The following is a 144,179-nucleotide window of genomic DNA, read 5'->3' as shown; positions in this document are numbered from 1 at the left end:
ACTTATGATGGAAACAGGAAAGGTAGTCCCTGCTAGTTCACTTTTATATTTCATGGATATTTTAGCAATCTCCAACACAAACTGTCAGACTTCGCCACACACCATTTAAATTTGCTTACCATTTAGCTTTAGAGCTGCTACAAGTTCTCATTTTATCATTTTTGAGATAATGCTGGTGACCTACTATCACTCAATGTTAAAGTGTTAGCATGGAGCCTACTATCACTCAACATAGTGTATGCTAAAGTGTTAGCATGGAGCCTACTATCACTCAACATAGTGTATGCTAAAGTGTTAGCATGGAGCCTACTATCACTCAACATAGTGTATGCTAAAGTGTTAGCATGGAACACTGGAGCCAAAGAATGATTTTGGCATCTATGTTCTGATCCCTTAACAGCTAAGCTGACCCAGTATTCCCTTAACTCTCAAATGACTATATAAACTGTTTAAATAGATTGAATTGACAGTAAATTGGCAAAATAAGATGCATCAAGCGCTCCTCATGTTTTTTTTTTATGTATTCAAAATGTATTCGACCACTGCTTTACCCAATGTCCGGTATCTTCCTTTTCCTTACTGTGTGCTGTGTGCTTCTCTTGTGTTATCATTCTTGTTTCTGTCCCTGCCTGCTTCCTGCTTTCCATTTCTGAGTCCTGATATCAAAAATGAACATGTTTCAAAACGGTGCTGAGCTTCACGGTACTATTCTTCATGATAGAATACTTACTGTCCATCACCAAAAAGATTGTGCTCAATCTAAGACATATGCTTAGACAAATCTGTTTTGTATGTCATCTCACTACAGGGTCTTAAAAATTGGTGAAAGAGCCCCAGTTTAAAGTTGCACTCAAATGGGATGGTGCAACGAATCTTAAGAAAGGTATAGGCATGGTATCTTTATGACATGACTTTGTCCTCCTGAATATGGTGGCATATCCTCTTATTATATTCTCCAGTTGGAAAAAAATAATCAGAGGTCTCATTGTGGCCACACTGCCCCTCTTTAAAGTGACGTAAACCTTTGGCAGGCGTGCCATGTTGGCAACTTGAGTATTTCAACACATTGGCCTTACTTTTATGAAAGTCCTACTTGATCTTGTACAACTGTGCCTTGTACAGCGTCATTTTCTTCATTTAATTTAGACCAGAGTACAGCTAGTGAGCCTTGTGAAACAGCCTCAGCAGACCTGGGTCAGTTAGCAAATAATTTGTAGTGTTCGTTGAACCTGCTTGGAGCACCAGATGGGTGTGCTTGGTCACACAGGGCAGTACAAGTGCTTGTCTACCTGCCACTATGTACTTAAAGAGACCGTCCTTCAACCAGACAACCCAGGTTCAAACCCTGTGTCAGCAAGCATCTGCCCTGCTCGAGTGTCCGTGAGCAAGTCACTGAATCCCTATGGGGATAATGTATCACATTCTTATTTGACCCAGATCTGCTCTTTAGAGAATGGGTTAAGGCTTTTCATTTTGAGTGGTGGTTTCTGTATGGTAGCAATCTTAGGCATGGCTCTATTTTTGTCTTTTTTGTGGTACAATAAAGTTGACTTGATTTGAGCCAAAAACAGCCTTTACTTTCTGCCTGCTGGTCATTGTCCCTTCTACTAGAGGTCAGCACTGAACCCACTATAATTATTAAAAATAAAAGCCCTCTTGAGGTTTTAACTTCCAACAGAATCTTTTTGAGAATACTCAAATGGCCTATGCTGCAGTGGTTTCCAGCTGGGATTCTGCAATTGGTTGGAAATCCAGGTAAACAGGTAAAACCTGAATTTGATTCGATTGTGCAGTGCCAAATATATGGCCTCAAGTAATTGAGTTTATCCAAATAATGAAGGGGAATGTGAGAGAAGAAGCTGAATTATTTATTTTGCTGTTTTACCCAGGTCCGATTACATTTCCTTGATACCAAATTAAAAATGTGTTCGTCGTTGAAATGTGAAAGGAATTCCACCAATGAGAAATCAAAAGTTGTCACTGCCCTTGTTGTTTGCCTAGACAAGACTGCATGATGCATTCAAATCATGCTGTGCCACTGTTTCTTGCAGGACAAAATATATGCTACATGGTACATTGTGATTCATTTGAGATCAACAGTAGGTTGTGAATGTGGTAAAGACTAGGGTAACAGTGATGTGGTTATATGTTTGAGTGGGAGAAGGGTGATGTTTTTTATTAAGTTTAGGTAGAGATAAAAACAAAACTATTTTGGAAAAGTCTTGATTATATTGCCGAATCTTAAAAAAAAAACATAACATTTTTATAATGTTCTTGGCTTATGTGATTATTGGAATTATTTTGCCTGAAATACAAAAAATTGAAAATAAGTAATTGTCGTGCTTTCATTTTGTGTGTTGTGTGATTTTTTGTTTTAATCAAGTGAAATATTTCATTTTTTCACACAGTCCTTAAAAAGCCCTTGAGAAGAACTTTGAATCAGAAAGACATCTGCTACCTCCTACAGAGTGGATCAGCCCTGTGTTCAGTGGAATGACGTTTGAATGAATGAATGAGCTTGAAATCCAAGTATTATTGAAGCATCACTGATGGCATGTGTATGTGTAGTTTTAACGAGACGCGTGAAACTCCGCCAAAAGATGCATCAAGTAAAAGGTGTACACCAGTTTTTTATTCTATGTATCACTGTTTACCAACTCCAGGTTTAAGACTGAGATTAACATATAGGATTTCTTAAATGGAGTAGTGTTACCCTTTAAATTAGAGTGCAGGTTCTAGGTCATTTCTAGACATTATAAGGCGTATTCCAGTCTTGACATGAAAAACCCATAGTACAGTACTAGTAATTGTCCTTTGAGTGTACAATACAGATTTGACACAAGATGGCGTCATTACATTACATGGATATTCAAATGGCCACAGAGTATGAGGAACAAACGACAGTTATTAACTGTTGCTTTCTGCTTTGGATGACATATTACTGTGAAATTGTGATTTATTAACTAAAAAGAAAGAAAAACACTCAATGGAATGTTTCAGCATTTAATTCTATTGACAAACCTCTCTAACAAAGCTGAGGGAATTGATCTGGTTTCCATTAGATGCTGTTTTTTTCTGGTTACTAAATCATGTGATGTCTTGGTTTCAGTCAAAGGCCTTCAAAGCCCAGGATTTACTTGACCTTCTCCCTTCAGAACATATGTGAGGCTATCTTTAAAGTGTAAAGCATCCACTAGGGTTAGGGTTAGGTTTGTGGGTGTCAGCCTTTAGCTCCATGGAAATTGCTGCAACAGATTTTACATGCATGTTAATGATATTCTCTGATTTGGCAAACGGCAAAAATTCTAAGAACTAAGTAATTTGTTCTTAGATTAATTTCCCCTTCAAGCCATTTCGGCGAGTGTCCTAAGCCTCAATAAAGCATACGACCGCTTCATCTATTGGCCTTCTGCTGATGAGTGACATTTCCTGCTTTGTATAACTGACCTCTTCACATGGACTCGTTTACGATCTCTTCCCTAGAGTGGCTGCAGCTCGTCTCATCCCACATCACTGAGGTATGCTATCAGACTCCATGGCTGATGGCCGTGCAAGGAGCTGATACACAAACCAGATGTGCAAGCCATTTAGTCTTTGCCAGATGTGGCTGCTCTGCTCCACGTGTCTCTGCTGTGCTCTAGTTAGGAGATTCAAAGTGGTCAACCATGACTGGCTTTACTGGGGAGGATCACGCTTTCACAGCATGCCATTGGCTGAATCAAACAAAAGCAACGAGAGAGGTGCTGGGCTGGAGAGAAGGGGATGAATAATGTGAAAAGCAACAAACTACATTTACTGCTTTTACTGTCTTTGAGAAGCTTTTTTGAGTATTTTTGTTGTACTTGGTTTTGACAGAAGTATTACACTTAACTGCATTTTATCTATTTGCATCTAATACAGAGCAAATTTTGTAGGCTCTCTATAAGCATTGCATCAGAAACTGACCAGTCATAGAATGCATCTGCATCAAACCTGCATCCAGTATGTGGAGGAAGCGTTAAAGTGATAATCCTCAACATTTTCATATAAATAAATGTCCCTTTTACTAAACTCAATCACTGATTGATATAACCTGATATAACAGAAAAGAGGGAGAAATAACTCCCAATCCCCTGATTCTTCGCCTCTGCTCTTCGGTTTATTTGTCTTCCTCTGGGTTTCCGAGGCTGGTGGGACCACAAGGCGAGTGGCCGCAAACAGTGCAACAAGGTGAGGGCCCCTTTATCGCTTTGATGGTCCCTACTAGTCTTCCAGAAGTCACAGAAACAAGAGATGCAGAAGAAAAAAACAAAAAATCAAAGGCTGTCAAGCTTGATAGCTTCCTATAAACTCACTGAACTGCCTTCCTTTCCCTCCTTTCTCTTCTTGAGCCTCCCACTTTACCGATAGTTTCCTTTCCAGGGCTGGAGCATGAGAGATGATGTTTTCATGTGATTCCTTAGCACTAGTAGACTGGCTCTCATTTTTCAATCCCCCGATATGTGTATGTGTGTGTGTGTGTGTGGAGGCAGAGGAGCCAGACTAAGGAGTCCCAGCTGTCTCATTCCCAGCTGCCACTGCTTGACTGCTGATGAGAAAAGTGGACACAATGAACGTACGGATAGTTTGTGCGAGTGCGCACCATATCCTTACGGCTGCATGCGAGTGTGTGTATGTAATCGATGTGTGTTTATGTAACGGGTAGTTTCTTGAAATCCTTCCTCGGGACCCGCCAAGTTTCAGGGTCTGCAAGCACTTATAGAGACGTTAAAATAAAGGAGTGGGTCACACCAAAAAACTCAACAGCAGCTCTGGGATTTTCCAGCACTCAACTCAGGCTGTGCCAAGACACTGTTTGGACAGAGAGGGCTGGAGATATTGAATGCCTTGTCTAGAGTTACGCAGGGGAATAGCCTAATCCAGACTGGGCCATTCTTTCCCACATGAATGGTGTGTGTGTGTGTGTGTGTGTGTGTACTGTGTGTGTGTGAGTTGAGAGGGGCCGGTAAGAGAATCAAGAAGCAGACAACATCCTCCTGCTGCGTAGAGAGGGCTGAAGAACAATAGAACTTGGCGAGTGAAGGAACCACTTTGGCCCGAAGCCCGCGACTGGACAACGCTCGGCTTGTTTTGAGTCCCTCTCAGTTTCACACACACACACACACACACACACACACACACACACACACACACACACACACGCATGCATGCACATATACGCACGGAAATAAACACTTGCATCGAGCGGCAGTAGCCTAGACGTTAGAGAAGCGGACTTTGAAGGTCGTTGGCTAGAATCCCCAGACCGCCTGGGAAAACCTGGGTTGGGGAAAATAAATGAGTAATCTTCTCTTCGTCCTTAGCAACTTGAGGTGCCCTTGAGCAAGCAACTTAAAGTTACACTAGGCAAGGTCATAAAGTGGCGAGAACAGAGAATAACATCCATTGATTCTCCCTATTTGACCAAATAGAATTCTGGTCTTGGTATGGACGCTGACAGGAAATCAAAAATTGTGAGAAAAAGAGTGAAATCCAAACTGTCAAGGTTAGATATTTTTCCTCTCTGGTATACCTATTTGGTATAAAGCGTCACAGACCAGCCTGGTTGGTAAACGTGAGCGTGTGTGAGGTTACTGACGACACCTTACAGGATTTCTGGGTATTGAAGTTGAACGTTACCCAGAAATCCAGTAAGGTGACATTAGTAAACTAAAGGTCTTCTTCAAAGTGTGTGGTGGGGTGGAGGTGGTGAAGAGGTTCAGCCAATTTTGGTGAGTCCAGCTTTCTCTGGACGGAGCGCTCGCTTACTGCTGTTTAGGAGACACTTTTGGATTAAACTCTTAAGTTTAGATTCATCACTTCCTGTGTGCGGAGATGATTTCCTGCCAGTGTACATACCAACACCAGAACTTAATTTGGGCATATGGGGCGGAATCTACAGCATCAATTAGTCTGGATGGGATGCTTTTCTCTGTTGTAGCCCCTAATTTGTGATCTAGGCTGATGAGACAGGTTTATTTTTACATACAACTCTTGCCTAGTGCAGCTTTAATGATTCATTATTCTGTGGAACCCCTGAAGGGCCCCTTCTTTGTCTCTCTGCCTTCCAGAGACTGCTTCCACAATCAGAGGGAGGCTGTCCAGCCAGGAATGAGTGTGTGTATGTCTGTCTGTCTGTCTAAGGTCCCCAGAGAGCCACAACAGCCTCGCTTGTCTGGCCAGATCTCTGGTTATAGCTCAGTAAACTGTGCTGCGGCCTTACTGTACATGAAGCTACTGCACTGTAGGCCCATGTCCACACACACACACACACACACACACACACACACAGCCCTTTATACACACACATTTGCACTCAAGCATCCGCGCACACATGCAGACTCAAGCATACACACTCACATGGAAATGCGTAAACACACACAAATACACGTCCAATGCACAGTGAGGGTGTGTCTTCCAGAGGTTTGTCAATGGGTCTGTTCTTTGGCGAGGGGCAGTTCTGGTCACACAGGTAATACCGTCTTGGCACAGTCATGACAGCATGACACTAAGGCCTCTTTACACCACTCTGTTTGGTTTGGGTTTTTTTCAGCTACACTCGAAAATCTTTTTTGTGTGAGGTCTCTGTCTCCATCACTCTTTCTCTCTCTTTTTCTCTCCCATTCATCCCCTATACACTTGGTTTTTCTCCCAGCGGTCCTCCAGGTTCATTTCAGAGAGCATTGCCAGCTCGCCACAGGTTCAACAGAAATAACAGGGGAGCTCTCCAAGTTAAACAGCTACCCCGTCATACCATCTGAAAGCCCCTCTGCTTCCTCCGGGCCGCCCACCGCTAAAAGAATGTGTCTTCAGTTCTCTAAAAAATGGCCGATGCACAAACAAACCCGCGCGCTTATAGAAACGAACATACACATGCCATTCTCACACGCAAACGTGCACAGGGAAGGATGTGTCTCTTATGAACTCATATGTGCACACAAAACACACACACACACACACAAACACACAGAAGAACTCTCACAGCGGTGATTTTGGTGACAGTCCTGAGTACACTGCTTCCATTGTTTGGAGGCTTTGTGGGTCCCAGAGAGAGCGGTAAAGTGTTTGCTCAAAGAGAGGGAGATGGGGAAGGGGGCAGGGAAGATATCCATTTCTACAGACCAGTAAAACTAGACTCATTCTCTTAACTGCAGCCACATGGTGGGTTCTCCTAATGGCACAGCACAGCCTACCCTGTCACACCACTACACCCACACCCACACCCACACACACACACACACACACACACACACACACCCATGTACATGGAAATCCACACATAAAATTTTCATAGAGAGAGGTTTTTCTCTTGGCAGGTACACTCCTGCAAAAGCTCAGGTTTTCCAGAGGCTTTAAATGTTAAGAAAGGATTTGGGTGAAGTTTAGAGCCTACACTCTTAAGTTGTTAAACATAATATTGTAGGGCATGTGGTATATGCATAAGAACTAGTGGTGAACTGCCCATGGCATTTAAAAAGTGCTTTACGTAATACTGGATTAAAGTAATAATCCTCAATGTTTTCATATAAATAAATGTCAGTTTTTGCTAGTCTCGCTGATTGATGCAATAGTAATTCAACCCATAGCCAGTTCATGAAAGCTTTTCCATTGTCTGTTATAAACAGCCGGTGTCTGGTAGGTCTTTCCTGGGAAAAATGCTCTGCTGCACAGGAAGTGATGCATTTTATGTTTCCGGTTTGTTTGGAATAAGAAGAACTGGGTAGTTAGCATGAGCAATGATAGCCACCATGGCTGAATAGACAACTCAAACTAGCTATTAGCTAATTAGTGAATAAAGCACATGGCTAGTTCGTTAATAAGACAGTTAGCTAATTAGTGAATGTGGCAGGTAGCTACTTAGTTAATAAAGCAGTTAGCTAATTAGTGAATAAGGCAAGGAGCGAGTTAGTTAATAAGCCAGTTAGCTAATTAGTGAATGAGGCAGGTAACTAGTTAGTTAGCAGCCTAAAGCAAAAGTTGGAAATGATTTTGAAGCAATAATAAGTCCAGTGCAGCTTGACATATAATGAACTAGTTCTAGTTACAACACAGTTTCTCCATGCTTGGCTAACTAGCATCAGTTTTGTAGGTGGTATTCAGCTACTTGAATTAATTTGTTTAATGTTATTTGTATATACAGTCATTCAGTGTGATTAATCATGAGCGTGTTACACATGATCTCTTCATATCTCTGCAGTGGTAGTCTTCTTAATATAACCTAACTTGCTAATATACTTCCATCTGACAGTGTGGTCGCTAAGTCAGCTAGGGGAAGGCTTTGTAGTGGGATTTTTGGGAATGTTTTTATTTTTTTATTTTTTACATGTCTTTAGAATTTAGGATCGTGGTTTAATCTTGGTCTTCTTTTGTCACTAATTTGGCCAATTTGTGTTTGGAATGTGGGAAATTACTCCCTTTGACTCTCATTGCTAGGATCAGTGAATAACTCTAGAAAACACACATTTATTTTTTTGATCTACCAAAAGAAAACAAGAAACAAATGGGTTTGGTTGTGTCGTATATGGAGACAGTAGATCATGCTATCACAGAGCTACAGTTAACAGCTCTTGGTGTTTTGTGATGCCATACACTTCTTAAAGCCACTGGAAATTTGCATTGGACCGCCACATTTTATCATCTGTTTCATCTTTTCCTCAATTTGACTGGATCTCTACATCACATCAGTGTGCGTAATGTTTTTTATCGGTAAATTAATACTTTAAAGAGGCATTTCCTTCAAAAAATATAGCCCGAATCCAAACCTTGCTTTGGACTTGGAGTGACAAAGGTACTGGACACTGAAAGGCAGCTATTTTTTGCCCTCCCATTCAAAAGAATGCAAACACAGTATGACAGGGTGGAATTGAAATACTTTGAAATTGAATTCAAGTGATGCATCTCATTGATATGAACCTAAGACATCAATGTTCTCAGCAGCCCTGCTCATCCATAACCCAGCAATTAGTTTAAATGATGTGTAGAATGATATTCAGTCTCCATAGGCTTTAAGGTATTGTGAAGACCTGAGTTATACTAACCTTGAATTGTATACAGTAGCACTTTTCAAAAACAAGGTGCTTTACATGGATTAAAGAACAGTGGAAAATATTAAACAATAGCAGGTTTAAAAAGAAAATAATACAACATAAAAGATAAAATGAAACCAGAGAGAATGAACAAATATAATGTCCAAATGCAAATTTTAAAGGGGGGGTGGGTATCCTAGGATGTGGCAATTCTTAGTATTTATGGTGATTTTGGTTCTTGGAGGTGTATAGTAATCACAGTAAAAAAACAGAATCATGTTACTATGCCGTTTCCCCAGAGTCACCAACTATAAAACACGCCCCCTTGTACAAGCCAGTCAGATTTTGCTCCAGTATCTACAGTATGTAGACACTGGACTTTCTGAAATCGACCAATCAGCGCTAAATGGAGGGAGGGCCTTACAGAATGGCCAGGGGTTAGGGTTCACAGCCAATCACAGCAGTAGCTAATTAGCATAAATGGGAAGTGAATAGCTAAAGCTATAACTAAACGATTTTTACTGAATAAAACTTAACAGATGTATTTTATAGACACCAGGTAATTATATAAAATTGCTGAAAAAGCAACTCCATAACAATTTTAGGTGTTTTCCATGTCACTTAAAGGGGCATTACGTCATCTGTGACCTTTATCGACCACTATCCGGGATGAACTGTATCAACATTGATAGAACTTGTCTCCTCCCACACAAGTCTCTGGTACAGCACCAACAAGACTAGACTTTGGGATGGTCAATTTCTCAGGTAGGGAAATTGGCCATCCCAAAGTCTGTTGGATATTGGAATGGCAACTGCAACACCAGCAAAATGTCACAGTGTAACTGAAAGGACTTGAAATCGTAAACTGACTGACTGACTGTCCTCTGCAGAGTATATGTTTGAGAACACCTAGTTTTGGTTCTCACATGTAAAACTAGGTCAAACCAATTGCTGCATTGAAAGCAGTGCTGCACAGATTTGATTGTACTATTGTTTGTACAACAGGTCTGAATTAAACTTTCTGATGATGAGGAATCAAACGCCATTGACCAAAATCATAAGGCCAAACTGGCTTTCTCTACCTTCCTAAATCTCCTCATGCCTCATGCATACTAAGCTTGTGTATTAGCCCTCTAATATATTCAGACTCACAATTGTGCCACCAAAATGTTCTCATGCTGCTAGCACAGTCTGCATCTTATCACTGTAATACACTGTCACCTGCATTGCTGTTGGGATGGTAATTCTAATATTTCAGTGCTCTTTAGCCTTGCATACTGTATCCTGCATGTTGTCTATTTTTAAATCCCATACATTTTCCAGACCATCCACCATTTCTTGATTGGGTTTGATTTTGGTCATTATTCAATCTGATGTATGTTGATAGTGGCTGGGTAGGGCAGCATGACTATCATCTAGGCCATATCCCACTATGGCTGAAGATTTTTCTTCACAACAGCAAATATAATATGTCCAATGACAGTGGGTCTATGGCTACATAAAATGTGTCATCATCTGTGTCAGGACTGAACAATATTTTTCAATACTTCTTCCATACTTGTGTAATTTCCAAACACCTCAAGATCTGGAAATGATCCCTTTCCATACTTCTCCAGACTTATGAAACGTCTAATTTTTCCACTTTACTGAAAAGATGCAAAGAAAATATTAAAGTCATTGTTGTGGCAATTTATTGTTTCACCTGTTGGTCCAGGAGGACCTGTAATATACATAGTAATAAGAATGAAATTTATTTCTGTAGAACAGAACAGAAATACAAATTGCTTTACATACAATTAAACAATAACAAATAAAAGCCATAAAAACTGAACAATAAAAAGTCAGATGAATCAGATGAAAACATGACATCCTCCTAGAGCTGTTTGCCAAAGTTGACTACTATTAGGAGTTGCATTACTGGATCATTGTTCGTCTGGAGCCTCACCTCAGAGCCAGGAAGTCACTGCTGCTACTCACAGAGATCTGAGGATCACTGGATCACACAAGCCTCCACCACGTCAAGGTCATGGCCTAAGCTAAACTAGTGGTGGAAAGTAACAAAGTAAAAGTACTTTGTTACTGTACTTAAGTAGTTTTTTCAAGTATCTGTACTTTACTTAAGTATATTTAGTTTTGGATACTTTGACTTTTGCTCCACTACATTTCAAAGCAAATATCTATACTTTTTACTCCGCTACATTTGTAAATGGTCGCGTTACTTAGTTTTTTGTTTTTTTTGTTTTTTTTGGGCTGGATTTTGGAATTAAACCAAATCAAGAGGAATCAATCCGCTGAGCCAATCAGATTGTGTCGTTCCTACGACCTTTTATGTAGAGCGCCCGTTGCAGCAGGCACTTTTTGCCCCACAATGCTCTGTCAGTTTGTGCTGCTGTGCTCGTGACATTCATCAACCGCATTTTGAATGTTTCCCCCAAAGAATGGGAAAAAAAACCCAAAAACCCACACGGGATTCGCTATGACGGACAAAAAAAAGAAGTGTGGTGCCAACGACCTGCTGTAATTCACCTACTTTATCCAGGACAGGTAGATTCACTCCATATTTCAAGTAAAATAGACCTACTCCGACATATAAACAGCCGACAGAACACAAACGTTTCCTTGTCTGAACAATACAGCCAGATTAACTTGTGACCACACCATCATAGCGTTGCATCGCTTGCATACGCTGCCATTTAGAGATTCATTTTAGAGAACTGTGATTTTGGGGATATTATGGATTCAACCCACCCGCCGCCGTGTCCGCTGCCGCGTCCGCCGCCACCTTGAACACGATAACTTGAACAGTTTTTATAAAAATGTCAAATTTGGTATGGACATTGATGACCCCTAGAGGAAGAACTCTATTGATTTTGATATATTTATGATTATTATAACTATTATTAATTAACTAATTAAATTCATGTCCATGCTATTTGGACCCATATCTCACCAATGGTGCATTATATTATACTGAAATTTGTCAAGAGAATTGTTAAGGCAATTATGGAGATTTGTTTGAAGTTTGCACTTTCTGTGATTATTATTCATAAATATATTAATTAATTTTTGTACTGGTACTTTTTTTTATATTATTATTGTTTTTCTCTTTGGGCTCAATTTCCCGTGAGATGGTAAATGCTAGAGCCATGATACTTTGCACCATGGTCTAGTATGGCTTCAATTAGACCCACAAGAAATATGACTCCCATCGGCCTGATGGTGGCGCTATAATTAAAGGTGTTGTATCTCCCACACTGTTTGTCCGATTTACATGAAACTTGGTACACATGTCCACCTAACTGTACTCTACAAATTTGCTGTAAGGACCCTCAAAGTTCGCCTGGAAATCTTTTTAGATATTTTGAATTATTTGAAAAACACATTTTTAACATCTCCTCCTACATCGTTTGACCGATTACCACCAAAATTGGTCAGTAGCATCTATGGTCCTACGCTCTTTAAATTTTGTTAATAGATTGTTGATATCTACTGTAGTTTTGAAGATATTAACTCTTAAAGTTGTGAAGGAGGCATGGCCTATAAGCTAAATTGTTATAACTTTGTGATAGATAGTCCAATCATCATGAAACTTGGACACATATAATGAATGAACATGTGTGCAAAGCCATTCAAATAATGACCAATAGGGGTCGCCACAAAGGCCAGAAAACTGTATCTCCTAATCCAATTGGTGAAATTGCACCAAATTTGGTACACATGCTCTAGGACCATGTCCTAGTCAAAATCTTAAGTTTGGTCATCATTAGTGAAAGTGGGCGTGGCCTATGGCATTTTCGTTTATAACCCAAACAGAATTTCACCAATCGCTATGATTGGTAATCGTGTTCCAACCTTTATGTGGAACATGCACACCAATTTCCATACAGATCCGATCAGTTTTGCCCAACAGCAGCATCTCAGGGTCTCATTTCTTCCGCCCCTCCAGCACTACAGACGCTCTCTGCTTTGCTCCTGCCTTGCTCCTGCCTGCTTATCTATTTTTCGGCAATATTTTCCTGTTTTTCCGGCTGCATTGCACAAAAATACGAGTGGGAGTTCCGGTTAACTACTAATTCTACAGGATTAAAGTGATAGAGGTCGTGATCACCTATTTTTAAAACTCTTTCACCATTCGGGAATACACGATGCCTCCTCACACTCTGGACTGCCATAAACTGCTACAGAAGGTTGCTCTGCTAGAAACCAGAATTTTTGCACTGGAAAATGACAGAGAACTTCATGACACACTTCCAATGTCTTCAGTCGGTGAGTTAAAACAGCCTAGAACTCAGGCTCAGAGTGCTAATGAAGTGCCAGCATTGAATGATTCCATAACCTTCCCAAAACTTGGTAAACCTGAACCAGTACCAAAGAAACTAACTGAACAGACTGAGTCTACTACCCACTGGTATACGCTGGGCGCAAAGCCCAAAAATAATCACACAAATAGACAACAGACTAATGCAAATAAGAGACTGCAGTCATCCCCGACACTACGGCTGGAAAATAGATTTGAACCACTATTGAATCTGTGTGAATCAGAAATGCCGACCACTATTGATCATTTGCACAAGGAAGAACGGCGACGGACTAAGGTGCGCACAGATAAAGGGTTAAAGTCAAAGGCTTGGACGGACAAGAAGCCTGGCCCCCCAGTGGAGCAGACACCTGTACCGGACATTCTCATTGTTGGAGACGCCGCTATCAGAAACATAAGCGGTAAGATGATGAAAACATGTTGTTTTCTAAGTGCAATGGTCTGTGACATCAGTGAAAAAATCCCCCAAGTACTGTCTGACCACCCAGAAATGAATCAAATCATTGTATACGTGGGGACAAATGATATTTGCAAAGAGCAGTCGGAACTGCTGAAGCTGGACTTCATTGAACTTTTTAACAGACTTGGCAAACTAGAGATTCAATCCTTTATCAGTGGGCCATTACCAACAGCTGACAGAGGAATCAATACGTTTAGCAGGCTACTTGGATTGAATACATGGCTGTCCAAAACCTGCAATTTAAAAGGACTGAACTTCATTGATAACTTTAACCTGTTCTGGGGGCGTAGAGACCTTTTCAGAGCAGATGGCCGCCATCTAAACGGCTCCGGAGTGAAACTACTAACGGACAATCTCCTCTACTCCCTTCATCACCCATCTGCCCCCCTCCCGGATGTACTCAACTCTGACACACTTCAGTCCCAACTTCAACAGCAACCCATAGATGACCAGTCACTCTCACCGCAGCCCCAGTCCCAGCCTCAGCTTGGAGCTCTCTGTTCCTCCTCCCGCCTCCCCTCTGTTAGGATTCACAGATAAGATGGAAGAACTGGTGAATGCTGGACTTAAACTCACCCCTCGACCGCTTCCCCGCCCCGTCCTAGCCAGCCCTCAGGCTCCACCACCCCCACAGCCCCGCTCTTCAATTCTCCCCCCTCGTCCCCCTCACCCATGCCCCCCCTCTTCAACTCCCAGACGTCCTCCCCCTCCCTGCCCCCCTCGACCTTCATCCATCCTGGAGGCGCCAAGCGCACTGTGTCACACCAGCGTTGCTGATAAGCAAACAACTGATGGCCTTGGGGTCCCTGCTACAGTGTAGCTGGTACTCATGAAATTTCCCATATCAAGCTGGGACCCAATACACGTATTGCTGGATCACAACCACCACCAAGAGTTTTTACGTCAGTGCCTGTAACTTTCCCCGTTCCTGTTTTGACTAGCAGTAGAATAAGCAAGACGTACCTTCTCCATGCTGCAAACTTATCAAATTTGATAAGTGTGAAACAACTTGACAATTGGATATGTGTCCCTCATCACTCGGGTTTAGGCCCTGTCAAAACTTCAAAATTAGCTTTACTAAATGTTAGGTCACTAACAAACAAATCATTTTTAATTAATGATCTTATTGTTAATTTTAAACTTGATTTCATGTTTTTAACGGAAACTTGGTTAGATGAAAATAGCAATGCTACACTTATTGAAGCATGTCCTCCAAATTACAACTTCTATCAGTCAGTTAGACAGGGCAGACGAGGGGGTGGAATAGCCGCAATCTACTCAGATCAGTTTAACTGTACAAAGGTTGACCTAGGAGAGTTTTCGTCTTTTGAATATCTGGCCTTTGTCCTCAAGGCTGAAGCTCCAGTACTTATTTTAACACTCTATCGGCCACCTAGGCAACTACCATTTTTTCTCCCAGAATTCTCTGAATTGGCATCACTTATTATCACCAGATATGATAGAATAATTTTGAATGGTGATTTAAACATTCACATAAATAATATGTCTGATTCGAAGGCTATGGAATTCATCAACCTACTGGACAGTTTAGAACTAACTCAACATGTCACTGAGGCTACACACCAACATGGTAACACACTCGACCTGGTTGTGACGAAAGGGTTAACGATTGACAATGTATCAGTGTCTAATGTCTCTGTTTCCGACCACTACTGTGTATTCTTTGATGCTCATTTGATTGTAACCAGGAACATGAAAGAAATTGTTGCTCAAAAGCGGTTCCTAGATGCAACAGTAGAACTTGAGTTCTCAGAGCTTGTAAGAGAACTGGACTCATGTCATCTAAACTGCTCAGTACATGAAATGGTTGATGCTTTCAATAACAATCTGAGTAATACACTGAACAAAGTGGCCCCACTCAAGGTCAAAAAGAGGTTAAGTGGCAAAATATCACCATGGATAAATAACTCTGTCCGTGAGCTCAAGAGAACATGTAGAGCAGCAGAAAGGAAGTGGAGAAAATCTAGACTTGAGGTCCATCGTAGCATTTATAAAGAATCCTTAACTGCATATAACAATGCTGTACGTGCTGCAAGAAAAGCCCATTTCTCAAAGATCATTACAGAGAGCGGGAGTGATCCTAGAATATTGTTTTCCACCATTGACCAACTGCTGAATCCTGCCCCTGTCTCTGACATTTTAAGCCAAGCCTCTGATGCAAAATGTGAGGAATTTGCTAACTTTTTTAAAAACAAAATCACAACTATCAGGGCTAGTATCGCTTCAGGTGCTGGTAATTTCAATAACCAACGTTGTAAAAGTCAAACATCCATGAGGGCATTTTCTAGTATTTCTGTTGCAGAACTTAATAAGATTGTAATAGAGAGTAAATCTTCCACCTGCTCTCTTGACCCTGTCCCCACTACATTTTTTAAGAGGGTTTTCAATAGTGTTTCAAACTCTGCTCTGAAAATCATTAATACATCACTTGAGACTGGGGTTTTTCCTGATGCCTTTAAAACCGCTGTTGTGAAACCGCTGTTGAAGAAATCACATTTGGACTGTGGGGTCCTAAGTAACTACAGGCCCATATCAAACCTTCCTTTTTTAAGTAAGGTACTTGAAAAAGTGGTTTCTAACCAAATTAACAACTTTTTAAATGAAAACAACATTCTGGAGAAGTTTCAGTCAGGTTTCAGAGCCAACCACAGCACAGAAACTGCTCTCACCAAAATAGTCAATGATTTGCGACTTAGCACTAATGCCAACAGGGTCTCAGTTCTGGTTCTTTTGGACTTGAGTGCAGCATTTGACACCATCGACCACAATATTCTCATAGATCGTCTCGAGAACTGGGTTGGTCTCTCTGAATGTGTCCTAAACTGGTTCAGAACTTACATTACAGGGAGGAAATTTTTCATCTGTCTTGGAGATCATGTGTCAGAGAAACATGATCTAACTTCTGGTGTTGCACAAGGACCCCTGCTTTTCTCACTGTACATGCTTCCATTAGGTGATATTATCAGAGAACATAATGTCAATTTCCATAGCTATGCTGATGATACACAACTATACATTTCTGTAGAGCCAAATCATGCAGATGCCTTAAGCTCCCTCACTACTTGTCTATTGGCTATCAATGATTGGATGAACACAAATTTCTTAAAACTGAATGAAGATAAGACAGAAATACTTTTGGTCGGCCCCAAAGCCAAAAGAGAAGAACTCTCCACAAGACTTGGGAACCTGAATCCCTCGATCAAATCAGAAGTAACAAGCCTGGGTGTTATCTTAGATTCTGATCTAAGTTTTAATTAACATATAAACAAGGTGACCAGAACAGCATTCTTTCATCTTAGAAATATTGCCAAGGTGCGGCCCTTCCTAACCCAGAAAGATGCTGAAAAGCTAACTCACGCGTTTGTTACAAGTAGACTGGACTACTGCAACGCCCTTTTTACCGGCCTCCCAAAAAAGTCTATTGAGAGGCTTCAGCTTATCCAAAACTCTGCAGCTAGGCTTTTAACAAAAACAAGGAAGCGAGAGCATATCACTCCGGTTTTAGCTGCATTGCACTGGCTCCCAGTGTCCTTTAGAATTGATTTTAAAGTTCTTTTACTTGTATACAAAGCTCTTAATGGCTTAGGACCGGCCTACATTACAGAATCCCTGCTGTTCTACATTCCATCAAGAGCCCTCAGGTCTTCTACTGCTGGTTTTTTAGAAGTACAAAACCCCACTCAAAAGAAGATTGGGGATGCAGCCTTTTTTAACTATGCTCCTAAACTGTGGAACACCCTCCCAAAGAATATTAGAGAGGCGGGCTCTGTAAGCATTTTCAAACGACTGCTAAAAACTTTTCAGCTTAGCTTTTAAGTAGCCTTCATTTTAACTGTTTCTGTTCAGGATCCCAACAGAGCTGACACGGGCAAGTACGAATTTTCATTGGTCTTGTCCGGGTAATGCTTACTTGCACAAGTGAACACTATATGCGGGGGGGACAGAGCTTTACCCTGTATGATTCTCATCCATCTGTGGATGGTGAGGTTTTTGACCAAGAGGAGAATCTATGATTCTCGTCTGCCTTAGGCAGTGAGATCTGACGTAAATATCGGATCAAGAGTAGAATCAGATGGATTCTCATCCATCTGTGGATGGTGAGGTTTTTGACCAAGAGGAGAATCTATGATTCTCGTCTGCCTGAGGCAGTGAGATCTGACGTAAATATCGGATCAAGAGTAGAATCAGGAAGGACAGGGGAAAAGTAAATTAAAGAAAAACATATGGGTTCACTCACAATGTGCATCTAAAAGTGGGAGTATTTGTTGTGTTCTTCTATCTTTCTATTTTACTTGATTTGATCCTTTTAATGCAATGCATCTTGCTTGTTCTTTTATATTAATTTTATCTTTTTATCTGTCTTTTATCTGCCTTTTATTGATGTAAAGCACTTTGAGCTGCATGTTGTGTATGAAAGGTGCTATACAAATAAAGGTTATTATTATTATTATTATTATTTTCTGTGTACAGCTAAATGCAGTAAAGCCAATATGAAGTTGGATATTGACACCTTTTAACTTGCTATTGCATTGTTCAGTATCAGAACTTGATAGCTTGGGACCTGATGGCTCAACAGCCTAATATGACAATGCAAACTTCCACGTTTCAGCTCTGGCTGCTGTACTGGCATGAACCCAGCCATCGCCACTAGCAGCTATATTTAATTAGTTACATTTATTATTGAGAGTTAAAAAAAAACCAGTTACGGTACATACCCTTTATTATTGGGGAGACAATCCCTAGAGCAGGGGTTCTCAACTTTTTCTACTTCAAGGCCCACCTATTCATACTTGTAATGGGCCAGGGCCCATTAAAAAAAAAGATCCCAAATTATTTTGGCTAATCTATTCTATTCTAATAATCTAATCTAATAATCTATTCTAAGTGTATTAATGAACTACTACAACAACACCACTCCCTGTTATACAGGCAGGAGCCCTCAAATTAAATAAATACAATAAAAACAAACAGGTTCTTTAAAATTGTATGGGTGTGCCAGAAGCCAACATAAAACCATAAAAGCAGGGCATTCTCAGTCAAAAGGGATTTATTATACAAAAGTGGAGTCTGGCCTATTAATACAACAAGAACTAATGATTCAATAATTGCCACAGCAAACAAGGAAGCAATTAAAACCAGGAAGTGCACTCAAAACAAGTGTATAGAAAACCACTCAAAGAAACATGCATAAATAAGATCACTGTGAATCAATTAATAATCCAAAATAATAAATAAAATAGAATGAACAAAATGAAGAATAATTAGTTGTGTCAATCAATAGAATAAGGATGATTAAATTTTATAATCTATGGCAGGAGAGTTAAAAATGAAGAACAGGTAGGGATGCAAATTTTCAGAAATTTCCTTAATCGATTGTCGGTCACGTTAATGACCAATTAATCGATTAATCATTATGTAAAAAACAGCTTTTGACATAGAAAATAGAAAATACAAAATGCGTGTTTTTACACCTGTCTTTAGGCCTACTCAACAAGTTACTCAACCAAGCATAATTCAAACTGCACTCATGTTAACTTTCTGAGTGTTGAGCAGCGTTAGAATTGTCCGATTGAAAAGTATCAAGTTACTCTTTACCGTTACAACACATGCGAGTTCGGAGAAATTGTGGAATTTTATATTTTTTTATGAATGCTTTCAGAACGGGAGACGGACTGTCAGGTTGAGTACAGAGCTACTGCATCGCCAAATGACAGACGTGACGTGATGCACACATTAGACGTATTACAGAGCGATTTAGATAAATTTCTATACATTGATTAACTGTTTATGTTGTGCCAGCCGTGCCGATATTGTGGCGCTGCCACAGTTTATGTATTGGAAACAATGGCATGACAATCTACTGGTTTATTTAAGAATAAGAGCGTATCTACGTGGTCAGGGATGAGTCCAGTGCGCAGCCTGGTGACAGTCCATCCGCTGAAACACACGCAAAAATTGAGCTTCAACTTGAAAACATTTTGCGGCCCACTAGAGGGTGCTCACGGCCCACACATGGGCCGCGGCCCAGTGGTTGAGAAACACCGCCCTAGAGGATTATATCCATTCATTTTGGAGTGTTTAGGAGTAATAAGAATAAAATTAACTTTAGATTAGCCCAGAAGAAAAAAAACGTATTATTTGGCGAAATAAAAATAGTTGGGACATAGGCTACAACCAATATAATTGGGAAGATTAACCCTGGAGTCTTATTGTGTGCTTATTGAATGGCTTTTTATTACATTTGACTTAATGGGGCCTTCGAGGATTGGGGAATTTCGGGGATATACCCTTGCTGTTGGCCCCCGACAGCATCCTAGTTTAATGTAGGCTATGGTGTTAAGTTTTTAAGATGAATGCAACATTAAATTTGTCACGAAAATAACTGAATGACTGCATGATTGAAGACAGGGCATGTTTGACGTTGCTTGAGACTTTAACTGTTACAAGCATGTAACTAGTTGTAGATTGCATGGAAATTAATTTACAAGAAACCTGACAGTTTCAAGTGAGTAGCAGAGGGTTTACACTGCGACTGAAATTCTACTAGGTTTAAAGCAACTATAGTGATGTGAGTTTCAAATTTGTAAACCCAGCATCCACACATCATCCCTCTTCCCCTGTTATCACATTCTTATCAAACCAGATCAGGTTTCTTGTGGGCCTTTTGTGTATTTTAGGTTAGGATCTGCCTCTCCCTGTCTTCATTTTACCTTCAGCTCCCAGTTGCTTCTGTTCTGTTCTGTTGGATTCATAATAAAAATTATAATTGTTAATGTGTTCTTTCTTACACTATATCCTGTTCTTTCATTTAAAAAAATAAATAAATGACCCCACATGGGATTTGATATCATGGACAACATATTTCTAAAGCTGTACAACCAACCTGCAGTTATTCACCTACACCATCCAGGCGAATAAACAAGCTTTTATTACAAAAAATGTTTATGCCAAAATAGTCAATATTAAACAAAGGTGTCCGTATCTCAACACTGTAGCCACCTTAACTTGGACCACAAGCGCTTGTTGTTGCACATAGTCTTGAAACTGTCAGGTTTCTTGTAAATTAATTTCCATGCAATCTACAACTAGTTGAATGCTTGTAGCAGTTAGTCTCAAGCCCACATCAAACAGCTGTCCTCAATCATGCAGTCGTTCAGTTATTTTTGTGACAAATTTAATGTAGCCCAATAAATCTTTTATTTTGTCATTCATCTTAAGTGCATTGAATTGTAAAGAACTAAATTACAGTTCTCGAAAATGAATGAATCTCTTATATGAGGGCATGGAATACGAGTACTTTTACTTTTAATACTTTAAGTAGAGCAAGTACTTACATACTTTTACTAGATGAAATAAGTAGAAATGTCTGGTACTTTCACGTTTACTAGATTAATTTTGTGTCTGGGTATTTTTACTTTTACTTAAGTAAAGGATTTGAGTACTTCTTCCACCACTGTGGTAAACTAAACTACACTAACTAGGCTAAACCTTTTTAATCCCCATTTACCCAGGGAACGTCGACAGAGTCACTACACTCTTTTTCAACCCAGTTATGCTTCACAGTCAGGCACTTTTACACTTTAAAACCTGAGAGCTGCTCAGTATAACCACAATCATCTACTTTCTGGCCAATGAGCAGCTTCATTGGAGCAGTTGGAGGTTGTCTCATCCAACCTCAACGGGGCACTTGCCTGCTGTCTCATTTACCTTCAGTGTGCTCCTCTTCTACCCTGTTGGCTGCTCAAGCTGGAAAACAGTAGTGGGTCTGTGCTCGAGCTCTTATATACCATTCCAACACATAAATATACATACAACCAAACACATGATGGCCTCAGCGGGCCAAAACATTCCCATTTTTTTGATTGTTTAGGGAGCCTCGCTCAGGGTCTGCTTCACATTCAGACAGTTTAACATTTTCACATCTGAGAGCTGACCAGTAAACCCACAGTCTTCTACTGTTGGCTACCGGGAGCTGTCCAGTGAGTTTATGCTATTTCAAGGGGGAAAATCCTGCTCAATATGCCTATAAATAGTAACTACATTGAGTTACATGCAGGGACGTCAAGAGGTCGACCCCCCTCTGTTGATGGTGAGTTTCTGAAGTTCTTATTTTAATTAACTGTGTTGAATTAACATTAGGTTTCAATTTTACTAATTTACACAGGCTAGCTAGCTAACAGTGCTGATTGTGCTGACTGCTGTGCTAGTAGCCAAGTGAGCTAACATTATGCCTTTTTCTTCATAAAAGTATTAAAATGTGTGTGTGTGGTACATAAGTTAAATAGCTTGAATGAAGAATATTTGTTTCAAAAACATCCTGCTGTTATTAATCACAATGACAATCCACCTGGCATTAATATACAACATCTGCCAATTTATCATTTTATTAAGCAACAAATGAAATTTGCATAAACTGTCAGATATGATAATTGTTACAGGCACAGTGCAAAGTATGTTACCTCTGAATGTAGGCCTATGTTAATATCAATAAATTTATCTAGCATTTGTGGATTCCTTGGTGATTTACAGGTGCAACAACAGTCTCAACAGCATCCACACAAATAGATGGAGATTCACAAAAAATCTGTAAATGCAAATTTGCATTTGCATCTACATTTGCATTTTGTGTGAAAATATTGAAAATATGTTTCCAAAATGTTTGTGTTCATGTACAAATCATGATATCCTACTACAAATGAGGAAATCTCTGTCCGTCCATCTGTCTGACTGCATCCATTTTGCTCCTCAACGGATTGGCTGATCAATCTGAAACTGCACATGACCATTGATCATTGGCATAAGCAGGGACTGACGGAGCTGATTTTTCCATTTTCCCAAATTTACGCTGTTTATGCGCCTTTGTGGCAAGTCTGTGCGGAGTTGTGGCGCGCGCATCCCCGGAAGTCTGCACGTAGTTGTGGCGCACGCATCCCACAGTGTTGCGCATCCCAAAGTGTGCTATACCTTATAACGTTAGCATGCTAGCTACAGAAACCTAGCTCTCTACGGTCGCTGCCAGCAAAGGGGATTTCTTTCATCTGGATGCGTCGGAATCTCAAGTTCAGGTTGATTGACGTTACATCATGTAAGTAGCCCATGCCTCGCACATTATATTGTCATTTCCATGCGAAAATAACATACACACTGTTGATCATCTGATAAAAAAAAATACCTTCTGCCATGATTTGCAACCCAGTCTCACACATCAACGTGTACATTGACGTTCTCCTAAACAAAAATAATTAGTTACATATTGACACAGATTGACGTTTTATTAATGTCACATTTATTTACCCCTTCTGGTAAATGTCATATCCTGACATATTTTTGGGTTATTTCGAAACACCAAAAATGGCCATTCATTAAAACGTCAGGTTTTCTCATATTACATTTGTCACATTAAATACAACGTCAATGTGTAACAATTTTTGAAAAACGTCAATGTGCACATCTAAAACGTCAACTATATGACGTGTGTGAGACTGGGTTGTGATTGAGTCCATTTCTTTGGCAATTTGCAGTGCACAAATTCACTTTAGAACCAGACATAAACATGTTAACACTGAAAACTTTTATGAAGGCTTAAAATAACTCTAGAGCTCCCTAGAAGCACTCAGAACACAGTGACTCCAAAAATTGGAGTGACAACCTGCCTTCCACAAATGATAGGGGTGTATGAATTTTATGATGACAAATGGGTAACCGTGACATTTAATGAAAAGGCCTTAAAATGTTTTCTGCTCCATGTCCAGATGAAGCTGTGTTTGAAGGTGACTCTAACCCATCAACATCCAGCGCTGAGGGTTCCTCACCTGCCCCGACTACACGCAGGATGCCAAAGAGAAGAGCGAAGTTCAGCTCACCAAAAACAATGCAGTCAAAGCAAGCTCGCGCAGCTGAAACACCTGAACAGCGTGTAGAACGACAGCATGCTAATACAGCCGCACATCGACAAGCTCGCGCAGCTGAAACACCTGAACAGCGTGTACAACGACAGCGTACTGATACAGCCGCGCATCGACAAGCTCGCGCAGCTGAAACACCTGAACAGCGTGTACAACAACAGCGTGCTGATACAGCCGCGCATCGACAAGCTCGCACAGCTGAAACACCTGAACAGCGTGTACAACAACAGCGTGCTGATACAGCCGCGCATCGACAAGCTCGCACAGCTGAAACACCTGAACAGCGTGAAGAACGACAGCGTGCTAATACAGGCATGCATCGACAAGCTCGCTCAGCTGAAACACCTGAACAGCGTGAGCAACGACAGCGTGCAGATACTGCTGCGCATTATGAACTCTACCGTGATAGGTTGGATCAAGCAAGACGACAAAATCGCCGTGCAGCATGTGCTGATGATATTCAATACTCTGATGAAGCTCTGTATGATGTGACACACACACTCAGCAAAATCAGTCTCTTCCGTGTGGCGCATATTCTTGGAAAGAGGAGAGAAAGGGGTTCTGCTGTTCAAATGGCTGTGTCGATCTCCGCTATGACCCTGAAAACCCTAACCTGGCTCAATCCCTCCCCAACCTCCACAGATGATAAGGCAACTCTTTGAAAAGCCAGTATTCAATAATGCCAGAAATTACAATAATGCTCTGTCAATGGCCTCTATTGGTATGTCTGAGATCTTTCCAGGAGGTGGCTTCAACCCAGGAGTGCGTATTCAAGGGAAGATACATCATTATATCGGACCCCTACTTCCCGATGGGGATTCTACAGCCCCCTGTTTCGCACAACTTTACGTCTATGATCCGGAGAATGAATTGCAAAACCGCAGAGCCCGTGCATCAAATCGAGACCTCGATCTAGGACTACTGCAGGAGGCGCAGGAGGCATTACACAACTGTAACCCTCTCATACAACAGTTCAAATCAGCTGTTGAGTTTGTCGCTGTCAACGATTCAGCTTCAGAGATGAAAATCTACCTCACTGACAACGCTCCTCGCAACATCCATCAAGGTTCGTACCTAATTAACAGCTGAATTGCCTAATAACATCATCAGTGTTGAGTGATTCCTGTCATTACAGTAGCCCACATGCATTCCTTAGACTTTAGTCTCAACTCAACACTTTGGCACGAGAAAATATACATGAAAAGAATTCCCATACAGTGGTCTCCCTAAAAACTTCCCCCTTCAGAAAACCAACCCCCTCTGGAAGACCTTCCTTTCCTCTATTTTAATCCCCCTTATATAAAGACTACTCCCTCAGGTGGCTTTTATAGAGGGGACCAGTGTAATAACTTCCATTCTTTAAAATGTGACATTTTCCCATACTTTTCGCTCTTTGCTTGCAATGACTGAAATTGTGTATATTTTTCTCTAGAATGTGTGTATCATTTGACTTGCATTGTTTACAAATCTGGATGGGCCCAGCGGGTGCATATTTACTCAGCCCACATCATTTGCCAATCTGATTTCATTCTGGGGTCAGGTGTCAAAGGAAAGCCATTGAAGAGCAGCCATTAATGCTGCATGATAATAACATTACTCCCCAAGATGGGATTCAAACTCTTCGCCTGAATAAACACCCTTTCTCCCTCTTGATGGTCAATTGTGTAATATGACTTCAGCTGCTATAGTCTTTACGCAGAAACATTTCAGGGACACTTGACAAAAATTAGATTTTTACAGAGGATTACATATTTTTGGAGTATCTAACTGCTGTCTAAACAGCTCAAAATTTGGTCCCCACAGGTACGGTCAACCTCCCAACTGGCTCAGATATTGCCGTGATTCTGCCCGGCGCTACTGAAAGCCAGCAACTTGGCCATCTTGATGTACAGCTACAGCTTCGTGGTGGCGGTTTACAGAGGATCGACTCACTTCACCGACTGTATGACCCCCTCGCTTATGTGCTACTGTTCCCTGAAGGCAACTATGGATATCATCTCGCACTGAGTGCAAGACAAGCTGATGGTCGAAAGGGGATCACAGCCATAGACTTCTATCGCTACCACCTTCAAATACATGACCCAGCAACTCACTTCAATTTGTTCCTCCACGCAGGTATTTTTATGTTATGACAATATATATATACTTCATTTGAAACCAATTTATGGGGCATACATGAAAATGACTGCATTGTAATAGCATGATTACTAACATTTCACTGAATTTTCACCCACCCTCATCCCTCTACTTGCATCATGACACTGTATGTGATAATTTTTCATTTTCTTACAGGTAAACTGAGCTTGCAGTTCGTGTGTGACCAACAAGCGAAAATTGAGGGACAGAGGCTGAATTTCCTGCGCCACAATCAGAAGAAAGTCAAGGCAGAAAAGTACAGATGTGTCCAAGATGCTCTTCAATCTGATAAGCCAGTCCTCCCAGGAAAGATCACAATACTTCCTGCCACTCTCTATGGATCACCACGATGGTATGCCCGACAGTTTCAAGATGCGATGGCTATCGTTCGTGAAAAAGGGAAACCCGATCTTTTCATCACTTTCACCTGTAATCCCAATTGGGAGGAAATTCAGGGCTCATTGCTGCCAGGTCAATGCCCTCAAGATCGTCCTGACATTGTCGCAAGGGTGTTCTACATGAAGTGGGAGGCTCTGCTTGATGACATGCTAAAGAAAGACATCTTCGGTCATGTAGATGGCTATGTCACAGTGAAAGAAACACAGAAGCGCCATCTCCCACATGCACACGCGCTGTTCACGCTGGTACCTGCTGACAAGCCTCGCGTCCCTGCTGACATTGATCGCATTGTCTCAGCAGAAATCCCTGATGCCACGACTAACCCTACACTGCATCGTGTGGTCACGAGCCACATGATACATGGACCGTGTGGTGCACTGAACCTGGCCTCGCCCTGTATGGACAAGGGAAAGTGCACAAAGGACTACCCAAAAGACTTGCGGTCAGACACTGTCATGTCAGACAGTTCCTACCCTTTATATCGGCGTCGAGAGGAGGGAGATGGAGCACCAGGCAATTATTTTTTGAAGACTGTGCGTGGTGGTGTAGAAGTGACTGTCACAAATCGGTGGGTTGTTCCATTCAACCCATACCTATCTCTGAGATATGATGCCCATATCAACGTTGAGGTAGTGTGCTCTGTGGCCTCAGTCAAATACCTCTACAAATACATCAACAAAGGTCCTGACACATGCATGGTCTATGTTGGAGGCCCGGAGCAGGACATTCGACACAATGAAATCCAGAGATACGAGGTGGCTCGCTACATCAGTGCCTCTGAAGCTTTCTGGAGGATTTATGACTTCCCTATCCAGAAGAAATATCCACCTGTTGAACAGTTGGCAATCCATTTGGAAGGAGAGCAAATCATCACCTTCAATGATGATGGACAAACCCATGATCTCATTGAATCTGGCCCACCACCTACAACCCTCACAGCCTATTTCGAGGCAATGCAGCAGAATGCTGATAAGAGACACATCACATACCCAGAGGTCCTCAAGCACTTCTCCTTTGACACCAGAAACAAGAAGTTCAAGCGCAGGAAAAACAGACTGAGTCATGGTAATAATGAAGAGCAGCTGGCTGACACTATTGGGCGGATTCCTGTACTTGCCTTTACACATCATAACGCTGAGCTATACTTCATGCGTATGTTGCTCTACCGTGTTCCTGGCCCAACCTGCTACGAGGATCTTCGCTGTGTGAATGGAGTAGTGTATGAAACGTACGTGGCTGCGTGCATTGCGAGAGGCATCTGTGAGGATGACCGTGAAGTGGACATGGTTATGGAGGAAGCGCCATCTGTTACTTTTGGCGCTCAGCTGCGCGAGGTATTTGCAAACATGCTCATGTTTGTCTTGAAGAAGGACTACATCCACTTCTGGGAACGACATAAGCTCACCATTTCAGAGGACCTCACACATGCTGCTGAACTAACTGAGCCAGATGACAACATTATCAACCAGGTTCTGTTGGAGCTTCAGGATCATGTTGAGCGACATGGATATCACCTAACTGTCAACTTCAGTCTCCCTCTGCCAAATCCTGCTCTCATTCAACCACGGATCCCTCAGGCCATCAGACACAAGACACATCACAATGTTCCTGAGCTGCAGAGATATATTCAGGACACAGACCACCTTCTGAATGAGGAACAGAGAGCAGTAGCGGACCGTGTCCTGGAGAGTGTGAGACTTGACCTCGGCCGGCTTATCGGGCTTGATGCAAGTGGTGGTACTGGCAAGACCTTCACACTTACCTTCATCCTTGCGTCTGTGCATGCTGATGGAAAAGTAGGCCTTGCAACAGCCTCAAGCGGCATTGCAGCAACATTACTTCCAAAAGGAACCACCTTTCACAGCCGCACCAAGTGCCCCATTCTACTCACAGAGGAGTCAACCTGTGCTATCAGCGAAAATGACAGTACAGCACAGCTGATTCGTATGTGCTCCCTGTTGGTCATTGATGAGGTCTCAATGATAGATCGGCGAGCTGTGGAAGCTGCAGACCGCACATTCCAGTGGCTCAGGCAATGTGATTCACCATTTGGAGGTAGGATTGTATTAGAGAGAGGAGGTGATCTGATTCATAATAACTGTGCTATCAATAATCTACCATGTATTTTACTTCACCCTCAGGTATTACCACTGTCTTCAGTGGAGACTGGCGGCAGATCCTACCAGTCGTCATGGCACACGGCCTCAGATCATTTCGAGATGCCTGAAGAGCTCCCATCTCTGGAAGCATGTGGAAATCATGCAACTCATGATCAACATGCGGATCACACGTGCGGCAGCAGGCATGGAAGATGAGGCTTTGTTCGCCCAGTTTCTCCTCGATCTGGGAGAGGGGAAGATCCCTACAATTCAGGAGAAGGGAGAGTTTGCTGTCGCGATAACGGAGCGCTTTCTCATCCCAGGAACAGCTCTGCAGGACCTGGTAAACTGGGTATTTGAGAACCTGCAGCACAATCTTCATGACCCTCAGTGGCTGTTTGAGAGGGCAATCCTGTGCCCCACTAATGCTGAGGTGGACTCAGTCAATCAATACATCGCCCAGAAATTTCCAGGTGAGGAGCACATTCTCCACAGTGTGGATACCGTGGGGCCAGATGACAGCCACATCTACCCAGTGGAATTCCTCAACACTCTATGCCCATCAGGCATGCCGCCACATCACCTCTCACTGAAGGTTGGCATGATCATAATGCTACTGCGGAACTTCGATCAAGTGAATGGCCACTGTAATGGCTCACGGTACATCCTGAAGCAAGTCCTACCTCATCTTCTGGTAGCGGAGTTGGTGTCTGGTGTTCACGCTGGCACCCAGCTGCTCATCCCCAGGATTAATATCTCACCCTCAGAGAAGATTTTCCCCTTCACTCTGGTGCGCATGCAGTTTCCTGTACGACCTTGCTTCGCGATGACTGTCAACAAGTCTCAAGGTCAGTCACTGTCACGAGTGGGTGTCTACTCTGTGAAAGACTTCTTTTCACATGGCCAGTTCTATGTGGCAGCAAGCAGAGTTGGCAACCCCCTGCAGCTCAGAATCTTGGCAGTCAATGAGGAGGACAAAAGCAAACGCACCGACATGAACAATGTCGTCTACAGAGAAGTGTTAACACATGCGTAATCCACATGCTTGATGGCCACTATGAATAAGCCGAGCCATGCATCTGTCTTCAACAAACTGTATATACGTTTCTCTATAGAATACCTTATTAATAGTCATTGTTTCCCCATAAACTGTATTTGATTCTGTAAGGAATAATCCTACTATAAAATGAGGAAAGATCTGTCTATCTGTCCGCATTCATTTATCTCCTCAATTGGTTGGCCAATCAATCTTATCCACAGAAGAATAACGGTATAACAGTAGAACAGAATATGTACACTTTTGAGAAAACCATATATAAAAACAAAAACATTATAATTTGCAGGATATTGCGTTTGACATCATATAACCAAATCATTCATCCAAATAAATGATATGTACTGAAGTGGGTTTGGAAGTTACCCAGGTAGCCTACAACCGATACAGGAGTGCTATATTACATATTACATGCTGTCAAAGTTATTCAGTAGCCTACATAATCAGAAATACATTTAATGATAATATTGCTACATACTGAAAGGACACCACACAAAATTGACAGGTAGGCTATATGCATTTCTTGTGTACCAGACAGAACAAAACCATTACGTTATACGTATATAAAACATTTGCAAGGTTTTAACCCATTATGCTTAGGCAGTGACTGACAAAGAAGATTTTTCCATTTTCCCAAATTTAAGCTGTTTATTAGCATTTTTGCCAACGCGGAGTTGTGACACGTGCATCCCCGGAACTCTGCGCAGAGTTGTTGCGCGCACATCCCCGGGTATGGACTAGTATTAATGAAAATCGAAAAACATATATTCACAGATTATTTTGCATATTTACAAATGAGCTCACATTATTTTTCCAAATGGTGCGTTACATTTACAAATCACTCTGCATTTATTGGTGCAATGTGTTTTAAACCTGTGGCGTCTGACGTGATGTTTGTTTTTGCCTCCTTGACAAGCTCTACACCTCTGTCGTCCTCTCTCTCTCTCTCTCTCTCTCCCTCTCTCTCTCTCTCTTTCTCCCTCTCTCCATCTCTCTCGTACTCTGAAAGTTCCTCTCTCTCTTTCTCTGAATCTTTCTCTCTCTCTCCAAACTGAGCCACAATTCTGTACTAAACTCACCACGAAAACACATGAGAGAAAAAGGGGCAGCTACTAAAAATTTCGCTTGCGTGCCAATTAGTGTCTGGAGGCCCAGGTTATTTGAGGCTGAGAGAAGCAGCAGAAATGACTCAGAGGACGATCTGAGTCATAGCTCCGATATGATGAATGCTGGCAGACTGAGACATTGCCTTTATTCACACGTATCTGGATTCTTTCAGTGGTGACTCGGGTGAATCGTGTGTGAAATAACTCTCTTTCGAGCCTTTTAATCGCATGTGAAATAAATCTCTTTGTGGACACTTCAGCTGTAAATAAAAAGCGAAAGAGGAAAGTGGAGGTTTAATGTAAGTCAAATATATTCAACACGGTTAAAACGTTGGACAGTGTTCATATTCTAGGCCGCTGTAGTATAGTGTCAAAATGCCCCATTGAATTTCATTCTGTCTACAAAAACAGTCTTTCAGCTTGGGCGCACCGCTCGTATGCGCTTCAAAACACAATCGTCGTGTTTCAAGTCGCTTGGTTCTAACCGTGCTGTGGGTTGGAGGCAACAAGCCCAGAGACCAGGAGAGTGAATGAATCAGACACAGATGACCTGACTGGCCTCAAACAAATTAATAATGCAGCCAAGAAGGAAAACAGTAAAAAAAAGTGAAAAGTGAAAGTGAAAATGGTCAGTACACTGCAAAAAAATCTCCATTTAACAAGTCATTTAGTCTATTATTGAGTCCTAAAATCGTAATTTTCTTAAAACAAGTGAAAAAATATGCCAGTGGGTTAGATAATTGCACTTGTTTTCAATGCAAATCAACTTGTTTCAAGAATTTAGTAGAATCAACTGACATTTTCTTGATAGTGGTGCAGTGATCTGCCTTATTCTGACTTGTTTCAACATACTGACAAACAAGTGAAGCTGCATTGGAAACAAGTAGAGTTATCGCACCTCACTGGCACTTTTCTCTTGGTTTAAGAAAAATAGGATTTGAAGGCTGAATATGAGACTAAATGACTTGTTAAGATGGATGCTTCTTGCAGTGTATGGGCTGCAGGTGAAGTGTAAGGATTTTGAGAGGGTTGCCAGGTCTGTCTCTTGCAGCACCCCCAATCTTTTTTTTTTTTTTTTTTTGGGGGGGGGGGGGGGGTCATGGCTTGAGGAAATAGGACAGTGGGCCAGGGGTGTGGAAATGGGGTTGCTTATCAGCTGATCCCAGGGGCTGAACTGAAACTCGGGTGTGGAGTAAAAGAGGATGGTAACAGGGAGCGGAGGAGGGGTGGGGATGAGGCAGGACAGATATAGAACAAGGTTACAGGAGGACGTGTTGTGGATGCTCTCAGCTCTCCCCCCCCCCTCCCCTCCTTGTCTAACTTTTAACCTTGTTTCTTTCTCTCAGGTCCGTCATTTGCCCAGCGCCCGCAGAAACTAGGCGTGCGATTCAGGGGCCGGCAGCCTGACAGGAAACGCAGCGTGAATTGTTGCCAAAGATATCAGTCCTCAGACGGGGTGTGGCGTTTTTTCACCCTGTCTGCTTCCTTTCATACTGCTACTCTTTCTCTCCTTCTTCCTTCTTCCCATCTGTCTCCTGTCTTGCTTCACACCGGGAAGATTCACTCTTCCCTTTCTTGAAGGCGAGCCACAAAAAAGGTTGCTTTTAACTGCAAGAAAATACATATCAGTCCTGACTGTTGAATTAGGTTTGCCTCTTCTGCCTCTTCATGTTTTTTTTAAATGATTAATCACAGCAGCGCTCAGACTACTAGTAAACTTTGTTATCTGGAGGCTAAATAAATGCCGCCACTGATGACTGTGACCTTGGGCATGAAGTCAGATGGCTGTTGTTTTCTGTCTCTGACCTGCAGGACTTCTTCTCTGTCATACATCACAGCTTAGCACAATATTCCAGCTTCTACAGCAGGGAATGCAGCATCACAGCATTAGCATACCGTTCATCCAACGCCATTTCAGAATGAAAACACTTAACATTACTCATTGATTTAATTACAGGTGTCCAAATTTACAAAAACTAAGCAGATTCTGTTATTCATTCGCTGCCACGCATTAAAGGATCTAGTTTTAGCCAACTGCTGGGTGCAGTGTGTGAGGGTATTTTGAATTATTTTTCTCACGAAAGTTATTTTGGTAGCTGAGAAAACTGCATTGCTCTCTCTAGGGTGATAAACACTTAATCGTCATCAGCATAAAGTATAATTTAGCTTCTAAAGAATTTCTTTAGACTGAAGTTACTATTATAGAGGTTGTTATAGGGTTATTATTATAGAGATATCAAGTCCAATTAATTAAGATATTTTTAAAGCCCCTATGTGTAGGATTTGAAAATTGTTGATTTTGGCGACTCCTCATGCCAAAAAAATACACTGTCGCAAACATCTTTGCAACCTCTTAGCAGCGTTTGTGATACCCCGCTTCATACAGCCACAATATGTAAACAAAATACTGCTGTTTGGGGGATCGCTGTCGTTGTGAACATAGCCTATCCAACATTTGCTATTCTGATGCTACGAGCTGCAGCTAATGGAAAATGCTACTGCTAACAAACTAGACTAAACACAAATCAAGTAATGTAATCGGAGTATGGAGTTGTATTAAATGTGCCGATTACGGCCGATCAAGCTGGCAGAAGGCAGGACACATGAACCGGACACAGGACGTCGGAACCAGACGGCAAATGCGGACTAAACGACGCGATTACAACCTGCACACACATTGGACGGAATGAATGCCATGGTCTGCTGACAAATGTAAGTGGTGATAGTTTCTTTCCTTGCCGGCTATGTACCGACAAGTTAAGCTAATTTGCTAGACTAGGTTACATAGCTTAGTAGCTGTACAGGTTGCTGACTACACAAATAAACTAACGTTATGCCATTACACATAACCGCAGATATAAACTACACGGGTCGCAAAAAAAGTTAAAAGCTTCGGTAACTATCGGGGATACACATAAGTGACACAGTCACAGTTTCTATTACATTATAACTATAACATAAGACTAATGGCAAATAGTACTTTCCAAGAAATGTTTTCCTGAACTTGACCTGAAGTTCTGTTTTGTGGTTATGTACCTTTCCTTTAACACTGACACTACTCTCAAAGTGTGTAACATATTATTGTTACTGATAGGCATACACAACACAGATGATCTGCATATTAAATTATTAAATATATAATAAATATATATTTTCAGTGTGGTCCACCTCTGATATGATAGATATGATGCAGTTTGATTGATTACATGTTTATTGTAGAATTGATCAATACTACACTGATTGTCTATGGGAAGCCCTTAACTTGAACTGATTCTAATTAGACATTTTGATCAGATTCCACACAAGTACATATGAATATGCATTATTATTAGTACTATTATTATTATTATTATCCTGGACTTCATTGGAGCATTTTAGTGTCCCTAAAATGTTAAGTTAGTGAGATTCTGGGTGAAATACTGAATACTTTTTTTTGGGCATGAAAATTCTCAAATTTAAAGATGTTGAATATTGGCACAAAATATCAGCTACCGATATTTTCAATCCAAAAATCGGTATCTGTATCGACCTATTATTATACAGTGACTATACAGTATATATATATATATATATATATATATACAGTATATATAGCTAGAAATCTCCCTGCTAATGAGAAAACTTGCAGAGAGCCGGAGAATGAAACAGAGGAATTCTCTCTCTGGGGTGGAAGACAGGAGAAGAAAGGGGGAGAAAAAAAACAAAAACCCTAACAATATGTTTGAAGCTGTGAGAGACGGAGGTGAGCCGGGTGGAGGGGGAGGGGGGGGGGGGGGGGGGGACCTCCGAGGCTTTGGAGCCAATTTGAGGACCTTGTGATGCAAAACCAGTCCTCGGCAACAGACAGTTCCCATGGCAACGGCGAGCTGCCAAAGTTCCTTGTTGACAAATGACAGCTCCCCTCTCCTCAGCACTCGTCTGGTATGTATGTGTGTATGTGTGTGTGTGTGTGTGACTGTGTGTGTGACTGTGTGTGTGTGTGTGTGTGTGTGTGTTTGATTTGGCGAGTCCCCATCTTTGCCGCAGGCATGGAGAAGGGGTGGAGGGACAGAGAGAGAGAGAGAAAGAGAGAGAGCATTGTATTATGTATGCAGACACACACACACACACACACACACTACAATGTTTCATGTCAAATGTCCTATACTGGCTTTTGAATGATTTGTATAACTACATGTTCTCAATGTGGGAACTGTTTGACATTATTATGCATATTGATTATGTAGCCTACTATTCGTTACAGTACATGTTTATACACAAATAATGAAGTTATTATAGATATTGGTGATTATGTACTATTGTATAGTACATGCTTTCAATCAAAATAAATTAGCATCTCAATATGGTTTGAATGTGTGAACTGAATAATAAACTTTGTTGGTTTTTGAACAGTACATTTGTTTCTGAAAACCAGTCATGCCAATAGAGAAACTGAATTGAATTGAGAGAGAGAGACGGAGAGTCAGACAGTAATACTGAGGGATCTGAAGTGGAGGCAGAGTGAGATAGGGGCAGACTGAGATAAAGAGAGGGAGGCTACACACACACACACACACACACACACACACACACCCCTGAGGCAGCAGCGTGCTGAAAAGATGATCTTCCATCCTCACCTCACAACTGAGCTGTCAAGATGTTCAGACCTGTGATTTAACCTCCCCATTTCACACTGTCCCCCCCCCCAACCCCCACCCCACCACTATGTACTACAATGGCTTAGCTGTGCTTCGCAGCAATCCGTAGCAATGTCATGCAAAACCCGAGCACAGTATTAGAAATAATCCGGTAATTAGGACACACATAGTAAGTGCTATTGCTGGATCAAAGGAACATTTAACTTAAAGCCTAATAATGCCGTTGGATGACAATATTTAGTAAGCACAGACTGCATATGCGAGTAGATAATGAGTGTCTTTGCGGGTGAGTCACAATAACAAGTAAGCATGAGTGAGGGAGTGTATCTTTTGAAATTGTCCCCCTCTCTTTTTGTTGCTGCTTGGGGTAGAGGAGGTGGGTGGGGTGTCTCACTCTACAGCCAGTAAATATTGTTTCCATAGGGATAACAGATATGACAGAGGGAGGGGAGTGCGGAGGTGACTGTTCCGATGGTAGTGTCAAAAAGATTAACAAGAGTTGGGCGGCAAAGTGACACCTGAGAGAGATGCAGCTACTGCAATAAACTGGGAGTACTGCACTCTACTGAGCAGCAGAGAGGATGGGAAGGAAGACAATAAGAAGGAATTTACACGTATATATATATATACACACACACCCACACACCTGTCAGTCTACTGTATCTGAAAACAATGTATGGATCAACATGGATGTAAAGCAATGAATAAGGAAGCCATACTTTTTCAACATTCCTTTTACTGATCTTTACACTTGTCACAAAACATCACATAAAATCATCAGAGTAGACTTACCCTTTTGTTGTGTTTCATAAAAAGACAATGCAGTCATATGTTCTTGTCTCAGAAACAAATATTGCTTTCTCATATGCTTTCACTTTGAAAATACCATTGATAAGCTTAGGGCTCGGTTTACAATGTGGGCTTTGAGAGAAGAAATTCAATATGCTGGTACTCAACTTGTCTAGTTGTAGAGTAAGGTGGCGCTGACTGCCAAAGCGGTCACCAGGGATGCAAGCCATTATTTTGTACATCAGAAAAGGATAGGACAAGTGGCAAAACAGCAATAATTTCAACCAACAACCCATCTGAGATCTCAGCCCCAAATGAGTTCTAGCTTATGGTACATAACAGAAAGAAAAAAAAATAACAATGTGACCCACTGATTTATATAATCTTTCCAATTTTGAACAACTTTGGCTTAGATTTGGTCATCAGTGTATATAAACATTATATAAACGAGGAGCCTAATCCTCAGAAGTGCCAAAGGAGACACCACAACCAACCCATGGTGAAGGTCATCAATTCACATGTTTCCAATACTGCACTTGTTCTATATGGTTTTTTTTTCTTCTTTTTTTTTTGTAGAAAAACAATTATATTTTTATATTTAGAACATTCCTACAAATGTAGCCTGTCAGACTGGATATAGGCTAACTGAAACTGTGTATCATACCCTATATTGGCTGTGCGCAAATAATGGTTAAATATGTAACAACCATGGTAGAAAAAGGGATAGGCTACCTGAAAAAGATTGGTGTGGTGTGGGTGTAGATCCATTCAGTAATGTTCTACGTAAAAGTGAATAGTCTGATAAGGTGGATTTGTTTCCAAATTTAGGTTACTGTGACACAGGCCTTTAGCTCTAGTTTGGACTAATGGTAACGAGTTTTCCGAGATGCAGTTATCACACGTGTTGTCAACATGGCGGCATACGCTGTAACTGCTACACAGCAGGACTGTATGTTTATCATCCTCAAAATACACTTTGTTAGTTTGTTTTTCAGCCTTACATGACCTTAAATCCATCAAAAACACCTGTGTCATAAAAGGTTAAGCATACATTTGTAATGTAAAGTTGCTAACTTATGTTTACTAGATAGCTAATGTTGCCAAGTTGACCTGTTTTATGTTGGGAAAATCAAATCTTGTGGGTGTACATGTTTCTTTGTGGTTTTTCTGAGCTGGACCACTAGAATGCAAGAGGTTGTAATTATGACATACGAGCTGGGAATTTCTGTCTTCAGACTTTTAATGGAACATTCAGGTACCTTAATGTAGGCCTATAGCCAAGTGACAAAAGGTACAACTCTGTACCATTTTTTTTCTTTTTTCAGACAGTGAACGCAGCTTTCGAGCCTTCTCCAAAATATTAGTTATAGCTTGAGAGCTCAGTTAACCCAAACAAGTTGTTTTTTTTGTCTGTGTTAGCTAGCTAACTAGCCACCAGGTTGATGTTAACATGCAACTACTAGCTACTAATGCTAGCTTCTACTACATTAGCTAGTGTGCAAATCAGATGTGTTTACAACAAGACAGTGATGGTTAGCTAACCAGTTACTATGGTTAGCTAGCTAACAAGCTGACATTATCTAAACACAAAGCTAATCAGTTTTATCGATGGCAAAATGACCAGTTCCCAGTCAAAAACAGCACAAAAATTAATAATGTGAAATTATTAAGTCATAAGAAAATCTTAATTTTGTTGAAATGGCCACGTTGTACATGTAGAAACAACCAGCTTTTATTAGTCACTTTTTCCCCAAGAGCTCCAACATGGCCTCCAGAGGGTGCATTACATCACATCATCTATCCTTATCACTTGTGAAGTTATAAACCCCCTTCAAACAATTTGTTGATTGCCAGAGATTGGTATTGATTGACTGTGTTTAACCCAATCTCTATGTAGAAGCTAAACCTATGATGGCCAAGAAGATTCCGCTGGGCTTCTTCAACTAATATGCAATGCAGCCTACAGTTAGGATTACATTTATGTTGTTCAAGTCAACATCGAGTCAACATTCAAGCCAACATTTTGGAATGTGCTTAGACACTTGTTACCGCTGGCTAGTGCTAGCCCTATCAAATCAATATTGGCTTTACAAAACAAGTGATTGGAAGGATGGCAGTGAAACTGACATTGGTTTGTTTCTATTTCACGGATGTCTTGCTTAAAACAAATGCTGATTCTTAGTGTGTGAAATGCCCTTGTCTTTTTTAAAATCCAACAATTTTTGGCAAACCCTAATCAATGGGCAGACCTACCAAACCATAACAAGTCTTTGTTGGGCTGAATGTAATTAATGGAAACAAGGTTTTGAACACTCTCTCCTCTGTGCTTTTCAAAGTAATAACAATTGTCCTTGAATGTCAGCCTTAAGTTTGTGCATCGTCAAGATAGGTAGTGCTAGGAAACACGCACTTTGAGGTAAAAAAAAAGAAGAAAAGAAATACATTTTGGGTGTGGAGACCACCTTGCTTGCTTTGAAATGATACTCTTTTAGCAATGTTTTCAATTAATCCCTGGAATTTAACTCCATGCCTGTGTCCTGTATTATTCAAACGCAGTCACTTGAAATGCAAGATACTTAGTAACAAGAACAAGCACATTAACACACAATATACATATATCTATAAAAAACACTAAGGCACTTGGAATTGTTTCTTTAGGGAAACTGTGTTTTAACATTTCCAATGTTTATGATTGTTGTCTCTAGTAATTTGAATAATACACATTGTGTTGCCACTGCAGCACAGTCTTGAACCGTTTTGAAGAGCTATTGCCTGAGACAGCGTCTGAAGATCAAAATCAACAGGCACACAATGAAATCAACCCCTACTTAATAAAAACAAATGCTTGAATCAAGTTTTAAAATGCTACATTGTATGACACACACACACACACACACATACACACACGCGAACACACCCCAAACCACCACCCTTCATTTCATAGGCTAGTTTAGGGTCCTGAAACGAGACCGTTGCACCAATATTAAAACCCCATTTGAGACTTTTAGTTCTGTGCTGAGGGGCTTGAAAATGGTCTTGGAGACAGTGCAATAACAAGCATCAATACACCATTGGGATTTGAGATCCCAAAACATGACCTTAGCCTTAATTGTTTGAGAAATGCTTCCAGTGCCAGAAGTGGTGAAGAATTGTCTTTTTTAAGTTGACTATAGTATCAGCGATGGTGCTTGAAGCTAAATCTGTGTGCCACACAATAGTATGTTAGCCCATTAAGGTAAAGCTGACTTGGCATTACTATTCCTTGGGTAGCTAACACTGATCATCTGGTCTGAGGAGAAAGCTTTTTCATTTGATGACAGTTACCATCATTCTTACATTGTCAATGTCTTTCTGACAGAGTTACAATATAAGCCTTCTCTCAAAGAGCACCATCATTGTCTATGACTCCTGTGGTGCCAAAAGCCAACCCTGTGGAGCTCCTTTTCCGGGGCAGTAGAATCCCACTGAGAAGGTCCCATAGCCTGCTCCTCTTCCTCCTCCTCCTCCTCCTCCACCTCTTCCTCCTCCTCTACCTTATCCATCATGCCATTGTCCTCCTCCGTCCTAATGTGTGCATGTCTCTGACCCAGCAAGGTCCTAGTCCTACTCCTCTGGCTTGGCTTGTCCTTAACCACATCAATGGACGGCCCAGCTATTCTTCCTTCATCCTCTTCCTCCTCCTCCTCCTCCTCCTCCCTCTCCTCTTCTTCATTTTCTTCCTCCTCGACATCCTCCTCCTCATCATCTTCCACAGCCACTGCCAATCCTAACCTGCTCTGGCTAGTCCCCAGTTGGAAAAGGGAGGAGGAGTGTGGTGTGGATGGGCAGGTTGAGAGCGTTGCATCATACATGGAGAAGGGGAGGTGGAGGTAGTGTCCTGCAGCTGCCGCTGCTGCATAGATGCAGCAGCATGTCTGGGCACAGTCTGGCCGGAGCTCCCCTGCCCCTCCACGGACCATTCGCAAGCGCTTGCGGAAGGGCGGTCCAGCTTGGGGAGCCAGGCAGAGCCGAGTAGGAACTGCTCCGTGGAGTGCCTGGTGGGCGGGGCTGGTGCTGGGTGGCAGGATGCAGGGGCTGGTGGTGAGCCCTGGGCCGGGTGGGAAGCACCAGTCTGTGCTCTGGAGCAGAATCTCAGCCCGGAGACGTCGAAGGAGATTGTTAACCAGGACGGAGCGTCGGAGAAAGGCCTCAGGGTCATCGATGAAACGCATCTTCTCTAGGGAGAGGCGCAGCACGTGGGCACGCTCTTCCAGTACCGGCGCCACCTAGAGGACATTAGTTACAGAAGACTGAGGTCCAGATTCACTAAGATTGCGTTGCCTGGGCAATGTGTAACAAAAACGATGCCTACGTGTTGCAGCAATGACAGCAGCTATTCTGAATAACCAAACTCTTTGCACAGTCTTTATGACACCTTTCAAAGGATCTTACGTGCACTAAAATAATCTAAGTTGGTGTTGCTAAGTGTTAATGAATTGGGTGCAATCTTGATTTGCATGGCCTCATCAACAATAACTATTATTTCTGTATTTTATCTATACATGACCATATCAAGTGCAAAGAGGCGTTACGTTGTTTTACCAGTGCTATTACGCATACTTTCCACTCATTGTGCATGGTTAGTAAATAGACATTCAAATGACATTCTGATTTGGTCATTTTGGTCCCTGTGCAAACCTTTAGTGAATCTGGGCCTGAGTGTATCAATACTTACAGTCTGGCAGTACGTCCTGAAGCTGAAGTGGGGGTCCTCATCATCAACAAACTTCCTCTTGAAGTATGCAATCCTCGACATTGAAACATGATCAGGTACTCGCCTACAATGAGGTTCTGCATAGAGGGGAATAAAAAATACCATAAGCCAACTGCAAAGATGGACAAATACAATGCTATCACATCTTGCCTATAACAGAAAGTAAATAGCATTACAGTATTGTATTTTTTTCATAATTCACACATCTAAAAATGCTCCCTATTTTTGGGCCCACAGCCCAGGAGAGTGTAGGTGGAAATCCTAACAAGGGACCAATGCCATATTTTCAAATACATCATGAGTCTTAAATCACTACCCAGACTGTTTTGTACAAACCTGTACAGCTGACTGCATATTTGGAATCCTATTCATCTCTGGATGGGATCATACAATTCAATTCAATTCAATTCAATCTTATTATTTTATTTCTTGTGATAATAATGCACTGATAGCCTCAACTAATCCTCTGATTGGAATTTCTCCTATTTCTAGTACCACCTACACTCCCTCAGATATAATCCATTCCAAGGTGCATATAAGCGATAGGACCCAGGGTTTAATGTGGCATGGGTGAGTCCGACTAAAAGGTCAGCATTAGACAGTGGTCATTTGTTTGTCTTGTGGTCAACTGAGCTAAAGCTCATGAGCGCATGTTATCTTATATTAGGTTACTTTGTGATTTAAAGCTGAAAGAGCGCTCTCTCTGTGTGAGTTTAAACTGGTAAAGAAGGATCTAGTGGTAGATTAATAAAGACCTGCCGTTGCTTTGTTTAATCAAGATTAAAATAGGAGGAAGTGGCAACGTGTGCTAAGGCTGTTTCTCTCTGTTTCTGTTCAGTCAATGATTTGGGAAAGTGTAGAGAGGAGGAAACTTGGCTGGAGGGAGTTGTGAGGTATATGGAGGCAAAACAAGTTAGATTCACTATCGGTGCAACCTATGATGTATTATCATCTCCCCAAAACCTCACTCAATGGGTAGGTGAGGACCCTTCCTCTCCCTTAGGATCAGGCATAGCTATCTGTAGACATAGTTTGTCAGTCGCAAGGACTATACACCTGGCGAGATAATTAAATGCTTAAACAGTACTAATTCAGAACAACTTATTTGGACAAGATTGGCAAATGGAGGTAAATTTTGGTAAAAGTTGATAATACCACAAAAATACTACTAAATGCATAAGGCCATGAATATGGGTGGAGCTTAAAGCAGACAGTGAAGGATATAGCTGAAGTAGCAATGGGAGCCAAGAGTGGATCTGGCAAAAAAGGAAACTCACTGACTGGGGCACAAAGCTGCTAATCTAGGTACCCATGAGTGTATTAAAGACGAGATGAAATGAAAAATGCCTTTTTAACCCTTTTAGATCACATCCCCGGTCATACTGTGCACCTATTTAACAATATATGCCAAAAAAAATACCAAAAATCAATTTCATTGTATTCTTATATCAAAATTCAATCATGTTTTCTTCCTGTAAAACAAAATATGCCGTGTGCTTACGTAAGCATGCCCGTAACTAATTTCAACCAATAATATCATGACATCCACCCATCAATCAATCTTCAACTTTTAGCGCACAGAGCTAAGAGGCTAAGATTCATTAGTTAGCTAGCTAGCAACAGCATGGTACTTCGGTGTGTCTTCGGGTGTTATGACACACCCACTTTTCAACGTTCAAATCAAATTCCTCCCAACGTTATGTCCCGCCTGTCTTTCCTGTTTCACTCGGAAATACGTCACGATACGGAAGTTAGATACTCTCGAAATGCCGTTTCATCTCGACTTTAATATCTTAGTATGTTCATATGTTGGCTTGTTAGTTCGTAGGAGTCCAAAACCTTTCTCATGACTAAGACATGAATATCTAGCTTATGACTGAGACAGGAGTTGCATATGATACGATAGTATAGGTATGGTAGCCAGAGAGAGTAATGAGTGATACACTGTTCTCACTCAGTTTCAGAACTGCTGAGCCGGCCATTCCAAGCCAGCAGTGTCAGCCATTCCCTTATTATTGTTGAAATCAATAGCGAGTATACAGTGTAAAGTGTAGCAACAGGGTAGTGGAAGCAACTTTAGCTGTATTTGGTGTTGGGGGAGGGCTCACTGTTGAGACTTCTGGAAGTGTCGTGGGCCTAATTCAACGAAACATCTGCGATGGGAGGAGACCACTTGATACCTAAAGGACATTCCCGCACTCACACACTCAACCCTGTAAAATATAAATTAGGTGGCTAGTAAATGGTGCTGTCTGTGTGATGGTCCTGTAGATTTAAGATGGCATACCTGATGTCCTCTATATGTCTATGTCACCATTTGCGGGTTAGTACATCTGAATTGGACTTTTATATAAGATGGGCTGCTGTATTCTGCTGACGCTGGATTTTAGCGATTTAGCGAAGGATTGCAAGATCAAATCCTGTGTATTGGTTAATGATGGATCCAGTGAACCTGCTATTGAACTTTGGAGTAAGATGAAGATTTTACTTTTTATTTTTTACCTTGCTCTTTCTTTTATGTGATGATGATGATTTGACTGTATTCTGACTTTGTACATTGTTGTATATTGTTGCTCTGTAACTACTTTGTTTCTTGATGCTGCTTTTTTGGCCAGGTCTCCCTTGAAAAAGAGATTTTAAATGTGGGGTATCTTCAGAAATGGATAATCTAATGTTTTTCCATGGGTTTTACAATAAAATGTGAAAACTGTACCACTTGTTTTGTCAAAGTTGTGTTTAGAAAAAATGTTGACATTGAAATGGGTCAGTCAGAACAGGGTCGGGGTGTTGTAGAATGCTGACTTTAGTGGAGTCAACCAATGATATTTCTTTGGGGCAAGGGAGGGAGGTGGAACCCATAGTACTGCCAGCCATCAGAGCAGTGGTTCTTTCTGGCTGTGCGAAATGCCCCCAAAATGGCCAGTAGCTCTTTAGGTGTTATTTTCACTAACAAATTACGGGTTTTTCACAGACTCAAGGTGATAATAGAAATTTGTGGTTTATCTCAGTGTGACTAACCTGGTTAAATAAAGGTGGTAAATAAATAAACAAAGAAGCAAATAAATAAATGTTTGTGGGATAGCGGCACTCCAAAATCCAGAACACAGCAAGATTTGGTCTCAGTTTACCATTTTTTTATTGTTGGCATCGTCAGGCTAACGTGTTTCGGCATGGAGCCTTCATCAGAGCACCAATACAATACTGGTACCAGCCACTCTTTTTATACTGCAAATCATGATTGCCCACAGGTGTGTGGGGGCGGTTCACAAATGACTATATGCATATACATAGGCCAATAACAAATTCCTTACAATTCCTTACAATTCAATATATCTAATCCTATCTGACATGGTAACTTAAAAAGGACACAGTGTTGGGTCTGCAGAACATAAAGGAAAAATTAAATAAAAATAAATAAAATTATATAGATACAAAAAATTAATGAATAAATGAATGAAATAAAAAAAAAATATGTATATGTATATATATATATATATATATATATATATATGTATGTACATAAAAAATTTAAAAAATAAACAAAATAAATCAGACAAAAGATGAATATATATATATATATATATATATATATATCTACATAAATAATAATAACAATAATAATACTATAATAACAATAATAATAATAATAATAATAATAATAAAGAATAATTCAATTCAATTAAATGAATAAATATTCAGATGCAAGGATGATGTAGAGAATAGATCAAGTCCCGTATTTTTATAAGAAAGGCTTGAAAGAAAAGTCACCATTCAGCCCTTCAGAGATTGCCTCCGCAAGGGGCAGTTACCTGTTCCAGACCCAGAAAGCGTAGTGAAGATGGAGAGCCATGGTTTGCATCCAGGTAATGTTTGGCCATCGCATAATTGGTGTTACCCGTTTGGATTGCTGTTTTGTGCTCAGAGATTCGAATTTTCAGGCACCTTTTGGTTTGACCTACGCCTTTCCACAGGGACAGGTGAGCAGTACACAATGTTGGTAGAACTGCAATTGATAAACTGTTTATGATAGAATTTTTTGCCATTGAGTGGACGCGAGAAAAATTTGCAATTGGTGGCGTTATTATATTGTGCACATCGGCCACATCGATAGTTTCCTTTTAGCGAAAGCCAAGTGGAACGATCAGGGTTGGTGAAGGAGTGAACAAGAGTGTCCCTTAACGTCGGAGCTCTCTGGTATGCAAAGAGGGGAGGGTTTGTAAGTACATCCTTGAGCATAGGTTCCATTTGTAGGATCGGCCAATGTTTTAGTATGGTTTGTTTCACTTTATTGGCACAATGATTATAGTCTGTTACAAAACAAAGTCTAGGGGAGCCCCTGTCTTTGTCGTTCTCACCCAACAGCTTGTGTCTTGGCATTTCCTGGGCATGAGTGGCAGCCATATCAATGACGTCATTGGGGTATCCCCTGTTGGAAAAGCGTCTTTTCATTGATGTGGCTTGGTTGGTAAATTCCTCCAGTGTTGAGCAATTACGTCTTAGACGGAGGTATTGTCCCTTTGGATTATTTTGTTTTAGATGACTGGGATGGTTACTCCTATAGTGTGAAATCATATTCCTTTCCATTGGCTTTCGATAGATGGTAATTTGAATTTTATTTTCATTGTCCTTTGAAATGGTTAAGTCGAGAAAATCGACAGAAGTAGGGCTGCTGTCCACTGTGAATTTGAGAAACGTTGTGGTGTTATTCAGATAGTTGACAAAATCGTCCAAATCATTTGTGCTTGATTCATAAAAACAGATTATGTCATCGATGTAACGTTTCCATAGTTTGATGTGCGAAATATAAGGATTTTTGTGACTGTACACGAGTTGCTTCCCAGTCTCCAACAACTAGCTCGGCGCAACAGAAGTGCCCATGGCTGTACCCAGAGTCTGGATGTAAAATTTGTTTTCATGCATGAAGTAGTTTTTGGATAGCACCAGACTAAGAAGTTCAACCAGGAATTGGTTTGGAGGATTTTCTGTGTCATCCCGAGTTTGTAGGGCTTTTGTGACCGATGTCAAACCAATATCATGTGGAATACAGGTGTATAGGTTGGTCACGTTCATGGTGACGAGCAGAGTATTGGGGCTTATTTCACAGTCTTTTAGACAGTTCAACAAATCTTTTGTGTCTTTTAAGTAAGACGGAAGTTTTTTTACAATGTCTTTGAGGAAGTAGACAACAAACTTGGATAGAGTCTCTGTGACGGTTTTTTCTTTATGGTATTAACTGGATTGCATTGTAGCATCTTGTAGGACCCAGACTTTTTGTCTCTGGATTTGATGGTAATATCTTTATTTTCCTGGAGCTCTTTCAGCGCTTGTTTTTCTTCTGGTGGAAGATTATGATATTTAGGACCATTGTCATTTTTCTTACTAAGGAATCCAAGTCTTTTTCAACCAATTTGCCAAAAGTAGTTACCACTGGGCTTAAGTTTGTAGGTGGGACAAAGGTGGACGGTCTGGAGAAGGTTCTTGTGGTCCTGTATTGTGTGGCTGTTCTTTCTCCCTGCACGGATTCCTGTGTGAAGCTGAAAGTCAGTCAATTAAGGGGAGAAAAAAAGCATTTCAAGTGTAACTGTCGCATGAATTTGAAAGTGACAACTTTTAGCTTGAAGGCATTTACATGCTGAGTGGTCAAAAAATATAGTCCCTTACTTAGTAGAGACGTCTGTACTGCTGTGAGAGGGGTTTTGGAGAGGTTTAAAACTGGGGTTTGCGTGTCCTCGCCGATTTCGTCAGTGGTAGGCCTTTTCCCCTTGGTAGCGCCCAGTCTGCCTCGTCTGGTTTTTCTTTTGGTCTGTATTTGGTTCTTGGAAGATGGTTGTTGTTGTAAAAAAGACATAGATGGTTGTTGTTGTAAAAAATGTTTCTGTGTGGTCCCCATACGGGACTTGATCTATTCTCTACATCATCCTTGCATCTGAATATTTATTCATTGAATTAATTTGATTAAATTTTTCTTTATTATTATTATTATTATTATTATTATTTATATATATATATGTATATATATATATATGTATATATATATTTGTATATATAAATATATAATTTTTTTATTTTATTTCTTATATATGTATATATATATATTTTATTTTTTTATTTTTTTCATTCATGTATTTATTTTATTTTTTTATCTATATAATTTTATTTCTTTTTATTTTATTTTTCCTTTATGTTCTGCAGACCCAACACTGTGTCCTTTTTAAGTTACCATGTTAGATAGGATTAGATATATTGAATTGTAAGGAATTGTAAGGAATTTGTCATTGGCCTATGTATATGCATGTAGTCATTTGTGAGCCACCCCCACACACCTGTGGGCAATCACGATTTGCAGTATAAAAAGAGTGGCTGGTACCAGTATTGTATTGGTGCTCTGATGAAGGCTCCATGCCGAAACAATAAAAAAAATGGTAAACTGAGACCAAATCTTGCTGTGTTCTGGATTTTTGGAGTGCCGCTATCCAATGTTCCTCATGGTTCTCTTCATGTTTTAACGATAGCAGAGCACCCAGCCAAAAGCGCCACAAGAGGAAGCGCACCTGCTCTACATTTGAAAATAAATGTTTGTGTTTGTCTCCGCTACCTTGTGTGAATTGTTCCCCGGGGCTGCTTGGTGGGGTGGGGTTTGACAGGCAGGTCTTGGTGCAGCGGTCTGACTCCCATATGGGCTGGTATGGGGTGAGCGGAGGGTCACCCTCTGGGTCCAGGAAAGGATTCATGGACAAAACAAGGGTCATCTCTCTCTGTGGTTCAGGTCTATAGAAAAAGAGTGGAAGTTAGAACAGTCAAGTGAAGAGCAGAGTTAGACTTGGGGTCAGAACTTAATTTTCAATTCAACCTCGAATGTCAACCTGTTCGGTGATGTAGAGGAAAGATAAAAAAAAGATGTGTAAACTGTGAACTATAGTCATTGATCCAAGTAAGGGGGAAACTATTTATAGGATAAAAATATTTTCAGAATACTATTATTCTGTTTTTAAGATTTCCTAATATAGAATGTTTAATTTCTTCCAAAGAACAAATTTGTATGTATCTGACAACTCATCAGTCTGATACTACTCACTTTAATATATATACAATGAATGTATTATACAATGAATATAAATGATAAATATCTGCATTAACTGCCTATTCTAATAATAATGTTAGCAATACTAATACTGCATAAGCATCATCATATCAGGGCACTTCAAAATGAATGAGGGGAAATAGAAATAGGTTAAAACAAAAGAGGTTGGTTGAGCTTATTCGCTGCATCCCTGAATCTTCTGACAAGTGATTTAGTAATAGTTAGTTCAGTGCCAATTTCAGGGGCAATCCTAGGATCAGACCTTTAGGGGGGCTCAGCCCCTAATGAGAATGTGACATGCATACAGTGCCTTGCAAAAGTGTTCAACCCCCCTGCTAAATCACTCATTTCACTAGATAACAATTAATACATTAATATTTTTCTATATATGATATTTTGATTTACAACAATAATACTTTTAATTAATTACTAGTAAGTAACATGAGTTTTACACCACAAAATATTTTTTAAGAAAATGAAAAATTGAATATGCTGTTTGCAAAAGTATTCAACCCCTTTCACTTTGGCAAACCTCAATTCAATTAGGTACACAATGTTACCTTCAGAAGCAACCTAATTAGTTGGGTGGTCTATTGTAGTGTAATAATGGTTCAGAATGAACAATCACAGATTTCAATATAATACACCTGTTTTAGAGAGGACCCTCAGTTAGTTAATAAAAGCTGAGGCAAAGACTCAATCATAATGACCAGAACTTTCCAAAGTAAGTAAAAGATCAAGTTATAGCAAAGCAGATATGAGGAGAAATGTACAAAACATTGTTTCAGTCTCTGAACCACATGGGGACAGTCCACCATATCATCAAGCAATGAATGAATGTGGGCAAAACAGAAGCTGCCTTGGCATTATAACTATGTGGTCTTGACTACCTGTCCACTTTCTCACCTGGTTCTTGCTCTCTCTCTCTGTGCCAACTCCATCCTGCTCTCTCTCCTTCTCTCCCTCTCTATCCTCCTCTCTCCCTCTTTGTGCTGTCAACCAAAAGGCAAATATAACAACCAAACAGAGTATTTATAATCTAATAAGAGGTATAAATTGATCCATATCAATTTATAACATTATTCTAATTGAATATTGGGTTGCTGTGGGCAATGCAGTCAGGTAATGTCATTTTGACCTTACTCTCTCACCTGAACCTGGCTGTTTTCTTTAAAAAAAAAAATTGTACATCCATCTCTGGAAAAACAGACATTTCCAATGAGTGAGGGTTTGTTCCAATGCTTCAATTCACTCTCCATAAATGTACTGTAAATATACCATAAAGCCCAATTCTATCAGAATAAGAAACATTGTGACTACCTTAACTAAAATAATAAAGTGCATCAGTTAAAATCTCCCCAAAAGACCACCTGAAGACCTCATGACCTTGAAAAAAACTTTAGAAAACTTAACGCTGTGATGCAGTATCAATAACTTTTGAAAATTGGAGATTTTTGCGATTTTGACAATTTTGACGATTGGATGACAAGCACTATTTTCTGAAAATGGCTCAGAAAAACCCACTTATCTTCAATGTACCTGGACATCCCATACATTTTCTGAATGGTCTAGGTGTCTAGATTCTGGGTCTAGAGTTTCATGAGGCTGTGATTATCCTAGAGCTCACAATAGGTCATTTTATACAGTAAGGTCAAGTTTTAAAAAATGCTGTCATCACATTGAAATGGTTACTATGAGGCCATATTTCATCACACATGAATGCAATTGGGCTCTTTGGATTCACAAGAGTCTCAGCTTTGTAGCCATACCCAATTTCTACAATTCCATGACTGTTTAGGTACCACAGTGTGCAGAAATAGGGAAAGAAAAAAAGGCGAGAATAACATATTTTCACTGCATGCAGAACATGTGTCTGGCTGTAAAGCTAAGACTCTTGCGGTTCTAATGAGCCCAATTTCATTCAGATATCTTGATGTGAGAGGTCAAGGGACCCGTTTGAAAATAGTCATGCCCATTTACCTTTGTCAAAAACTTTGCCGACTTTGGAGTGTGTGTTGATTGAGTGTTGATTGAGCTCACGAGAGCTCGTCAAACACGGACTGCGCCGTGGGCCCGGTACCGGCGGGTCTGTCGGGCTTAATTATTATTATTTTTTAGGGGTGCTGAGATGAAATTTAGGTGTGCTTGAGCACCCCTAAAAAGAGTCTAAAATCGCCAATGGCCAATTTGTAAACTTACTATCCACATTAGCACAGAGCACCTTAACTCCATATATCTCAAGACCAGCTTTATGCATACATTTTCCTATTGACGTGGTAAATGAAGTTAAAAAGATGTTTATCTAAGATGCTGGCAAATCTATCTGTGTTGCTTGGAGGAGTAACCCGCTTCAGTGCAAGCTGCATGACAAATCAGAATGACAATAATGGTGAGCGGTAAAAATTGGCAGATGGCTGGCAACTCTGCGATATGCGTGGTACCGTAACAAGTGAGACACAGATGGAGAAATGACACCCACTCATACCATGAATTCACTATTGATTAGTTGGCAGGAGAGTTAGCGAGATGTGTGACACCAATTTGTTCAGTGAAATAGATCCCACACATCGAATCACACTGTGAAGCTTTGTCAACAGCATGTTAATCCAGAACGCAAAGGAGATTTACGCTGTGCCAATGGGTCTAGTGCACAAGGCAAACAACTTCACAAAAGTTACCCAACATCCACAAGTTGATGCCGATGAATGCTGATTTGTGGCCATTTCCAAATAATGGAATTATATTGAAATGTTTGAAGCCATGTCACCTTTAGAATTGAAGTAATGTGAACACTTGAATAAGAAACATGAGGCTGACACATTGCTTGGCAACGTTGCAGCAAGCAGTGCTGGCCAACCTACTGAACTTCTTTATCTCAAAACAGAGTCCTACTGTCAAGAGATTGAGGGGCGTGAGAGCCACACTGAACCAACACAGAGCTGTTTGTGATTCTGTGTTTGTGTGTGTGTGTGCGTTTGTGTGTGTGCCTATGTTTGTGGAGAAGCGGGGAGAGCTTATTGAATTGGAGGCGAGAAACCTTATCCTCCTTTTGATCAGAGTGAATGGCTGTCATTTGGCTCGTTGTTGATGCCTCCCCTTCATGCAGAATGGAAAGCCAGCTGTTTCTGGCATCAGCTGTGGGACCTCTTCCTCCACCTCCTCCCCTCCTTCTCCTCACCACCTCTCCTCCCCCTTCCTCTACCTGCCCCCATTCGATAGGGATCATCGCCTGCCGCCCTTCTTGACAGGCCACACTAAGGCGACACCTTGTCAGCCTCACCCCTGTTGGGTGGCTGATTAAAATGTCCGCTCCGATGAGCTCCCCGCTGAACGGTTTTATTTCTGTGTGTTGCTACTAGTTTGCGCTTTTAACTGACTAATCAGACACACCTAAAGCCACCAGAGCATTGCCTTAGACTAACCCCCTTGTTACTCCGCCTCTCTATCCAGGCCTGGGGAGTAATGGATTACATGTAACAGGATTACATTTTATATTTTCAGCATTCAGCTGACATGCTTCTCCTGAGCGACTTACAATGAGTGCAACAGTAGAATAAACTTAGACAGCTTTTAACAGTAGAATTCCTACATCACCAAAAATTACAAGCAACCAAAAATACTGCGTGCAAAGGTCAGTTTTAGTGCTCTTATAATATTCATGTGACCATAGAAGACCAAAATGCTAGGAAAAGAAGTAAAATGAGAGCTAAGAACAGAGACAACTCATCAGTCTGATACTACTCACTTTAATATATATACAATGAATGTATTATACAATGAATATAAATGATAAATATCTGCATTAGCTGCCTATTCTAATAATAATGTTAGCAATACTAATACTGCACAAGCATCATCATATCAGGGCACTTCAAAATGAATGAGGGGAAACAGAAATGAGTTAAAACAAAAGAGGTTGGTTGAGCTTAGAGATAGAAGGGATTTCTTGAGAGCAAGTAATGTTAATTCATTATGGTTGCTGAACAAAACAGTACCACAGTATCACTTCTAAATAATGATAATTTGCTGTAATGCTCAAAAACATGTTTGAAGGGATAATTATTTTGAGATTATGGACACTAGCATAATTTGACTTAAAATATCTGTTAATCATACAGAAGTTACAGAGGGTTATAATGATGGCACATGATTAAAAAAAAATAAAAATACAGCCTGCGGATGGCAAAAAATTATTATTTTAACTGTATATTCAATTGATTTGGCAGTAAAGTAATCCAAAAGTCTAGTGCACTGCTGTTTAGGAGACAATTTTGGATTGCAATCTTAAATTTCAATTTGTCACTTACTGTGTAGAGAAAAATTCCCACCACTGCCCATACCCAACACCAAAATGAGAATAATAATTACAGCATTAGGTGGGGCGCTCTTCTCTGTTTCAGCCCCACTTCCTGATTTAGGCTGATAAAGCTGATGTATTTTTACATAAATATATTGCCTCATGCAGTTTTAAAGGTCCCATATTCTACACTTTCCAGTGTTTTATTTCATGTCTTGAGGTCCATTAAATGCTGTTTGTGTGGTGTCATGTACCAAAAACACTCTCAATCCATTTTTACGCGTTAATTTTCCAGCATCTCTCTGAGCCTTACCAAAAACAGGCTGTTTCTGTCGCTGTGTCTTTAAGGCATTAATATTAACGACCCCTCTGTTCTGATTGGCTAACTGCTTCAAGAGTGAAACGTGAGACACCACAGCCCGGCAGCGACAGGTAGGGAAAACTCTCTCGATAAATACACACTGACAACCGCTCAACTGCTTTGAAAAAACCCCCACTTTGTTAGCCTATTATTTCTTACAAAAATGATAATGAGCGAACCTTTGCGACGCCACAAAGTTACTAAAGTCCAAATGGCTCGTTTAGAGGCTTGGTTTTCTAATATGGATTGTGTGGATTTAGTTGGCTACCGTGCGTTTTGATACTTTCATGATGTTTAGATAGCACATCCAACTCTTTTATAATCAAAGAGGCAAGGGAAATCCTGTTTTACACGATATAGGACCTTTAAACCTGCAATAAGCGATTTCACCCTATAACCACTCCTGAAAGTGAGACGTAATGATATAAACAAATAGCCACACACGCGGGCCAGCTGTGTTGTTGTTTTCACCTCTTTTCTAAAGCTTGTTGTCACGTTCAGCCCGAGTTGTAGCTAAAACTAGCTTGTCTCCTCGCTCTCCCCCTCCCATCCCGGAAAAAAATTCTGGTAAAGCAGAATCGATGAAGCAAGCGAGTAAACGTTTTCAAGTTGTAAACTTGCTACCTACCTCTTCACTTGTCATTGTAGGACATGTAGTTAATTAATTATCTTAAAGTGGTAATCCTCGGGATACTCATTTTTTTGTCTTTCTTTTTTGTTTCTGTAGGTGCTCTTTTCTTACCCAGTTCTTCTTCTATTTTTTCCACACCAACCAAAATGTAAAACGCATCACTTCCTGTGCGCCAGAAGATTTTTCCCGGCAAACTCTTCATCCTCGCCACACTATCCAGCTTCAAGGACCACCAACTAGGGCTAATCATGTCACTGTTATTGAACACTAGTGCCATGGTTAATTAGCAGCTTTGGCCCTGCTCATTTCCCCCCTGAGCTGATTTTTTACCCAGAGCTATTTTCCTCTCCATCACCTCCCCTCCCTGCTGCTGCTACGTTTGTTTGGGCACAAAAAAACAAGCATGCCATCACTGGCAGCCCCCCCCCCCCCCCCCCCCAATTCTGACATCTTTTCAACAGCGGTCACAGTCGACAGCTCTCTGAACCGGCGGGTTGAAAAAAAAACAGAGAATGCCGACAGAGCAGCTTCCATACATGTACAGCAATAGTTCTTGTTCTTCAAAGAAAAGGAGACAGTGTGAATGAGTGTGTGTGTCTGTGAAAGAGAGAGAGGGAGGGAGAGACAGAGAGAGATAGAGGATTGAGAAATAAAAACAAGGAAGGAGGATAGAAAAATCTCCCGGGGGGATATCATCATCCCTCTCTCTTTCTATCTCTCTCTCTCTCTTTCTTTCTCTGTTTCTGTCTGAGTCTCTCAGGAATGTGAGAGTGATTGAAAGTGCCGGCTGTGTGTGTGTGATTGTGTATGTGTAACAGAGAAAGAGTGTGTATTCGTCTGGAAAAAAAACAAGAGCCTGTGAGAAAGTGTGTATGTGTGCGTGTGTGTGAGAAAGACACTTCTTCACCCCTGTTCAAACAGTCACAGCTCCTCTGGCTTCATCCCTCTTATCTTCCCTCTCTCAGTCTCTCTACCTCTCTCTGTCTCTCTGACTGTCTCCCCTTTTCTTTCATTACTCTCTTTGATGATGAGAAGTTAATTGCAGCGCCGGGGCACGAGACGAGGCCGTGGGAGGGAGGGTGGTGGGTAGAGTGAGGGAAAAGAGAATGGATGGTAAGATGGAGGGGAGGGCTTGGATAGGGAGGGACGGATGGATAGAGTGAGTCAGGGAGGGAAAGATGAGTGCCTTAGGAGCCTTGTCATGACTGGAGACAGATCGCCCGCAGGGATGATTTCTGCTGCTGTGATTGACTCCCTCCCTCCAGCGCTGAGATAGACAGACACACATACACACACATTCGAACACACACACTCACAGCTTGTGGTGTCCTGAAATATTGTCAATTGAGGCCGAGACAGTCAACAGAGATGTTAGGGCACCGCAGTATTATTAACGTCCAAATTTGGCCTTTCATAGATATCAGTGTTCACATATTTCGCTCATACAATGCTATTTTGACACTAGTGGTGGACTAATCATTAGTGGTAGATATTATTATTCAGTCCCTCCAGGAACTTGCGATTTTGCGATCGCAATAATTAATGCAAATTTTAAGAAATCTCCGCAATATTTACGAGAGCTTGCAGTTTTGCAAAATTGCCGCAACTTTTCCTCATGAAATGGCCAAATCAACAGTTGTCGCATTCGGTGTCGTGGTAACTTACGTCATCGCAGCGCGCATTCAGGTGGAAGATGAACAAAGCTCACCTGCCAACAAACAGGGTCCAAAATTAACACTCGCCAGTCGCCAAATGCGGGTAAATTTAGTCTTTGGCGAGTAAATTATGGAGACCACCCGCCACTCCGGCCGGTAGAAAAAAAATGAATTTCCTACACGCGCTGGAGAAGAAAGCTGCTGGTTTGCTGTCACTTCAATCTGCTAGATCTGCCGTGCTGCGTGTGTTGTGCATAGTACGTAATTGCGTCAGTCATCAAACCGCGCGATTTTTTGTTACAGTACGTGAGGTACATGTTGTCATCCGGGCAGTTAAAACAAACCCAGCCATGTGGAGATTTATTGCGGGAGTGGAGCCCCAGGAAAGAGAAAGAAAACAGGCGAACTTCAGGCCGAAGAGACCACTGCTGCCACGGCCAATGCAAGCACCCCCTCCTCATCTCATCCACCGAAACTATCATCGAGGAAATTCTGTGAGAGGTGGCGATTTTTTTTCATTCTGAATAAAGTCATTCCGAAGGAAGATTGCCACGCAAGTGTTTACATGAGCGCTAAATGATCGCCAAACGATCGCATTAAGATGTGCGTTTACATGCTCCACAGTATAATAAAAGTTTCTGACATGCGCAAAACACCGAATCCAGCACTCTAACATGGGCTTACGTTTTTAAAAGATGGACCTGCGTCGGTTATTTCTTTTCTGCTGTTCTTTCTGATGAAGCAACAGTTTTATCAAAACATACGACTCCATAAGTGTCAGAAAAAGACGTTTTGTTTTGCCCCCGCAATGATTGGGTCCATTTGTAATTTTCACCGCTGTAAACCGAAACTGGCCTGGAGAGGCGGAGTCAGGACTTGATATAAAAACGGGCTGCGCCGCCTACATCAAGCCCGACCGCCCTGGGGTTAATAACAAGCACATCCATTCGAATCCTCCCGGAAAAGAAGGGTAACGTAATTGACGTTACTTACGTTAAATGTGCGAGCATGTGCAGAAAGAGGCGAGATAAGGAAAGTGATCGGAATGAGTGTTTACATGACGAAATTTTATCCATCGACCGGATTATGAAAGGGTTATACCACCCCTCTCAAACGGAATGAAATTTCATTTGGATCGGGCCAGTTTATTCTGATTGAGGTGTTTATATGAGACATTTTTATTCTGATTAAAAGGCTGTAAGTGCAGCTCCAAGAACATGGCTGGAGTTTAAGGAGGGGGTCATGTTTTGTAGTGTGTGTTGTGTTAACGCAAAGGAAAAGCGTCAAATGTAATGTAATTCAAATGTGTTACACTTTAGTGTTGAAACAGTTGAATTAATATTTCTGCATACAGTTAATGTTACTATTATTACTGCACACTACTATAATATTGATTGAGAATTGCATATGAGACCAAGATGACATGCTAAATAGTAATAATAGCAAATTGCAATAAAAGCAATTTATTATTTTTGGCTGGTAAAAAATCTGTCTGGCCGGTAAATTTTTTAATCTACCAGCCACCTTGGCAGGTAAGCCAAAAAGTTAATTTTGGACCCTGCCAACAAATTACTGCCATAGACAAAACAAAAGCAGCAAGAATCGAGGTGAGTGCAAAATTCAAGCTCTTGGAAGAGTTAATAGCTTAAACGGAGAGTGGGAGAGAATAGGGGGAGGCTGTGTGTGTGTGCGTGTGTGTGAGTGAGAGAGAGAGAGAGAGGAAACATTTTTTTTTTCTTTGCTTGCAATTTTTCCCAATTCCTGCAATTTTACCGCAAAAAGAGCACATAAAACCTCGCAAATTGTATCGCAATTTTTTTTTGAGAAAAGCCGCAGCAAAATCAAGCATTTATTTCAAGCAATAATCACAAAAACAACTCCACGAAATCCTGGTGGGACTGATTATTGCTAATAAATTAAGTGTGGTTTGGAATTCTATTTTGTTGTTGTTAAAGTAATAATCCATGACATCTTCACATAAAGAAATGCATGTTTTGCAACTCTATTATTTACGATTGATACAACACAACAGTGATTGAACTTACACTCAGTTCATGAAAGCTTTTATATTTGCTGTTCTAAACACCCGGTGTCTGGTAGCTCTTTCCTGGGAAAAAATTCTCTGCGGAACAGGAAGTGATGTGTTTTACATTTCTGGTTCGTTTGGAATAAATAGAAGAACAACTGGGTAGTTAGCATGAACAGTGATAGCCACCATGGCTGAACAGACAAAGAAAAGAGCGCTACCTACAGAAACTCACGAGAAACGAGGAACTTGAGGATTACCACGTTAAATTTCCTGTACTAAAACATCAGTAGCAGATCCCTAAATTCTCTTATCAACTTTGACATTGTCTCTAATTGTCCCTATGACAAACATCCAACCCCATCCTTTAGAACTTTTTATAGTTGATCCTCACACACGGATGTCATTGTACATTATATCATTATACAACTCAGTTTCAGGTTTATTCGCTACAATACAAACACTCTTCAGCACGCAAATCTCCAGAGGTCCCGAAGCTGTCGAACCTCCAATGTTGCAATGTACAATTTTGTAAAGTTTTTATGCCAGGTTTTCCGGGTCCAACTAAGCACAAGGATTTACAATTTTCAGCACGTGCTTTCCCCTGCTACATGTCCTAGAATAGTCTTATGAGGATTACAGCACTGCCAACATCTACTTGTTTTCATATCTTGGCTGCAAGTGCTGCTAAGTGTCTATACTATGTTCATAATGAAAGAAAATGGTGCTGACTATGGGTCCCAAGCAGTGATGTAGTGGTAAATAAAGAGGGGGGTGAACTATGACCTCTGGTCCGGGATCATCAACCTATATGAAACAAAAATTGCCTAAAAGCATTAATTAATGAATTTTTTTCTTCTTAAAAAACACTCTTTCATAACTCCCATCAGTTTGATACTACTTCTTATGATGGATAGTATTCATTTATGACAAACAATTTATGGCAGTCTAAAAATGTGGTAAACCCTATTTCTACGAATAAAAAGGTGTTTAAACTGAATTTAGGTGGATTTACACTAACATACTGTCACAATATCTAGGGAAGCTTTAGCAACGACCTATCTGCTGTTTGTCTTTTGACAATAGTGGCTTTTTAGGGGCATTTGCAAGTTCCAGTTACTGGCCCTCGCTCTGTGTTTAATAAAAAGCATACAAAGGAAAACTGATCTTCGAGCCAAAAGTCGGGGAAGATTTCATTTGTTCAATGATTCTGGAGGAGCATTAAACATGGCTCTAATAAACTCAGAGCTCTCCGAAACTATTTTTCTCTGCGGCCTCAAAAATGCTAATCGATCCAGCATGTGTTTGACAGAGAGTATACTGTATCACTCTGTGTGTGTGTGTGTGTGTGTGTGTGAGACTGTTTACTCCCTGTTCTTTTGGCTAGGTTTTTACTAAGCGTTTCCGAACCTTAGGGGAACAGATAGCAGTGAAAAGAGTTTGTTTCTGTGGCTTTCACATCAAAATACATCACAGACTGCCCGAGAGGGTCTTCGCAGCACACACCACCGTGCAATGTGTCATGACATAACAAATGCTTGTCAGGCATATAAAGTGTGGAGGTGGGGGGGTCTGCAGAGGAGGACATGAGCGTGTTGGTAGGATTTCATCCTGCCATATTTCATTACTGCAAATACACACCCAGTGCATGAAGAACAAAAATTAAATGCACACTAACAAGGTACATGCACACTAAGTATGCTTTTATGTTTACAATCCTTGCATTTCACTGGAAGCTGATGATGCAGCACCAGCTGGATGATTATTTTGCTGAATATTGTGATGGAAATTATTAATCACAATTATTTTTATTGGTTTTGGGAAACAAAATCATTCTATTTTCACTTTTTCTTCTAGAACGCTGGTCGATCCGTTCATTTCCACTTTGTTCGTCACTGTTTTCCAAAGATGCTCTACGTAAGGTTTCTCTTCTGCTTCTCCACCTTAACTTTGGTTTTGGTCACATGGGTGTATGTTGCACATTCAAAGGTAATATAATAGAAGCGCTTGATATACCACACCAGGATTTTAAGGGGAATTCAAATATAACTAAACACTTAAATATCGCCAAATTAAATGATTAGGCCTATTTATCATGGAAAAATATAATTGCTATGTACAATTATCCATGATTAATTCTGCAGCCCTTCTGAATAATGGCCCAAATAAAAATGGAAAGAAGAATTGAAAATGACTGAATTGTATTTTTCTGTAAGGGTTTGAAAATTGGTTTGCTACTATTGCGTTTAATTAGTCTCAAAACCCGCGCACATAAAAACCAGGCACGCGCACGTGATACGAGTGCACAGAACAGTATCCGCGAGCGGAAAAGCATCCTCGCGAGGGAGCATTTCTGCTCCGCGTGCACAAATGCGGTCCCGCGAGCAAGAAGAAGATGTCAGAGAAAAAAGAGGTAAAGTGAGGAACAGCCACATCACAAATAGCCTATGTTACATTTTGGTTATGCACGATTTACTTGTGTTAAGGGCATTGTAGATGTGGCTGTTCCTCACTTTACCTCTTTTTTCTCCGACATCTTCTTCCTGATGATTCTGCCGCCAAAAAACGGGTCAGAGACGCATTATTTTTTTCCTACCCCATTTTCTGGAAGACCAGCCCCTACTCTGCCTCTGATTGGTTAGGTTTAGGCAAAGGAGTGAGATGTTATCCCCGCCTCCAAAGTCTCAAAAGTCAACTTGACGAGCGAGCGAGTGTTGACCAGTTGCGAGCGCGTAGGGACAGTCGAGCTCGTGCTCGTCACAGCCCCGTGCTCGCGGGACCGCATTTGTGCACGCGGAGCAGAAATGCTCCCTCGAGAGGATGCTTTTCCGCTCACAGATACTGTTCTGTGCGCTCGCAGAGCAGAAATGCTCCCTCGCGAGGATGGTTTTCCGCTTGCAGATACTGTTCTGTGCGCTCATATCACGTGCGCGCGCCTGGTTTTTATGTGCGTGGGTTTTGAGAACTGTAAACCATCTTGAGCTGCTTTCTGGGCTTCCATGGAGTTTTTCTAATCCTACAGGATGCTTATGTGCATGAACTTTGACAGGACATGATGACAGCGTGTAGACACTCAGTTATTGCTAAAGGCTTTTTATGCATTAATGAGCGGTGTCTTGTCGGGGCTAAATTACATAGCCATCTATCAGATCTTGCTATTAGCCTTGGTGTGTTTTTTTCCCCTCCACCTGAGAGCAGCTTGTGCTAGCAAACTAGCGCTTCAGGGACTTGATGGTATCTTCTTGTTCAGGCATTTCATTAGGATATAATAATCAGGTGAGGCAGTGAACATAAAGTGGCCGCTGTAAGGGTGCAGAGCGGCAGCAAAGTGAACTGAAATATATTAGATGTACATGAAGCAACGTGAAGGGCGTTGACAGTAACCTTGCACACATGTACAAAGCGAGAAAAAGCCCTTTTTATAAGTCACTCTTGACATTGTCAGCGTTTGTCAATGTCAGCCCTTGTGGATGTCAGCGCTTGTCACCGTGCAGGTAAAGACAGGTGTGTGTGTGTGCATAGTGAGAGTTTGTGTGGTGGGCTAAATCTAAGAGATACATCTCCACAGTGAGGCAGAAGTGGGCGTAGCCCTGAAAGAGCTGCCTGTGGTTGCGTTGACAGGAGCTTCAACAGCGAGCCTCCTCAGAGCTCTGTGATCCCGTGGCAGGCTCTTTGAATCCTGCTGGAAGAGGGAACACCGGAGCTCTGCCGCTGCCTTCCCTTTCTTCTGCCTTTCTTTCAAGTTTCATGCCAGCTGCCTCTGCTCACACACACAGACGCTGAATGTTGATGGGATTTGACGGGGACAGGCCAGCTGTAGTCTGTGGCATATGGAAAACTTGTTGTATCTTCACGGTGTTACCTGGTCACATGCATCAGTTTGAGACTTAGCTTTGTCCTCCTTTCCCCCTGGCATTAACGGTTAGGGTCCAGGTGTAAATGCATAAAGACGCATTGAAGATCTGATCACCCAAACCACCTGATCAGGATGCTTTTGACCTCATTAACAACAGTGTAAATGCAGTGCATCCCCAATCCACATATGTCAACTATAGAAATGGAAATAAACTTACATTCCGGATCCCACCAGGAAGTGCACGCAAGTCAAACAGGTGATAGGCAGCTTGGATAGTAACATACTTGTCAAAAATGGATTGTCAGCATACGTGTGGATGGGGAACAAGTGAGATAAGGTGTTTAGTGTCAAGTGAGATAAGGTGTTTAGTGTCAATTAGGATGTAAATATTACCAGAAGTGAAAATGGGAATATGCGTTTGGTAAGGGAAAGAGTAATCTGATTTTAATGTGTATGGAGATGCATTTTAATGTCAGGTGTAAATGTAATCCAGCTACATCAGATCTAGACATGATCAGGATACAAGACACATGCCAGGTGCAAAGTGGGCTAATGAGAAATGGAGTCAGTGTTTCCCCTATATGCACCAACGCCGCTGCTGAAATATGACCGCCTCTGCTGAATTATTATTTTTTTTTACGAGAGGAGAGGAGAGGAGAGGAGAGGGCTCCGTCTTATCTCTTTAGAAACTAACGTTATATTATTTTGCGCTATGGACGCTTCATATCCAGGTCAATTCACACACCTGTGAGTAAAGCATATAAACGAGAAACTTTGCGCTTACCTGATAATGTCAGCACAACGATTATAACAACAAGCACCGGGTAGATGTCAACAATGATGCAAGCAATGCTGATCACAGATTCAGGATTATCATTCTCCAAAGGGAAAACAGTCCTGCAACTTCACGTGAGTATCGCACAGTAACGTTACAGCAAACGCAATCATGTGATAGGAATACGGAAGGAAACACATGTGAAATAAACAACATTTGGAAGATCCATCTTGATACAAAGATAGTAGGTATTCCACATGCACCGATTGTTTTCTTCTTCCTGGAGGCGGGCCTTACTCTGTGCGAGGGCCACCGTGACGTGCAAAAGCTGTCAATCTCAAAGACAACTGACAGATTCCCTCACAGAGATATTAACGTTACATATTATTTGGATAGGATTCCCTTAAAGAAACATCATAAATGTAAGTTATTTTATCATTGAAAATGTCATTACATTTAAGTAAATTAACACTGTTTGATAGTACAACAGTGTGGTGATGCAAGTTAATTCTGGAAAAAAGGACAGTTAAGAATGAATAATTGGAAGAATGAATGACAGCTAGCTAGCCGCTAGCTAACACCCAGTGGATGTAAATGGTCACCCAGTGGGTGATATGGGTCACACATAAACTAATAGCTTGTTTGTCAAATCACGTTTGAATTTTCAGATGAGTTTAAAAGACTGGCTGATACACATAGAAACCTCCCGGCAGGGCGCGCTTTGCAAAAGACTGGCTGATACACATAGAAACCTCCCGGCAGGGCGCGCTTTGTGCAAAACATTTTTTTTTCGCACATGCGCTTCACCTCTGCTGCTACAACTCCATCCTAGGGGAAACACTGGGAATGGAGGACATGAATGTCATCTGAGGTTTATCATCCACTAGGATGTAATTGAGAAGCCTTGGCCAAGCTACATCCTACTTCTTCTCGACATGGAGATGCTACATCGTACCCCATATGCCTGCTGGAGTGAATGCAGAGTGTTTCCAAGTGCTGGCATAAGAAAGAATGAAACAGGCAGCAAGAGAGAGCAGATAGAGAATAGATAATAGGTTTCATGACATCAAGTGCTCTTTCAGAGTAGCAACAACATGAGTCAAAATGGAGGCAATCAAATGACAAGCAATTAGCCCCCCTGCTAGTTGAGTGGGCCAGAGTCAAGCAGAAACACTGAGGATGGCTACTCTCAGCAAATCAGAGTAAGGAAGAGCTATGCAGGGTGATAGCTTGTGTCTCCTCTTTTAAATTACCCCCAAAACATTTATTATCTTCACTTGGCAGAGCATCTGCTTTTAAGGGCTAATAAAAAGATTTAACTGGGCCTATTTACCAATACACAGGATGTAATGCAGCAATCCTTTGTGTCATAATCAGGGTGAGCATTCACACAGAAGCCCAATTCAGATGTCAAAAGAATGATGTACTAACCCACCAATGGTGACTGTAGAGGACATCAGGCTAAGCTGTCATAAATCTAGAGGACCATCATCTAAATGTTACAGGAAATCATGTTAAATTGACATAAATAAACCTCACACAGCACGCTCATGTTTACCAACCCGGCCGGTCTGTGATGCTTTATTGAGAAGGAAACCAAAGGGAGGAGAGAGGAAAAGATCTAATGTTGGTGAGTCCAGCTTTCTCTGGACAGAGCGCTGCTCACTGCTGTTTAGGAGACAGTTTGGATTAGTTAGTTTCAATTTGTCACTTTCTGTGGGCGAAGAGGTGTCCATACCAACACCATAATTTTATTTGGGCAAATTGGATGAATCTACCACGGGTCTCAATAGATGGGACAGAATGTTCTTTTCTGTTGCAGCCCTGCTTTGTGATTTAAGCTGATAAAACAGGTGGATTTATAGCCTACATAAAAATCTTGCCTAGTGCAACTTTATTCTTAATGAAAAAGAAACTTGTCACTATACGGTGAAGAAATAAGACCTTTAATAACCGTATTGAATACATTTTAATATCGTTTAAGGCTTAAAATTTACATAATCTAATTTAAGACTTTTTTAGAGTTTTCAATGACCCGCGGATACCCTGCTGTTCGCCGAAAATAACCGCCCACCAAGAGATAGCGTCCTCTGATATTCCAGCCTGACGATGTGTGTTTGTTTTCTTTTTTAATGTTTGCATCTTGCAGTGTGTTTGTGCCAGCTTGCAGCCTGTCAGGAGGCATCAGAGCGGCTTGCTGTTGCACAGGAGGGCGGAGGGCTGTCTCGGCCGTGGTGGCGTGACTAAGCCGGGTTCAGGGCCCTCCGGGTTTTCGCCCAATGCTCTTCTCGCTGAGTGGTGACACATGTGTTGTGACAGGGCAGCAGTACGGGGCTGCATTAAGGACTATCACGGGGACGGCTTGTTGTGGCTGTGGGGGTTAACAGGCCGGGGCTCCGTGGGTAAGTCACTGCCACGCTCCCAGAGGTGGATGCAGCACATTAAAGGAGGAGGAGGGCCTTGGTATGTGTTGAGGAAAAACACAACTCGTTTGTCACATTACAGCACTACAATGTTACTTATTGTATCTAGGACATCCAGTCGGGGTCCTGTGATGCTATTATGTATGATTTATATCCCTGTTTCTTTCACCTGTCAATCGAACAGGGTGTCCAGTACTGTGACGTTTTTTTCTTGGATTTTCTGGTGATGGAGTTTGAGTTTCTGTAGGTGGCGCTCTTTTCTTTGTGTGTTCAACTATGGTGGCTATCACTGCTCATGCTAATTACCCAGTTCTAAACATAAAACGCATCACTTCCTGTGCACCAGAGGATTTTTCCCAGGAAAGAGCTACCAGACACCGGGTGTCTGGTAAATGTAAAAGCTTTCATGAACTGGCTATAGGTTGAATCACTGTTGCATTGTATTGCTTGGCAATAGAGAGTAGCAAAAGGGGCATTTAGTTGTATGATTTATCTTTAAGGTGAAGCTGAAAACAGCAAGGCCAGTGTGATTGTGTGTACTCTGTAAACACAAAATTATGTATGTGTGTGTGTGTGTGATTCTCGATTTGATCTGCATTATACACTAATCCTAATCATCATAATCATCTTCAAGTTATATAGGCTAGTTTGTAAATGAATTTGTAGCCAGATGGCATTTTCAAAGTTGATGAAAGTATAGTTGCAAAGGGATCTGCAATCCACTACAATCACACATATGGTACCTCTCATGATTAAGGATAAACTACATCTAGCCACTGGGATACAAGGTGTTTTGTATTGGACTGTCCATCATCATTGTTTGTGCATTTTGCATTCATTCTGATTGCCTCATCTAAATCAGTTTGTCTTGTTGCACAAGTCCATAAAACACTAGACACAAAAAGGAATCTTTCAGAAAATGATTTGGTTCGAGTACCCCTTTATTATTCAGGTGTAGGAGATCTGGAGATGAGATTGTAAATGGCGTTTTTTCCCAGTGATGGAAAACTCATAAGCTAAACTAGAGCTAGAACGTGTCAACGGCCCTTTGCGATAAATAACAGCACACATCATTCCTCTGTGTAGCTGTACAGCTGTTGAGAAACAACCGAGAAAGTGTGTGCTCTCCTGTCCTCTCAAGTTGTCCACTTCAGTTGCGTGTCTCTATGCAGCACAAAGGCGTATTCATGATGGGGAAGCAGTGCCAGAGGGGAAAAAAGAAGTCTGGGGCTACACCCTGCGGTCCTGACATACACTGAGGCAGCCCAACTTGCCTTGGCTGGGACCTTTCTCACAAAACAGAGGAGAGAAAGAGAGGGACAAAGGGAAAGAGAGGAGGTGTGAAGCCAGCTTATTCTTTGCCAGCAATGATCAGCGATGACAAGCCATTAGCATTTCTGTCTGCTTCACTGCTGTTCTCGTCTTTACTTTGTACTATAGTACCTGTTATCTAACACACCTGCCTTTTCTGGCACATTTACAAACCTTTAGGGGCTTGTGTGTGAACGACAGGCGTCAAATACTGTTCATTTTACCTGCTTGGCACCACATCCGCCTTTTAAAAATGCATTGTATCTCCTTCAGCGTACACTACATGTCTACTAAGAGCCGTGTGGTGAAACACTGCACCAGATGTGAGTCTCTGCCGCCCCGCTGAGAGAGATGAATGGCTGAGGGGGCTGCAGACTACCTACAGGTTCACATCCTTAATGAGGAGAAGAGTCTGCTGAGAGCCAGATATGATTGATAGTGCCGCGACAGCCCCTGGAAGAAGGGGGGAAAACGCAGCGAGGGCTTTTGATAAAGACGAAGGGGAAGGCTTGGCAGGCGGCAAAGAGAAGGCATCTGGCATCGGACTTCCCTAAGCTGAGGTGCCAGGAACCCTGGCCACCGTGCAGGAAAGCCAGAGCCGCTTCCTCTTGTTACGGCCCCTCTTCCCCACTCTGTGAGTTTAAGCTGAGCAGGATGTTCCTCCCTGCTGCCTGCCCCGCTATATTCCACATAACACACGTTTTCCCTCCAAGGGAAACAAACAGCAAAGGTGGAATTCCTGGCGAGCGACTCCGGATGTTGTTGGCAGCGAGTGGAGGTGAAGCACATCCAACCCTATTACCAGCCCACTGTGCAAGCAGCCTTTCTTTCACCGAAAAGGAATGCTTAAGGCAGATAAAGAAGGGGACAGAGGAGAGAGGGCGTTTATTTGTTTCCCTTATTCCACGAGACTCTTCTGTAGCTCGCTTTTTTATCTTTTCCGGGGGGGCTAATCGTCCACTCCGAGTGAGTCGACGCTTGTGACATTAAGTCTGAGACAACGCAGAAATGACATCAAGGGGAGAATTACAACAGAAGCGCAAGATTTCAGCTAAAGCGCCTAAGCCCTTCTTCCCTTCTGAAGGCGGCAGTAATACAAGCAGCCGCCACTTCAGGATTTTCAGCCAAGAAGCGGCCCTACAAAAATGATGAAGTGAGGCTGGATGAATGCCAGGGGGGTGACTGGTTATGTCAGCCTGCATAATGTCGCAGGCCGGGGTCTCTGTCATATCATATTGTTGAACTATTGACTGCCTTGATTCTCATTAGAGCTATAGTATCAGATCCAATCCTCTACAGGTTCATCAGACAATTTACTGAATTCAATGAACTAAAAAAAATAGTTCATGCATAGTTAAGTAAATGTAACATTTTGCCTCGAACAGACTAGTTAACAAAAACTGTAAAATTAGGTTCAATATAAATTTTTTCCAAAAAGCCCAAATGTTTGTAGTTATTTATCAGTTGGCTGACTGGACTTGAACTCAAAGTTGAAAGCATTGGTATTCAGTTCATTGAAATGATTCAGAATTACTGTGAAAATGACTTAGCACCAGTTGAAAAATGAACGTGGAAATTATTGTTCAGCCCACAGTGTAACATAAAGAACCCATACTGGCAAGAAAGAATGACACGTACAACTATGCATGACCGTTGGGCGTCAATACACTATGGCAAGGTATGGGCACTTGCCATAATTTAGCCTGAACGAGTCCACATTTTTAATGCTAGTTTTTAGCATTATAATGGAGAGTACAGTTAAAGGAAAATTGTCAGAACTCCATCGGGAAGCAAAATCTAATATATCTAGCTATATACATACAGTATATATATATAAATATATATATATTTGCATTTACAGTTTGCATTGACCAAATAATATCTGGTCAGTCATCAGTCCTTACTCCGCTTTGTCCGCACAAATGTAGGCTATATTTAGGCTAAATTTAGTCTATTTATATCAGCAGGTTTGGAAGTTTTGGTGGTAAATTATACCAGATGCAGGTAGTTTGCCATAGCTTGTGTTTAGTGAATTGACGCCCCTGTAGACACCCAGACAGATAATCATTTTTTACATACACTAGATTTAAGAATATCAACTTACCTGTCTTGAATTGTTTTGACGTCGTCCTCGGCTCCACACTTGCTTCGTAATAACGAGTGAAATCCAAAATGCGTTGATGAAAAATGAAATACTACCGGGACACTACTGAATAAACAGTCCTGCGTCTGCTATTGGAGCTGCACGTTATTCTAATTTTAGAATACTAGCAGACACGCGAACCACACAGGCGATAAAAATACTACTTATGTAATTACTAGTTAACGACTTATCTAAATGCTCATCATTACGCGCGCGCGTTTCTCGTACTACCCGCGCGAAGTCATCCCCAGGCTCTCTTCAATGGCAACGGCTTGTTTTTCTTTTCCCTACTGAAAAGAACGGTTAACGTGTTTTGACATAGCGGCTGTGGTTTAGTCCATTCAGGCTGGTTTCCCATGCAGAAGGTCCTGTGTATGTTATTACGAGGAGGTTGTGATGAACGTGTGGTGAGGAAAACAACACCAGCGTCGCAGCTCCATCCTTTCTAGTCTCCGTCATAAGAACTAATGCCGCTGCCTTCAGGTGCAGCTCGGAAACCTAGCTTTCCCAGGTCAGGAACCCATAAATAGCGTCAACGTGACTTCTGTGCACTCAAGTGGCTTTTGAATTTAATCTTAGGTCTCTTATGATTCATTTTAAAAATAACCTAATTCATTTGATTGTATGTTTGATTATCCATCATCCATCAATCCATCAAACCCGCTATTATTTATTTTGTTTGTTTGTGTGCTTGTTTGCTTATAGTTATTTAGTTGTTCATTTATTTATTTATTTGATGTGTTTCCTCTTTTTACCTCCTCCTTTTATGTTGCACTATCCTTGTTTCCATATCTTCTTGTAAAGCACTTTGCCAATTCTGCTTTTAGATAAGTGTTATATACATTTATATATATATATGTAAATTATTATTATTATTGTTAGTAGCTAATAGTAATAGTAATAATTATTATTACTAATATCAATAACAACAACAGCAACAACAACAACAAAAATAATAATAATAATAATATCAATAATAATTTGGGTCGGAAATAATAGCCTAACAAATGGTCAGTGTAACAAAAGTTTTAAGGTAGTAGAAAATTCCCCTTTTCCCAAAGTCGGATTTCTAACTTTGGGTCGTTCATGTGCACTAAGCTCGAAATGTCGATATTTCCGACAGCCCTTGAAGGCAGCATAACACTTTTTCAGATGGCTTGTGTTGGAGATCTGCTCTGCAGGGATGTGACCGACAAAGAGAGGGGAGGGAGCATGCCCCGCTCATCTGTTCTGCATTTCCCCTTTGATTCAGCAGCAGCCACTGAATCTTATTTTCCATCATTTCTCCTCTAAGCGTTATGTTCTGTGTTTCTGTTTAGCTGTGGAATGTGCTGGAGCACTTAGTTAAAGCCCATATGCCTCCTTTTTTTCTTATTTTCTTTCTCCTTCCCCTCTCCTCATCTTTTTTTTTTGCAGTAGCTAAAAATAGCCTGTAAGATCCAGCTTTGTGCCAAACTCACACAATGCAGGGGCGTCAATTCATTAAACCCTAAGCTATGGAAAAGTCTCTGTATATGATATCATTTGCCACCAAAACTTCAAAAACCCATATTGACCATTGAATGACTGACAAGATATTATCATCTGGTCAATGTGATATAAATTATTAGACGTAGCTCACAAAACTATCAGCTTAGAGGAACATTGATCCTGAATGCTCCCTGATGTAATTTTTTTTTTCATTTCTGTGTCACTCTGTTTATTATAATATCATGGAAAGCAATATACTTTCAAAAATATTGGCTAGCCTTGAATATTGATGCTCTGTCAACAGCTTCTAGGCATTTCTGCCTGTAGCGCAGTAAATCAATTTTGTTTTCAGTGAATTGAGCAACTACAGTAGAATTCACAGTTAACCACTCCCCATAAGAGCTGCAGGCAATCTATTTTCAGACAATACATTGCCAGCACCTGATACTAATATGGAATAGTATGAATTTTGTAAGTTGATACAGTTTATATAGATTGAGATTCATTCAGAAAGGTTTAAACTAGATCATGATGCTAACAAGTTCTCGAAATTGCTATGATGAAGCTGAAATTTGGCAAATCCAGGAGCCAAAGAAGCAGGAAAATGCAATACTTGCTCCACCTGTTGGTTGTTTGGTGGTGGTGCAGCGCAAGACATTTTTCGTGAACTTGAATTATTGAGCCTGTATGAGCATCTGAGTTCAAATCCACCAATCTAACAATACCAGATATATATATATATATATAATATATTCCTTACAGCATGGCATAAAAAAAAAGTATTTTCATGTAAACATCCACACCAGTGTAAATGCATGCAGGTACGTGTCAGTAGTATGTGCACACACACACACACACACACACACACACACACACACACAAACAAATAATTGGGCAATAATCTATGTTGTGAAGCAGATGTGAGGTGATGCGTTCAAAAGTACTCCAACACCAAACCATTTAGGTTTTTTTTTGCTCTTTTTTAAACAATAATATCACATATAAACTCTCTTTATCATAAATCATTGTGTAAGACATTTTACAAATCAAACTCAACCTGAAGTACAGAAGAAAAGTACATTTACAGGTACATTAAGACACCGTGACACAAGGTTGCTGAGTGAGAAACAGTAAGGCACCGATACCATCAGCGGCATAGGTAGTTTATCAAATAAAAATATGAATTTAGCCAAACCAGAAAAATCTTCAAGATGGTTCAAGGAAATGAAAAAAAAAGAAAAGAAACAATACTGCAAAGCATAAACATGGTTTCAAAACCATATAGGTGGGAACACATCTTGTGAAAGATTCCAAGAGCTTGTAGATTATTATACCAGGTCTCTGTGTCTTTTGGTAGCAACTCCTGATATAATATTCAATAAATTCATCTTACATTCAACACTATGAAAAACCAAATCTAACCTGGGATTTGTGGTGCTCTGGTTATTTTCAAGGAACCTTTCTATTTATTTTCACTTGCTGGTATTAATGAACATACTATATTTTCAGTATGGTTTTTCTCTTGTTGGTTAAGAGTTTATTGGCACCTTGACTGCTGTGAGATATGCTAGGATTAAAGGAAAATCCACCCAAAAACACTTTAACACCATTTTAAAAACAGCTATGGCGATGTATCTTGCATTTCTGGGTCCATTTTGTTGTTTGTTTCTTATTCCCATGGATGTATTTATATGCCCATATGCCCACTTTTGATTGAAAGCAACAAGTTCACGCCCCCTCTCTGGGGGTTGTTGAAAAGCATTCTGGGAAATGTAGGAAATCACTAACTGAAGTAGAAGTAGACGAGGCAAGTTGAGGGAAAGTGGGTTCACCAAAAAAGTAAATTCCAACACTTCAGCACAAAATAACTGCTAGAATGCATTGAACATCACAGATTGATGATATCTAACAGTGTAAGAGGATCTGAGGGTGGATTTTTCCTTTAAGAGGGTATTTTGAATGCAATCTACAAGATGTATCTTGCTCTATATAGCCTACGTATAGTAATGATGTATTTTGAGATTTCCTCAGAATGACCACAGTATGTGCTTTAGGGTCGAGGAAAGATTCCTCTATCAGATACTCTCTGCTGGTCTGCTCTGACTTGAACTTTCCATATGTTCGTCTTGAGAGACAGGAGACAGAGACATATACATATTGTCGGACTTCCTACAAGCATCATCTTGTTGCCAAGCCGTCTTTCACAAGGTGTGTTTCACGGTGTGCTTTTGCGTCGCCGATAGAAAGCATCAAAGCTGAAAAGTCAGGCTGATTTGAGACGAGTTCTCTCGGTCCCCATCACATATTCGGACTGGAGCTATCCGACATACATGTGTTACTTTCTCCTCTGTTTCCTTCTCTGTCCGTCCAAATTTCACCTCCACATTCCAAATGTCTCATTCTCGTCCATCTTGTGTCTGAATACGAACAGGAAGTGCATTCTGTGCTGCACTGTCTAAACGTTTCAATGGTTTTTCCACATCATTCCACTAACACATCACTACAGAAATAAAAAATAAAAGAATAAAATAATGGAATGAACAAGAGAAGCAATCCCAAATCGTATTGCTCACAGAGTAGGTTAATATTCGATTCACTATTTAACTGTCTTGACACAATTGCCCCCTATTACTGATACAAAAATAGATAGGAAAACATTTATATAAAGTATACAGTATATGGCAAACAATCAAGAAATGAGTCTCTAAACGATTAAATTCAGGAATTGTCACACCCCACAAGAAAATGCAACAACTATCTATATCACAGCTCCCCACCTCCCACCCCCTTAATGTACCTCTCCTGCCAACACACACACACGCAACCACACACACACACACACATACACACACACACACACACACACACACACACACACACACACACACACACACACACACACACATTTCCACTTGGTAAACACTGCACAAAGCTAGCTTTCACCACCACCACCACCACCACAGGCACAATAAAGAATATATGTATTTCCTGTTGTCTGTAAATGAAATGCAGTGAGAATGCGGCCACAGCTATGAATACAAGCCTGTTTTTTGCCCATAGACATTCTGCGAGTTTGTTCGATATATATTGTGGCTCCTATGAACACAAATTAATTTCTCAACATTTAAACAGTAACTAAATCAAACCCAAATCTGTGGTGAAGCCTGACATCTAATGGTGAAAAGTAGGGTACTGAACTGGCAATCTGCTATTGGCTGGTCTTTGGTGCCAGGTGATGTCACCTTCTATAGAGTACAACAGGTGATGACATCACCTGGGACCAAAGACCAGCCAATAGCAGATGGCCAGTTTAGTACCCTACTTTTATAGTAAAGTAAATAAATAAACTTTTAATAAAGTGAACTTGAAGCTTTCACCATTAGATGTCAACCACAAATTTGGGGTTTAGTTACTTTTTAACTTTACATTCCTTCATTAAGGTTGAGTGGTGCTGTACTGGATGTGCTTTCTGCAATTATGGATGCAGGTATCTGTGCTCCAAGGGTCTACCTATATGCGGGTTTGCCATCCACTGACTTTGGATCGGATCCTAGACTTAAAGAAGGGATTTAATGACCGACCAAACCAAAGACGTAAGGCAAGGTGTGTGCAACCGCAGCACTTATAGCACCAGAGCAGGGAGGGGTGGCAATGCTGAAAGTAACAGGTACACTTTCTTTTCATCTGTTAGTTTAACTGCGGAGATGTGTTACCACGGTGGGTTTATTCGAGGGTTACGCATAAAGCATCGCCTCAAAAAAAATCTGATAAAATGAAATGCTTAATTCCTGTCAGAGATCACTATAGAACTTCATCTCAATATCACCTGTGACGGCTCCATTGTCAGTCATGTCAGTTTATATGCCATGAAGTTTATTTGCCTAGCAAACATGTCAGTTGTCAGAAATGTCTTTAGTTCTTCCTTTGTTTGTTTGAGGTTCAAAAAATGGTGAGATATTTCACCTCGGCAGTGTCAACTGAGAGGGATTCATGAAATTGTAGCTCTCTAAATAAATTCCTTACAACTCTTAGAACCTCATTCAAATTGGCCACCATTTACTACGCCTTCAAAATATCCCTCAATGTGCCTCCGCCCCCAGAGACGCCCACGTAGGCTGGAGCGTGACAGATAATTACAATGAATTTGCAGTAGAGCCATTGGGATTATGACAGGAATTGCCTTACCAGTATTCTCCCCATTCCAAAAAAATTATGGATCTAAAGTAACAATCTGCGACACTTTAATAAATAATAATCTGTTTTGCTACTCTCTAGTACCATTCACAATAGTGATTCAACCTATATCCAGTTCATGAAAGCTTTTACATTTACTGTTCTAAACTCCCGGTGTCTGGTAGCTCTTTCCTCTGAAAAATCCTCTGGCGCACAGGAAGTGATGCATTTTACGTTTCCGGCAGCAGCAACAGCAGTTTGTTTAGAATAAATAGAAGAAGAACTGGGTAGTTAGCATGAGCAGCGGTAGCCACCATGGCTGAACAGAGTGCCACCTACAGAAACTCAAACTTCATCAACAGAAAGTTCAAGGAATGACCACAGAAATGACCGCTTAGCAACAAAGATACAGCATAAGAGACATAATCAAAAATGTGAATCTCGCGGATTACCACTTTAAAACCATGTAAAATGATAGACACCCAGTGAGGTTGTCAGTCATTTCATAGACACACCATGGACATTTTTATGCTATGCCTAGCTGAACATGTCTGAGCCCAGACACATGGGGTTCTGCTCCTTTTTCTGATCCCCATTGACCCTGGTTCCTACCATCCCACTTGGGCATCTGTCCCTTATCTATTCCAACTTACTTTCTTGTCCATTTCTGAACCATCTGGGATGGATGGGATCTGTGCAGTTACCCCTGCCGACTTTCTTGACCTTCGCTGTTTCGTCCCTGTTAGGACTCCAGCAGACTGTGCCAGCGGCAGACCTGCTGTCCTTTAGATTCTTTCATCTGCGTCCAGTGGGTGAGCTCCTCCTCTCCGGAGCTGTTGAGGCCCAGCGAAATCCAGCCGATCATCTCCTTGCGCTTCATGCTGCGCTTGTTGTAGACGGAGAGGATGAGGGTGACGTCCGACAGCTGGAAAAGGGCTACCTGGAAGATGAACGTCTCTTTGTAGGTTGGGTTGGGCTGACCTCGACAGATGGATGTCTTACACTTGGACATTTCCTGGCCCATGGAGTTCAGTAAGGTCAGCTTAACATATGTATCTACACAAGAAACAGGAGGAGGATACAATTAGAGAGGGAAAATGACACAAAGACCCCATTTTCAAACCTTTGGGAACATTGCTACATCATTCATGGTGGTTTCTAGTAATCATGAATTCGGGCTGACTCAAGTAATGGGACAGTTGTGCAAAATCCTCATGTCTCTCTAGTTTTTTTGCTTACTTTAAATTAAAGCAGCATTACTAGTGCTGCAGTTGGGTTTCCTCAGTAGCAAAATGTAACATGTTCTCCCAAAAAGCTACTATAATAATATCATTGTGGGAGATGCATAAAGCTGTGATCACATAGGACGCATTTTTCGTCGACTCAAACACAAAGCGCAGCTGTGAATTCAAAAATACGTCCTACCGTCTAATTCCTTTATGTCCAGCAACAGCAGTTTGTTTGGAATAAATAGAAGAAGAACTGGCTAGTGAGCATGAGCAGTGATAGCCACCATGGCTGAACAGACAAAGAAAAGAGCGCCATCTACAGAAGCTCAAACCTCATCAACAGAAAGTCCAAGGAATGACCACAGAAACGACCGCTTAGCAACAAATATAAAAGAGACATAATCAAAAATGTGAATCTCTCGGATTACCACTTGTACCACTTTTACAAAACATGTAAAATGATAGATACCCAATGACATAAATGCTGTAAATAACTGTAAATACTGGTTCATTGTTTTAGATGGGCCTTGAATTATAATCATATAATATTATTTATCTTTGTACATGTTTTGTGCAGCATTCAAGAATTTAAGTCTACTGTTAAGCAGTTACGTTATTGATACTTTGGACTTTATTGGCCTGTGTGACACACACTCAAGTCATGCACTTTTTATTCCCCAGCTGATTCCCCTCTATTTCTTAAAAAATCAAATCCCTATACATCTTATTCATTTAACCCCAAAGAGCCTAGGAATAAAGAAATCATTTGCAGCCATTATCATGTGAATCAGTATTCACTGTTTTCTCATTCACTCTTTATTTCCATGCAAAAACTCTGACATAAACTGAAGCCACAAATCCAACTGAAAGTAAGCGAGGCAAGACTAGCAATCACAATGGGTCTTTGAGAGTGTTTCGCCCCTCGTCTACAACCATACTCCATAATAATGCTCTGTATTATGTTCTTGTCTAAGAGGGAGTATAAGGAATGAATTGCCGCGGCTTTCATACTGTCGAGTGCCAGCTGCTTTCCAACGCCTAGCTCACCGCCTTGAATCACACATTCGGTTGCTCTCTTTGACATAAAGGCACAGTGAAAAAAATAGCCTTGATTTCTTTTTTGACTGCTGTTGAATGGGCTCTGTAGAGCTGTGGATGTCTTAAGTGGTCAGTCGCGGTGATGCACAGCTTTTTGGTATTGTTAGTGAATGAGAGGGGCTGCGACTGATGATTAACTTGACTCAAAGGCTTGGTACTGTTTTGAAATGGTACAAAAAGAGCTTTGAAATTGCTCTGCATCCTCAAACTTCACTATTCCCACTTTGTGAAATGCACAATGTCAATCATGGTCTCCATAAGGATTTTGCACAAAGATTTTTTAGTGTTACCAGATGTGACTATTTTCTAAATGCAATTTGAAGACTATAGGTGGATAGATGCTATTCAGGAAAATACAAACAATACTAAAATATCTGGCAGCTAGTCATTATTATTTTCATAAGTCCATGAACAGAAGGAACACAGCAGTTAATAGGAGGACAGTGCAGTGTATTTTTTATATGAATATTTGTTCTCCTTGGTTCCAGGTTAAACTCTAACATCAAAAGTCCTTCATGTAGGCATAGCTGAAAAATGTTAAATTACACCCAAGTCATGCCAAACTATACTGTTTGAATTAAGCCAGCAGTCACTGACATACTGCAATTCCTTCTAGCTGACACCGCATCAGCCACCAAGCAAACCAGGTTGAGTTAGCATGAAAACTGCTACTTCTGTATGAAAACATTCATGGCTTCCAGGCAGCACAGGCATGAACACAACGGCAAGAGGCAGGTAGTGAAGGCTAAGGGGTAGACAAGCGACTGCATGCATAACAAGGTGTAGGAAGGAGATGAGATACACATACATAAATATGGTGGACAAGGTTTACAGCTAGCAATCCTCTTCATGGATGAGTATAATTGCTAATTTATCCAGTTCAAGGTTGAGTAGGATTTAAGATAACTGCGTTTTTAATTGAATTTACTCTAAATGTATAAAGACAGATCATTTTAGTAATAGAAAAATGTAGTACAACATTTTATAGGTTGGGGGTGGGATCCTAGAGAGTAGCATTTTCCCAGTATATTTGGCATATTTGAGATAGAAGTAACAGTGAAAAACTGAAATGTGTAATCATTGCCATTTTGTCATAGTGCCTATCATCCCTTTTTACCAGGCACTCTTTGATTTTGCTCCAATGTCTTCATAGACACTGGACTTAAATGAAATCAACCAATCAGAGCTTGAGAAGGTGGGTGGGAGGAAAAGTGCTTGAGGAGAAGTGCTGCCATAAAAATTATTAACTTGTAACTATTTTTACTGAAAAAACTTTACATTTGTTTCATAAACCCCAGGTAATGAAATACTGAATTAAATAATTGCTGGGGAAGTGACCACTGGAAAATGCTGCCTTGTGCTGTTATACCCTGCATCCATGAAGATACTTTGCCAACCTCTAGTCTAGAGAAAGAGAGTTCAACACTGATTGCACCTCAGTTTGCGGCAGGGACAGAGACTCACCTCTGATAATATAAACCTGGCCACCTATCAAGTGTTTTAGACAACAGAACAGCCCATCTGACAACAAGGGTTGGGAAGCAGTAAGAGAAACGGACCAAGATGTCAATAGGTAGTGGGGTGAGAGAGTTTAAGGTGCAGACATAACAAAGAGAAAATGCAAGGAAAGAGAAACAGGGTCAGAAGGCCAACAATATCACACAAAGTTCAACAAGAGGCCGTTTTTGTTTGAACTTGCTGGATCCCCTGCTGACTGAGGAGGTTGACCAGGAAATGAGGGACAACAGGGATCAAAACAGAGGAGAACTGACGCATATAGTGCAGCCGAGAGAGATCGGACCATCCCCTGCTTGGAGAAGTCACAAGCTGTGCATAGTTTCTCCAAAGTAACTGTTGTTCAGTCATGTTTGAACATATCAATAGAGGGATGTAGCATGTAGTTAAAGTATGATGGATGTCTTTTTCACATCATTTAGACCGAATACAATTAGTAATAATAATTAAAGCTCCTGGTTTTCTTCAGTACACTCTTGATATGCTTATAAGTGGGCAAGTACCATTTATTCACCCATTATGAGGTGAATTGCTACCCTAATTAGGGCAATCAATGAGTTGCATACTCACAATTTAAGATATGTAACTGAACTAAGAACTTAATGCTAACACAAAACATGGTGGTGGCTTGAATGGTTTGCTGTGTCATCTTTTAGTTAACAGATAAATAGATGTCATACATAAACTGACAACTTTGAAGAATTTTCCAAATTTTGTGTGATCCCCACTGACCTGCGCAGTCTTCAAAATACTGACAGAAAGAGTGTTGTACAGGGTTGAGGCTATAGCAAATGTGATGGTCTGACTGCACAGAAAACACAATATTACTCATTTTAAGTTAATATAACTGGATATAAGTTGCAGTTAAAGGATAAGGCTGGTGTTTTTTTAATGCATTTCTTACCGTCAACAAATCCTATGAAAATAATAAAATCAGCAATGAATTAGTTTTACTAACAAGTCTCGTGAAGTCCATGTAGCCGATGCCCAATAAAGCCATGTCTCAGTAGCCATAGAACTCCATTGTATTAAAAAAAACTATTAAAAACACGTCAGCTGCTCTGGGCAGCATATTTCATCATTGCGATGCACCGGGCCAGCCGACTTTTTCCCCAAACAACTTAATAAGCCAACCGTAAACACGTTTTAAATCTCAGGAAAGTAGTTCCGTAGCACTGAAAATAGTCCCCGTCGTAATGAAGAATTTGTTGCCATTTGAATTTGATTTGGTAATAACTACAATAGCCTGACTTTTCACAGTAACAGTTAGCGATTTTTAAAATTATGTCTTTGTGAGCTGTATTTAAAGGTTTTTAGCTTACAATTGGAGCTAATGACCTCCGGTTTGAAGGCTAAAAACGGTGCGTGGGAAGTCGGAATGTAGTGGGACTAGAGCAAACGCACTGTTGATTTTGTTATTTTCATAGGATTTGTTGACGATAAGAAATGTATTTAAAAACACCAGCCGTATCCTTTAAACTGATAAGAGCTATACTCTAGGGGAGAATGGGGTAAAATGAGACACTTTTTTATTTTGTGCAACTACAGCATCATAAATGTATATTTATTTTAAACAATAATTGTTATGTATACATGGAAATGTAAACATTTTCGATAGCTAGTACAATTTTAGACGCACGACACATTCAAGAAATTGGTCTTTTGGTACAACTAGTCAACCCTGCAACCACCATTCTAACAGCTTCACATAGCTCATCAGGCCCACAGTTAAGCTGAAGTTTATGACCTCATATTGCACCTTACACAAATTTAAATTAAAGGTCCCATATTCTACACTTTCCAGTGTTTTATTTTATGTCTTGAGGTCCATTAAATGCTGTTTGTGTGGTGTCATGTAACAAAAACACTCTCAATCCATTTTTACATGTTCAATTTCCAGCATCTCTCTGAGCCTTACCAAGAACAGGCTGTTTCTGTTGCTGTGTCTTCAAGGCTCATTAATATTAACCCTCTGTTCTAATTGGCTAACCGTTTCAAGAGTGAAATGTGAGACACCACAGCGCCGGCAGCTATAGGTAGGGAAAACTCTCCGGTAAATAGACAATGGCGACTGCTCAACTGCTTTGAAAAAAACACTTAGCCTATTATTTCTTACAAAATGATAATGACATTTGTGACGCCACAAAGTTACGGAAATCCAAACGGCTCGTTTAGAGGCTCGGTTTTTTAATATGGATGGTGTGGATTTAGTTGGCGACCGTGCATTTTGATACTTCAATGTTTAGATAGCACAGCCAACTCCTTTATAATCAAAGAGGCAAGGGAAATCCTGTTTTCCACGATATGGGACCTTTAATATATAATAAAGCCTCAAACATATATACTTCCATTTAGATAAAGTACAAGACATCTTTACCATAATGAAATCACCTGACAAGGCAAAAAACATTTTGAGCTGGCTCTCTTGACACTTTCTCCATCACAGATTCAGAGAAATGAATTACTCTTCCTAAATCCCTGATCACATGACTCATTTTGTGTATAGCTGCCCAGATAGAAGGGGTGGTTCAACTTATCCACAGCCTCAACTTACCCTGTTCTCCCCTAATATCTGGACCACAGATCACAAAAAATATTGTCCTTTTACACCATGCATTACTCTTACTTTTGACAACAACTTACAGAACTTTTTAGCGTACTTACTGGGTGGCTTGTTGGCAGCCAGGTTTTTGAAATGGCTGCCTTTGATGACCTCCACAGAGAGACGTCCTGTTGTGGCATTGTACACCAGGCCCACAAGGATCTCCGGTGTGGAAGTCTGACTGACTGACTGGAATGATGAGGCGCTTTCACTGCATGACATCTCTGAGAGGCTGACCTGGGATTCCCCACCCTGAAAATGTTGGCAGCCATTCATAAAATTGTTCACTGGGCTGAAATGTCACTATAAATGTACCTCTGTTACACATTTTGACAGGACATCAGGCAATATAACCTGCGCTCAGAATTCATCATGAGGTATGAAAGTAAACAAGGTACGATTTTGTTGTGCTCTTTAGTTCCTATTCCCACACTAGATACGATAAGAATCCATAGTATAGCAAAACCTGGCAGTACAAAACTGGGAAATACAAAAGTGCTGCCATATTGTTGACATGCATAACAGCAACATCAATTTGGTAGCAAGTATTCATGAATTAGTAAGTAGTGGTGAAAGGAAAGATTGGTTTAACTGGTGGTCTGGATCCCTTCACGATCAATAAAACTCTAAGTCAAGATGGGTCAACAGTACAGATGTGCTGAAATTTGTATACCCTAAAAAATGTGTTTCCCTATTTTCCTCGATTTGTACTGTTGTTTTGCCACTGCACAATGAAATTATTGTGGGGGAAATGTGCTTAATAAATAAGAAGTCGACTAATGTATAGTCTGACAACTTCCTCTTAGAATCAATGAATGCTTATGGTTGGAGATAAGATCAGAAACAAGCATAATCTCCGTTCATTATGAGGCAATTAGGTAGGCTACTTTTGGCAGGTTACTTTCATTCTCTGTAACCCATGAAATGCTGGTAAAATGTTGTTTTACCTTTTAAAAACCCAGCAAGATGACTCAACTCCTGTTGCTTCATGTTTTCTAATAGGAATGCTGTAAAAACTAGCCCTAGCCTTTTTTGTTGCTGTTGTTACTGCACCAATGTATAACACAGCATACTATAATTATCTGACTCTTATCTGATTGCTAGCTAGCCATAGCTGAGGATTGTTATTGATGTTGTCTAGCTGTCGCGTGCCTGTCACTAATGTCAACAAATATGGCCACTGCGTCATCATGCAAATGCTGTGGACATGGTATCTATTCCTCAGTACATTAAACAAACCGAACAAACAAGAAGGGCTGGCTGACATCAGCAGATGCAAAACAAGACCTTTATGTTCTCTCCAGATGCAAAGATTCGGCTCATTCTGACTGAAAGTGTTAGTCTCCAATCATATGAAAGAGGAATCACCATGACGTGTTGAGGGAGCGCTTGCAGGCCAATACCTACTTTGATCTTACTCACCGGGAGTGCACAGCATGGGTCTAGTATGACCGGCACAGACATTTTGCCCTGAAGGTTGAGTTTGGTGAGGTAGAACACCTTTTCCCCGAGAACCTTCTCCTTCTTCATCCGTCGCACGCTATAAAGGCGGAAACGGACGGCGTAGTTGCCGATCATCTCTGACTCCACATGGCTGAAGCGGAAGGTCTCCGTGAAGATGGGGCATGGGCCCCTCTGGATTCCCGTCTTGGCCCTCTGCTTCTTGGTGGGTAGCAGCACCAGGTGAACCTGCCAGGAGATGTTGCCGGTGCGCTTGAGGGCAGGGAGGTCCGTTACCGCCGTGATGGTCACCGCCAGCCGCTGGTCCTCTGAGTCATAGTCAAAAACCACATCCAGGGTGCCGTACTTTGCAACTGGATCTGGTTCATAACCCTTAGGGAGCTGTGCTGCTGATCCACGGGCTGACATGTCCTAGAGAAACACCACCAAAATGCTCAATGTGCAAGTGTCTTACAGTTTTTTCCAATTGCTTTGGCCCAATTTTGGACCCATTTTCTTTCAATATGCAAACCTCTTAGTGCAAAGAGCCACACACTGACTTGCCAAACTATTACCTTAAGACATAACATGCTGTGCTAAGATACAAAGTGCACAACTCTAAATCATGAACAAATGAGCTGGACACTATATGGTAGCTCCAGCATACAGTGTCATTTACCTCCGGGCTGAGGACGGCGGTACTGTCGCTGGGAACGTCCTCCTCATAGCCCTTGTTGAGGTAGCTCTCTGTGTCCTGGCCACCGCTTCCCTCACTGGGGCATTTGCCGTAGGAAAGGTGGGGGCTGTCGCTGGCGTGGGACATATCGCACTTGGTGTCGCCCAGGTCCGACGGCGTGCAGGACATCCGCGGAGAGCCATCCTCATCCTGGTAGGGCGGCGGCTGAAGCTCATCGAGCGGAGGAGTTCGTCTCATCCGCTGGATGCAGTTGGCTGGTAGGGAGGAAGTCAGGAGTGAGACCAAGGACCATAAAAATATATGTGTTCTGTATATTTTTATCCAGCAACATCCTGCTTTACATTCACACAGTTACACACATTCACACCTGGGAGCTGATCAGTACTTTTACACAGCTCTAGTAGGGCAGTTGGGAGTTCAGTGCCTTGCTCAAGGGCACCTGGACAGTAGTTGTTGAGGGAGGAAAGAGTCTCTCATTCACTTTCTCTGCCCACATTTTCCCAGCAGGTCCGGGTATTCAAACCGGCCACCTTCCAGTCACAAGCCCGCCTCTCTAACCTCTAGGCTATTGTCACCCAATATATTGATAAATATTGACTTTTATTTTGAAGGAGATTGGGTAACCTTGTCAAGTATTTTAATCCAGTTTTAGTGACAGCACAAAGTGACAGGAGATGGAGAGAAGAGAGAATTTGAACCCATGTAGTCGTATAGAAGTAGAGTATACAGAATTCAAAGGTTGACCATACTGATGGTAAAGCGCTCATGACTGAGGCTTATACAGTGAGTAACGTGCAGCTCTGCATAGCTTCATGCCAAATTATTCTGGATTTGACCGAGGCTCTGAGTGAGAATAAATCTTTCATCAATGGCTGTACCTCAATGCCAAACAATGTATCTGATGTACAATTCTTATTTTCTAGTAAAACTTCTATCATTCATGTAATTCTTGAGCAACGAATCAAACACGACTGTATGCTACTTGTCTCCATGTAGCAGGTTTCATTTTCATCCTGACAGATGAAAGTTCCTATGCCTGTCCTCATGAGCATAGCAGTGATGTGCAGTCAGGGTATGCAGGGTAGGCAGTGTTAGGGGTGTGTTCAAGGAGAGCCAGGACCCAGATGCAGAATCGAACAAAAACAGTTTATTTTCAAAAGTTAACAGAAAATCACCTTGACGGGAAAAAACGAGACCATGAACAGGCAAAATAACTTAAAGTGTCCAGGAGGGAAAAAACTCACTAGAAAACTGGGACTAGAGTATCTACAAGAGATACGCTGAGGAAACACTACGACAGGAGATCTTCACGAGAGCGAGGAGGCATGAGACACGAGCATGTGCGGGAATCATCTGGCACTGGGGAGAATTTGGAGCAGGCTTAAGAAGCCGGGCTGATTGCGGGATGAGAGACAGGTGTGCCTTGTGAGCCTCACTCCCGTGGAGATCGGCCCTGCCCCTCTGCATGTACCTGCTGAGGGAGAGGGAGAAAGGAAAAGGATTAGGTGGGCGGGCAAAACACAAAGAGCCAGATCATGACAGGCAGTGCCTCACCCAGGCTAATAAGAAAAAATTGAAATATCATGATAGTTACAAAAATATTTTTTCTTTTTATTCTTAACTTTAATTTGTTAAGATTGTTGTAAAAAAACAAAAAAAAAAAACAACGTAAAATTTGTTGTTTTAACAATATAATGCATGCCCCATTCAGGATAGCTTGCTCCCAAAGCTAGCATTCGTGAATGCAGGCTGCTGAGGCAGAGTCTGCCTGTGCCTCTCTCTGCCGTGTGGGATGAAAGCAAACGGTTTCTAAGTTTTGCGCATGCGTAGTCTGTTCTCACACTGTCTAGCAGTATCAACGATGAGGCACAGTGCTACACTGCCTCTTTAAAATAACGCGTTTTGACCATGGATGTATTTTGACTCCTTCCCACCTGTCTGGCTTGCCATACACTGCGACGTCCTCTGCACTGTTCGCGCGCTGCAACTTTTTCGCTAGCTACTTCAGCTACTACACGTTGTAATTTCACCTGTCAACATGGACATTTCATACCTAAAACGATTTTCAACATTTACTTTTGAGGAAAAAAGGAATGTGGTCGCAAATGGGAAGCCAACACCTGACCTGACGGATCTTAATCAAAGGAAGGGACAGAAGATTATACAAACTTTTCAAACAGAATGGTACCAAAAGAAGGACTGGCTGTGTGGCTGCAGCCAGGCTAGCAAGCTTTTCTGCTTTGCTTGTCTACTGTTCTCGACCAGCGACAGCGTGTGGGTGAAAGGGGGTTACTGCAATCTGAACAATTTACCAAGGGCTTTGCTGAAGCATGAAAAATCCACATCCCACATCCACTCTCATTTTAGCATTTTTTATTTTTATTTTTTTATCCGTCTGAGAGAACGACGCCATCCGCGATCGATTAACTAGTGGACAATCTCCCCGCGCTCTACCCTTCCGGGGTTTCCCACACACAGAAAACTTTATATGAAACTATATAATCGTAAAACTGCGTGTAGCGCATTGATTCGCTCAGCCCCTAATTGCTCCACGCGATCTCTCTCTCTCGCTCTCTCTCTTTCTCTGTCTCTCGCTCTCTCTCTCGCTTGGTCTCTCTGTTGATCCCCCTCTCTCTCTCTGTTGCTCGGTCTCTGTCTCTCTCTCTCTCTCTCTCGCTCACTCCCTCTCTCACCGGACCCGTCTGTTCGCCTCCCACTGCACACGCGTGAGGGATATTTTTTTTCCGTGCCAAGAAGACGGCCGACTGAATTCCCGAAAAGAAGAACAGTTAATGTTACTCGGAATACAGCTGAGTTTCCGAGATTAGCACGCTGTATAGCCTAGCTGCTAGTCAGTATCCACTGAGTGGACTGATAACGTTAATATTAACTTTTTAACTCTGATTCTGAATGTTTGCTTCCTCAATCCAGATTAATATTGAAAAATATTTTCAAAGAAGGAAAAGGACTGGTCCTGAGGAGGAGCAGGACAGTCTGGACCAGAGGAGCTGCTGAGCAGTAAAACAGAGCAGATAATAATGTGAAAGGCTGTAATGTAACGATGTAAAGATACAGGAAAGACTGACAGCACAGAAAAGCAGATTTCTCTGTAAAAGGAGTCTCATTTCTATTATTCACCTTGTAGACAAAAGCAAGCAACAAACAGAACAGTGTAACAGAACAGTGTAGCACTGTTTATATTTTTAAGTTATGTTATCTTTGACACAAAGTACTTTAGATATATACAGGTTATTTGTTTGACAAATTGAACTATTTAAAATGGAGTACATTAGATAATTTTTCAGCCATCCAGGTAGTGGGATCCTTTATTGATATTAGGCTATATATTGACAATATAAGAGAATACAAGAATAAAAAGGCACTCAACCCCCCCCCCCCCCCCCCCCCGTTGCCAACGCACCTACCACCACAAGTACATTCGAATTCTGTGGGAAACACTGGAGGTTATAAGGTTTCATATAAAAAGTGACATAAACACTGCATCGTTTGTTGCAGTCGAAGTGGATGAAACCACAGATATCACAAACAAAGCCCAAATATCTGTGGTTTTGCGATATGTCAACAGCATCAGTGAAGTAAAAGAAGCCTTTTTGGGATTTGACGATGTGAGTAATGACAGACGGGCACAGGGAATATCAGAATATGTCTTGGATGTATTACAGAAATATGACTGTGTTGAGAAGTTAGTCGCACAGTGATGGCCTCGGAGCTCAACGGGGTACAGGCAAAAATCAAAGAAAAAGTGCCAGAAGCTATATTTACGCATTGCTATGCCATAAATTGAATTTAGTCCTTTCACAATCGGCAAAATTCATTCCTGAGTGTAACATTTTTTTTTTCAAGACTGTTGAAGGGCTTGCGTCATTTTTCAGCAAGTATACCAAACGCACACATCTACTGGATGAAGTTGTGAAATGCCGCATCCCTAGAGCATCATCTGTTAGGTGGAACTCAAACTCCAGGTTGGTACAGACTATGCTCCAACACCTACCAGATCTCCGCCAAAGTGTTCCGGACAATGATGGAGAACTCTGATGATTGGGATGGCGAGACCCTCGCTATGGCCTCTGGATTTGATCTATGGCTATCAAAAGCATCCACCTATTTTCTCCTGATGGCTTATGATGGCATATTTAACGTGACAGACGCGCTCTTTCATGTTCTTCAGAACAAGGCAATGGGCATTGGCCTATGCTGTGTGCGCGTCAGAGACACTATGTGTGCCTTGAACAATCAGCACGAACAGTTTGATAGTTTATATGTTCGTTTTGAACAGAAACGCAATGAACTGAATCTGATAGACAACAATACTCGTCGCAGCGAATCCGCCATAGATGAGAGGAGGAGAATCTTCTACAATGTTCTTGACAACATCACTGTACAAATGAAGACCAGGTTTGACAATTTGAATGAGCTTGATTTCCTTGGCTTAGTTGACAGCAAGAAATTTGCTGAGATGTCAGCTAATTTTGACTGTAACAAATTGAAGAGCCTGTCCAAATACGCAAAATTCTTTGATCTAGTTAGATTAAAGTCTGATTTGGTGGGATTATACTGTTCACAAATGATCCAAGGAATGTCACCTGTACAGCTGCTTACTTTTTTGAGGGACAGTGACCTGCAGGAGACTGTACCTGAGGCCACGAAGCTATTGAAGCTGGTCTTAACGATACCGGCTCCGACCGCATCTGTGGAGAGGACCTTTTCAGCATTAAAACGCATTAAGACTTACAGCCGTAATAGGATGGAACAGGACAGGCTTTCATCCTTGGCTCTGATTTCCATTGAAAAGGAGAGACTCATGAAATTGAGGAATACACCTGACAAAGAAGACTTTTACAATAAAGTTATCAACATCTTTGTTCAGAGGGATAGGCGCATGGACTTCATCTACAAATAAAGTAAGTGCCTTGTGTTTTCACCACTGGCTTTGTGCATGTTATCCGATGGTGTTTTAAATTATTGTGCGCTGACACCAAGCTCTCCCTCTCTCCCACTCGCCTCCTTTTCCTGTCTCCCTCTCCCTGTCTCTCTCTCTCTCTCTCTCTCTCTCTCTCTGCGCTGACACAATTCTATATCTATGGTTGATCTACTTGGTCGTCTCATTCAAACAATCAAATATGTTACATAAGGTTAAGATAATGTATTGCGTATTGTCATATGTGCTGGTTCAGTAATGATTCGATGAACGTTTGGGTGTTAGGGGTGTGTGATGTTGACTGCCATATTAGGTCTACATCCTTTGAATGAATGTAGAGTTACACTGATCATCACAACTGTACGCACATTGTAGGCTGTATGTGTGCATTGATTAAGTTTGATTGTTCATTATATGTTTGGGCTTCTTGTATCAACTTATATATATAACTGCATTTTACATTTTTGACAAAGGCTATTTGATTGACTTTGCAGTGGGCTTATTTATTGAGTTATAACTAATATATATTTTTCGATGATCTATGCGATTTGAGCTCTGGCTGCTGTGTTAATTGACTATCATACGCATTAATATAGTTTATTAAAGTTCACTGCCTACCCAGCCAAGGACCTCACTGCACGTTACTGGAGCATAGTGTGTTGTGTGAGATGAATCCTCAGCTCAAATTCAAATGCACAACCTAAATAAAACATCAGATGTGCACCATTAAAGGACCGAAGTGAATAATTCTTAATCTGCCATAGATTTAATTCCTCTCACCTTTCTAAATGATTCAGTTGCCTGGAAGGCTAAGACTAAGGCTATATTGAGCATCTCCCTGGCCCTTTCAAAGAGTCTTGGATATTGTTGTCAGCTGTATTCTCAAATCTGCCACCCTTGTCCAATTTGGATCCTCGAAAATTGCACAGGCAATTGTAATACTCCCAAAGGGAGACTGACAAAGAATGCTTTAACTCTGTTCTCTCACAAAAAAAATAAAAAAATAAAAACTTGCAAAAAAGCCTTTCTTTTGCAGCCTAACTTTTGTAAAAGCTCAACACTATGATGCCGTAATCCACTCCAAATCATTGTTCCAGCTTTCTCCCAAGTTCTTGAAACTTTCACTCTTAATAATGTCAGTGAGGCACCACCTCAAAGTGGCACATATCAGTGGCAACATGGAGGCAAAAGAGTCTTAACTAAGTGTCATGGAGGGCTTGATAAAAGGGGCAATTCCATTTTGAGCAGCCTTTTTTTCTGCCAAGCTGGGGGCGGTTGATTCGATGGAAGCTGGAGTGTAAAAGCACTACTCTTTTCTCTAGCCCGCTAATTGGGACGGTTACCATTTCTCCTCTCTCACCTCACCTCCTCTCTAACCCGCCCTTCCCTCCCAGAGTTTCATCCTCTCTGTGCTGGCGGTCGCCTTGTTTTGTCTTCTCGTGCCTCTCCAAGTGGGGAGACAGTTTGTGCTTTTTGAATTGGGAGTTCTCACTCTTTAGAATTCAGGTATAAATGTCTGAGATGACAAATGAGAGGAGCAGCACTTTGTTGTTCTGGACACAGGGAAACAGAACTGAACCCTTGCACAGTTGGAACCTTGTAGCTTTGACTTTTACCAGGTTGTGCTCAAGATCTGACAAAGAAATCTACTCAAACTGCTGCATATGTGATGGTTGAACGTCATGACAATCGATCAGCCACTGTCAGTAATGCAAGGTCCATCCACTGTTAGCAAAAGCCATTGTACTCTAGTCAGTCCTTGCAACGACAGTATCATATTCCTGATTCAAACACCCTTTGCATAATATACATTTTTCATTCTGGGGTGCTGTGGGCTGTAACTGGGAGAATAACTGGTAGCCTACTAATAATAATTAATATCCTTACTGTCCTTGCTAGCACAGTTCCAAGAACTAAGATGGAAGGATAACCAGGAATGACTATAGCTCAGTTAAATTCAAATGGACAAGGTTATGTACTGATATCTGAACACAGATATGATAGATTATGACAATCAGGATTTCACCACTAGATGGTGTACACCCCCGGAAACACCCATTTTCATTAATTTTGATTATTTTTTGTTTGTGAACTTTGGGACTGTGGGATTTTGGGCATTTTCTGTGAAAGTCTTTAAATATATGAATATTTTGGTTCTGCACTAAGATTTTGTGTTTGCGTTGTTCTTGTTGGGTTGAGTATGGTCATTCAATGTGTAGGGTGTACATTTTGATTGGTGTTCATCCTTTGTGAGGTTTGATTTAAAAACACTAAGAGAAAAACTACAAACGAAACAAAACCTGACTGACCAATCTTAAATGCCAGGAGAGAGACCTGGCTGGCACCCCTAACAAAATAATAAACAATAAAAAAAGAGAACACAGAAAGTCAAGCTGTCACAAGATACAACATATAGCTTTTTTATGCCTATATATGGCTATCAATATATGCTGCAAAAAGGAATTCTGTACAGTCCCTTGATGCTAGATAGAGCTATTTCATGATCAGTTTATTTGAATGTAATCTCAGCTCTCTGGCTCCCTATAATTGATCAGTTGTTTTCATCTCTTTTATGGAGAATACAGGAATGTTAGCAAATATAGCTTATGGCATATTACATACATAAATAAAAGCACTGTTTATCTAATGTGATTTATTATACAAACAGTATGTGCTGTCTCAGATGTCTGAGATATCAACTATATCAACATACAAGACACCACTGTATGGCAGCAGTCTATTCAAACCAATAGATGAAGAACACAGAAGTGTGTTCTCCCATTGTGTGGCATCATCTAAATTGATTTGCATATGACAAGCTGATTATGTGAGAATGCACAGCTAACAAGAAGATTCATATTTATTTTTACCACATTGTGATGAAGTTTGATAGTGTACAGGCAAAGAGGAATGAACCCTGACTGATGGAACTGAACATGGTACTGTAGTGAAGACCACTGCAACATGTTCATCGGTCAGATTTTGATTTTTATCGTGTTTAAAGGAAGTTCTATTGTTTCCTCTGGCTGGACGCTACTGAGCCATAGCAAGCAGCTCAACAAGTGCAGCAAATTCATTACTCGCTACTCATTTCAAAAGAAATGTTATGACGTGTTACTCTTTGGAGCAGTAATTTGTTCCACTACTCAATGTATTACTTTGCATTCTCTGTTCCTCTTCAAAATTCAGGATAAGTCAGCTTCCTCTCCTGTGAATAATCAGCAAACCAAACAGCGCTGATGTCCAGTCTCCTTGTCATCACTCAATAAAATCAAAGTAGTGGGAACACTTGTTAGAGAACGATGACTAATTATAAAGAAAACGAGATTCAGCTTTAGTCTTCTATTTAGAGGTGGTGATAGCAAAGGTAAGCACTTATTTTTTCATTGGTGACTGTAATGTTACAACTAAAATTCATTATACTGCTCATTACTAGTAAAATTACTGTAACATGTTGCTACCCAGCACTGTCCTCGTCAACTGGCCATGATGGCAAAATAACATCAGAGAGCAGAAAGGAAATTGGTCCAGACAAACCTTAGATTATTTCTCTCTTTCCTGCTTATTTCCTATTTTGGGAGGCTGTGCGAAGCCACCAGGCCCACCCTCCCTGCTTCTGCAGCCTCTGCACAATCCTCCTTATGTATAATACATATGTCCTGAGGATAAAGCTTGTTCACACTGACAGACAAACACAAGCAGCAGTGGGAGTCTAGAGAAAACAACACAGCCGCCTCTCGACTTTTACGACTGCTCTATTGAAGTGAATGAACTCTACTTTGAGAGAGTGAACAAAAATGCCCTTAAAAAAAGAGCCGATGGAAACTGCTAGGGCCAAATTTGAATACAGATGCCTATATTTCTCTGTTTTAGAGTGAAAGAGCAGCATGCAGAATTTGACCTGTTGTTGGTACCGGTATGAGGCACCAGTATTGTTCATCATTTTCAATCCATTGAAGACAGAAACCACAGGCATCAAAGCATTACCACAGGGAGGAAAATAGCAAACCTACTTTCAACCAAATTGCAGTCATGAATGGACAGAGTTCTCCAGTCTCCTCTCTTTCTGAGGCTACAGACTGGGTTAGTGAGTAGTGAGGATTACATGTAACCTGATTATAGTAATCTAAAAATTAAGGTAATCAGATTATGGGTACTTCAGATCATTTTTTTAGCATTTTGTGTTTCTCAAAATTAAAACCACATTTCCTATAAGCCCTGCTGCTTCCTGTCGCAAAGAGGATGTTGCTGCTTGTCCTCCCTCCACTTTCCTGGGGCCTGTACTACGAAGCAGGATTTGGGGTTAGCGAGCTAGCTTTGGGTTTAACCCTGGCTTTTCGGTCTCACGAAGGTGGTTCACTTTTAACCGGGGTAGATCACCATGGTAACTTATGCCGGACGGCTAACCTGCTCCGGAGCAGGTTAAGTTCAGGGTATCGGATCAAAACGTATGAAAGGCCCACCTTCTGACCAATCAGCTCTCTGGAAACAGGGAGTCACCATTCCTACAGGATCCCGATATGGACAAATATACAAATGAAAATCCCAATAAAAAACTGAAAACTGTTATTTTTGAATTAACAGACAGTAAGAAGTGCTGTTCGCAGGGCGACGTGTTTACAGACCAGTAGAATCACGTTGTTTTCCATGATAACTTAAATATCGGCGATATAGCAGGTAGGCTACTTAATTGACCATATTATTAATGGATTAAAGTTACTGTTGCATATATTAATTGTGCTGACTTTATTTAATTGGATTCCCGACAGTGTTTGGTTCAATGTCGGCTATTTCATATTCCATTACCGCAGCCCTGAAGAACAAGAGACTGACTTTATGAATAGAAAATCTTTTTACAGCCTCAATGTGTCCACAAACTATTTTATCAATGAAAAATATGATCACTGTGTCCTAATGACGGGGCAGTTCCTCCAGTAATCCTCTCTAGCCTTGGAAGCAGAAACAACTTTTACTTTTCGCGGTTATGTTTTGTAATGCTGACAGTTATTCATTATAAGAATTTGTTCTTCTTGAGAGAAGAACCCAATGTTAGTAGCTATCCATTTCTTTCCGATACCCATGTTGAAAATGTCAGCAGGAAATATTAGGGTTTATATCATCCTATAATTAGGTCTATTGTTTATGGCTTTTATTGTTTGATTAGCCTATTTTATTATTTTCGCCTATTTTTAGGCTATTACTTATTTTTATAGTTTTGCGCTTATATTCTATGTCCTTTTCCCCACTGAATCATATTACTTTTGCTGCACAACTATCTAATTTCCCCACGGGGATCAGTAGTTTCATCTTATCTTATCCGAATTGTCTGATCTGGATCTGTCCATGTTGCAAGTGATTGGCTATTTGTTACAAACCCCGCCTCTTTCATGTGAATGCACTCATAGCTGGATAGGTAAATCCTGGGTTGACAGAGCCAGTTGATAACCAGCTACGTGAGACCGGTTATCCAGGATCGCCAATGTTAGGTTTAGTGAAGCCGGCTGACTCAAACATACCCTGACTTTGTTGAACTTGCTTCGTAGTATAGGCCCCTGGTGTCGCTGCATTTGTTTTGAAGAACCAGAAGAAGGATAAGAGCCGATAACAGTCTTAATAACTGACCAGGTAAACTAACATGAAGTTGAGACCATGCAGTTAGAACAGTGGAACTGGAATAAAGTTGTGCTTTACTTGTAAACAGCCGTGCCGTAAAGCAATCCAGCAGATATCCAACCAAATCTGTTTCGGTGGTTCACAATATAAAATTCAGTTAAAATGCTACACATAGCACCTTGAAAAAAATATATGTTTGAAAGGAAAGGGCATTTAAATTGTGAGATTATAGACACTAACATTACATTACTGTACACAATAAAATTACAGTCTGCAAAGTGAGATAAGTTCAACAGCATACATATTTTAGATGCAACATGCACACAACTAATGGTGAATAATCAGATTTTGTAATAAAAAAATAGCATTCCAGTGCATGGTGGTGATTACAATGTCAGGCAGGTAATCAGTAATCAGGTAATCAGTTACATTTTCACAGTAACATTCCCATTCGTGAGCTGGACTAACTTGACAGTTGGCCAGCTATCCCAGATCAGTTCCTATCCTTTGAGTCTCAAAATGGAGAATCATTAAAATCATTAAATTAGGCTCTATTGTTGTGTTTGTGTTTTATCTAGAAGCTGCCATGTCTCTTTTAGTAGAAAAAGTATTTGTGGTACAAAAGTGACTCCATATTAAGGAATTCCTGTGTATACATTCCACCGTATGCAAATGTGTGTGAAGACAGAACATAACTGAGAGCGAGAGACATCAACCACTTTTGAAGATAAATAAGCCACGAAACATGGAATCAACTGACCTGAAAATCTTTTAAAATTTGATAACATTGAACAGCGCTGGTTTTCCTTAATGGTATGGTTCTCTATAATGAACACAAATGCCTGAACCCAGGCTGAGGATGAAAGCAGCCCTCTAGTGGTTATGAAGAGACATGCATCTTTTGCAGTACTTGCATAACTGTAACCTTGTGCAGTGTGTTGCTTCTTAACTACAGGAATTAGAGACATCCACTATTTATCCCTCGACTACACATTCAAACCGTGCTTTAAAGAAATTGTGCCATACATACAGTCTTGAAACCCCTATCTTTGATAATACAAAGCTGGTTCAGACATGATTCACCAACATATAGTACTGTAAATATGACCAATTCCTGTCAGAAAACTATTGACACACACATTTCACATTTGCATCTGAATATAGTAATATGTCCAAAGAAAAGGCCGATTTTAGAATCTGATACCATTCACCTTTCTACTTTGCCAACAATGCCCAACAATGGCTCTTGCAAGAAGTGTTTGAGGATTAACAACAGTTCCAGGTTACATTTGTATTGTATTGTATTTTATTGTTTTCACTTCTTTTATTGATTTATATTTCTTATTTTATATGTTTACTTTGTTATAGTTCTCTGCTCTTGAAGCTCTTTGGAACAGTAAAAGAGCTATACTGTTATTATTATTATTATTATTATTATTATTGTTGTTGTTGCTGTTATTGTTATTATTTTGTTATTATTATTATTACTATTGTTATATTTTATGATAATTGCTATTATTATTATAATACTAATAATACTAATAATAACCATATCATATCACTAATCATAATTCAAACATCTATTCATTCATGTATTTATTCATTCATTAATTCATCTATTCAAATAATTGAACACTTATGAAAAACTAATGGTCTCTATCTACTGGCTGAAACTTGCCCTCAACCTGCATGTCTCATTAGCACCATATGACCCAATAAGTGAGTCCAAGACACCAAGAGATACATCATATCATATCAAACATGTTACACACCACAAGTACTGGAGATCATGCTCAGGGTGTAGCTGAAGTTTCTGTGTGTATGTTTTTTTTTTCTTTTAAATAAATCAATAGCATACACTTCCAGCTGAGTGTTTTGACAGATGAATAAGACTAGACTACCAGACTGATCCAAATAGGCCAGTGCCGACATTTCTCCTGTGATTTGCTTGCAGCTAATGGGCTGTGTAGTGAAAACTGCCTTCCATCAGCCGCAGTGAACGCTTTGTGATGGCGAGCGTGGCAGATCGGGAACAGAGATGCGTCAAAACTGGCTGGTGTCTGAGGCTGCAGCTGTGCAGCCTATGTAGACTGTTGACTGTTTCGTAACCCTCCCACGGAGAGCGCGCTGAACAGGAGCTTCGCTTTGATCACTTCCCTGGATTAGCTGACAGTGTGTATGAGTGTGTGTGTTGTGTGTGTGTGCGTGTGTGTGTGTGGTGCACTTGTGTTTGTCGGTGTGGAGATGCAGAAGAGTCTGACTCAAGCTTACTGCAGTGATATGGGGAAATACATGGAGTTAAGGGAAAGATATCTATTATACATTGTCTTGGTAATATGAACTACTACAATTTAAAAAAACTTCAATTATTACTGTAGCTTTTTGCAGCTATACAGCACATATGTCTGCCTGTTTTTGGTTTGTTTTGTTATTACAAATGTCTATATTTTAATGTCATATACTAACTGGCCCTAAGGAAGGTTTTAAGTTCATTGAATTGCTATAACATAAAGGATACTGCAATATTTGCTTTAAATAGTATGAAGCCCCAAGTCTAAACGTCCTGATATGTCTATTAAGACAAGTTATTATATGTTTAATTTGTGTCTCTACTCTGTCTGACACATAGATCCTGTACTAGATGGAAAGAGAACGATAAACCAAACAACTTCCCCACAGGGATCATTAAAGTTTCATCTTATCTTATGTAGTTAAATGAACAATGGAATTCAACAAGATGCTCAGGAAATACTAAGTATGATATTAAGTTAAATATGAGTGTGCTGTGAGTATAGTTATTGGGATGTTCCACCAGTAAATCTTCTGATATGTTCTTTTCAGTGTTCTACCTCTGTTGCAAAGTGGTTTAATTTTCACCGGAGAGGAATGAAATGAAAATGAAACCAATTAAATTAAAGATAACAAACTACGTCTTCAATTTTATAATTGGAGATATTTCCTGATATAGCTACTGATATGGCTACTGTTATTAACCATATCAATAACATTATAATCAAATATTTAATTAAATGAATGAGTATCCAACCCATAGCTACCTAGCTACATAAAAGTTCCATGTAAAATAAATGCATGGTGCTAATGTTTTGCTAACCAAATCTGTGATGAATTTGACCGACAAACCTTGATTTGGGGAGTTTATCCCAAACTGTTATTTTAACCTTTAGCATAACTTTTCCAGATTTGGATATAAATAAATAAATAAATAGCATAATTGCTTGAAAAAATAAATTCAATGTGCAGGGAAAATTATCATATTCAGTTAAATGCAGCATAACCACAGCACATCTATCAGTACATCAGTACACTGTACAGCACAGTACATCAGATATCTGCAATAAAAATGATTAGCATTGCACATGCACATCACATTGCAAATGTGCAAAGCACATAGTTCTGCTGTCGTGCCCTATTTTTAGATAAAGCGCAGTGACCTTGTCCAGCGCCTGTGCTTGGACCTTGATTCATGAAAATAACATGACTTATATTAAATTACTTCATATTTCTAAACAGACGTGTGCTGTTTTCCTGCTATTCCCATCCACTTAAACGGGGGGTAAAACCCATCTTACAGTAATTCAGTTTACCCAAAGGTTTGTTTGCAGAAAAGAGTTTACACACCTTTTTTAGGCTGACATATCTGACATATCTTTACGAGAAAAAAAACCCATATTATTCATTATAGGTACCAAAGTGATGTACATTATATGATGACATGGTCTTTTAAGGAAAATAGCATTTATTAATGCTTTTTTGGTTTATTTTCTAGTTGTGAGAACCCCCCTGGCCCTGATTTGAAAATCCCAGAACGCAGTGGTGAGATGCATCATTCAACCCAAGTTTCGCCAAAATCCAATCAGTGGTGTGACAAATGGACGGATGAATGAATGAACTGATGACTGACCAACCAAATTAACAAACACACAAGCAACCAAATGAATGAATACACAAACTAAGAGCAATCCATAGCCCCTATTGTACTATTTAGATTTTGCTCACAGACACAGAGCCTACCGTCTTCAGCTGAGGCTTCACTGCTGTAGCCGTCATATTCAGCAGACAGGGGGCTATACTTCTGCCTGCTCTCCCAGCTGAAGCCCCTCTGATGCTTGGCATTGTTCGCTGCTGCTGCACCTCCCCGGAGGCCCTGGGAGCGGCTCACTGCTTCTTGATACTGACCTATCAGCTCGTCCTCGCTGTCCGATGAAGAACCCTGCAGATCAGTGTCTGAGTAGGCCTTCTCTGTTGGAGGGAGGGAAAGACAGCCTGGTTACTGTGGAACAGGCTCAGAAACAACAGCCGCTGGCTGTCATCCAAGCAGGTCTGATGACCAAGGAGAGTTAGTGATTGATTGAAATCATCCAACTCGGATGAGCATCAGTTCACTTGCAGTTCAATTGATTCAATATATACATTAAAACTACTCTATAGCTCAATTACAGGTGTTACATGTTGCATTTTAAGTGGGCTATAGATTATACATTAGTATACTTAGCAGAAACAACACCATCGCTAAAAGGACTGGCAGTCTCTACCTGCAATTTGTGTGAAATGTGCTATATTGCTTTATGGCACAAACGGATATTGCTTTACAGCACAAAACAGGAAGAGGGCGCTGTTCTTCCAGCGCAAACACAGCTAAAACTTTCAGAGTTTCTGACAATGGCAGATGGTAAAAAGCCAATGGAAAAAATCACTTCCAACATGTTTATCTTCTTAAAGCAAAAGAGAAAACCTATAACTGAAGATGCAATGGTCCTCTAAAACAGTGTTTCCCAAACTTTTTTTCTGGGGACCCACTTTTTAAAAATGACAAACCATCGCGACCCGACTCGTGAGAAGAGCGAATTTGTGCATAAATGAACGTTCCTGATCATTTTTACTGCCATCACCTTATATTATCTTGAATAGGTAAACCAGCCATTTCGAAGAATGTACGCTAGCCTTTCATATTAGATTTAATGTTATAAGTACAATTATCAGAACAAAACGAACATTCAGTACTATCAAAACATGCTTCTTGAAAGTTTTTTGAAATGCTCATGCCTATTCAGTGTTTCCTCTAGGATTTTTTTTAGCAGCGGGGGGAAAGGGTTTTTTTGTACCTGGGTGGTGCGCGCGGTCAGAGTGAATATCAATAGGTAATTAAAAAATATGAAATAAATTGACACTTGACTGCAAAACAAACTTTAGAACATACTCCACTCTCCTCACTTTCTGCCCTCTCCTGCTCCACTCTGCTCTCCTGCTCCACTCGCCTCCACTACTCCTGCCTGTCTACTTGTCTAATAAGGTTACATTTGAGAATGAGTAACATTAGAATTCACTCACATCACAAATATTTGATCACGCAACCAGTAAGAACATTAAAATATTGTAGTAGCCACCACTAACGTTACGTATTTTAGAACCAGAAGGCATTTCTTTCCCTTCAAAACTTCGGGGCATAGCTAAGAACCCTGAGCCCCTCCCTAGCTAAAGTAACGTTACCTGACTATCTTCCTCATCGACATCAGACATCTTTCTCTTCTTGGAGAAATATTTTAACAAACTCATCTGAAAATGCAATCAGGAATATTTTAATACATAGCTTATATAAACATCGTTGGCAATTATTTTACTGACGTTTATTGAAGTAAAGCTGCGTTCACACATAGTGTTTTTTCCCCAACTGCCAGCGCCCTTTTCTCATTAAAAGCAACGGGAAGCGGCCGCAAGGCGCACAAAAGGCGGCCGCTCCCGAAAAGCGCTACAGCCGGCATTTTTTTCGTCAGAGCGGAGTGCTTTCAAAAGTTGAGAAATGTTCAACTTTTCAGAAAAGCACCGGGTGACATGAACCGCTTTTTCCCAGCCGACCAATCGCGATGACAGAGACGCTGGCCGTTTCCCATAGCAACAACAAATATTGAGAAAGTGAAAGTGCCGGTGGAGAAATTGGACGTTGTAATAAGTGAATTTCCTTTACCGCAACAGCGATCTTAAAAGCAGTATGGATTATACTGGACATGTATTGGAAAAATCTGGTAAGCCTTTGCTTGTTGCACAACACTGTATTGTCTGTTAGAAGTAACTACTAACCACCTGGTTAGTGAGCTAGCAGCTGCTCAGCTAACGTCAGGTGACGTTGCCGTGATCCGCTTCTTATTTCTCCTCACAAAAAGCGCTCCAGGCAGCGCTTTTTCCACATCAAAAAACGCTATGTGTGAACGCAGCCTTTTAATCTACCTTTCTCTCTCTTCTCTTTCTTTTTCTCTTCTTTCTCTCTCTCCCTCTCGCCTCGGCCGGGTGTCGCCACTTCTGTATCCGTCGTTTCAAATTAAAAGCCCTCTGCAGACTCGTGTAATTGCGACTTCATGACATTTCATAAAATTCTGAAGCAGCGACGGCAATAATTTTGCAGTGGCGGGCCGCAGCTGCAAAATGTATATAACGGAAACTCTGCTATTATCAGAACAAGTAGGCTTGTGTTTAAGTGCAGCTATTGTTATCAAACAGTCAGTCAATCAATTCGAACAGTCAACAATCAATTTGTTAACCACATCAGGTCTATTCCACGTCAAATCTCATTAGGCCCATTATGTGCTATTTACCTTGCTAATGTGATAGGTGGGCCTGCTTGCTTTTTAGTATTGCATTCCAAGCCGGTGTACAAGAGGAGAGTGCAACGCGCATATCTGGTGCAGCGTTCAGTCTATTTCTGTCATCAGCGGGTTGAATGTGACCGGTAGCAGGGGTCGGTTCACGTCCATCCTCATGCTGGCTTCCCTCACGGGCGGTAGTTTGGCTAACGTTAGCTGTAGTCTGGTCTTTAGCTGGGCCTTTCTTTTTTATTAGCCAAGCATCCATTTCTTGTGGCTGGCTGCAGAATCTGGCGGAAACCGTGAGTGTGGTAGAAATACCAACGAGCTCCCTCATGTGGCTCAAAGGTGTACTGCAGATATAAATCTTAAATAAAAGACTATGGAAGAAATTCTGCACATTTATTTGGCGACCCAAATAAAATCTCCTGCGACCCACCTGTGGGTCGCGACCCAGTCTTTGGGAATGACTGCTCTAAGAGGTCTGCAAAAGGGGGTTTATGGGAAATGTGGTCTTCATTTTAAGAAACACTAGCACTAACAATACTTCTGTTCTGAGATAGAGGCTACTAATCATCTCAACCATGGTCTCATTATTTTAGGGTAATATCAAATAATTTGACAATGATACATTGATGTTTAAAAAAACACTACACAAAGCAATTTTGATAACAATAGAGTATCTTAATAATGTCTTTGTAGACTTGATAAAAGGACACATTTATGTCAAAAGAAAATTCAATTTTCAAATTTATGAAAAAAAAAAAAAGGAAAAGCCCTGATTCGTTCCTGGAATGTGCAAGGCGGTTTGAACTTTGGGGCAATTCAACAGGTCCTTTTGGGCAAATCAACAGGTCCCATTGTCACCGGATCAAATCTCCTGGCCGACTGGTTAAGTCGGAGTATTGTGAGTGAATAATTTGTTCTACCAGGCCCCACCTAATACCATGTTTGATCAAGGCCCTTATCCTCCAATTACCCCAGTGGAGCAGCTCAGTGGACCAACACTACAAGACTTGGCTGTACTCCCAGGAATAGGCATGTGTGTAATCCTTCTGAAACTACAGCTTGTTACTGTACAGTAAATAAGACTTGTTTTTGATCAACTTACAATAATTTCAAGTAGGGCTCAAAATGACGCCATACAAGATCATTCAACCTTGTAAATACTAACTAGACCCAGGTGTGATGACCACTGTCCATGTTTTGATGTTTTCAAACACATTTTCTGCATAGACCAATATAATCATCATCAAGGAATATAGCAAAAATGATGCTGGAATTGTTATATTCACTTCAACAGATACACATATCAGTGTTACTGTAACGCCTTTGCTTTTGGGACCCGCTACCACTCAAACACCAAGTGTACCTTCATATTTCTTCCACCAAGGGGCAGCAGAGCTTTGAAATTACTCCACCCAGAACTGAACTTTAGCATTCTGCATCAAATGACAGGCAAGCTCACTAAAGCCTAAATGTCCCTTCAGCCTATCGCGCTTTTTCTAATTACTGTTATTTACTGTAGCATTAAACATAGTTTATCAAACATCTATTTCATTTGACTAGAAACATTGCAATTCCCCTGAAGTATAAAGTGTTAAGAGTTTTTGGGGGCCGAAAGGACAGTGGAAAGTCATCATGTAGTAGATTTAATCAACAAAACGCACAAGAATTTAGCACAACCTATGACTAGAGTTCAGCCAAAATAGTGGCAAACCATCTCTGTGCAAGAGAGATGAACAGAAAACCACACAGTTTCCAAACACAATCATCTGTCACCTGCACCTCCCTACTCTGTGTTTCTCTGTCCTTTGTTTTTTACTGAATGTTTACCAGGTTGGCTTCTCAGGATGGAGCCAACTCCCTCTGCTGGCTCCCTGGGGTCACCAGCCTTATCAATTTCTGAAGCTCTGTGGACGGATGACAGGGCAACAGCCGTGCACCTGTCAGCAACAGTAATCCCCTTGGGGGTTGAGAAAGGCCACTGCCAGTGGAAAATGTCTCCATGCAGAGAGCAGACCTCATGTTGTAGTTGGTGACATACAGTAGGTCCGCAACCTTGGCGGATGCTTGCCGAGGCTCCTGGGTAGGAATCTCTTAAAGCTCTTGACCTCCTGTTCAGTGACCTCAACCTCGACCATTACTTTGTGGATGAAGCTGTTGACTTGCTCAGCCACTTTGTATGTGATGTTGTCGAGCGCAAAGGCCAGGTCATCCACTATTGGTAAGTGAATTTAATATAGGTTCCACTGAAGGCTGATTCTGCGGGTAGCTTTTGAAAAAGAATAAAGAACTTGCCCACTCAACTCAGAACTCTTCTTCATGCCCTCAGGGTGCAGACTCTTGTGCATACAGATTCAAAAGAAGGAGGAAAGTCTGCACTGCCAAATGAATTACAAATGTTTATTGTGACGCACAGCAGCAAAGAAAAACGTTTGTTCCTTTGTCTGCTTTTTTGAGCTTTTGGAAAAGGCAATGATCCCCCACTACTGTACAGTGTCTTTTAATGGCTATATAACACAAAATGTTATGAATTGAATTGAATGAATGAATGAATTGTTCTTTCCCTTAATTATTTTGAGGTGCATCTACTTTTGGTTACCTGTGGACATAATCTATTATATCTATCCTCAGAAAAATGGAGAGTGGCAGAGAATGAGCATCCTGTTTATATCAAAGACAAGTTCCCAACAGAAATGTATCGAGTTTGTGTATGTGTTTACATAAGTATGTGCATGTGTTTCTGTCTATCTCTCTTGCCATCCCTGTAGAGTTAGTTAGTTTCACACCCACTTCCTTCCTTTTTCCTCTGCTGGTCGGTCAATGACCACTTTAAACTAAAACCAATGCACAGAATTGTGGAATAGTGTTGATTGTGTCTTCCACAGTGCTTTCTCCTTAGTTTCTCCTTAATTTAGATCTACTCTTATTTTCCAGCCTCATGTTGCCACCAAGATTCAGAGGAGGATAATATAGAATTGGGTGACCAGACGTCCCCGTTTTCCAGGGACAGACCCAAGTTTGGTGCTTTGTCCCCCAGCTGGCACTGTTCCCGGAAATGTCCCCAGATTTCCCCCTCTCCAGACGGCATTACCGGGGGAGGTCAGGTGATTGGTAATCACAGGACCACAGGAATTTCACCCTGTCCAGCTGTCTGGATGGATTAGTATTTGCAGCACAACGTTGGTAATGTAATCTAGTACAATGCATGATTTTAATTCAATCTAGAGGGCATGTATTACATTATTTCTCCCATAAATTACTATGGGGACGTATCATTTCTGTCCGAATTACAGAAAAATGCAAAGTATTTGCAACTTATGGATCACATAGCATTGATCTGGACGGTACTAGTATTGACAGAGGATGTGGGAGAAAAACAGATTATTAACATTTACCCACACAGGATTGAAATCACTGATTTATTCCGGTAAAACTATGTTACCAGAACTCCTCTGGTAATACTAATTGTTAGTGATTGTCAGTAAAAATTCTGGCACATGAACCAGAAATGTCCCCGGGTTTATTCCTCAACATAGAACCCAAATAACTGTCATTCAAACTACAGGCCACTAAAACAGAGTGTGTGTGTGTGTACATGTGTATAAATGTGAGAATGTGTGTGTGCTAGAGAGTCTGAGCAACAGAGCTTCTCCGCACTGCCATCTCAGGTAATTCTCACTCCAGTTTCTAATTGCCACATGTATCAATTGCATTGTTTCCCCAGGGCAGCTAATCTAATAAATCAATCAGGCAGGGAGAGACAAGCCTGCGTGTTATTTCAGCTGAAACCTATACAAGTCCCAGTTGTCACATCTCCCACTGCACCAATTACACTCAAAGTCAATTCTGAAACTTTTATCTGGAAGTTGTAAGAAGCTAATGAAAGCTTTGAGCTTTGAGATGTGGTTGGTTTCTACATATTTCTCAAAACTGATTACAGGAATACATGAGGTTCTTGGGAGATTGTCCCATTGGTCAACTTACCCGTTAAGCAATGAAAACATAGACACCAAATTAAAATTTTTAACATGTCAGTCTAAACCACACCCACTTCCGGATTTAATTTGCTTGATTGAGCAAAATACTGGTGACAAATCCTTAAACGTAGATGTGCCCAAAATGCACAACGGCGCACATGCAATTGCAGGCTCACCTTGCAGCTCCTTGTTTTTCCTGAAGTCTTCAAGGCACTGAAGGCTCCCTGGGTTCTCTAGTGCCAACTTGTTGTTGAGGTATAAAAACAGGAGGATCATGAGGATGAGGAAGAGTCCGATGGCCGTCAGAAACCCCAGCGCTTCTGGAGAGACTGTGGGCAGAAGACACAGATGGAAAAATGGACAGAAAGTCAAATCCTCAACTCTGGTGAAATGTCAGTGTATAGAGTATAGAGGCCAGAAGAGGCTGCCAATCTTCTTTGTGAAGGTCTCATTTGTTTACGGTAATTATACTATTGTCTAAAAATAATGTGGTAATGATTAATTGATATTAAAGTGCTACACGTAGCACCTTTAATGGATAATTTCTGTTTTTCATGCAATATTCTCTGGTCTAAGAGTAGTCTAAGATCCAGGTGAAACTGAAATGCATGGTTCTGTTTTCCAGTGGTGACAGAAAGAGTAAAAACAGCCCTTGCCACCCCCTTTCAACTAACATCACACCAAGAAGAGATGTGAAAGACAGAAGCAGGTAGATTGAGAGGCCAGAAGAGACAGAAAACGGTGGATGAGAGAAGGAAGAGGAGAGAAGTGACAGCGAGAGAGAGAAAGAGGTGTCACAGTGGAGACACAACCTGTTGGTTGCTATGGCAACAAGTTCAGGTGCGGCGTCACTCCAGACACACAGGCAAGTCAGATCTCATTCAACACAACACTGACTGCCACAGATCAGCAGATTTTGTTTAGATTTGTGAAGCAAAAAAAAATCCCATTTCAACTGGTAAAAGACTTTGAACTGCTGCGACCTTCAGAAAATTTTGCTTTTGTGACCACATTTTATTTTTTTACTTTTTTTTTTTTGTAATCAGAATGAGAATTAGCAGTGTGGCCTTGTATTGCTCATCCCTAACGCTTGAGTCTTTGCAAATGAATGCAAAATAAAATAATTTCACCACATCAATAGAGAAATGGCCATTCCAGGGACTATGTCAAAATGTACATTTACACCTCATTGCCCTATGGTCAGAAAATAAAAACAAGACTAGGTTGACCTAGTGCAAGCCGGGCCTGTGATGTCTCGCCTCCTCTTGGCTTTCGCACCCTAGTATACTGTAGTATACTCTACTGTCCTCTGCATTGTAGTGATATACTATATAAGTGGCATTTTGTACAATTTTAAAGACCCATTCACATCTAGAACGATGACTAAAGATAACTATAGCTATAACAAGATTTAAATCGTTCTAAGTAAATAGAATGTCTGTGTTCACACTACAACTATAACTATAAAAACATCCAATATGACAACTATAACTATATTGGTTCCATCTCAGAGCAAATTTTTTTGGATGTAGAGACAACGATAAAACATTGTCAATCAATCAAAATAAAGTTCCCCAAAAGGAAGGGGTGGTGTTATCTTTTTAATGGCTATGACCAGAAGGTAACGAGTATTGAAAACCCGTTTAGCCATGGTGAAGTTACAGGTGTTTCTTTCAACATGGAGACTAGCCTCTTCAATCCACAGTAGATGTGGTTTTCAGAGACACCTACTGGTAAAGAAATGAACAGCTTCACTTGGTGACTACCATTAGCTGTGAAACACAATACAATAATGTAATGAAAGCGCAGTAAAAGAGCATGATTGATTCTGCCAGCTCCTCTCTCTTTTGCTGCAATTCATGAACCCAAATCCTTTGGCTATGTCGTTATTTACTCTCGAGAGCGAGTAAAATAAAAGCATGTCGGTAAGTAATCATGCTCCATATTTTCTCTGACTATTCGGCGCCGACGATATCGTTGTAGTGTGAATGCTTGAGCAACACATTATAGTTTGTCGTCATCTTTATACTTGTCGCTCTAGGTGTGAATGGGCCTTAACAGTGCAAATAACACAATATCATGTGTGCCACCATAACTGTGTAGGTCTTGACGCCACTTCTCGCGCAACTTTCAACAATGGGTAGTCAGTCAGTCAGTCAGTCAGTCAGTTAGTCAGTCAGTTAGCTACTTTCACTCATCTAGGCCGGTCCCATGGGCCCGGCAGAAGCATGGGTCACATAACCAACAGCCACAGTCGTGTATCATGGGATGAAATGGAAAATGCTATTTCCTTTTTTTGTCAGTGTTGCAGTAGAGATTTGTATTCACAGTCTAACATGCAGGTAAGATGCTTACATATCTTTTCATTCAAGTTTGGGATTGAAAAAAAGCAAACTTGGTGAGAGAGTGTGTGCACCATTGTGCATTCTCTACACCAGGGGGATTTGGATGTGGAATACAGCAGGAAGGTAAAGGTAGACTACTGCAAAAGAACAAAAAATGTAGGCTGCACAGTACAATACAGCTGCCTTTGACTCCACTCTAGGCCCACTCATGCTGGCATAATTGAGAGTGGTTGTTAGAACATGTTCAAACAAAGTTTTATGATGGTAATATTTAGGATTGCAAGTAATGCTTCAAAACACCATGTGTGGACCTGTATTATTTGACTGCAATTTCAAAACAGAAGTGAACCAGTAAGGGGTAAGTTGAAACAAAGCATTAAATTATAATATGCCCTGACTATAAATTACATGCATTTAACACTAATTTACATTTTAGTAATCTGGCTGAGACTCTTATCCAGAGCGATTTACAGTGAGTGCAGCAGCAGAATAATAGATCACCAACATTACCAGCAATCAATAGTAAGGAGTACTTATGTGAGAGATGCAGTGCCTTGACAGTATTCTTGTGAGCATAGAAGGATCATGTAGTGTTAAAAGAAATAAAATAAGAGCTAAGAGGAGAGGTAGAACTGATTTTTTTGAGCAATTTTAAGAGGGAAGTGGAGAGGCAATAAAAGACCGTCGGAAGATAATGACAGATTTTGGCAAGAAAGTGTGAAAGGGGTCATCAGATTTGACGATGATGTAGTGCTTCTGTTACTCGTAATGCCAATAAATGCCTCCAGTAATTGACTATACTCAGTCACATTCACAGTGATCAACTTTACAGCCTGCAATTTTGCAGTTGTTTCAGTCCCATTACTGTGTATTTATTATTTTCTTGTCAAGACTGAGTGAAATGGGAAATTAATTGCTAGACAGGAGAAGATGTGAATATTTAGCTTGTTCACATGTTAGAAAAAAAAAATCTATCACTGATTGTCAACAACAACTTGCATACTGGTGGTGTACGCAGAATTTTATAAATCAGAGAATAAATGTGCATACGCAAAATTCCACCTTTTTGCATAAACAACTTTTTAGGGGTGAGTTTAGGTTTGAAAAAAAGTTTTATATCTATATTAAGTTTCTATACACGAGGTACACAGTATGTGTCGTAGTGTGAGCTCAGTGAACAAACTTCCCCTCAAAGCCTTGCTAAGTGGATTAGTAGCACAGTAAGCTCTGTCTCACATTTATACACACACACAGACACACACTAATCTAAGATACAGGGCCTTGAATGGTTTTGAGGCTTGCATTCCCTTAGACATAACTACCTGCTCCATTATGAGAACAAGCAGCTACCCTTTGTGCCTTAACAATAAGACTGTTACATATCAACGGCCAGGCTATGACTTTTTCACACTTATAGTGACAACCTCCACTGAAGTGGTGCCTCCCACAAAGGCTTACAAAACCAATGAGTGATGTTATATAACCCCTGACCTCCCATTTCCAGTTCATGTTTGACCTCGCTTTTTAGTTCACACAGAAGATCAGATATTGAGTATTTCTGCAGAAAAGTGCTAAATATTTTCTATAATTCGGTGGCTCTCTCCATTGAATTTGATTGGGCTGTAATGAGCCTGGATTACTGACAGTTCTGTCACAGTAGAGGTGGGAACAGGCAGCAGCATCCCACGGGAATGCCTGTCTGCTCACAGTGTAACAGCTTTTCACTGTTGACTGAATTATTCACAGCACAGATGGAATGGGATCCTGTTCTGTATAATTCCCCTACTGGCTCAAACAGGGAAATAAAATTCCATGACAGATGTACCTTAATTTGGCAATTTGACACTTTACTTTTGACTTTCTGACTTATGACTGCCACTTCTTTTGGATACTATATCGACAAACTCTCCATCCAGGCTCTGTTACGCTCTTTTCACTCCTTTTCAGCTTAGTCAAAGATAACAGTCATTCCACTCCATTATGTGAAACTGCAAGATTTGTGAAAATGGATTTCTGCTCAATACCCTATATAGTGGCTTCTTATCAAGTTCAAGTTCATGTATTTATATAGCCCTTCATCATTAGCATGTCTCAAACGACTTTACAGAGAAAGAGCCTTGCTAGATCTAACTGATCAACAATCAACCAGAGAAAAGAATGATGTAACACAAACTCAAGGAAGCAAAACAAAGCACAAGACACACAATAGCAATAAGTTCAGCAACCTAGCCTACCTGGCATCACCAAACTTAGACCCTCAATGCATACAAGGAAAAACTCCCAAGAAAACATTATTAGGAAAAAAAAGTAGAAGAAACCTTGGGAGGGCCAAGTCAATGAAGTATCCCCCACTGCGACGGCTGAGCATGCAATAGGTGATGGGACAAAACAATCAAATGGACATTAACATGGACAATAACAATGAAATAAGAAAACAGATGAGGCAAAGAGAAACATTATCCTGTATTATCCACTATTCAAGTTCTTTAGTCACAGAAACTGTCTGGCAATGATCATGATCTATAATAAGCCAATGTCCACAAGGATGTTTCGATGCAAAAAATGAAAGTTCTTGTACAAGGTCTCGATTTAAAGAATGATCCAGGATAAAATGTTTGGAATGAGTGAAAAATAATGCAATTAATTAAAAATGAGAATAAAATAATAAAGCAGTATGTAAATGTGACTCAAACAGAACAAAGGAGCATGGTAGGCATGACAGTTATGGTCCAAAGTGACTGCCAGCACTCATCCTGGCCTTAGACACACCTTAAGTCTTTATGGTGTCCTCTTGCCTGCAGGTGGTGCAACACAACTGACTGCCATTTGAGCACAGATACAAAAATCTTCACTTCTGGCTAATACCACTTACTTGAACTAATCTCTAGGATAAAAGATAGCTTAAGTGTGCTTAGGTTGGCTCAGCATGTTGCTTTCACCCCACACAAAGCCATGATAGCACTGAGAAGAATAGCCCTCGAGTCTTTTTGAGCGCGGCTAGAAGATGACAGATAACACAAGAGACTTTGTCATGGACATGACTACAAGTAGGGAGAGCACAATAATAAGAGAACAATAATGGAGAGAAACAAACTCCAGGTCTGAGCTTGTGGCTGGCAAACTTATGAAATACAATACTGTCTCCTAAACAGCAGTGAATGAGTGCTCTGTCCAGAGACTGGCTAAAATCAAAAGATTTTTTTCACAATCTCCATCCCTACCAACCACGAGGATGAGGAAATTTAGGTCTGAAGAGTGCGCAGTTTACTGAAGTCATGTGACATGATAGAAGTCCTTCAAATTTCAAAAATTCTATTTATCTCTCACTGACACTTGGGGTCATCAAGATGTGAAGTTACCTAAGGCCGTGTTCACACACAGCGTTTTTTCCCCAACTGCCAGCGCCATTTTCTCATTAAAAGCAACGGGAAGCGGCCGCAAGGCGCACAAAAGGCGGCCGCTCCCGAAAAGCGCTGCAGCCGGCGTTTATTTCGTCAGAGCGGAGCGCTTTCAAAAGTTGAGAAATGTTCAACTTTTCAGAAAAGCACCGGGTGACGTGAACCGCTTTTTCTCAGCCGACCAATCGCGATAACGGAGACGTTGCCGTTTCCCATAGCAACAACAAATATGGAGAAAGTGAAAGTGCCGGTGGAGAAATTGTACGTTGTAATAAGTGAATTTCCGTTACCGCAACAGCGATCGTAAAGGCAGTGTGGATTATACTGGATGTTGGAAATATCTGGTAAGCCTTTGCTTGTTGCACAACACTGTTTTGTCTGATAGAAGAGCTAACCAGCTGGTTACTGATCTAGCAGCTGCTCAGCTGACGTCAAATGACGTTGTCATGATCCGCTTTTTATTTCTCCTCACAAAAAGCGCTCCAGGCAGCACTTTTTCCACACAAGAAAACGCTATGTGTGAACGCAGCCTAATGCTACGGAAGCGAAATGCATTCACTTGAGAAAAAAAAAATTGCCCTGTTTTTCTGAATAAACGAGATAATTATCTCAGAATTCTGAGAAAAGTTTTCATGGAAAAAAAAAATTCTGCTTTGTTTTTCCGAATTAACAAGATAATTATCTCGTTAATTCAGAAAAACAGCATTTAAAAAAAAAAAAAAATTCTGCTCTGTTTTTCTGAGATAATTATCTCGTTAATTCAGAAAAACAGGTCTATTTTTTTTCTCAAGTGAATGCATTACGCTTCCGTATAATGCGGCTTCAAAAAGCACAAGGTAATAAGAAGTTCAAGTTGTGGTGTATACAGTTTGGGTTGATACCTGGCTGATGTGGCCATTGATGTGGATGAGATACCCATAATGAAGATAGAGAAGTTAGTGATTAGCTCAGATGTTGGAGAATGGTTAGTCCCGCATTGTCAAAGCAGTGCAGCATTAACTCCACCTTACTTAACAGAGGAATACAAGTTCTCAAAACTAAGACTTGAGTTGACACTAACGGAAGTGAAAGACAGTAGTATAGGACCTGAATTTGTGAGTTGTCTACAAGATGTGTGACTTGGCCAATTACACAATTGTCATATCACTGGGCATAGTTCAAGAACAGAATGACCCTTCCTTCACACAGATGAATGGGCCATTGTGTTCAACAAGAGGAAGGCATGCAAGTTACAAAAAGATTTGTGCACAGCACACCATGAAAAGGACATCTAGAACTGACCAAACAGAAGTAGCAGGTGTTCTCACCCCTTAAAGAAGCCATTTCTATTTGAAGCATAAATTCCTTGTCTCTGGTTTGCACTGGGGAACCTTGCCTGGATCTTACAATCTGCATATTTGCCTGAAATCAAACTACAGTGTTAGCAACCTTGATATAAAAAAATTCATTCAAAAAGTCATGAATATTTGCTGGCTGACTTACAAAGAACTTCACAGCATGAAATATTAAAGTAGTGTTTGCACTCCAAATAAGCCTTTTGCTTCAATTAATAAAGACCATGTTTATCATTTCATTTTACTAGTTATAATCTAGAAAACCAAGAAATAACATGTCTACTAACTAGGGCTGTAATTTTTTTTTTTAAAAATCCTCCAACAAAATCCTCAATTTGAATAAAGTGATTCATCGGATTAAATATGAGTTAGTCTTTTTTTTATTAAATCAACTTTCTTTAATGAATATAACTCGTCAGTTTCGTCAACATAAATACATGTAGGCTAATCCAATATGGGCATAAAATAATGATGAAATAATAATCGTGCTCTTAGGCTTATAGCAACATTATGCTATGACAGAAATGGCAATAAACAATGAAAATGACTTTTGCAAGCTGACTTAAACCAAATATGTTAAAACAAAAGATATATTCACAATTTTTCAAGTCTGTCTTAATAGTCAGGTACCGTAAATCCTCTAATAGTGGCCTGTAGTCAATTAAAAGCTGGGTCTCCGATAATGGCCGGGGGCGTGGTCAAGGGCGGATATTTCATTTCACTGTTGGGGGGGACAATAAACAGAAAAATTTCTCAAGAGCAATTCCTGAAGGGGACACCAAAGGTGCCGCCAAAAGTACTGTTGTATTAAATGTATATAGAGGTCCATTATGAAACATTTCCATAAGCACTTCATTCCTTTCTTATGAAGATTTTATCAAATTGCCTTTGATATTACTGGGGTCTTTCTACTTGGCGTTTCGGTGCACTGAAAAATGATCGGATGTCTGTTTTTCTTTTCTCTGCCATTTTAACTGACCTGGCTGGCTGACAAATAGACACACACACACACACACACACACACACACAGCATGCAGGTTATTTACAGTAGTAGGTGAGATGCAACACCCATTAACTGAACTAAAGCTAATATATGCCTAATTAGATTTTGTTTTCCCGAAAAAGCAGATCTCTAATGTTTTGCTGTCAATGTGTAAAAGTCCAGAACGCTATGAAGCCTACCAGAAACGTACTTATATTTAACATAATGTTTGTTGTAATTATGTCTTTTTTATTAATTAAGTCTTCATTTATTTCCAAAATTATGAACAAAATAACATAGTGGCAGCCATTTTACATGCAGTAAGAAAAAAATAATATACTTAGAACCTAATTACATAGGGTAAGTTAATCTTAAATATTATATTATAGAAATATTACTGTTACCATCTACAAAAGATAAAGTATTTTGGTATGAAATCCCGCATTTTAATTTAACCAACTATCCTGTATCATAAATACATGTCTGGCATTTGTAACAAACCAAACCGCTTGAAATCGGTCGAAAATTCAGCGAGTTATGATGATTTTAATTGTGGACAGACCTCCTGCCTCCATACACACACATGCATTAGGAGACGCGGCTCTGTACCAACACGCTGACGCACAAGATTCAACCGCGAGGTAATGGAACAAAATGTAGTCTGATTACAATTGTGAATGTGTTTTATTCTATTGAGTGGTAGAAGTAAAGAAAAATGTCTGACACATCCTTTGTTTTAAGTTAACCTCAGCTACTTACTGGAGGTCTGCCACCACTGACACACTTCCAGAGATCCTCCACACACACTCGTACCGAGGGCTAATGTGTGTGTGTGGGGGTTCGGGGAGGCAGGTAGGCAGTGGACCAAACCACTGTGAGGCATATGAGAGAGGGACTCAATCTTTCGAAACTTAAAAACGCATTGTTTTGCGTCTATAATTAGCACAAGTGCTTTCAATGCATATTATTATATTATTTAAAATTATATAGTTATGTTTACAATGATATATTGAGGGGGACAACTCTCTGTTAGTCCCAGGAAGGCGGGGTCCGGACCCCCCTGTCCCCCCCGTGATTTCCGCCCCTGGGCGTGGTCGACACGAACAAATAAAGGCCGGCCTCAAATACAGGCCGGGGGGAAAAACAAAGGAAACAAGACTAGGTCAAAACCTAGTATATGGCTGGACCGTGTCCGTCTCCTCTCTCTGCCGCTGCCTCTCCACCACGCTCCTTGTAGATTTTGGCCTGGTGATCCGGCCGATCACCAGGCCGGGAACACATCGGAGCCCAGGTTCAGTTAGCTTCAGTTAGTTAGTTAGTCTGAACAGTCCAGTGACTAGAAGTTCGGTGTGACCGACACTCACTCGTTGTGCACAGGACGGGGGCTGTAACCTAGGTAACAATAAACAATGGCACTGCACTTTTTTAGGATCATCATCAGCAATCTTAAAATGCTTCCAAACTGGCGATTTCTTCGACATCTTTCTACAGTCGTTGTTGGTATGAAAGTGATGACGTCTTGATGGAGCGCCGAGTGCCAAGCGAATGCAGATACATATGATCTTTTTTTTTTTTTTGTAACGACTTAAGTAATTTACTATAATAGTATAATAATATAATATTGGTGTAGCCTAATCTTTATCTGTAACTGTGCAGAAATACGGCAGCATCCAAATGTTGATTTAAAATTCAAATGTCAACGTTATGAACTATTCGGTACAGCCCTACTACTAACTAAACAAAAACCCTTGAGTAGAGTAAATTAGGCAAAGTTAATGATGCTGAGAGCCAGTTTCCATTGCCAAGATCTGCTATGTCCAAGCCTACTCCGCTGTCATCCTTTTGGCCTCAACAGACTGTGATTTCCAATGTGCATTGGAGTGGTTTGGGATGACAGTCAGTGCTGCCAAATCTGAGGGTTCTTTCCCATAAAAGGTGCCATGCAGCTGGGGAGTGAGCAGCTGCCTCAAGTGGAGGATAACTAATACTAGAGGTTGCTGAACATGTCAGAATCCTTTAGGTAATATTTGTGGTGCAAAGTAAGCCTATTACAATATTGTCTAGATTGGAGAAAATCTATAGCACGTACGTATTATATATTTTTACAGTATGTACTTGTAATGTAATGTAGCTCTTCGTGTATGCATAGCAACCACTCTCCCTCTGCAACTGTTCAGCAGTGTGAAGAATAGCTTGTTGGCACCCTGTCAGCCTAACATGCTGTATGGACAAAATGCCTATCCTACTGCATCAGAAATGCTGGGAGCTACCAAGCCCCAAAGAATTACTGCACCAAAACAGGCAATAGCCATATTAATAAATGTACACAAGCATCTATGCTCATACAGTAAAAAGCTCTTTAATTACAATTAATATAACAATAACATGAACCTCAGTTTAGGTCTGTGTATGACACTAATATTTGTTTTTGTTAATTTAACACTGCAACAGTTTTGGCATTTCTGACTGAAAATGGCACAGATCCTAATGAAGTCAGATTATTCAGTGGCAGGCCAAGCCATAAACACTAAGAAAGTATACTCAGAAAAATACCTATTACATACACAACTAAACAGTTATTCACTCCTGCATCATTCTTCAACTTGATTGTTGTCATGATCAACAATGACAGGAAGCAGTCCATCACAGCAACACAGAACAACAGACACTGGTATTCTCTCTCCTTTTTTAAAGTCCAGATTAAGTCCTGTTAGTGCGCTGCTGAAGTTGTTTACGTTGCAGTTGTTTAAGTTAAGGAGCCAAAGAACCTTCTGGCTAAGTAACATTAGACTGAAATCCAGTGAAAAGGCAAGGGGTAAGAGAGGAGGTAACTAATATCATGAAGTGTTCTTGCTACTAACTTTTAAAAAATGCAATCTAGTCATAGCCTAAGGCCGCAGGCACACTGATCCGTTGTGTCTGTCCGTCTCCGTTCATTTCAATTCATTTTCAATGAGAGCTGTCCATTGTCTGGACAGGACTGATGGCGCGTCCGTCTCTGTCAGATTTTCATCCGTTTTGACGGACAGAAAGTTCGGATTCATCACCGTCCATTTAGCTAATCAGAATCATTCCTACATTTGTTTTGGAAAAAATAGCGGCGATCACAGAAACAACGGTCCGACCACAACAAAGATAAAAAGGAGAAAGTCTGGTATAACGTTGGGATGACTGGAGGTCAGTTTCTTATTTAATTTATACTGTATAGTCTGCTTCTTTTTTCTTGTAATGCCGTTATGAGCAAAGCCTCTCCCACCTTGTTGATGTTCCAAAACAGCCCAACGTTCAGAAATATATCTGTCAATAATTCTGTCCATTTTCCAATGAATCAGTGTGGCTGCAGCCTAACCCTAACCCAAGTTATGTAGGTTAGCTAGGTAGCCTAGCTGACCTTCCAAATTGAAACTGGCCATACAAGCCTGTAGGTAAACTACTTAGCTAGCCTGCTGACCGAAGATTGTGAACGCCATGGGCATGAGTGAATGAAAAAATATGTCATTGCCATTTATATATTTATATTTTGACCACAGTTCCTTCTTTGGCATTCAAGTTTGCTAGTTAGCTGGTTTGCTCTCTGAAAAACTGTGGGGTTTAAATCAAACAATACAATTATTTTTGCCTCCAGAGCCATAACTAAAGTAACTTAATCACAAGGATAAAGGCAGCTACACAAGTGAGCCATATTTAGTTGAATGCCAAAGGGCAGTATGTGTCAACTTTAAAAGAGGTCTGAAAATCACCACTTTGGTGAGTTTTCACAGCTAAATGAGTCTAAGTAGTCCATGCCCAAATTGCAGGAACATTGGTCACAAAGCCTGGAAACTTATTCACTGTGGTAAGAACAGTCATAACAACATATTCCAAACATGGTCAAACACTGAGTCCTTCCACTGCACCAACCGGCAGATCTTAACATTATTGAACTTTTATAGGAAGTAGATTTACAATTCCTTCAAACAACTGGAGGGTTTCCTTCTTGAAGAAAGGTCCAATGTCCACTATACACAGTTCAGGATACAGTATGATACCAGTACAGGGAGGACTGAAGCTGTTCACGAGGCAAAGGGTGGCCATACTGCTTATTAGCTACTTGATATTTTGTCCACCCTCCCATACATACATACATACATACATACATAGAAATTGCATTCTGTTTGGCCAATTGGCAGTTAGTGCAAAAGGCAGGATAGTTGCGCTTGAGACTCAGTATGTGTGAATGAAACAGGGTCAGTAGACAGTGTGATGTACTGTATCTCACAGCTGCTAGGACATCATGTAGGCAAGAGATAGGTGTCCTGAGGAAACCGGTGCTTCTAAAGCAGTGAAGATGAGGAGCAAGCCTGGACAAAGATGACACATTGATTTAGGATGGAAAAGTTGTTTTTGACGGCCAGGGCAGAAAGATGCTTTATGGTTTGCTAACATGAGCTTGAAGTTGTTTCCTTAAAGTGCATTGTCAATCAATAAATGGATTAGTGTAGAATGAAAGATTGATATAACACAACAGTGATTCAACCTATATCCAGTTCATGAAAGCTTTTCCATTTGCTGTTCTGAACACCCTAGCTCTTTCCTGTGAAAAATCCTCTGGCGCACAGGAAGTGAGGCGTTTTACATTCCGGTTTGTTTGGAATAAACAGAAGAAGAACTGGGTAGTTAGCATGAGCAGCGATAGCCACCATGGCTGAACAGACAAAGAAAAGAGCGCCACCTACAGAAACTCAAACTTCATCAATAGAAAATCCAAGGAATAAGACATCACAGTACTGGACACACTGATTGACAAGTGACAAGTGACCATTCTTCTGCATTGGTATAGTGAAGTGGCTAAGGGAGACTAAAGCCTGCACAACTACTAACTAATAAAGTGTACTTATTCAATGCCAGATTTGAGTGTATAGTTTTGTATACCAGAAACTGAAGGCAATGTACTTTGTTCTAAGTCCAAACTTCTTTGAACTAAACTGCTTGTTTTGTCACTATCCTTGTTATATTTATGCACAGATGATTGCTTTCATTTTTACACGTCTCTATTGTCTTTGTTACATTCTGTCTGCATGGAAACAGTTGCCATGTTGAATGTCAAAAAGCACCATCTCGAAATCGCAAAGACACCCACACACTGTGCAGGCAGTCCTCAAGCACTCTCCACAGCCCTCCCATACACACTCCCACACATGTTCAGACAATGCTCAGACAATAAGCGCACCGCACACTGTACACACATAAACACAAACCTGTCCAGACATGCAAACACACACAAACCTCTAAATTTAATCTCCACAAATCAAACCAAATTGCAATTACCCAGAAAACACATGGGATAACCCAAATTATACAACACACACACTTACACAACCAGACCATTCAGCAGGTCCATAAACGCTGATAAGTACCCTCTGGATCGACTTGTGGCTTTTTGGCTGAATAAAGAGTGTCATCTCCATCCAGAATATGAATATTTCCATGACAAGGAGAGATGCACCAACAACTATAAGTGCACTTCTCAAAGAAAGACCATTCCAACAAGTGATGTGTTAAAGGCTTGCTTTCACATCGGTGCAGTTACACCACCATCAATGTTTAAGAGAAACTTTCAAATCAAAAGCAAATCATGTCTGTTCTTTATTGAGCAGTTTCTCATTAATAAAAGGAAGTAACAGTTGTCTTATTGTGAAATTTTTGGCGGCGGCTGTCATTGCTGTGGTGTTGTGGTGTGGAGTTTTGTATTCATTTATAGTTAAAGGCCAAACACAATGTAATACGACAACCAGTGAATTACCTTGACAGCACAATTGTAAAGGGGTTCAGCAAAAAAAATGCTACTGTATAACATTTGCATATATGACGGTCCTGTCTAATTATTATTTCTTTATATTAGTCGCATTTTTGTGTTGTGTGTGTATGTAAATGTGGTCATTGAATTGTAATTTCTGAAATTATTTTCTGAATTCAAATGAGCAGATATAAATGCCATGCTGTAAGATAGCATCCACATAGTGAAATAACCTGAATCTCCCTGACAGCAGTTCAGACAAGCTGATATACTGTATGTATGAGGAAACAAGCAATCTCTCATGTGCAAAAATTCCTTTTTTATACGCCCTGTTTGGTTTGACTGGTTTGAGAATATTCCAGATGTCTCAAATTTAGTTTTTCAAAACAATGAACATATTGTTATATATGTCTCCTGTCACCTGCTAGAAGGCCATAACAGATGAATTTTAAACACCACATGTTCTTAAAGGACTGACTTTTTGGGAAATTGACCCATTGGTCAATTTACCCTTTATGTGACAAGAAGATTAGCAGAGAAAAACCAACACCAACTCTGGATTACTAAAAGGTCTATCTTATTACGTTAAGCCAATGCTAGTTGCCTACAGGCACATACTTTAGGCCAGGGCTTCTCAAACTCCGGACCAAGGTCCGGATCCGGACCAAATTACAAATCAATCCGGACCGGACCTTGTGTCACATTAGTGTCCGACACGTTGTGTGATTGAACGTGCATATATTTACTTGTGTGCGTGAGTGCACGTGTGACACACATTGCAGAGCGCAAGTTAACCATCCTTGATTTTTACTTTCATGGAGCCGTTTGTGTGTGCCGCGCGCCCGTCGTCAGTTTGGACAAAGATATTTCCTATGGAAGGGCGCAGATTCCGTGCTCACCGGCAGCTGCGCGGTGGATCGCGGATTTTTCCGCCGTGGTTGGTCGCGCAAAGAGTTGAAAAAAAGTTCAACTTGAGCGGATAAGATCCGCACGTCATGCGTCACTTCTCAAGAGAACAATTCAGAGCTACTTTGGTTGCCTGGCAACAGACAACAGAAGGTGGCCATTCATGTGCTCACCAGATAAGATATCACTTTATTAATCCCCTTGGGGAAATTCGGGTGCCACAGCATCTTCTGACAGAAGATAATAAAGAGAAGAGGTAATAAGATAAAAAATAAAGGTAATGTACATAATATAAAACTATAGAGACAGTGCAAAATGCAAATAAATGCAAACAATAATAATAAATGTGTATCCATATGTTCTGTACATATACATAATCAGTGGTAAGGAGTTCAGTTATTAGTGCCGGTCGGGGGGGGGGGGGGGGGGCACAAAGGAATGTCTGAGATGCTCTGTCCTGCATCGTGGGAGGAGGAGCCTGCGGCTGAAGCTGCTCCTCATCAGCCTTAGCACATAATAGAGAGGGTGAGAGGGGTTCTCCAGGATTGGTTTGGTTCCACATAACGATGTGAATCTGGATTTTCCACGATGAACATTGTGAAACACTCCTACCACAGCAGTTTGACCAATGAACACTTGGGTCAGTGCCTCCGCCTGGCAATCACACCTTTTGTGCCCAGGTTCAAGGCATTGGTTATAGGCAAACAGTGCCATTTCTCCCACTGATTCAAGTCACCATACTGTACTGTTGAATATGTGTACTTAAAGTTATGTTTATGTTATGTTATGGACAAGTTGTGGACGTTGATTTACGTCGGTGCGTTTTACTGGCATTGTTCCGGACCTTTGAGCCTGCACGCAGAACAGAGACAGTATATCTAGCAGAGACACAACAGATTATTTTGCTGCTACTCTATTGGAACATGTAAAAGGTAAATTGACCAACGAGCCAATTTCCAGCATGCACTTAAAACAAAACAAGTCATGGACTGAAAGAAATAGCTTACGAGTAGAAACAGTGGGAACACAACCCAAACACCACCGTGATCTCATAACATTTTTTGAAATGAGCATGAAGTCTGAACCGCAGATTAAGTGTTGTGGACACAAATTATGTGAAGATTACGTTCCTCCACCACAAATTCTTGCCAAGTCAACTTGCAACTTGCTTTCAAGTTGCCACAGATTCTGTGACAACTTGAAAGCACTCAGGGAAGAAATCTTCTTGCCATGATTTTGGAATCGAACCCAGGCAAATGCATACACACATCCACCACCCTGACCCCAACACCCTTACTTTCCACCGAGTTGTGCCTCCTTCACGTAACTCTTGTGTGCTGGGAACATTCAATTCTCTCACTTTTTGTGCACAGTGCATGTATTCGCATTTGAAGACTTCGTGCTTATTTCACGCAATTTCAGGAGATCAGGGTGCAAACACAGTGAAACAGGAAGACTAAGAACAAGGACAAGTCAGACAGTTTAACGGATGTGATGAATGGCCGAGAGGGAGGTGGAGTGGGAGGTGTTGTGTGGGGTCAAAGGTCAACTGCCCCCAGCTCTGATCTGCCCTACCTTTTCTGACGCAGATCAGCTCATGTACTCCACAGTTACGCTCACCACCTGGAAAGACAATGCATTTTTTAATGAGCCACACTATGATGGAGGGAATGAAAGACAAACGTTATGGACACACATTAAAATATGTTTCCACATTTAGACAAATTCCCCAAAAAGGACAGGAACAACATACAGCAGATACAAAACACTGACATTGGACATTGGATGGCAACAGTCAGATGTGAGTGGGGCTAATGCAGACATGGGCAAACTACGGCCCGCGGGCCATATACGGCCCGTTGAGCTTTTTAATCCGGCCCGCCGAACTTGTCCAAATTATATTTTTAAAAAAAGAATAATAAAAAAAAAAAGATCGGCACACTTCAGACACATTCACCTTGTTGGCGTGTGGTATATTTTTGTATCTTCATGTGCTCTGGTAATTATGGTAAATACCAAAAACCGACTTGAAAATTGCACCTGAACACAACACACAACGCACTTGTAATTACCAGTTTACAAGTGGAAAGGATCATCTTTACCATAGCACTTGAAGGCACCATTACTTCTTCTGTTTTTAACTTTGCTCTGTGAGCCCTTCTGTAAAAATGAGCTTATCAAAGAAAAGAAAAGTGGATAGTGAGTGCCGAGTGTTTAATACGGAGTGGACAACAAAATATTTTTTCACTGAAATCCAGTCAAAGGCTGTATGCCTGATATGCCAAGAAACTGTCGCGGTTTTCAAAGAGTACAATATCAGCCGTCACTTTGCTACGAAGCATGCTAACTATGCTAGCAAGCAGTCAACACAAGAACGGACGGCTACGGCTCAGAGGTTGATGGCTAATTTACAGACTCAGCAACATTTTTTTCACCGACAAACTGCAATTCAAGAGTCAACTACCAAGGCAAGTTTTTTGCTGGCATTCAAATTAGCAAAAGCTAGCAAGCCTTTCTCCGAAGGCGAGTTTTTAAAAGAATGCATGGTAGAGACGGCAGGTCTCTACCAAAGCCCCTCACAGATCCAAGTTAACTGACCAACACCTCGGATCTATCCTGAGAATTGCCACAACAAAACTTACTCCAGACTTTGATGCACTGGCAAAAAAGGGAGATCAACAACACTGTTCCCACTGAAATTGAACGTGAGTTTCTCTACTGTGTTTATTTAAATTAAATTTAATTAAATTAATGCCTTTGGAAAACAATTTGTACAATGAGCCTTGCATATTCATGCTTTGCTACATGTTACAGGCCAAATCCTCTCATGTAATGGCTTTTACATGTAATTTATATTAGTTCACACAAACACTCCATCCATCTGTTCCTGGCCCGGCCCCTCTGTCAAATTTTAGAACCCATTGTGGCCCGCGAGTCAAAAAGTTTGCCCACCCCTGGGCTAATGTGTTCGATTTACAACCTGATCCATTTCAAAGACACTGGTTAAGCTCAGACACACACAACTGCCTCAAGTCACGTTTACCTTTGTTTCACTGCAAATGTTTAAGAGTGTATTTCAGTAAATCTAATTCTTTACTTTATGCAAAGACAATCTCAGTCAATGGCAAAGGCAAAATCAATGTCTTTTTATGCTGTCTAAACTGTGCAGAAACAACATGTTGCCCAAGATTCCTCCTCTTCTCAATGTGAATTATATTGAGATAAAATATCTCAATTAAATAGCTCTGCTCAATGTCACCATGTTCACAACACTAACTCTATCTGTACAGGACTTGGTTACAGATAAGCCATTTGCTGTGACCATTCTAATTGTTGCAATACATTCACATTGCAATGAATGAATCGTAGTCTCTGTAATTTCGAAGGTTTACAAAGTGCAGGTGACAGCAGCAGCAGTGTAGTGGACTTGGGTCTGCTGAGTCTGGGCAAAGAGGGGGTGTTTCGGGGATGCTGAAATACACTGTTGAGCCTTCTTGAGGTGTTGTGGGCCTAATTCAACGAAACATCGGTGAAGGAGGGTGCCCACTTGATAACCCCAATGATTTGCCTACACTCACTCACCCTGTAACTAGAGTAGGTAGCTGGTGAATGTTGCTGCCTGTCTTATGGTGCTGTAGATTTATGACGGTGTAGCCTGATGTTTTCTATGGTACTCATTGGTATGGTAGTATATCATTCTGTTAAACTCTGAATTGGGCCTCTATAGGAATGCTCACCTTGGATTATGGCACAAGGGATATTAATATCATATCCTGTGTATTGATAAATGCTTTCAACTAGCCTAGGCTAGTGACTGCTATGAATAGAGCAGCTGGCAACTAGGGAAAGACCAAGTGACAGCCTGGAGAGACAGCCGACAGGAAGAAATAGACCCCACTGGGGCCGTCATGGGTTAGCAACCCATGGCAGCAGTACCCAGGGCTGGCTTAGCTCATGGTTACACCCTTATCAGCTATGAACAGAAATACAAGAAGAATACCCCGAGAGTATGCGAGAGCAGGGGTGGAAGAAGACTCACAGGCAGGAACTACGGCTACAGACCCTGGAACGGACTTGACTATGAGTAGGGAGAGCACTATAATGGAAACCAGTTCAGATGCAGAAAGAAAGAAGCATCAGGTGTGTTGTTGTGGCTGGGAAAAGATAACTACTAGTAAGGGCCTCAGAATACACCAAGGGAAGAAGAAGTGCTTGAGAGAGGGTGCTCAGGGAGCCCGTATTGACCAGTATTTCCAAAGAAGTCAGTCAAGTCAGTCGAGTGAAGTCCAGCGGCAGGTAACAAACCAAAGTTCGCAGGATATCAGTATCCCTGTCATTGAGAGACTGGTCAGCTCATATATGAGGAAATGGCTTGGAGTTCCATGCTGTCTTAGTAGTGTAGCTTTGTATGGGAAAGGAATTCTGGAACTACCTATATCTAGCCTAGCAGATGAGTTTAAATGTGCAAAGGTAAGATTGGAGTTGACACTGACAGAATCTAAGGATCCAATAGTCAGGAGAGCAGCACCTCCTGTGTTAGCAGGGTGGAAATGGAAATGGCCTGGGAGTATGGCAACCATTATGGAGTAAGGCAACTTCATCAGAGAGGAGAAAGATGGTTGTAGATCAGATACATCAACAGGAGTTAGCAAGGTGTGCCAAGGCAGTGTCTCAGGCAAAGCAGGGCCAGTGGATGAAGTGGGGGAGTGTAGAGAAGAAGAAACTCAGCTGGAGAGAGCTATGGGGGATGGAGGAAAACCGCATAAAATTCATCATAGGTGCTACTTATGATGTGTTACCCTCTCCCCAGAATCTTAGCCAATGGGTAGGTGAGGATCCTGCCTGCCCACTGTGTTCAGGCATAGCTACACTTAGGCATATACTATCAGGTTGTAAAACAAGTTTGTCTCAGGGAAGATACACCTGGAGACATAATCAAGTGCTTAGGTGCCTAGCAGCAGCAATTGAGGGTAAGCGATTAGATATAAATTAATTGTCTGATAGGAAAGAGGGTACTAAGATTACGTTTGTCAGAGAGCGAGAAAAGACCAGGAAGGAAAGCTGGGCAGCTAGGGGCGGGGCTAGGGGCAGGGCGAGATTGGCAAATGGCAGTGGATTTAGAGAAACAGCTTGTGATCCCCAGAGAGATAGTCAGCTCAAATTTAAAACCTGACTTGGTGTTGTGGTCAGCGTCAGAACGGATTGTGTATTTTGTGGAGCTCACAGTGCCATGGGAAGATGCAGTAGATGAAGCTTATGAAAGGAAGATGCTCAAGTATTCTGATCTGGCAGCTGAGGTGCAGCAGCGAGGTTGGAATGTACGATTGAAGCCTGTTGAGGTGGTTGCAGAGGATTTGTAGGCAGATCAACGTTAGCACTTCCTGGTGAATTAGGCATCCGTGGGCAGAGTTTAAATCAGGCAGTTAAGATAGGGTGACCACATTTTCAAACCCCCAAACCGGCACCCTTAAGTGTACCGCACGTTCATGCACGCGCACATGTATGCGCTTATGCACGCACCATAGGCGTTTTCATCAGGATGGGGGACAATTATTTCAGCGCTTAGCACACCTAGTGACTGCACCTTTCAACACCATGGACAGCGCCTCAGCAAACGAAAAATGATGTTTTGTCTCCAAAAATCCACCAAAACATAGCCATGTTGGGCCGTCTTAATATGATCTTTTATGTCGGCATTTCCACCGTGTGCGACCGAAAATGTACTCTTGCAGTGTGTGCAGAACACAGCATTTTCGTTGCCGGCTACTTCACGAAGAAAAGAGTAAGCCTTCTGGAGGTCTTTAGAAAGACTGACGTTCTCTTCGGCATGACAGCTAACCGTTAGCGTACTGACAGATTCTGTCAGACAGAGCCACAAGCGTCATAGGCTAGCAACAGCCTTCACAACAACACATTGATTGATTGACACACATACAGACAAATCAGTGTTGAATTCAGACGCGTGGTGCATTGTTTATGTATTTTGATTGGGTTAGGTAATAATGAGCGGACAGAACATAATAAACGTCTATGTAAGTTCTGAAAACAAGTATAATACTATTATTATTATTTTAATTGTGGTGAAAACCGGGACAATTTGGTAGTGAATGTTGAAAACCGGGACATTTGAGTGTTTTACATATATTTGTCGGGACTCGGGACACCCATCTTGAAACCGGGACAATCCCGGACAAACCGGGACGTCTGGTCACCGTAAGTTAAGACTATGTCAGAAGCAGCCATGGGTGCTAGTGAACAGTTGTGGATAAAAAGGCACAAAGTAGGTAGATAGCTTATCTGAGTTAGTCTTGTGCTAGCATTAGCTTGGTAGCATGCTTGTATTAACCTTGTTTCAGCATTGGCTTGATAACATGCTTGGGTTAGCCTTGTGCCAGCATTAGCTTGGTAGCATGCCTGTGTTAGCATTAGGTTGATAGCATGCTTGAGTTAGTCTGGTGTTAGCATTAGCTTGGTAGCATGTCTGGGTTAGCCTTGAGCTAGCATTAGCTTGTTAGCATTAGCTTGGTAGCATGAGTGAACATTAGTGAGTCAGAATTTGTTTGCACACTTGTTTGGTAATGTTTTGGTAACAATTTATAAACAGCGCCTAAGTGTCTAGTAGAAATATTGAGGTAGCCTACTAGGGCGTTGATTAATCGTGTGACTTGGATAAACATTGAGGGTGGCTGGACAGCTGAGCGGGCCCTGGCATTAATTAAGAAGCTGTCAGACAAGCCAGCAGGGCCAGTCAGACTTAGCTTTGCCTAAGCAGATACAATGTGGATATGCGGACTGCTGAGTTGGTCAGTATCTGCTCTCTGCTTGGGCATGTGTAGGATGTAACTTTCATTGTGTGTGACTTGGTAGGGTTTACATGTAGTGTCTAACTTAATGCTCTGAATAGAAAGGGATGTTGATGGTAGTGTGTAGTGTAATGTAGTGTTGTTGATAAGGTGCAGGTGACAGCAGCAGCAGTGTAGTGTGTGGACTTGGGTCTGTTGAGTCTGGGCAAAGAGGGGGGTGTTTCTGGGACGCTTGAATACACTGTTGAGCCTTCTTGAGGTGTCGTGGGCCTAATTCAACGAAACATCGGTGAAGGAGGGTGCCCACTTGATAACCCCAATGATTTGGGGTTATCAAGAAGTGACGTATGATCCTCACCTACCCATTGATAATAACAATGATTTGAAGGGTAATTAACATCATATCCTGTGTATTGATAAATGCAACGATACTGTAGATCAGGGCTTCTCAAACTCTGGACAAAGGTGAGGAAACAAGCAATCTCTCATGTGCAAAAATTCCTTTTTTATACGCCCTGTTTGGTTTGATAATATTCCAGATGTCTCAAATCTAGTTCTTCAAAACAATGAACATATTGTTATATCTGTCTCCTGTCACCTGCTAGAAGGCCATAACAGATGAAATTTAAACACCACGGCCCTCATTTACGAAACGAACATACGACAGAAAACTGGGCGTACGGTCATTTCCACGCAAAGCTCGGCATTTATCAATTTGGACGTGAGCGGAGGCTACGATCAAATCTCACGTCAAGTCTCAACTCGTGTACGCAAGTTTTTGAGTCAGCGTGGACTTGCGGTGCAGCATAGCAAATCTGGCTGAGTCAGAGAATTGTTATTAGACCATATATTCTGACTGCATCTAAGCATATGCAGCCACATATTCATCACTTAAAAATATGTAGCCTATGGCAAAATATTCTATTTTGTAAAGGCCTACATCGACTGTGTCATACAGCCTATCCCTAACATAAATAGGTATTTCCAAATTGTTTGCAATTAACAGGGTTAAGAGTTTTCTGGTGTTAAGCAATTAAGCAATTAAAAGCAATGGGGAGGCTAACCGATGTGCAATGTGATAGGTTAGATGCTCATTCAGTCACCTATTTAAACAAGAGCTTTAAGCAAATCTCTGCAATGGCAGATCTGGCTCTGTTAGAAGACCTCTACGCGCGCGTAAGACACGAGAGGGTTTTTCGAGACCGCAGGGATCTTTTTATGGAGAGTGACGAGTGGCTATTAAGTCGCTTTTGTCTCCCAAGGCATCTCCTTCTGGAATTATGCCACAATTTGGAACCTCGGTTAAGGAGAAAAACCAGACGCTCAAATGCCATACCTGTGCCAGTGCAGGTGCTCTCCACGTTGGGGTTTTTGGCCACCGGGACCTTTCAGCGGGAGATCGGGGATAGGTCCGGTATGTCACAGCCAACCATTAGCAGAACGATGCCAGCAGTGTTGGCGGCTATCAAGTCCCTTTCTCGTCAATACATCAACTTTCCATACAATGATGCTCAGCAAACCGTGATTAAGAGAGAATTTTATGAGATTGCTGGGTTTCCTAATGTGATTGGTGCGATTGATTGTACCCATGTGCGTCTGAAGCCACCATCCATGAATGATTACGCATTCATCAATCGTAAAAACTATCACTCCATAAACGTTCAGGTCATTTGTGATGCCAGGCTATCTCTCCTAAACGTGGTAGCCCGGTGGCCCGGGGGCATGCACGACTCCTACATTCTGCAAAATAGCAGCGTAGGGACACGGCTACAGGAGGGCGCACTGCAGGGCCGGAGAGTAACTACTGCGTTAAATTAATATTCTAAAAGTATTCCAATGACTAACATTTTGGTGTGATTCATGTACTAGGTGACAAAGGTTATCCCCTCACAGAATACCTGGTAACCCCACTGGCAAACCCTGCAACAGAGCAGGAACGCAGATTCAACAGTGCGCAAATACGCACACGGGCCACGGTGGAGCGCTGCATCGGGTTGCTTAAGGGCAGATGGCTCTGTCTAGGATCAGTGGGGGGAACTCTACTGTACACGCCAGAGAAAGTTTGAGACATAATTTTGGCCTGTGGGGTTCTGCACAATATTGCGCAGGATAACAGGGTGCCATTTGATGTTCCGATGCCAGATAAACCTATGCCCAGAGAGCCGTGGCCAGCACAGCCCCAACTGGGGGCTATACGAAGGAGACAGGACCTCATTCATCGCTTCTGAAATGTAAAGTGTTAATACTTATGTTTGGCAAGTAGGCTATTCAGTACGGGAAACAGACAATGCACAACGTTTAGTCAAATATTTTATTTATGTGATGCACGTTTCAGGTTTTCGTTTATCTCTTTAAAGTGTCGTTGATGGCTAGAAGTGAACGATTTATCTCCACCATTGACCGACACATTTCTGTTTGTTTTTCCAGGACCTCTGCTGTCAGAATCCAGGGTCGTGGTGGGCCAGCACGGGGGGCGGAGGACACGCGCTCTCTCTCACAGCTCGCGGTTGCCTGGCTCTGTGGGGCTGGCTCCAGGCCGGTTTGTGTAGCCGAAGGCTGAACAACACCACTGGTGCCTGGCTCTGATTGATCTGAAACATCATTGAAATGAAGAAATAAATAAATGAATTGTTGAATACATGAATTGTTGTTCAACCGTGTAATTATTTAAATGTAGGCTACAGAAAATACTAGTAGCCTAGGCTATTAAATTTTTACAATTATCCGGCTCGGATACAGGTGGTGCGTCTGTGTCTCCTCCACCACTTATGCCCGAAATTGAAGCAGACCCGATAAGCGCGGCCACGCGCTCCTCAGTCTGCGTCAATGCAAGGCTGGGGTCCAGCTGGCCTCCTCTAGTCAGCGTGGTGCTGCGCCTAAGGGCCGCAACACACTTTTTGGTGGCGAGTTTGAGGTCTGACCATTTTTTCTTCACCTAGATGTCAAGAATTGCAATACAAGCTATTATATTACTATTATATATATAGGCTATACATATCACAGATGTATAAATGAAATATTCAAACCTCAGCTGGAGTTCAGTTGTCAACGGCAACGCTGTTGACGGCAGCAGTGATTTCTTTCCATACTGCATTTTTCCGACTTCCTTTGATGCCACTTTTCAGGCTGCCAAATAGAACTAATTGGTTCAATTGGACTTGCAACGTTAGAGTTTCTATTTTGAGGTCAGAGAAGTTTCTCTTCTTGGACGTATTACGCCTCTCCATGTCGTAAACTCTAGGGGCGAGGCCTCTGAACCGAGAATATTTATGGGCATGATATTTAAATTATGATTGTTTTCAGCCGCCACATTTATCAACGCCCGATCATTCTTACGCTGTGATTGGTGAGATACGAACGTTTCATGAATCACACATGAACCCTGTCGTGAGATGATTTCTGCGCTCGGATCTGCGCTGGTTTCTACGTTAGGTTGATAAATGAGGGCCCACATGTTCTTAAAGGACTGACTTTTTGGGAAATTGACCCATTGGTCAACTTACCCTTTATGTGACAAGAAGATTGGCAGAGAAAAACCAACACCAACTCTGGATTACTAAAAGGTCTATTTTATTACGTTAAGCCAATACTAGTTGCCTACAGGCACATACTTTAGGCCAGGGCTTCTCAAACTCCGGACCAAGGTCCGGATCCGGACCGAACTACAACTACCCGTTGATTTGTGTTCTTATGCGGGCAGAGCAGCATCGCATAGTGGAAATCTGGAAGCACAGACATTTGTCTTTTAGTGGGTTTGGCTACCGCCCAATGTATCAAAATCACTTCAGCTATGTTTTGGCCAAGAGTGAAAGGTGTTATTTTTATCCACTTCTAGTGTAAGCACTTGAGCTGTTCCTATATACTTGGACTATTGGATGTGCATACTGTATATTTTGGGCATGCCTTCATAGTGCACAGGTTTATTCAAAACCTTGGCATCTTTGGCTGTCTCATAAGTATTGTGGAATGCTGGACCATGCATGTTAGTGTTTGGCCAATACTGTTGCTTCTGCTTATTGCCATTAAGAGCTGCACCAGGCAGTGGGAGATAGAGGTCTGAGATAGTCCCACAACATCCTCAGACGAACTTTAAAGTAGGGTTGTCGTGGTGGGCGGTGTTACCGGTGGCATACGGTCTTGGAGTCCACACCGGTGTTATTAGCCCCACACCGGGAATACCATTATTTTGTATTTTGCAAAATAAAAGCACATATTCAGAGCTTCCATGTTCAAGTTAGGCGGACATACTAACAACATACTGATCACTAATTAATATCTGATCACTAATATGACAGATTAGGATGAATAGGATTAATTATTTGTCTTTACCTAGTGACAGTAATGTGTCCAGTGCAATCCAATGGTAGCCTAAAGAAGGGCAATATGCCAGAATCTGCACTGCACTCACATTAACTCTCTGAGTGTTGAGCAGTGTTATAAATCTCTGATTAAAAAGTGTTACCATTTATAAATGTCGTTAACATGTGAGTTTGGAGAGGAATTTTAAGTTTCACTTTCATTGTAGTGACATAGCACTTAGACCCTCTGGTGGCAGGCGGTATAACCGGTATGGCCGGTTATATACTATACTATATATATACTATAGTGGCACTATAGAGGCCCATTCACATCTAGAATGATAACTATAAAGATAACTATAACCATAACAGGATTTAAATCGTTCTAAGTAAATAGAATGTCTGTGTTCACACTACAACTATAACTATAAAAACATCCGAAATGACAACTATCACTATATTGTTCTTTTGGATGTAGAGACAATGATAAAACATTTTCAACCAATAAAAATAAAGTTCTACAAAGGACGGGGTGGGAGAATTCGGTAGCTCACTGCAGTGATGGTGTTGCTTGCTGAGGAACTGATTACAGAGTCCAGAGGAACCCAGCGCTATTTGACAAAGACCATCGCCTCTAAAAATGTTGAAAAGAAACCTGACATACTGGTCGGGATTGGAAGAGCTATTAGGATTAGTGGTAAAGTGTGTTTACTAATTTGGATATAACTAGAGTATTTGCTAGTTATCTTGCTAACTAACAAAATAGCATCATGTCTTGGCCAACCTGATCTGCCATGGGCAAATGCGTTGTTATCCTATCTTTTTAATGGCTATGACCGGAAGGCAACGAGTAGCCTATTGAAAACCCGTTTAGCCACGGTGAAGTTACAGGTGTTTCTCTCAACATGGAGACTAGCCACTTTGATCCGCAGTAGATGTGGTTTTCAGAGTCACCGACTGGTAAAGAAATGAACAGCTTCACTTGGTGACCACTAGCTCTCATATAAACAAAGCACAATAATGTAATGAAAGCGCTGTAAAAGAGTATTATTGATTCTGCCAGCTCCTCTTTCTTTTGCTGCAATTCATGAACCCAAATCTTTCAGCTATGTTGTTATTTACTTTTGAGAGCGAGTAAAATAAAAGCACGTTGGTAAAATAATCATGCTTCATTTTATGTCTGAATATTCGGCACCGAAGATATCATTGTAGTGTGAATGCTTGAGCAACAGTGTATCATTATAGTTTGTAGTCATCTTTATACTTGTCGCTCTAGGTGTGAATGGGCCTTAACAGTGCAAACAACGCAATATCACGTATTCCACCATAACTGTGTAGGTCTTGACGCCACTTCTCGCACAACTTTCAACAATCCAATCAGTCAGTCAGTAAGTCAGTTAGCTACTTTCAATCTTTTAGGCCGGTCCCATGGGCCCGGAAAAAATTACTTTGTAATTGCTTTTCTTGTATTTGTTGTTATACGTATGCAGATTTCTTGATTTACATCAAGAAACCAAAGATATAGATATAATCCAGGGTTTTGGGTGCAAAGCAACAAGGGTACATTTGATTTATGGTAGGGTTAGAATCTGTGTATAATAACTGTGTCTTCTGCCCTTACGCTACTTTCTCTGTTGGGTTAAAAACTTTTGAATATGATATCTTAATATTTGAAAAAGGGACACAAACTCTTACAAGTGCATTGAATCTATCAATGATGAACGGCCTACTGTGTGTGGAGAATTTAAGAATCCATTTTTTGATGTGTTACTCTCGGATAAGAGAGAGGCTCATCGAAGAGCTCAGAACTCCCGGTACTCAAGAAGGATTGGTGGCGAGACCACAGCTCTACCAAGGTGGCCTCATTGAGGTCCTCTGACGGCTTGAATTGTCGTCAAGCCTTTTATCGGCTAAGTGGGTCGGACCCTACACCCTATAGGGGGGTGTGAGTGTCCAGCAAGGCAATGAACCAGTATAACATGAGCTAGATACCCAGAGTAGAATGAAATGCATGAACATTTTTAGGCATTTAGCTGACGCTGTTATCCAGAGGGACTTTACAAAGAGTTCACTGTGGTTTTCTTTGCTAGACAGGCTTCCAGACAGTGAAAACTATTAGTCATACATCTGAAGGCCTCCCAGGCTCTTAGCTCTCCCACTGCCTCTGGGATCTACCTACAGGTTGCAGTACAGAAAGCTTTGGCTGCATTTAATAGTAATAGTTCTCATGTTTGTATAGTACTTTTCTTGGCAAAATTGCAAAGTAGTATTGAAAGAATTGGCATCGCAGTGGTGTAATGTTGGCAGTGGTTCACAACCTTTGTCCCATGTCATCTGCATTTTCTCTCTCTCCCATCTTTCATACCACTCTCAGATGTGTACACCATAATGGGTAATCTATCAAGGAATCAGTAATACTCTTTACACACAAAAATGCCCGTAATAGAAAAATATGTCTTAAATGAAACGTTTAGACAGATAGCTAGATATTGTAGGTAGGGGAGACCAGGGCATGTCACACTTATACTCATTGGTGTATTTCTCAGCAGTGCCTTTCTACTGAGATACAATAAATATTTTTCTAGCTAGATTAAGGTCTTCTCATTTTTACATTTTGAGTAATTTTCTGGAAGCAAAAGTTACCACTTGACAACTTGTGACAACTTACCCCATGTCAGGGCATGTTGTCACACATGACGGGGCATGTTGTCACATAGACAAGTGTGCTGTGTTTGTGCACTCAATTCCATTTCCTCTGAAGATTTGTATATATATACATATATATATATATATATATATATATACTATAATAACATGAGAAACATACTCGTATTGAAAACAACATACATCTCAGAAATCGACACCCACCGCACACCAGGTAAAACGTCCCTCACCCAGCCTGGGATGCTCAGACAAACGTGTACAGTATGATATAGACTGTTGTAATCAACAAATTAAGCTCTTATTAAGAAAGTAAACATTTGTGTAATTGGACTAATATTTTGTTTCAAAAATAAAGCCACTGTGACTTACTCATGCCCCGCTCTCCCTTCCTTTCAATTGTCACAGCAGCAACAAACAAGGGACACAATATAATAAATGCTAACAAAGTAATAAAAATGCTGCAATTGCCAACATGTAGGAGCACAAATCTGTGCCCGCACATCCCTCTATATACAGTATATAGATCAAAGATAAGAATCAATTCTATACATGCAGCAAACCCATCAAACAATATGCTTCCACAGATAAATGATTAAATAACCTAATCTAGCCTATCATTCTGAAGAATTACTGCATTCTGTCAACATTGTCTTGTCCTGGGTTGATTGAGTCGCCCGTCCCAACTGGCCCTAGTTTTGGTGGTGATGTTCAACATGCATGCAAATGTAGTACAGATTTGATGCTGCTTCTATTCAATATTCATCCACCTGTACAACTTTCTCTCAAAAGCCAAAAACCAAAGAACAACTAGAACAACCTATATTTTGTAGACCCAAAATGACCCAAATGAATGTTACTCTATAGTAGTGTTACCAGTTCTGATCCAGAGAAAGTGCCCTTATCCTAAGAAAATCCCCTTGGGCACTTTAACCTTCAATATATTTTCCAATCCATTCTCTATTGAGAATGGATATTTTACATATATATTGCGATCTTACATCTTGATGCAATCAAAAATTCATTCAAGTCATACTTGTCAGGTTTCCAGCTGTGGGAGAGAGAAGTTCATTTTAATAAATATTGATTGGACCAAGAACATAAGGACTACATATGAATTCTTAAGTTGATTGGTATTGCTCTTTAAAAGTCATATCTGATCAATAGATCTATGTCTATGCTTCAGTAGTGTCATAGTGTTGCATAGTGGCCAAGCCAGAGACAAAAGATTAAGATGCCTGGTTTACTCCCATATTAAACTGGTTACTGTGGCATAGAGACATCTTACTCACTTGTTTTCACTGTTAATAAAAAACATGACAGCAGGCAGTACTTACAATTACTATTACTAATTGGGCTCATCATTTCTTCCCACTGTATTAAAAGTAACCTACTACTGCTCAGTCAAAGAGGCAGAGGGAATATTCTGTCTGCCGTTTCATTCATGGCAACAAAGAGACTCAATGACAGGGTATCAAAGGTTCACTTAAACAGCTTAACCTCAACAAGGCTTTAAACAGAGTATGGCTGATAGCCCGGTGTAAACATAGCAATTGAAAGATAATGTGCCTTTACATGACAAGGCTGTCTGAAAATCTCTGCCAAACTAGAAGCTGAAAGCCGAGTTCCTGCCGTTGCCCAGCAGATCGATAGAACAGCTGTGTGTGGGAGGCAGAGGGATGCTCTATCCCTGCTCTTTCGCTCCTGCTTCGCTCACCACACACCATACTTGTCAAAAATAACATTTTCTTACATGTGCTCTTGGGTAAGGTGCATACTGTATATTGCTCACATCCTTTGTTGCATGTAAGCACAGCAATTTCTCTCTAATTCTTCAAACCTTTCTCCATTGTATGGTATGAAACAAAGCAAAAATGCCATAAAAAGTGCTCAAAATTGCTATATAGCCATTTTCTTGCTACTGTAAATACTGTAGCATCAGTGTCTCAGACTTATCTTTACTCAAAGTCGACTTGTCTCTGTGTTTTTGTTATAGCCACAGGATATACGAGAACCAGTTATGCTAACAAGGTCATTAATTAAGATAATTAAAGTATTAATTAGCAAATATTTCTCTGTCAACATACTTGCCTTCACATAACACAAGGGTGATATTAATAACAGAGTATGTTAAAGAATTATGGAGCTATAGTGGTTTCAAGGAAATCAGTTTTTCCTCATTAATATGTAAATTTATGCAGCAAGGTGCTGCAAAGTCTAATCAGATCATCAACTCTGTAGGGGGGGACCTGTAGAGTTTCTATCATGTATTGTTCCTGAATTCCTGTGGCACTCCATCTTTGTTCACTTTGACAAACCACATAACTACATAAAAACTCACACAACTCAACAAGAGCTTGAGATATTGTATAGGGGCCTCTCCTAAACCAAAAAGGTGTCGAACTAAATAATTAAAATAATTAACATGATAGCATATGGGGAGAATTGTGAGGAGACTTTAGTGTGTTTAAATGCCTTCCATGTTTACCACTAGACAAGATAAAAGAGGGGGTGGAATTGCAGCTGTCTTCTCTAATAAGTTCACCCACACCAAATGCACTTTTGGAGATTTTTCTACATTTGAATACTTGACCATGGTCATTAGAGCGTAACACTCCATACTTGTTGTGACTATCTATCGGCACCAACAAGCTCAACACCAACTTTTTATCTGAGTTCTCTGATTTTATGTCCATCGCTTCTACTTGGTGATTTTAATTTTCATATAAATGACTGTTCTGATTCAAGGGCAATGGAAGTCATGGATCTTATAGCCAGCCTCGACCTTGTTCAACATGTTAAGAGCGCCACCCACAACCATGGGGATACCCTCGACTTAATCATCACAAAGGGTTTGGATATTGACATCTCATCTATCTCCGAAGTCCCTGTTTCTGATCATTTCTGATCAGAAACAGGGACTGTTCTGAGACTGTTGTTAAAAAGCGATATCTTGATACCGCAGCCATAGAAAGCTTCACAAATCTGATTAGCACTTTTCCTCCATCTAGTAATTGCTCAGTTGATGATCTTGTAAATGATTTCAGTAATAAACTAAGAAATGCCTTAGACACAGTTGCCCCTGTTCAAGCCAAAAAAATGTATCAATCCCATAAGTTACCGTGGAGAAATGCTATTTGCCAGCTGAAAAAAAATTGCCGCAAAGCTGAGCAACTATGGAGGAAAAGTAAACTGCATGTTCATTTTGATATGTGAAAGGAACAGATACGTATTTACAATAATGCTGTCAGGAAGGAGAGACAAGCCCATTTCTCGAAGATAATTTCTGTGAATCAAAACAACCCCAAAGTTCTTTTCTCTACTATCGACAGTCTTTTAAATCCAGCCCCTCTTGCTTGTTTTAACAATCATTCTGTTCTTAAATGCGAAGAATTTGCATCATTTTTTAAAGACAAAATAGTTGGCATCAGAGCTGATATTTTTAACCCTTCTGTTACCACTCCCTGGGATCTCCCTGTCCAGGAGCCTCAATCAAGGATGACATCCTTTCATTTGATCAATGAAAAAGAAATCAGTGACACCATTAGGAAGATGAACTCATCCACCTGTGTTCTCGACCCTATTCCAACAAAGCTTTTTATTGATAGCTTTCACTGCCTCTCCCAGGATACAACCAAGATAATAAACTCTTCTCTACAATCGGCCATCTTCCCCAAAGCCTTCAAATTAGCCATGGTAAAAGGCCTATTTCTCAGGCCTCCTGCCCAAAATGACATGCCCCAAATGAATCATGAATAGCTCCTGAACCATAAGGCCTATATGCATATTTCTGGTCTCCTTTGATAGGTAAGAAGCTAAGGAATATGATACATTCCAGAGTAAATGGAGATGCAATAAAGGAAAAAATAATATTTTCATCCTCGCCTAGTATATAATCTAAATTTAAAAGGCAATATCACCATTATAACCAAGATCCCATAGATAATGATGCAACTGAATGTCTTCTCCTACTCTTTGACTACAACTGTAACTGTAAATTTGATGAAAATACACTAAAATACAACATTTATGATACAATTTATAAAGATATACTCAGGCGGTCTCCATGTTTTGGCCATGTTTACTGTTTACATGTTGACTGTTTACTGGGAATTTTATTTCAAAACACTATTTATTTCAATATAGCCATGTTACAAATAACATAAATCTCCCAAAAACATTGAAATAGTAATAAAAACAATGAATATTGATCAATATTCAATATTCATATATGGGCCACAGAGCTCCATTCTATACAGGCAGATTTATGGAGATTGCTGGGGTCTTTCCTCACACGTGACCTATCGTTGTTTTCAGCTCAGTCAGCCGAATCCAATGGTATAAGGCTCATTGGTGTCAGTACTTCGATACAGCCACCAGATGGCAGGGGTGGGTAGTAACGCATTACAAGTAACGCACATGAGTAAAAAAGTAGTTTTTTTTAAGGAACGAGTACTTTTAGTTCTTTTTTTTAAACTGTACTTCTACTCTTTACTCGAGTATATTTTTGAGCCAGTAATCTACTTTTTACTTCACTACATTTGCCATTTATACCTTTGTTACAACTAGTCTGCTCTAAATGCGGGGATTGAGTGTAGGGGGGGAGAGCGCGCGAGGAGCACCTCTACTGCAGATGCCAAGTTGCCAGCTGCCTGGAAGAAAAATAAGCACCACCTGTCTTTTGACCACGATGCGATGATGACGGAGCAAAACCCAGAACAAGAGGCAGCTTCCAACAAATGGGTATCCCCAAATGAAAAATGTGAATGGAGAGAAGTTTTCATTCTCTAGTTGATTGACTGAGGTCTTGGTACAGGGAGTAATACTACCGAACAGAAAATCTGAGTTTTAATTAATTGTATTGTATTCGGTATATATGTCTGTGAATACTAGAGTTAAACAGACTTATATTCTGTTTTATAAAGGGCTAAGAAAGTTTTATCAACAAGTGCTGTTTTTTCATTATGTTGCACTGGCCTGCACACCCTAAAAAATATTAAAATGGAAAGTAACTTGTACTTTGAGTAATTTATTAACCAGGTACTTTTTTACTTTTACTTGAGTAGGTTTCTCAAATGGTAATTTTCATTTTTACTTGAGTCATTTTTTATGGGAGTAATTGCACTTTTACTTAGATTTTCAGTACTCTACCCACCACTGCGAGATGGCGACGAAAGCCTGAGCTCCCTCCATAGAGCTCCATAGAGTCTGGACCAAAATGGCTGGTGAGGAGAGCTGGAAGATCGCTGTCAGAAACAGTCTCAAACTTACGGTAGAAACGTGAGTAACTAAAATCTGCCGTTTTTGGCGAAAATAACATAAGCCTTGGTGAAATATTTTGGCAAAAACATAGATTTTTGTCAGTAAGACTATAAAATGTGATTTTTGACTGCTACCTTTCCCCGGAAATGGCGGACATGTATCGTTCCAATTCGCGGTGCGTTTAGGGTCATTGGAAAGCTCGGAATTTCTAGTTTCAAGCGATACCAAGCATGTTATTGTAGACTGACGAGAAAATTATCCCGGCTCTTTTGATCACAACTTTTTCTTATATTTACGAAGTTTATATTTGTACGACTTCATTGTTAAAATACTTTGTAATAAGACATAGTTTGGTCAACATACAATTGGTTTACAGATTCTGAAAGCTGAAGACCCCATGTTTTCAAAACAGTATAACATTCATATATTCTATAAATAGACCATCTTCCATCGCGATTTTGCTGCAAGATGGCTCAGCTGCCCCCGCGACCGGGGGCGCTCGTTAACAAGTTTGGACAATACTGACCTTAACAATTACAGACCAATTTCTAACCTCCCCTTCCTTGGCAAAGTCCTAGAGAAGACTGTTTTTAACCAACTATATAATCACCTAACCAAAAACGGCACGTTAGACAATTTCCAGTCAGGATTTCGGACCTACCACAGCACTGAAACAGCCCTACTTATAGTAGTTAATGATCTTAGAACTACTGTTGATGCAAATAAAGTGGCTGTCCTCATCCTTCTAGATCTGAGCGCTGCATTTGATACGATTGACCACAATGGGTAGGTCTCTCTGATACTGTTCTTGATTGGTTCTGCTCTTATATAACCGGGAGACAGTTCTTTGTTAGCTTGGGTGATTATGTTTCCCAGACAGCTGATATTGATTATGGCATTCCTCAAGGTAGTATTCTCGGCCCTATTTTTCTCTCTCTATCTATGCACTTGGTCACATCATCAGGCATCACGTCAATTACCATTGCTATGCAGATGACACCCAATTAATGAAATTCTCCTTGTAGGACCTAAAGCAAAAAGAGACAAACTACACTCAATGCTGGGCTGTCTGGCTAAACAGGTCAAAACCGAAGTAACAGATTTGGGTGTAATTTTAGATTCTGACTTTAGCTTTAATTCCCATTTTAACAAGGTCACAAAGACAGCCTTCTTTCATCTTAGGAACATAGCCAAAGTGAGACCTTTTTTAACTCAGAAAGATGCAGAAATGCTTATACACGCTTTTATTACAAGCCGATTAGACTACTGTAATTCCTTTTTTACTGGACTTCCAAAACAATCTATAAGAAAACTACAGGTAATTCAGAATACTGCGGCAAGAATTTTAACAAAAACAAAGAGAAATTAACACATTACTCCAATACTTGCAACACTGCACTGGCTACCTGTACCTTTTAGAATTGATTTTAAAGTCCTTTTACTTGTTTATAAAGCATTAAATAACCTAGCACCTTCTTATATCAAAGATTATCTTTCATTTATATATATATATATATATATATATGTATATATATATATATATCCCTGCCAGAACACTAAGGTCCTCTTCTAGCTTTCTCTTAGATGTTCCTACTGTTGTGCACAAGAACTCTGGCGAAGATGCCTTCTGCTTCTCAGAATGGCGAGCTCGTTTGGTATTTTTAAGAAGAGGTTAAAGACCTATCTTTTTAATCTGGCATTTAATTAAGTTTATTTTATGTGGCTTTTTATGTTCTTACCCTTTTATATTCTTATTCTTACTTTTGTCCCTCCTGGTACTTTATGGTATTATAGTATTTTATATTACCATATTTATAGCATGTTGTATTTTATTTTACTAATCTTAACTTAAATTACTGTTAATTGCTTAGCTTTGTTGTTTATTTTTATTTTACTTTTTATGTGAAGCACTTTGGGCTACATTTTGTATGAAAGGTGCTATACAAATAAAAGTTATTATTATTATTATTACCTGTGATGCTTTTGGTGAGTGCACATTGGAAAGAGAATACTGGCTCTTAAAAACCAGTCAATATACTGAGAAGTTCACATTATCTCCTAACACTTCCTCGAGCCTGAGAGAAATCAATTTGGACCACCAGTTGTGATCAATATGTACCGTTAGTGAGGGCTTGTTTCTCACCCTTATAACCTTGTCTGGTTAGGGGGGGGGGGGGTCTCATTTTTCATAAGGTAAAGTAAGTCAAGGTGAAGTCTGTGGCATCCCACGCGATACACACACTGTTCCCCTCCTCCTGCAGACGTCTGTCTGGGGCCGGCCCGGGCATTTTTAGGGTTCGTCCCAGTTTCCTTAAGGAATCTCCTCTACCTGCCCCCCTCAAATCAGGCCGCCGACTGGGCCGTACTGTCTGGGTTCAGGAGAGAGAGGGATGGACTGAGGCCAAGAGGCGGCTGTGACACAGAAAGTTAGCCTGAGGAAATGAAGGTGACCTGACAGAGAAATTCAGTTGTTAGAGCTCAGTGAGGAGAATGTCCTGTGACAGTAAGGGACTTGGAGAAGTAAACTCAGGACCATTGGGGTGGGACCATTGCTGCCCCCGGTAACTTTTAAGTTCACACAAAGAGACAGAGTTATGAAAAATTAAAAAGTAGGGATGGGACGATATATGGAAATTCAATATATCGCGATACAAAAAATGGGACAATACGTATCGTGGGGCAGAAAAATTAATCGCGATATTAGCTCCATGTTATTCTGCTGTAGTAATCACAAATGAGACGGCTTGACCATCACAGTTTCACAAGCTCTCCATCCAAATTATTTATTTTATTATTATTATTTATTATTTGCACTTTGTAATGACATTTTTAAATTGTTGTTTACACTCTAGCAAGCCAATGCCATCGCTAGAAAGATTTGTGGCTCAGAAATAAACATAATTCTGCACAGTCAGACTTTGTTGTCATTGAACTTTTATTTGTTATATTGTATTGTGGTTGTATTGAATTGTGAACCGCATCGCGTATCGAATCGCATAGTGAGATAAGCATATTGTCCCATCCTCATTAAAAAGTACAACTACGCATGCAAAAAATAATTTTTCTAACCAAAGATGAAACTCGAAGTTGTAATCCAGTTTGTTTTCATTTTCTCTCCATCTTTGGTGCTAAGTGCTCATTACTGTAGAGTTACTGTACTGTACTATGACAGATTTTTCTTCTTCTTCCTGTGCGCCAATGTTATTTTTCCCAGGAAAGAGCTACCAGACACCACATGTTTAGAACAGCAAATGGAAAAGCTTTCATGAACTGGATATAAGTTGAATCACTATTGTGTTACAGCAATCAGAGGTAGAGAGTAGCAAAATAAACATTTATTTATATGAAAATGTTGTGGATTATTGCTTATAATTATTTTCAGGAAAGTATAAAACTATAATAACCATGTTAGTAGGGAACTGCAGCTAAGCATGTAGCTTTCCTCACACTTGTTGCCAGCAGGAAAACAGACAGAGAGGATCTGCTGATGTGATTTTTATTCATTAGGCGACTGCATATCCTCTCAACAACAGCAATAATTGGTTTGTGATATTGATTGCTTGTCGGTGTTCATTTCCATCGAAATCACTCAATGTCTTTTATTGAAACTGGCAGAGGAAAGGTTTGTGCTACATTAAGTTGCTCATGAAACAGTTGCCATATTAAAAGGCACTAGGCGGAGTCTTCAGAATAAGCCCCAGTAAAGCCAATTAGTGGAGGACACAGTACACCAAAGATTAGCCAGCTTATCAGACAGCTCAAATATACTGTAACTTCCTAAAGAGACAAAGACAGCAGTTTCCCCAGACTTGACTCCAAATATTTGTACAACATACTATGTGGTATGGGGTGTGTTCTTGGGAAGAAAGAGAGAACTGTGTTAAATCACATCCAACCAATGCTCTATATTCCCAGCCCTATCCATAGCCCTGGGCGCTGGAAACGCATTTTAAAAGTAGTGCGTTTGATACCTTATTTTTATAACTGACAAAGCCACGTATGTCCAATTTAGAGTCAGACCCTTCACTTCACAAACACCGCAGAGCTGAGAATAGCAGCTTGAACCTGTAAACAAGGTAACAGCTGGAGATGTGAGAGAAAACGATTCCACTAGAAATGTGAGTTTTAAACTTGTCTTTTGCAGCCATTTTGTTCATCTGTAAATATTTGGTGAGTGGAAAAAAAAGTGGAAAGAAAATATATGAGTCAATATCTGTATTTTTTTTCTAACAGTAACTGTAACTGTAAGAGATTATAGTTAGCTCTTTTTATTATTAATCAATACATGTAATCCCATTGCATGTAATCTGTTACTCCCTAACCGACTCAAACCTCAACACTGTAATATGCATCTTCAGCCTTTCTCTATTTCTTCCTGCTTGGACTTAAAGTAACACCCTGCCATGGCCTAAAATGGATGAAATGCTCTGTGGATTAGACCGTTGTACTGTTTCTCAAAATTCAGCTCCCAACCTCCTTCGCCATGTGTCGACCTGAGAGATGCGTTCAATAAATCAATCGCACAAACATCCTGCAAGTAACAAATCCCTTGCCTCGCCACCAGACAACCAGTGATAAAATGACAGAAAACTCTGATACGCAGAGAAGATATCTGTTTGTGTCAGTTTGTAGTGAGTAACTGCATGCAGTGTGTGTAGAATGCATCTATGTATATCTATGTCCTTGTATTAGGTGGACATAGTGTGTACCCAGAGTACTCTCACATTAATCCCTGGAGTAATCCATAGAGGCAGGGTGCAATTTGCTCGGGGGGGGGCTTTTGATTTCCCCACTTCTGATCATAAATTTAACCGCAGGTGGAGACGCTTTCCTCCACTCTTGTGTGTTTTATTCAGTCAGTGAATTAAATTCCTGCATTTCTCCAATATGACAGTACATGGCGCAAACATCTTCCAAAAAAAACAAAAAACACCATGGGGTTTTCTCCCTTTTCACGCATGGATTATAGAAGTTGCGTTCTTTCCAGCTCATAAATTTGCAAAGCTGTGGATAAAAGAAGGGCGTCACTCTGCCTATGATCCGTCTACTGGGAAAGTGTAAAAAGAGGAGGTCCATCATCAACGCTAATTTTTTGCTAAAAGAACGGTACGTGAGAAATCTTTCTTCCTTTTGTCAGCATCGCTGCTGTCCACAAACACATGCTGACTAGCACACAGCTGGCATCACCTGGGCCAGACGCATAAAACTGTGTAGATTCAAGCCAAAGCAGCCACTGTATCTTTACGCACAACCATTACTATTATTTATTATCTGATGTGCGTTATTCCTATTCCCACATTACTGTACGATATGGAAACCTATTTACTCCACTAGAATAGAAATCAGGCTTGCAGAAAAAGGATGTTAACGCACGCATCTATAAATATTTAACTCTGTTGAGACCTAGTGGGCTGCTATGGTGCGCTGAAAAGATTAAGGCGCAAAATAAAATGTCGCATAAATTATCTCTTTGATATTATCCTTCTCTTTGCCACGGAGCTCACCTCAGCTGACTCAGAAAGTGTACACTTGCTTGCGTGGAGGTACGCACATTCTCACCCGGCAAAAATGCATTCCAAAATATCCCCCCCACTGTTTGTTTTACAAATCGCACCCTGCATAGAGAAACACTCACAACCAAATATCTCGAAACAGAAGGAAGGATCTAGGATGGGACATAGGCAGCCAAAAGAGATCTTTACCCACTATTCCACACACATATTAGTCACTTAATTAGTCACTGTACTTAACTAACTCAGCAGTACAAGTTTATTTGTCTGCCACGTTCCACATGCAAAATCTGTCCTATTAACAGGAACTAAATAAACTGTCATCAGCATAGAATCCTAACGCTGCTGGCCTTTTCTATGGTTAAAAGGTGCTACGTGCATTATTTTAATATCAGTAAATCATAACCACATTAATTTTGAGACATTGGTATAATTACCATAAAAAAATGAGACCATCACAGAGCAGATTGGCAGCCTCTACTTTGCATTTTACATTGTAAGCCACCAGCTCGAATTTGGCAGGAAATCTGCTGGATTGCTTTACAGCCTAAAAACGGTACAAGAACTGTTTTCACCTTCCAAGTAATGCACAACTTTATCTCGGTTCCGCTATTCTATCTGTATAGTTTCAACTTGATGTCAACTTATCTGGTCAGAATACATATTGGCTGCTATCAAGGCTGTTATTAAGGCTCTTATCCTTTTTCTTGCTCTTCAAAGCAAATGGCGCAATACCAGGAGGGGGAGGGGCAAATGTAGCAACATCCTCTTCAATCGACAGGAAGCAAGAGGGTTTATGGGAAATGTGGTCTGAAATTTGAGAAACACAAAATGATACAGTACAGGTAGCACCTTTAAACACACGCACACACACTCACACATACATGCCTGCATGTGGCGATCCACTTCATACAACATCTATGTGATGAAACAATTATTCTGAGTTAACCTTTGTGAATATTTAGTAAAATGCATTATGATAGCAAAAATAAACACTTTTTTTTTTTGGTTTACACATCTTGTCTTATAAGTAAGAGATGCAAAGTCACCAATGAATTGGTACCAGACTCATTACTTATTCATCATGGTTACAGCACTGGAAGCAGCTGAACTGGTTGAAAAGGGCACTGAAGCACAACAAGACACTGAGGAATAATATGTCAGGCGCTTCAGTAAGACATGGGAGATACGGTCAAAATGACACCACAATCTTATTTTGTAATATAATATCAAAACCCCTGAAAGTAAGAGCTTCTTTGTTATTTTAATACATAATATTTCCACGGACAAACCCATTTCACTGCCTATTCTGTACTTGGCTCTACCTCAGGACATGACGTGACTCCACAAGGCTTCACGCGCGCGCTACACATCTGGAATGTCAAGCATGTGAGCCGTGCTGCGTTGGAGCCACTGGCTGGAAAACCAGGCTTGACCAAGATATGTGAAATTCATTTAAAGCCGACGGCCGATCTGTCTACAGCTTGTCACAGGAGCTGATGCATGTAGCTCTCTCCTATCGAGATGATATTTCCTGAAAGAATATCCCTATTTTTGGATAATCCTCAATCTGTCAAACAAAACACGGTGTACTTTTACAGCTTTCCTACAAGCAAATTACTGCATAACTGTCGGATGCATTTTCCCTCGCATTAATATGTATTCCAGTCATTTCATTAAGCCTTTGGGTACACAAGCTTAGGAGAGTCACTTGATGTTCTTTTCACAGGGAGCCCGCTGGGTATATCCAATTAACAAGCTTAAGGAGCTCTGATGTATTTGGTATTTAGAAGCAGCATGCTACTACATCGGTTCCTTTGGAGTGACATATGCCTTGATAAAGGCAGCGGACGCAAGAAGTGAAGCAGAATCTGAGTTAGTAGAATGAACACATTTGGTCACACCTTGAAATGTGATTGAAGACACCAATACACTCTTTAATGGAACCCGAATATCCGCGACATGAGGGTTCCAGGTCCAGTTATTTTTACTTGACTGTTCATTTTCATACACCAGACTGGAGAAAACAGTGTGAGGATCTACCATAGGAACATTAAGGCCTTGGAGCACCAATTAAATTGAAATTAATGAATCACTTAATGATAGAGCTGTAAAATTCAGAAATTGTTAAAAAATGTAATTCTAATAATAATATTAATATATGTGTAGTAATATGTAATTTTAATAATAATGTACATTTTTCATTTTGCCCCTTTAATCTTGTGTTGTTTCTTCTTTAATTTTACAGTGTTTTATTTTTTTTTATATC

The 144,179-nt window shown here is 40.7% G+C and overlaps 3 protein-coding genes across 3 annotated transcripts in view; 1 reads left to right on the top strand and 2 right to left on the bottom strand.

Annotated features, from left to right (window-relative positions):
• gnmt (glycine N-methyltransferase) overlaps positions 1–2,321 on the top strand; it is a 16,201-nt gene extending 13,880 nt beyond the window's left edge. The window contains exon 6 of the mRNA XM_071917379.2: positions 1–2,321. This exon is cut by the window's left edge and continues 593 nt beyond it. The gene's annotated coding sequence lies outside the window, so the exon portion shown is untranslated.
• A 37,039-nt stretch (positions 2,322–39,360) lies between these two features.
• On the bottom strand, positions 39,361–67,441 carry sertad4 (SERTA domain containing 4). The gene is made up of 4 exons (XM_078289602.1): positions 67,242–67,441; positions 47,314–47,489; positions 40,683–40,798; positions 39,361–40,233 (listed from the first exon to the last, which is right to left on the bottom strand). Exons 2-4 carry the CDS (start codon positions 47,468–47,470, stop codon positions 39,361–39,363), a joined length of 1,146 nt encoding a protein of 381 aa, XP_078145728.1. The 5' UTR covers positions 47,471–47,489; positions 67,242–67,441.
• A 6,224-nt stretch (positions 67,442–73,665) lies between these two features.
• Positions 73,666–127,273, bottom strand: syt14a (synaptotagmin XIVa). Its single transcript, XM_071914275.1, has 10 exons — positions 127,206–127,273; positions 126,917–127,055; positions 125,516–125,564; positions 102,812–102,964; positions 96,089–96,316; positions 81,487–81,758; positions 80,790–81,239; positions 79,430–79,619; positions 76,715–76,771; positions 73,666–73,979 (listed from the first exon to the last, which is right to left on the bottom strand). Exons 1-10 carry the CDS (start codon positions 127,271–127,273, stop codon positions 73,666–73,668), a joined length of 1,920 nt encoding a protein of 639 aa, XP_071770376.1.
• Positions 127,274–144,179: the final 16,906 nt, after the last annotated feature.

This window comes from Centroberyx gerrardi, chromosome 17, assembly GCF_048128805.1.
Source record: "Centroberyx gerrardi isolate f3 chromosome 17, fCenGer3.hap1.cur.20231027, whole genome shotgun sequence".
NCBI lineage: Eukaryota > Metazoa > Chordata > Actinopteri > Beryciformes > Berycidae > Centroberyx > Centroberyx gerrardi.
Note: the sequence above shows the minus strand (reverse complement) of the source record. Positions and strands in the feature narration are given on the sequence as shown.

Bases quoted from the DNA above. Each gene is read 5' to 3' on its own strand.
- sertad4 (XM_078289602.1), bottom strand. From the start codon at position 47,470: ATGACCCTTGTTTTGTCCATGAATCCTTTCCTGGACCCAGAGGGTGAC. The intron at 40,799-47,313 runs GCGGAGACAAAC...CCCTCTATGCAG, and splicing joins GGAACAATTCACACAAGGTA to AACCTCATTGTAGGCGAGTA. The intron at 40,234-40,682 runs GTAAGTATTGAT...AATGTCCTCTAG, and splicing joins TCAGGACGTACTGCCAGACT to GTGGCGCCGGTACTGGAAGA.
- syt14a (XM_071914275.1), bottom strand. From the start codon at position 127,273: ATGCAGTATGGAAAGAAATCACTGCTGCCGTCAACAGCGTTGCCGTTG. The intron at 79,620-80,789 runs GTGAGTAAGATC...CAACATTTTCAG, and splicing joins ACCCATGCTGTGCACTCCCG to GGTGGGGAATCCCAGGTCAG. The intron at 76,772-79,429 runs GTAAGTACGCTA...CCTTGTTGTCAG, and splicing joins GGCTGCCAACAAGCCACCCA to ATGGGCTGTTCTGTTGTCTA.